Genomic DNA, 117,688 nt, shown 5'->3' with positions numbered 1-117,688 from the left:
GGGAGCAGGAGGAAGGAGCTGCACTAGAATCCTGGCCCCAGGTGAATGGCTGCTTGGGACTTTGTGGAGCAAGTATTTAGCCCAGGACCCGCTTACCTACTTCAAACCACCCCAACTCACTAGTCTGTTCAATCCCATCCCTTCACTATTAATCAAGATTCTCTTTGGTTGATGAAGGACACAGGATGGAAAGGAGGATTAGCTGTCCAAACTCTCCCTCCAGCCATGAGAAAAATATCCTCAGTTCTTACCTTTATTTCCTATTTTAATGTCAGCTGATGTCTGGAAAAGAAGTTACCCTGCCCTAGTATTCCTGTTGACCGGGCCCTATAAACAGAGATTGCCTTATCAAAATGAACTTTGAGAACCACTGCCCCTGCCTGGTCAGGAGGGTTAGCAGTCTTTTCAGCCTTATCATTTACCTTTACACCCTCTGGATGCTGACCTGGCCGAGGCGAGAGAAGGAATACCAATTTAAGCCTTTACACCCTATCGTCAGAAGACTGACCACACGGGCTATACTTCAGCCCCAGCCCTATGAAGTCCAGGCTGCCCAGAACAATAATGAAGACAGCCTCCACCCTAAGCTGCCCTTGAGTCACACCACACAGAGACTGTGCATGCTCTCAGAACTTTATTAGGTGGAGATCGGGCAGAAGAGAAAACCCCTGAAACAGTCGCCCACCTGGTTCAGGACAACTGGCATAGAGGAGCCTTTGCTTGGAGACATGTTCTCACTGAGGTGACAGCGTATCTTTGATTTTTTTGTTTTCTAAAGGGAGCAGACTGACAACATCTCTGAGTCCAACTTCAGACTGTTTTTAAAAAACGGTCAGCCAGAGGAAGGCAAGTCTCTTGGGGACAAGACCAGAAGCAGAAGCCTCTGCTCTATATGCAAACAGGTGCCACTTTCACTCTGGGCACGAAGGATATCTCTGCTATTCCCAGATCAAGATTTGGCAGGAGAGGAACAGGGCAAATGACAAAAGGACCAGTTTCTCAGAAAGCGAGGGCTAAAGTAATTACACAGGGAAGGAAACCTCAAATAATGGCTTACAAGGGAGCAAAATAAGTCGTGATTCTTCATTGGTACCTGACCCCAAAACCCAAACTGCCTTCAACCAGCCCTTCCAGACACTGCTCCCAGCTGCCCGCTGGCTGGGAGGCTATACAGAAGGCCTAAAGGCAGAAGTGGAAACGGGGTTATTTGCTACAGTGAAAAAGGGCTGTAGTTGGGAGAGCAGGCCTGGCTAAGAGTAGCAGCTGTACCCCCCCCCCCCCACTCTCCCAAGACTTCTATCACATTTACAAATACATACATAAATACATTACATACAAGAGCGAGTCTGGGAGGCAGGCTCCCCACAGAGGCTCGGCTGACACAGTTACACGTCTCAGGAATTCTAGGAAAGGGTGCTGGGCTCCCAGAGCAATGGGCTCCGCATGTTCTCTCCTGCCCAGGGTAAGCCCCGCCCTAGCCCACCCCTCTCTTCAGGGTTCAGTTTGTCCAGTATGGAGAGTTGCCGTAGGCAGGCTTGGAGGCTTGCGACTTGGGCTGCAGGGAGCTGGGCTGGCTGCGCTGACCCGAGCCACTCTGAGGAGGAGGAGGAGGAGAGAAGGCTGTAAGGGGCGGAACAGAACCCCCAGTCCAGGGCAGGGTGGCTGCCTCCATCACTGGGCTCACCTGGGCATCCTGTGGAAGGTGGTGGTGGAGCAGCTGTGAGTGAGGCTGCTGGTGGGCAGGCAGAATGTGTAAGAACGGTGGGGGCACATAACCAGGGGCTGCTCCAGCAGCCAGGGGCCCGGTGGAGCCCAAGGCCGAGGGCAGGCCGAACGGTGGAGGAGTCCCTGCATGAAATCCCTGTTTATCAAAAGTCTGCAGGGTAAAGAAACAACGGTAAGGGCCAGCTCGGGCTGTACCTCCCACCCACCTCCTCGTCCACCTGAATCCTTCCCCTCACCTGAGTCTTGCTGTAGACCGAGCCAGTCATATCAGGCAGGCCGGTGGTGCTTGAAGACACAGACACTCCTAGGAGGGAAAGCAGTTGTTTTCACACCAGTAGGGCCCAGGCTCTAGCCTCCCCCACACCTCCAAGGACTCTCTGGGACAGCCTTGCCTGAGAAAGAGTCAGTAGAAGACAACTACTCTGGGCCTCAATCCTGGAAAGGAGGGGTAGACGCTACCTTTGCCAGGCCCAGAACCTGCAGACTTGTTTTGTGCCTGCGATGATCCACCATAGCCACCCTTGGTGTAGTCTCCCGCTGCTGTCCCCTGGGTCAGGTCATCATAACCTAGCGTGGCAGGGTACAAGAGGTACGTGTGAGCTAGGCAAGCCTATCCCATCTGCAGCTCTCCGTGCTGGGAGCACCCCTCACCTGTGCTGTAGCTGTGCTGGCCATAACCACTGGCCTGCTGGAAAGGGGTGGTGGGGGTGCTGAGGTTCACACCATGCTGCTTGGCTGAGGCGGGAGGGACCTGGTGGGGAAGCAGGAGAGGTATCAGTGAAGGACCAGGGCAGGGGGAGCAGGTCAGGTACCCACCAGCTTATTAGCCCTAGGCAGCAGGTAGCACAACCACAAGGGACCTGTCTGTGGTCACTAGTACAACACATGCTAGCAGCTATAAAAATAGATGGGAAAGTAGCTCTGGCTTCAGCCTAAAACATTCCTGAAGGCCAGGTGAGACTGAGTAGGGTCATGTCCCTCTCTCCCTGCTTCTCCCCAGAGCTGGAATACCACCACCACCACCACCACCACCACCACCACCACCCACAAACACAAATACTCACAAACATGGTGGGCCCATACTGGAAGGCACTAGGCACGCCTGTGTAGTAGGGGAGGCCAGTGTAGCTGTAGCCGGGTGGCAGTGCAGGATTCAGAAAGGGCTGCTGGGCTGTGTGGTGGGCTTGGGATTGGCTCTGTTGAGGCTGAGCCAGCGTGGTGGGGGGTGCGGGGGATGCAGAGTCACCTCGGCCAAACTTGGTGACATCACCTAGGAGAAGAGGAATCATGAACTCCAATCACTGCCCCCACTCCCTCCTTATCCAACCAGGAAAAAAGCCAGACTGTCTCCTGCAAACAGGAACAGGTCTGGCTGCCACCTCAACAACAGAAAGCTCGCAGGCCTCTCTCAGCCCTTCTGCTTCTGCTTCCAGATTCCTAGGATTAGCTACAGTCCCATGCCCCACTCCCCACCCCCTGAACAGACTAACCTGAATACGGGTTATTAGCTAGGCTCCCATCTCGGCTGGCCAAAGCTGTGGGTGTAGCGAAGGGAATTCCATAGTAATCCTAGGAGAGACCAGGGAGGCTCGATCAGCGGAATGGCCTTGTCCCAGGCCCAGGAGAGCAGGGCAAGCAGGCAGCACAGGCCATCCAGGCGGACAGGCCAGACTGCAGCAACACATGCATACCTCCAGAGGGCAGCACTCAAAGAGAATTCAAAGTAAATGGTGTCCTTCGGAGCTGTGCAATGTGGCAGCCACAAGTGTGCAGACACACTGACAAGGCCGTCAGCCTTCACCAGGCAGAGCCACTGGAGGCCCAATCTCACGTGTAATTTACAGCACAGATGGAAGCTGGTAAATGCCACCGGCAAACTCAAGTGGCTTTTCCTACATGACAGATTCTATGAGCAGCTAGGAAAGCACCCTGAAAAGGAACCAGCAGGAGAGGAGCTATCTGACGGTTTAACAGGGGTCAGAACCGTAAAGCCAGGTAAGTACAGGTACAAAAGGATCCCAGATAAGGTCCTGAATTGGCCCCTCACCACCTACTCCATCCTGACAGCACTGAAAACAGAGGAGTTGGGGCAAGTGTAGATGCCAAGAGCACAAAACATTGGAGCTCTATGGAGAAGGGGAGGTCTGACCTGGCCCTTATTCGCCACCCAGGGCTTTGTCAGTCCTAGACATATTGTACCCTGGCCCCTAAACCTCAGAGAAAAGCCTTCCTGCTTTGTGGCCAACAGTGCCTGGTCACAACCAGATGTGAGCCATCCTGGCAAGGAATGACACTTACATCCTCCTTCGGCCTCCTCTCCACCTAACTTTCAGGAAACCCATAGCTTCCTTAGCCCTGAACCCCAGAAGGAGGCAGGACCGGGAAGTCACAGAGCTAGCAAGTCACAACTGAAGGCAGGCCTAGAGAAAGCCCAGGAGGGGGAGCTCTTTCACAGAAAAAAAGAAAAACCAAAGGCAGGAACTAGACACAAAAGTACCAGAGGCTAATAAATGAACAAAGGGAAAAGTGAACACAACGTATCTCAAAAGTAGGCTCAGAGGGGATTTCTTTTAAGGCACAAAATGATACAAAGACTACGAGGCAGGATCCCAGAGCTGGGATCCCAATGACACACTTCTAAGGACTCCACGACACCCTCTTATATTCCACCTCTGATGCCTGGGGATCCTGGGTCAGATGGCTGTAAGGGGGTCAGGGCCACTTCCAGTTCCTCTGCAAAGTCCTAAGCCTCAGGCAACCCCCAGACACCCTAAGTTCTGTTGACCACCTTAGAAATCTGCTATCACGTCTTCAACACCCTTTCTGGGTCCTTCGAGGACACAGGCAGCAGCTGGAGAGTCCAGCAGGCCCTTGGGCAGCAGTGTGATGGACTGCTGGTTTGCACCCAAGCAGAAGAGCTGCCCAGCTACCCCAACTCCACCTCTGGAAATACTTCAGAAGCCGGAGAAGCATTCTCCTGAAAGACAGGAGCTTCAGCCACCAGGCCTGGGAGGTGGAGGAGACACCTGCAGGACCCTGAGCTCTTTGTGGGCAGGTAAAGCAGGAGGCAGTCCAGTGGGGAAGAGGCTGAGGAAGGACACCTCACTGGGGAAAAACCTCCTCCTTAGGGAACAGGAAACACCACATTCAGCAGAGGCATCTGCATAACTTTCTACTTCCCAACAATGTAACAGGCGCCCTAGGCTGCTGAAAATTCTCAGGAGTCTGGGAAATGCCAGACCAAGGAGGGAGAGGCACCGCTGCAGCTTGCAGGCTGGTCAGTCAGGGAACACCTGCCCCACTGTGGTGATGTGCCTGAAGGCCAGGCACCTCATCCTGGGAGTGAGGGTCACATTCAAGAAACTGCCCTGGCCTCAGAGTGAGGCTGCAGCAACCAGGGACTTCCAGGGGCCAGTATTCTTACAAGCAAGCAGTGATGGCAGGTCAGACCCCACACAGGCCCTTAGAAAGTGTCAGCTCCAGTGGGTGATTCAGCTGGGAACAGACAAGCAAAGCTGCTATCACAAAGCATCACTGATGGCCACTTAAGAGGCACTTCTAAGAGGAGGAGTTGATAAAAACTCTAGAGGCAGTCAAGCAACCCCACCTTGTGTCATATGCTTTGTCTTTTTTTTTTTTTTTTCCAATGTTTATTATTTATTTTTGGGACAGAGAGAGACAGAGCATGAGCGGGGGAGGGGCAGAGAGAGAGGGAGACACAGAATCGGAAACAGGCTCCAGGCTCCGAGCCATCAGCCCAGAGCCCGATGCGGGGCTCGAACTCACGGACCGCAAGATCGTGACCTGGCTGAAGTCGGACGCTTAACCGACTGCGCCACCCAGGCGCCCCGCTTTGTCTTTTTAAAAAGAGTTACGGGGAGCTGGGGGGAGATGAAGGAAGAAAAGGACTCACATTCAGTAGGAGACACTGCCTACTGGGACCCCATGTAGTAAGCACAGGACACTCATGCCCAAGCGACAGTGGCACTAGGCACCACCCCCAGATGCAAGCAGCTTTCTCAGCAGGTGGCAGTGAAGGCCTAAGGAGGGAGGACCTGTGAAAGAGCCTAAAGCCCCCCATCCCCTGCTATATCCCACTCACCATTGGCAGCCGTGACTGTAGCATCTGGAGCTCATCATAGCCATAGATCTGTATGAGAACCAAAAAGGGTGTTAGGGTCCACATCCCATCCCCTGGGAAGCCCAGACCCATATGAGGGCCCAAAACAAGGTTGAGGAGCTAGGACATATTCTGGAAGGGGAACCAGATCATCTGCTGTGGGAAGACACCTTTCCTTGGAGACTAGATAAGAGAGAAATAGCAAGGAAGGAGCTGCAGCAACCCAAGGCCCACCTCACCAGGTCCTGACAGGTGTCAGCCGCTAAGGCCAAAGGAATCAGGCAGCCAGGAGCTATAACCATGCACTCACGGGATAGGCAGGAAGCAGTCCTCCGGGGCCCACGAGGTACTGGTTGTGCAGCAGGGGAGGTACTCCCTGGGGCAGGTTAGGGGGTGCTTTGCCTGTAAAAGCAAAAATCACAGGAGTGAAGACGCCACCACAAAGAATGAGATGCCTCAGCTACTGTGGGGGATGGGGGAGTTGAGCTCACTGTCATAGTGCTGCCCCCCATGGGGCCACTGCGAGAGGGGAGGGCAGCAGCTGAAAAATACAGAGGGCTGTGCCAGGAAGTGGGGGAGACTGAAAGCTCGTGATACCACATTCAGTCTCTTTCCACATCAGAGGGTATCCATGCCCAGACAGAAAACACCACCCCTCCACACTCCTCACCATCACTCTGCACCGAGCAAACCTGCACATAAGGATGATCTGCCTCCTCAGAACAGAAGGAAAGCTGAGCGGTCCCAGGAGAGGGGGACAGGCTGTGTCAAAGGTAGCTTTTAGCAGTTTCTACCAAACCACAGTTTGCTTGGCCCACACAGACCGCCTAGGTCTGGCTGATTAGGAATCAATCATACTAAGTGGCCACAAGGAGCCCAAGATAGCTGTTCCCTGGTCCCTCCATGTCACCAGGCCATCTCAGCTCCAGGAAAGAGTGAGGATAGAAAAGACAGGGGAGCTAGAAGCAAAAAGGCTACCAGGAATCCTGCCCAGGGGGGAGTCTACCCAGAAGACTGATTTTACCCATCCCACATCATCGCTGGAAGGACTGGGCCTCAAGAGGTCAGTGGAACAAAGAGGACAAGAGAGCAATGGCAGGGCTGGAGGGAGACCAGGATGTTCCTAGGCTTTTAGCTACCCAGAATGCCTTGCAGCCACCTCTAGGCATCCTCCCTGGGAAGCCTGGGATGTGGAAAGTGCATCTTCTAGGGGCAGGGGATAGGAAAAGTCTGTAGAGCACACACCTGAGGTCACCAAGGGCGTGGCCCTGGTACTGCTGCTGGGGGCACTCACAGTGGTCCCGCCCAGGCAGAGGCTGTTCACTGTGTTCATGCTGCTCGGCAGGCTGAGCCCTGAGGACGTGGCACCCGAGGCAGAGGTTGCTGCCGTTGAGAAGGTGGCTGAGGACTGGAGGGAAGGGGTGCTCTCCACGCTGGCATGCTGGCAAAACAAAAAAGCCAGGACACATGGATCTGGGGGTAAAACACAAGAGTGCAGGAGAACCTGGTCTGGCGCTGGGGCCTGCACTCTGAAGACCAGTGTGAGGGGCTCCGTGCTTGGTGCTCAATGTGGGCCCCCACACTGCAGCTAGAGGAGGCCATCAGGACACAACTCATAAGCTGAATATCAAGCTATTAAAATTGAGCTTTGTGAGTAACACCCTCTTAAAAATTGTTAAAGTATGGGGCGCCTGGGTGGCGCAGTCGGTTAAGCGTCCGACTTCAGCCAGGTCACGATCTCGCGGTCCGTGAGTTCGAGCCCCGCGTCAGGCTCTGGGCTGATGGCTCGGAGCCTGGAGCCTGTTTCCGATTCTGTGTCTCCCTCTCTCTCTGCCCCTCCCCCGTTCATGCTCTGTCTCTCTCTGTCCCAAAAATAAATTAAAAAAAAAAAAAAAAAAACGTTGAAAAAAAAAAAATTGTTAAAGTTGCTCAAGCTAAGGTATCTGAAATAAGGCACAGAAACTCCACCTAAACCACATATGAACTAAGACCATCTGACTGTGAGGTGAGAACCCACCTCACAGAAAAGTGGTCTCAGGAGAAACTAATATTTGATAACAACGGCACCACAGGCAGCCCAGCCCAAGTCAGAGCGGTCTGGGAATAGCTGCCTTCTACTGGGCTTCCTAAATACTCTGATAAGGAAGTCACGGGGAGCCCTTTGCTCCAGAACCTGGGAGCACTGTGCAGGCCACCGGGACCTACCTAGAAGAGCATGGCCTGTGCTTCTGCCTGTTTGACAGGATCCACCTAGGAAAGAAGGGTGAAACCCACAAAAGCTCTGCAGAATTCTAGGAAGCCTGCCCTGCTGCTCAGCTCCAGGAAGGAACAAGGTACCAGAAAGGGCTTTAAGGGCTGTGTGGGGAGTGGGTGGAAAAGATACATCTGGGTGGGCAAAACAAGGCCCAAAGAGGGAAGAATTGGCTCTGTAATACTGAGACCAGCCTCCAAACCAGAACGTGTGCAGAAAACAGTAGTCTGAAAACTCCTGGAGAAGCCTCAGGAATAAGAAATCCCAGAAGGGGGACAACCATGCACCGTGCTTTCCACCACACAGACACTTCTGTGTAGGTGCCAACCTCACAGGCTGCCCTACCCATCTGAGCACTGATCTTAGAGCCCTGACATCCAGAATCAGTTCAAGGTAAAGACAGCTAAAATCGTGGTCTCCTGGGACACCCCAGGACTCCGCCCCCTCAGCCTAGACTGACAGAAGCAGGGTAAGGACAGCCCCAGCACCTGCTCCACAGTCCTTTGCACACAGCCAAGCTGACCACCTGCTGCAGAATGAGGAACAGCTCTGACCACTGTGCCTAGGTATCACCGGTCATAGAACTGAAAGCTCTCTTAACCACAGGACAAAAAATTACTATTCCCTAGTGTGGGGAGAGAAAAGCAGCCTGCTAAAAAACTAGTTCTTAACTTGCTGAAAGGAACTCATCCAGCAAGCCTTTCCTACCTCCAACTGAACCTGACTGGGCTCCTGTCTCTGTTCCTCACCTCTCAAATCTGTGAGGGCCACAAAGGGCTGGCATAAATGGCTTCCCCTCCATTTAAACTGCTCGCAGAGTGTCTCCAATGGGGCGGTGCAGCCAGCTCCTCAGAAAGAGCCCAGAAACGCACAGCTGCACCAAACGTTCCATAAGGACACGAAGGGCAAGAGAAAACCATGAGATTTCCTTTATAACCTTCAAGTGGGAAAGACCTACTTATAACAAGTATGAAAAGACTGATGTATCTGACTATACAAAAGTCAAACATGAAATGACAAACCTGGGAAAAGTATGTGCACCTCCCATCACAAAGGGCTACTTACTAGTCTCCTGAACATGGGGTTCCTAGAAACAGACACCAAGGACCTGACAGAAAAATGAACAATATGAAGAGCTCACTGAAAAGGAAATTAAATGGCTTTCTAATATATGAAAGAAGATGTTCAAGCTCACTCAGTTAAAAACTGTACTGACAGGGGCACCTGGGTGGCTGAGTCAGTTAAGTGTCCTGATGCTTGATTTTTGCTCAGGTCATGATCTCACAGTTCATGGTTTGAGCCCTGCATTGGGCTCTAAGCCGGCAACTTGGAGTCTGCTTGGGATTCTGTGTTCCTGTCTCTCTGCTCCTCCCTCATTTGCTATCTCTTTCTCAAAATAAATAGAAATTAACTGGGGGAAAAAAAAAAACTGCACTGACAGGTCATTTTTTGAATTAACACACTGGAAACATAAAAATATTTGATAACATGATTTCAGGAGGCAGTGGGGAAATAGTACATTTCATTCATTACCAGTAGGAGGTAAATAGGTTAAAATCACTGTACAGAGCAATCTGGCAATTTGTATAAAATGTTAAATGCCTGGGGGGCGTCTGGGGAGTTCAGTGGGTTAAGCTTCCTGACTCTTGATTTCAGCTCAGGTCATGATCGCACGGTCCTGAGATTGAGCCCACGGAGGTCATGGGATTGAGCTGTGTGTAGGGCTCGGCACTGGGAATGGAACCTGCTTTAAGATTCCTTCCTTCTCTTTCTTTCTCTCTCTCTCTCTCTCTCTCTCTCTCTCTCTCTCTCTGCCCCTCCCCCACTCTCACTCTCTCTCAAAAAAAAAAAAAAAAAAAAAGGCAAATGCCTGGGAATTCGACTTCCAGGATATACCCTGCAAACATAGCTATACATGTGAAGCAGCATGTGTAGAAGGTTATTGAATGCAATACTGTTTTGTATTCAAGACAGAAAATGGCCCTGAAGCTCCATCACTAGAAGACTGAGGGAGTAATGTGGTGCAGTAGAGCTATGGAAAAAGAAAGAATCTAGGTTTCAACACAAACATCTCAAAGATGCACTGTTAATGGGGAAAACACTGAAGGATACTATGTAGGGAATACTCCCATTTATGTTATTAATGAAAAAGGGCAAGAGGTAGGGGGAAAAGGACTTTGCGTATGAATTTGCCATTTCATGGGTTAAAAAATTCCAACTCCAGTGGGTCAAGAAAAGAGTAGGAAAAGGGGCAGGACCTAGCAGAATAAATACAGAAAAACATTTCAGTATGTATCTCTTCATACTATTCATTACTATATTAGCAATGTGGCAATTGTGTCGCCTGACAGAGTATGGGACTCCCTGATGAGGCAATTCTGGTTGTGGCTATTTGGGCTACAGGATTTGGAGTTTCATGCTAAAACACAGAGTACAGCTAATCCATGGGAGCAAGAGCACTGGCTCCAACGCACCAGGGCCAGGGAAGCAGGGACCACTCACAGCTCCCAACGGCCAAACAGGGGTACAGGCACTTACTCCGTAGTTACACTCTGCTTTAAATATGGTGATCTATGTGTTTTAGGACAAAGAATTATGTGCAAGATTTCACTAGGAAAACAAGTTTGAAAAGCTCGAAGATAGTCACTTCCTAATGGAAGGATAGAGCCAACCCTTCACCATCATCCCATTCTGCAGCAAATGACCTCGTCAGAGGAAACAAATTTCCCTGATTTGTAACAACTCCTACTGATCTGTACCCTAAATGTCCTTCCCTGTTTGGAGACCTCTCTCTTCTTATCTCCCAGTGAGGGACTTCGTGGTCAATCTAGGTACCTCTTGTAGACCCCTAAGCTCCAGTGTCCCCTAGCCTTGAGTTAAACACCCCACCACCACCCTGCCTTCTCACCATTTCAGCAATGTTCGTTCTTCTGCTCACCACAAGCTACACACACCCACCATTGAAACTGTGCTGCCAAGAAACCACCTCAAGAAGCCACACTTCAATAACCGTCACCTAGGGTTGCCCCTTGACACATCAGGACCCTCGCCAGCTGGCACCCCACTTATACTTCCATTCCTGCCCTCCATACCCCAGACTTCCCTCTTCAAAGTCTGCCTCTGAGCTGGGGAAGGTGGCCTGCAATGGCATGAGGTAAGGGGAAAGAATACCTAAGCCACAAAAAGGAAAGTCCTCATGACCACCAACGAACTGAAATGTGGTTCCACTGACTGGGCTAAGAGCCGGGACTGTCAGACTGAGAGAGAGAGGGAGAGAGGGAGAGAGGGAGAGAGGGAGGGAGGGAGGGAGGGAGGGAGTGAGGGAGTGAGGGGGAGAGGGGGAGAGGGGGAGAGGGGGAGAGGGGGAGAGGGGGAGAGGGGGAGGGGGGGAGAGGGAGTGAGGGGGAGAGGGGGAGAGGGAGTGAGGGGGAGAGGGAGTGAGGGGGAGAGGGGGAGAGAGGGAGAGAGAGAGATGCACGTGCCAAAAGATGGCTAGTCCTCACATAAGCTCTTTTTCCTCTAAGCATTCTCTCTACAATGGCATTTACAAAGTAACAGAAGGTTATCTAGAACAATGCTCTTGATTCAACGTGACTTTTGGTGGAGTCCAAGCTGAAGTTAGCAATGAGCCTACTTTCCTTGCAATGAGCCTTTTTCCTCAAAAAAGTCTGCAAATACCTCAACATGACCAATCCCAGACTAGGTCCAAAAGTCTCCCCTAACAAACAGGAAGCTCAGTAAATGCTCAGGAACAAATCCACCCCAAGAGCCCTGCTCATCACAGATCAGCTCTGGAGAAGCAAATCCTTCATGGAAGTCCCAATTTAGGAATCGAGATGTTCTCTGTGGTGCTTAAGAAAACCAACAGCTCAAACCACATACCTAGATTGAGATAACACACCTGAGGAATTTGAGGTTATTTCAGACATTCAAAACACACATATTAAAACCCCACCTGCAAGTGACTAAACTCCAATCACCACGTGACTAAGCTCTGCGCTCGAGTTCGCTGAGCAGGGAAGGCAATGAGGGAGCCCAGAGGACACTTACTGTGTGTGACGTGCTGGAGGAGAGTGCTGCGTGTGCAGAGGAGAGGCTGCTCTGATGGCTGGAGAGGGAACTAGAAGACAAAACAGAGCACCACATGTCCACCACACTGAGTCAACCCACAGGAGAGGCCCACATGTCCAGCTGGGCCAGATATTAAGCTTGCCCCAGCCCTCCAAGGGTAGCCCCAGCTTCACATCCCTCATTCCTCATCACCTGGGGGACCAGAACAGGTTTTCTGATGTTTAGAAATGATCTAAAGGGTCATTCACCATGAGGATCTGGGACACCCTGGCCTGGGAAGCCTTCAGGGACAACTTCAGTCAACTAAAATCATTTGCGCTTTACACCGTAAAAAGTTAGAACAGGAGTCACTGCCAGTCATGGAGACACCCATTTAAACTGTGTGCAAGGAAAGAAAGTTCCTATGTTCAACCCCACGTGACAGAGCCAGAGCCTGACTTCCCATCAAATCCAGAATTCAAACCACCTGGCTAAAGAGGGAAAGAGGCATACTCCAAAGATATAGGATGAGGACCAAACAAAACCCATTCTCCTACACCCTATTCTAGTAATTGAATCTCTGAAGGCACAACAGGAGCAAATAAAAGACCTGCTCAGAAACCAAACATCATTCCCGGGGAACCTGGGTGGCTGAGTCGGTTGGGCATCTGACTTTAGCTCAGGTCATGATCTCACAGCTTGCAAGTTCGAGCGCCACGTTGGGCTCTGTGCTGATGGCTCAGAGTCTGGAGCCTGCTTTGGATTCTGTGTCTCGCCCTCTCTCTGCCCCCTCTCCTGCTTGCACGCATGTGCACGCATGCTCTCTCTCTCTCTGTCTCAAAAATAAACATTTAAAAAATTTAAAAAACAAAAACAAACAAACAAAAAACATCATTCTCACTTCACATCACTGTGACTCGAGCCCAGAGTGGGAAAGGCCAGGCCAGGTTCAGGGCACACTCCTGAGAGGTGGAGGAAAAGTAGCAGCAGCAACACCCTAGCTCCACCATTCCCAGGGACCCCAGTGCTCTGTGACAGCAGGGGCATTACATGTTGTGACACAGCTGCTGATACTTCTGAGATAGTGCCCAGCCAAAATGAATGAGCTAAAGCATTATTACAAAAGGCCAGGACATCATGCTAGAGGCAACGGGAGTTTTGTTCGTTGGAAGAGCTTTCTATAACGGTTCAGGACTTCGCACCATTGTGCCTCTCACTGTGAGCTCATATTTTCCCCATACCTGCTAAGTTGACAGAGGGGGCTGCTGGACAGGTCACCAGGCTGGGACATGGAGGGCAAAGTGGCAGTGTGCTGGGATGCAGAGGGTAGAAGCGTAGTGCAGGAAGTGGTGCTGGGCAGTGAGCCCACAGATGGGAGGGCAGAGGGAGGGTCCGTTGTCTTTGGAGCTGGAACGGATGAAGTAGCTGTAAGAAACATATCGGTTTAGCTCCAGAACCATTTGTAAGTATGTACAATATGTTCAATATCTTGTGACAGGTCAGGGTCGGTTTGAGACACATACAAAGTTACATTCCCCAGGGAAAATGCCCAAGCATTTTCTGTCAGATATAACTAATAAAAATGACATGTGAAGGTAAGACGAACAGGATTTGGCAGAGAATAGGAAATGACAGCTTTACAATCATCAACTAGCCTATGCCATGGATATACTTCTCCTAACTAAAGGAACCTGACCCAGAGTTGCACCCACAAAGAGCAACAGGCTAGAGGCAAATTTTTCTGAAAAGGCTCAACAAAGGATGATGGTACAAATCTGGTAGGCAAGACCATCAAAAGGTTAGGTTTTTGCTTGTATCAGGCTGACTTGTGAAAGCTCATAGCCAATTGAGGGCACATGGGGGTTGAGAGCCCAGGGTACATATACTGTGGAGAGTTACATATGCCTAAAATCCACCGTCCAACACCCACATTCACATGCATAGTGAGCATTTCTGTAAACAAACAAACAAACAAACCAAACCCTCAGAGCACATAAAGGAGCTTATTAGGCTTCCAGAAGATCATAAATGTGATCCATCCTAGCTGTAGAAAGACTCAGTTTTAGTTCTATCCACACATACAACTCAGATATGTGCTTGGAAATAACAAACAAAATCATTGTCTTTCCCAGTTAGGAAGGAAAAGCAATCGTGACCCATCTGCAGAACTCCCTGGGAGCCTGAGGGAAAACACGCTAGTCTCTCAAAAAGACAATTTGAAAACACAACAGTAGCAACAGGGTCAACACAGAACATGACCCATACTTAAGAGTGGTCCTTACAATCTTGAGACTTGCTTTTGACTGACGGTCTATTCCAAACAGGACACCTGTTACAGAAGCCAGATAAAAGCACCACAGATGTCCCTGACCCAAAACTCAGACCTTGTAAGTTACCTACGTAGATCGTAGGTCACATTATAACAAGTTCACAAGAAGCCTCTGAAAGAATGGCAGTGGAGAGACAGATGGAGATAAAAACCTATCTAAAATGCATGCTATGTTTTCCAGACATTTCATATCTCATTATTTTATTCATAATCTCTAAATAATAATTGGGGCGCCTGGCTGGCTCAGTTGGTAGAGTGTGCAACTCTTGATCTCAGGGTTGTGGGTACGAAGCCTCATCTCCAGATGATCTAGGACACCTTGATATGTTCTCAATCTCAAGCCTGCAGAGAGGAAACTTGCCACCAAGGTTTGTGAAATGAGAATGTCCTCTGACATCCCAAGTTCTCAGAGCTACCAATGTACCTCCAAACAGTTCCGGCAGCCCAGCAATATCAAAACCAACTCTGGGTAATCACATGTGTCATTTCAATTCCAACTGAGGCCCCCTCTTGGACTGAAAAAAATCCCATGTCCACATTCCAAAAATCCTAAATAAAAGGAAAGTCTTTCTGGCTTCTATAATGGATACCCATTTGTGTTACTGAAAAATGAATGAAAATCATCATAACCAATCACAGATAAGCCAAGAGCACCTAACAGGGATTTACCTGCAACCATCATCTCCAGCGAACACTGAGCTTACTAGAATTAATAGAATCTTATCCCCATTTTTTCCCAAGTGTTTACAGAGAGCATCATTTTATCTCTCTTCTGCACAACAGTTCATCAAATCCAGAAGGCAAAGAGCATGCCTTTCCTGAACTAGCACACCAATTTCTGCTTTAAAAGTCCTTTACAGTATTGGAATGAGAGCCCTCTGACTACACCAGAACCTGTGCCTCTAAGCAAAGCATCTTTTAAATCCATGCTACACTCTACACTTAGGGTGTGGTCTGACTAGAACAGAATTATATGAGACTATCAATTCCTTCTTGCTGTAGCTAACATTTCTCATAATACCATCAGCAACAATCTACTCACAGGAATCTCTAGCTGAACTTGTAAACCCTACCAAAGAAATGATGCCAACAGATAAGAAGTAGCTATCAGAAAAATGCAAAAGGATTAGTTTTGCAGAATTAGTCACTAGCCTATTGTTTTCCCTATCATATTATCAGCTATACTCTTTTTGTTTGATTTCCACCACACAAAATGAGAATAGTCAGCTTCTATACTTACTGTCTATAGTCTGCTGACTTCGACCACCACCATGTCCATTCTATAAGGAAGAGAAAAGAAAGTAAGCATACCACAAAATCAAATGATAACCTAGCTGACTTTCTATTGGGATTTAGTCAGAAATACATGAATTATAGATTGATCAAGAAATGATGTAGGGCACTGGGGTGGCTCAGTGGATTAAGCATCCAATTCTTAACTTCGGCTCAAGTCATGATCTCACAGTCCATGACAGTAAGCCTGCATCAGGCTCTACACTGCCTGCTTGGGATTCTCTCCCTCTCTCTCTGCTCCCCCCACCAAAATAAATAAAAACCATTACGGGGGCGGGGGGGGGGGGGAGAGAGATGGCTTGTTTTATTTTGTTTCTTAATAAAAGGAGAGGTAATTAACACATTCTTTAAAAATCCTAAGGAGCTGACATTTTTGAAAAACAGACTGGGTATTTAGGGAAGTAACAAGACAGACTCTAATCACAGGAAGCAAAGAAACTGTCCTAAAAATTATTAAGCAGTACAAAGAACTCGGGAACTTATACTGAAATCACCACATCTTTGTATCTCACATGGTCTCCTCAGTACCACTCAGGCAAGAAAAAAAGTTTCCAAATTAAATGGAAAATAGTTCTCAAATAAAATGAGATGTTACTGTGAAACATGGCTTTTCTTAACTGGGTAGGGCAACAGCAGGTTAGCAGAGTGTGGTAGTACCAAAAAGAGCGGAATCTGAAAACAATTAGTTTGCATTAACCATAAGGCATTTCATTGGAAACTAGACACACAAAAGGAGGTATCCTCACAAGGAAAATTTCCACAGATTGACCAAAGCATACGGTGAATGATAGTGGGGCCTACAAGGCCCAGACACTATCCCTGGATGGGAAAAGGAAGCTGACAGAGATTTCCTTCTTACAAATGTGAAAACTTAAACTAAAGAAAAAAGACAAGCCTTTAGATGTTGCTTCTGCATTTAACCCAAATCCTGTTGTGTTATTGATAATATGTTTTTTCCTTTTTTTAAAACATTTTTTAAAGTTTATTTATTTTGAGAGAGAGACAGAGAGAGAGAAAGAGGGAACATGTGCACATGCATGGGGAGGGGCAGAGAGAGAAAGAGAGAGCAAGAAAATATCAAGCAGACTCCACACTGCCAACAGGGAGCTCGATGCAGGGCTCAAACCCAAGAATGGTGAGATCATGACCTGAGCTGCAAACAAGAGTTGGATGTTCGACTGAGCCACCCAGATGTCCCTAACGTGTTTTTTTCCTCAAAAAAAAAATTTTGAGATTATTTACAAGAAATGCAGACAATAAAAGAGTAGAACTTCAAGGAGGGGAAAAAATGAGTTAAAATAGAAGACTGAAGTCAGGGAAAAGAAAATACAATACACCTTACCAGTATATATACAGATAGGTTAGAAAGCAATCAAAATTGTACTCTCTGCCTCTCTTAAACTAGAGTTCACTATGCACTAGGGGCACCTGGGTGGCTCAGTCAAGCATCCAACTCTTGATTTCAGCTCAGGTAAAGATCCCAGGGTCATGGGAACGAGGCCCACCCTGGGCTCCACGCTAAGCATGGAGCCTGCTTAAGATTCTCTTTCTCTTTCTGCCTCTCCCCCATTTATGCATGCTCTCTCTCTCTTAAAACAAAATAAAAATTTTAAAAACATATATGCACTAAATTCATACACACGATACCAAGCATGTACCGCAAAACAGCACAAATGGTGACAAAGAAATGTTCTCAAAACCACACCATACAGAAAGAATAAAAAGGGGGAATAGAAAAGAACAGCCATCAGACCTTAGGAGTATTTTATTCCACCTTGAAAATCACGCATAGACAATGGGGGCACCTGGGTGGCTCGGTGGGTTAAGCATCAGACTCTACTGATTTCAGCTCAGATGATGATCTCACAGTCATGAGATGGAGCCTTGTGTAAGGCTCCCACCAGGCGTGGAGACTAAGATATTCTCTCTCTCTCTCTCTCTCTCTCTCTCTCTCTCTCTCTCTCCCTGAGCCCTTCCCCAACTAGTACTCTCTCCCTCTCTCAAAAAAACAATGGGCAAACTGATTTAACACAGAAGCCACATTATTTGGGGTGGAGGTAATTCTAGGCAGAAGAATGGTGGGAATAAAAGTAAAGAAGTGCCAAATGGTCATGAGAGATCAAAAGTCTGCAGGGTCTTAGTTCAACTAGTCAAGCAAGGAATGAGGTGGGTAATGATCTGAGCAAGCAGCATAGCAGGTGAAATTAGAGCTGGAATTCAGAAGTCGAGCAGACAACAGGGATTTAAGCTTAGACAGCACAGAGTCTGATTTCCCTTTTGGAAATTATACCAATACTATACAAGGAAATGTTCAGCAATAAAGGGAATATTCTATATGCACATGTGCATGTTCCTATATTATAGCCACTATAGATACTGAACATTTAAAATTTGGTTAGGGGGCACCTGGGTGGCTTAGCTGGTTAAGCATCTGACTCTTGGTTTTGGTTCAGGTCATCATGATCTCACTGTTTTGTGAGTTTGAGCCCCATGTCTGGCTCCGTGCTGACAGTGGGGAGCCTGCTTGAGATTCTCTGCTCCCTCTCTCTCTCCCTCCCCACTTGCACCCTCTCTCTGTCTCTCTTAAGTTATAAGTTATAACTTAAGTTATAAATAAACTTAAATAAACTTAAATAAATTAAACTAAACTAAAATTTGGTTGGTATGTCTGAGGAGCTAAAATTCTGTTTACTTAAATGAACTACTGCATGTGGCACGCCTGGGTGGCCCAGTCAGTTGTGTGTCTGGCTCTTGGTTTCGGTTCACGTTTGTGGGTTAGAGCCCCAAGTCAGGCTCTGCACTGGGCAGGTGCAGACCCTGCTTAGGATTCTATCTCTGCCCCTCACCGACGCTCCCTTGTGCTCTCTCTCAAGATAAATACATAAATTTTAATAGATAAAATAAACTACTACATGTGGTTAGTTGTTACCATATTGGAAAATACAAGAATAAACCTCTTGTTAAAGATGATAGATCAGAGTATATGGCTTATAAAAAATATGTAAACCCAGTAAGACAAATACAGGTGAAAAAATGATAACAAAATTCTGTAGACTAGAAAGCATAGACAGAATGGGAACTGACTTAGTTCACATGGTAAAGCCAAATCCAAAGGTAGTGTTAGGCAAATCCAGAAAATAAGGCAACTAAATCAAAGAGCCATACCAAGCAACTCAGTATTTATCTGCACCAGATAACTTTGAAAATGGGAGTGGAGGTACAGCTAGATGTAGAAGGATTTGTTTAAAGACTGCACAGACCAGATCCCTTCCCCTCTCTCTCCATTTGCACAGCAAGGTAACTGCCCCCTCCCACCTTCTCTCTTAGGCCCTAAACATCATCAAAAGGGTTAACACATGGTCAGATGTAGTGTTAACGAAAATGATTAAGTTAACACAGACAAAACAAGTATTCTGACATAGACTTCTCTTTCCGCTAGGCTCTTAAAGACACTGACAGATAGACATAGGCCCTATAGGGAAGTGACAAGAAGCGTATCTGGAGAATCTAAACAAGCTCAACAGAACAGGCCAAAGGAGCTGACAAAGGAGGTGTCCACACGGGGGGTGTGTCCACCCGCCCCCACCTCCCCCCAAAGAAATGGCCTGCCCATGCTGTTCCACATCAAAGCCCACATTCCACTATCTACCCCACAAGCCAAAGCCCATAGTTAACCTTTTAGTGTCAAGTAGGCAGCCTGCAATCACCAGACATTTAAGGAAAACATCTAACATAAAAAGAAGGAAAACAAAGAAAGGGAGGGAAAAAAATTCCTATGTTGAGATGTACAATATATCCTGAGAGTCTTAGAAGGAAACTTAGAAAATGAACCCAAATTTCTGCTACGCCAATTCAACTATTTCCCTTATTTTCATGTTCTTGTCCACTCTTTGAAGTAGCTCTAGTATGTTTGAACACTTTTGCCTTACAGGAAACTAAAATGTTACAAGTAAGACTAGAGCACCCCCACCCCCACCCCATCCAAAATACTATGAACTTGGAATATATCCTTATGCTTTCTGTATACTAAGTTTCTGAGGTCCATTCACACATTCCTGTGCATGGGTACCTGAAAAGCAGATTTCACACCAGATGCCCACTATTAGAAAACTCAACACACTACAAGAATTGTATTCAAAAGGTTAACTAATTTCTTAAAGAAAATGTCATCTAAAACCCTCATTTCCCAAACTAAACATGGACCTCTAAATAGGGTTTTGTACAAGAAGAAACTTGAAAGACCAATTACCGTGACGGTTCCTGGAGCTGACTCCGATGGACTCACAGAGCTTTGGTATGCAATTCTGTTATGCACAGAACTCTGGTCATAGGAGGAAGACGTTGTTACTGGACTAGTGGAGCTCAGCGATGAGCTGGTCAGACTGGAGGAGGTAATGACTGAAGTTGTATAGGTGGAGTTCTGTACTGCACTGGTCATTGGTAGAGAGGTATTCAAAGAATCACTAGAGAATAAAAAGATTTTGACATAAATTTATGTCGTGTTACATGGTTTCATTGAGTAGAACTATTTCATCACTTTACTGTCATACTATAAACAAACATGTCTGTACCTACACATTTACACTACCACATTCTTTAACTGTATTAAAGATGCAAGTTTAAAACACCCTTCCTTTCCAAATCAGACCCACCATTTTTTAAATGTTTATTTTGAGAGAGGGGGCAGGGGGACAGAGAGAGGGGGAAAAAGAGAATCCCAAGCAAGCTTGGCACTGTCAGAGCAGAGCCTGATGAGGGACTAAATCTCAAGAAATGTGAGATCATGACCTGAGCCGAAATCAAGAGCCAGATGCTCAACTAACTGAGCCACCCAGGCGCCGCAGACCCACCTAATTTAAATGACAGGCAGAAGGACATTTTAAAGAATCCTTAAGAATCTTTAAGGAATCCAGATGTCTGGGACCATTTGTAGAAAGAGAACCCAAACAAACATCAGGTTTTAGCACTAGAGAGCAGAAAAATTAATAAAATCTAAAATCAGGGATTCTCTACTTATAAAACGAATATTCAATTGAAGAAAAATAAGAGTTGGCAAAGATATACAAGAATTGCATCCCTCAAGGAGCCTGGGTGGCTCAGTTGGTTAAGCATCCGAATATAGCTCAGGTCATGATCTCGCGATTGGCTGGTTCAAGCCACATGTCAGGTACTGTGCTGACGACTCAGATTCTGTCTCCCTCTCTCTCTCTCTCTGTCCGTCCCCCATTCACTCTGTCTCTCAAAAATAAATAAACATTGGGAAAAAAAATTTTTTTTAATATTGCATCCCTCATAGATTATTGGTAGGAACGTAAAATGCTGCAGCCACATGAAAGAAGTTTGCTGGTTCTTCAAATAGGTAATACATGGGTTACCATATGACCTAGCAATTATTAGGTCTAAATCCAAAAGAACTAAAGGAGACAAATCTGTAAATGAATGTCCATTGCAGCATGATTCCTAATAGCCGAAAAGTGGAAACAATCCAAATGTCCGTCAACTAATGAATGGATAGACAAAATGTGATCTGCACAATGAAATACTATTCAGAAATAAAATGCACACATGCGACAACATAAATGATCCTTGTTATATGAAGTATCTGGAATAGGCATATCCGGAGACAGATGATTAGTTGCCAAAGGGAAAGGGGAGGGAGAAACTGGGAGTGACTGCTAACAGGCACAAGGTTCTTTGTAGGGTTATGGAAGAAAAGTTCTGCAATTAGGTACTAACAATGGCTGTACAAACCCAGCGCCACATGGTGTATTGCCTCCAACAGGTGATCTCTTAGACTCCATTACTTTGCCAACAAAGGACTTAATCCGGAGAAGAAGTTGTGTACCTTAATGACTTTGAATACAAGCTGATGGGAATCTGGTTACTATTTTCACTGCTTGCAGCTGATCCAAATTCAGAGAGAGAAGGTTCTGATCCAAATTCCAAGGCGCCAAACTGAACGTTTAATCCTGTGACATCTGCTGAACCAGGCATTTCCACTGCAGAAGCTGGGATCTGAAAAAGCAGAGCCATCACGTCAGGAACAGAGATTCCAAGTCCCAGAGGCCTGTAATACAGCCAGTGAGTACTGGCTTCCCAAAGCACTACAGGCACACTTGAGGAACATGGGGTGAGAAGCCCAGTAGTAGGAAAAAGGAACAGAATGTTGCAAAAGACAAAGACAAGAGAAAAAAGAGAAAAGAAAAATTAAAAGTTAACAGCAGAATGATCAATGCCACCAACTGCTTCTTACAGCAAAGGGCGAAGAAAGGGGGAGTTGGTGGTGGGTGAGCGGAGGAAGAGAGCGGGCCTCCTCTGAAAGCATTATCTGGTCAAAGAACCACTTATTCTCTATCTATGGGACACAGCTAAATACACAAGACCAGCAAATTCTCTGAGCCAGGTCCAGTACTTTGAATTAACAGTCTCTATCTCTAACAAAAAGCCATTCCCTCTAATATTAGCCCAGGCACTCAGAAATAGCCAATTCTCATAAAGCAGGAAGCTATGTGCATGACAAAAAATATGATGTCTGAGGCTTACTAACCCAGCCCTTGAGCTAAATGTTAAGTTATATCCACTGTTGGGATTGTGACTTCTGGATGGAGAACACACCTTAGAAGCTGGGGGTATCCGCCGCTTCGGTAGTTTGACGTGTTTAGGCTGTGGCTGGTGGGCAGTCACAGCAATGTTTTCTACAGTCATGCTGGGAAGCTGCAGAAGTTTGTTCACAGTGGAGGTACTGTCCCTGGGTGTTGACTCTCGCAGTTTTACCTGGGAAGGAAAGGACTCCAACCCAGGAGGAGGAACAGCAACGGGCTGAGTGTGGTGCTGCTGTCGCTGGCTCAGTTGACTGAGAACCGGGGATGGTTCAGGTTGAGATTTGAAGTCTATTAAATATGTGAAGGGGGAGGGAAGGAAAGTAAGCAACAATCAATTATTTAGGCACACGAGCTTAGAGCTCCCTCTTCCACCATGACTGAGAAAGAAAGGTTGTAGTTATCACTGGTTTCTCCCAACAACCATCTAGCTGAATCCCCTAAGTGGGGGGTGTGTGATATATTATAGCTAGCGTATGATAAAAGAAAAGGATGACTGTATGGGCTTATAGATAAATTCTTATGCAGACAGGAGATGTAGTTTATGTTAAGTTATACTGGTTGAAAAGTGGGTAAGAAAAGCAAGGAGTTGCTACACACATCTGGCCTTTAGCTAATAGCAAATTATATTTTGTTGCTTTATGAATTTTGTAACTAAATTGTTAAAAATTATTTTCCAGTAACTAATATGTGATATCACAAAATCCAGAAAGCAAAAAAAAAGCGTATATGTTAACATAAATCACCCTTCCAACACTATCTGCAGATTCAGTCTACAAAGGCAGACACTGCACCCAGGTATATGAGTATCTTCAGAGACACTGTTTCAAAATACAAACGTATACAGACACACACACACACATACATTATATACAGTTTCCTCACAAACCATTTAGTTTTCAGAAACTGTTCCACATTAATGTGTGAAGAGCTACTTCATTTTTGTGGCCACATAGTAATCCAGTGTACATAGGCATCAAGTTTTAAAACCAGTACTATATTAAAGGGCTTTTAGATTTCCCAACTCTTGCTATGAAAAACAATGCTGTAATGCACGGTTTTTTATGTAAGACAGTTTGCTCAAGTGCAAGTATACCTGTAGAAAAGAGTTATTGGTTCAAAGAACAACTCTTCATTTTGACAAATACTTCAAGATTCTTTTCCTAATTTGAATAATGGAAAATAGCATAAAAGATGCAAATAAAAATAAGTTGGATGAAGCATCATTTCATACACTCCAATATACCTTGCCTATGAACTCTGACCATACCTTGTTGACGATTTTTTTACTTTGTTGTTCATCTCCTTGATTTTTAGTTACTCTTTTTTTTTTAATGTTTAGAGACAGAGAGAGACAGAGCATGAGTGGGGAAGGGGCAGAGAGAGGGAGACACAGAATCTAAAGCAGGCTCCAGGCTCTGAGCTGTCAGCACAGAGCCCGACGCGGGGCTTGAACTCACAAACTGCGAGATCATGACCTGAGCTGAAGACAGACGCTCAACTGACGGAGTCACCCAGGCACCCCTTTAGTTACTCTTTTCTATAAGGAAGTTACCCTTTATCTACATGATTTTCAAGTCATATACGATAGAAGTTGGTAATTTTTTTCAGCAAAGAACCAGATAGTAAATATTTTAGGCTGTGAAGGCCATCTGTTAGCAACTACTCAACTCTCCCTCTATAGACTGCAAGTAGTGCTAAGACAACACATAATGGGCGCCTGGGTGGCTCAGCTGGTTAAGCATCAGAATCTTGATTTCAGCTCAGGTCATGATATTGTGGTTCATGATTTCAAGCCCCACATCAGGCTTTGCACTGACAGCGTGAAGCCTGCTTTGAATTCTCTGTCTCCCTCTCTCTCTGTGCTCCCCTGCTCGTGTGTGCGTGCACGCCTTCTCTCAAAAATAAACATTAAAAAAAAAAAAAAAAAACATGATGAGTGGTAATGGCTGTGTTCCAATAAAACCGTATTTGCAAAAAGAGGTGACAAATCTAGTTGAAGGTTTGCCAACCCATGACTTAATGTATTTCCATCTTAGATAAATCTATTTTTGGACTTTATATTAGAGGCATGTAGGAAGAAGACAGGATTTATAAGGAACATGGGAATACCATGTGCAAATCTAAAAACCCTTATCACCCACTGCAGTGGGTCTGCAGAAAAAGATTAACACAGCACTATAGCTGCCATCAAAAATGCCAACTTGTTTAACTGGCTCTTGGCTAGTGTCTGGGAACATAGACTTTTGATATGTTCCAGGCAAAGGCTGCCAGCATTCTTAACAGTTAAAAGTGACTCTGTGCCTTTAATGTTTGTACAATGTGGTTTATAGCATACAGTTACTTTCCTTCTGGGAATGTGGACTTTTAGTATGTATTCAGCAGACGGTAAAAAACTTTGGGCAATGAGGCTCTAATGAATAGATACGCCTCATTTTGAAGCCTGGTGGACATCACTTCAAACATGGGAGTGGTCTCAAGCACTTCCATTACAAAGAACTATTTCTTTGAGTAGAGAAATGTACTTCTATCTCTTTGAATAAGTCCTAAACATAAACCTGCCCAGGAAACCAACCCTATGGTTAATACAATCCTCTGCTGTTCCTTAATGCAGTGTGGCATGCATATGTTAACAGGAAATGGGTGTTTTAACATCACAAAGTCTACAGTAGTATAGATTAGAAATTATCAAACTTACACATGGTGCGTTTATGTTACAAACCACTGACAGTAAGCCTGGCACAAATCATGATAGATACATACGAATGTTAGAATGAGAAAGCAATCCATAGGGTGTGATTTAAAATGTTGTCCAGGGGTGCCTGGGTAGCGGTGTCTGTTAAGTGTCTGACTCTTGATCTCGGCTCAGGTCCATGATCTCAGAGTTCGTGAGTTTGAGCCCCGCACTGACTCTGCACTTATGGCACAGAGCCTGCTCAGGATTCTGTCTCTCCTTCTCTCTGCCCCTCCCCTACTTGTTGTTCGCTTGTGCTGTCTCTCTCAAAATAAACATTAAAAAAAAATTTTCTTTTAACGTTGTCCACATCCCTGACTCGGTCCCCACCCTACTGTAATACAGCTTAGAAAATTCTGTTTCGGCCTTTACTTACAAAGTGTTGTTTCCATATATTTGCATGGCTTTCCCATGCTTTTGCACATCTCTTCAAAGTATGTTCTAATATTACTTCTACCACTACTACTACTAACTAAATACAAAGCTAACGGAATTAATTCAGAAATGCTATAGATATTCTACTAAATAGTACCTCTGGATAAATTCCACATTAGCGTTACAAGTCAACACACTCTGCTAATGTTCAGCATGTCCTCACTAGGGGCAAACCACCACAGAACATGTATACTTACCAAAATGACTAAGGACTGAGGACTGGGAAGTTGAGGACTTGAGGTCCCAAGAAGTAGTAGTTGTGGGGGGACTTGTACTATTCTGTTGTGAACTTGGGGTAGTGGTAAACTGGCCCAAATTTGGAGCTTTCAATTGGTCCAAAATCTGGGAGCTGGTGATGTTTGCCATTTTGGAAGGTGCAAGCTCTCCAAATCCTGAACCAAGGACGGATGACTTTAAAGAGAAAGAAAAAGAAAAACCTTCAGCAATACAAATCTATCCCAGAGTTAAAACATACCAAGTATTTTCACAAGGATTTTAAAATCTATAACCCAGAACATGGAATCAACAAGACTCACCTGAGCAAATACTACAGGAAAATATTACCAAAAAAGATCTGATTAAATCCAAGAATCAGTCCTGATTCTGATGAGAGGTTAAAGGAAGAGGACTATTTTCCCTGGATTTTAGGATAAAAGTGATGTCACAAGTTCACAAACAAAATAGTTTTCTAAAGAGAAATATCATGAATTAAATGACAAAGACAAGCTAGAGAAATAAAAATATAGTACTTTCTCAAAATATGGAACAACAATAATCATCTTTAAGTTTGGTCACAGAAAGGCTCAGCCATGTAATCCTACAATATTAAATGCAGTTTGCAGTACCTGTCTAAAAAGTTAATATTCTAAAATCAGACAATGATTTACACATGAAGTATCTGTGTACTGGACAGATACCCTGGACACCGCTGTGCTTATTTCGAGCTATTTTGATGACTAAGAACACCAAAAATGCTCCACAAGTATACAAAAGAAAATGTTACACCTCCCCCATCTATCCTGTCAGGTCACATACCAAGATCCAAAGAGAATGATATATGTAAAAGACCACTTTATAACCACTTTCTAACACCGTACACAAAAATAAACTCAAAGTGGGTTAAAGACCTAAATATGAGACCTGAAACCATAAAAATCCGAGAAGAGAACACAAACAATAATTTCTTTGACATCAGCCATAGCAACATTTTTTAGATACATCTCCTAAGGCAAGGGAAACCAAAGCAAAAATAAACTATTGGGAAAATATCCAAGGAGAATGAGACCCTAGGACTAGTGAACACAACAGCAGATCAACTTCATTTTTACCTATCAAGATCATTCAGTTTCTGAAAAAGATAAGTTGTCAAAAAATAGCTTTTCAAGGGGTGTCTGTGTGGCTCAGTCCAACTCTTGATTTTGTCATGATCTCATGGTTTGAGCAAGACCCTCATTGGGCTCTGCACTGACACATGGAGCCTGTTTGGGATTCTCTCTCCCCTCTCTGTGCCATCTATGCTCTGAGCGCTCGCTCTCAAGCCCCCCTCCCCAAGAAAAACCTTTCAAAACCATTTAAAAGGTCACAAATAGAAATGACTTGCATTCTCTTAAGAGATCAGATGTAGAAAGCTGAAATAATTGTTTCTGTTAACAATATCCAAAGGCATGGAGTATCCCAGTTGTTCTAAGGAAGACCAAATTCTCCAATTTGAGTAAAACATTTAAGTTGTAGGGAGTTACTGCACATCACACAATCTACTAACATTATTTATCACTACTTTAGAATCCTTGCTATTTCATGCTGCCAAAACACCTGTCTTATGTGGCTACAAATCCAAAAACCCAGTTCAAGCCCACTTGTTCAGTAAAGGCTTCCAGAATGATGCTTTTGTTCTTCCTCTTTTCCTACCTAATTTCTATCCTGCGTTAGCCAATACTATCAAATGCAGTTTCTGTGTGTTTTACAACATAATGAAATCACTGAGTCAAGGACTAGCACCTTGCTTCAGGTTAACATTTAGCACAGGACTTCTCAATTTCACCTACACTTCAATAGATGGGGGCTTTAAAAATGTGTATTGATACACAAGTATGCCTGCACTCATATACACAAATACACACAAATGCCCAACTCGCAATCCCAAGATTCTGACTTATTTGGTTTGTGCAGACTCTGGCATTATTTTATTATCCTTACTACTGTTGTTATTTACTGAAGTTCCCCAGTGATTATGAAAGTACAGTAGGTTGAGCACCACTCCTCTAATATGCTAAACATTACTTGTTCCAGTTTCTCAAGGTATTATTCATTACAAAAGGCAACACACCTGAAGGCACTGTTAAAAAAGAAACACAACAAAACAAAAAACACATGTCCTAAAAAGAAAAAAAACAAAATAATAAAACAAACAAAACTCATGTCCTACCTATGCTGAGTGGCCTGGCTAAGATTCCAACAGTTCGCATAGACATTACATCAGCAGACCAGTAGCAGATAGAAAGACATCGGAGGAAGAAAGGACAGGGATGGTTCACCTCAAACCATGAGGGTACTGGGGCACCTGGCTTGCTCAGTTGGTGAAGCATACAGCTCTTGATCTTGGGGTTATAAATTCGAGCCCATATTGGGGATAGAGATTACTTAAAATAAAATCTTTATAAAAAAAAAGAAAAACTTGAGACCCCCTCAAAATAGAGATAGCATCATGCCTTGGGCTGTCCCACTTCAAGCACTCACATTCTCTCGTACACAATCATCAGTGGTACTAAAAATGCCAAATTCTCAAGCCAGTTATACATGACATAACGTGGCTGTGCAGAGTAGAACACCACAATGAAAAGTTTACATATTAAATTCTCCATTTTATGAAGTGGTTCAGCAAATGATTTTTGAGTCAAGTAGGAGAGAAAGATTATTATCATATTTATAAATTCTGTTTCTCAACCATGGATTTCAGGTAAAACACAACAAAGAATGAACAAAAATAATTACCACTAGTGAAAGCTGTGGATCTGTATTTGGAGGTGTTCCAACTGAGAACACCTCACTGCCAACTGAGCAGTACCTCCAGTTAGGGCCTTCAGTTCACCATTATTCTGCAACTACATTCTTTGGTTATCTTCATATCCTTCACTAACAGTTCCTGAAGTCCTTTCTGATAGGAGCTAAATTCTCATAGGAAGTTAAAGTCAGATATGCAAGCGGCAGATGACCCTTATTTTAAGGAAAACACATCCACATTAAAAGGGCTTCTGCTACAAAGTGAAGTTTTATGAAAAGATACACTAATTTTATGAATAACAATTAAAAATGCAAAAAATAAAAGCCTTCCTAGACTTAGAAAGAACTGTTTTAGCATGATTTTAGCAAGCCAATACTGACAAACATTTGCATTTTATTACACTGGAAAACAAATGAAAATTTTAATGTCTTAAGTACAGACTTTCAAAGAAAATACAAGAAAAAAATTATTAATAAGAAGGATGCCTCAGTGATTAAGACTTAAAAGATTTCAACTAATCATAAAGAAGCATTTTTTAAAAATCATTGTCCAGGAAACTCAGAGTAGTTGAATTCCACATGGAATCATCAGATATGTGCTTGGAAAGTATCACATCATTGTTTTCTGGACTGAGATCGTCTAAATATTTTTGTATTTAGAAAATAATTATCAGGCATGTGTCATTCTAGAATACATTTGTTCGTGGGTACAGTCCTTCAAATCCCATACTAAAATAAAAGTGAGTTACCAGACTCTGAGGAGAATAGGAGTTGACAGCAGTGGAGCTGCCAGTCCCTGGTGCCATCTGATTGTTGTGCTGAGAATTTGTGAAGACAAGGGCTTGGCCAAAGCCCTGTTGTTGGGAAGTTTCAAAGGAGTTGACTTCTGAGGCTTGACTGGGAGGAACAGGCTTCTGGAGCAAGGCTACCAGATCAATGCTAAGCAGACAAAAAGCAAATGAGGAATGAGTCAAAAGCACATCTTACCAACAATGAATTTGAGAAGTGTATCAATATAAAGTAAATTCATGTTAAAAATAATCTAAGTGAGGTGATCTCAGGGTCATAAGTCAAGCCCCACGCTGAATGCAGAGATTATTTAAATAAATAAAGTTTTAAAAAAGTTATAATTTAAGTGAGGAAAACTTTTGGAAACTGTAGTTTAAAGGAGCCAAAAGAACAGCATCAATGACCAAAAAAAAAAAAAAAAAAAGCATATGAAGCCACAGAGACTAAAGCAGGGCTTTGCAGAGAAGAGAAATGAAAAGGTGCATTGAGATAGTTCCACAGAAATAGCACAATAACAACTCATTTGAAAACCTGGAGCAATTGAGTAAACAGTATTCTGAAGTTTGGCTCATTTTCTTTAGAATACTTTGCCCCATTCATTACTTGGAACCAGTGTCTCTTCAACTTGCCTCAAAGAGGGTGAATCTCTATTTTGAGGGATTGAGAACCACAGCCATAGTAGACAATCCAAACAGTCATAAATATTTCTACATTCTACGGTATAAGATATTTAAGCTTATATAAATCTCCAATAATTTTCTCTCTTAAACATTCAGGGGGGAAAACACAGTAACAAATCCTCTCTAGAACACTTGTAATGTCCCCAGAAAAACAGATATTCCAACTTAAAACTTACGGCCTGAAAACCTAAAAGCCTGAGGAAGAAATGATCTTCAAGATATATACAACCTGACATGTGAGTGAACTAGCTACTAACTCCTCCACAGAAACTGCAAGGTGCTCAGAATTTACTAACAAGGTAATTTGCTCCCTTAAACCATTTCAAAGGCCAGTTCCCACTCAGTTCTCCTGTCTGAAACGCTCACCATGCCAGTGAGGCAGATTCTGGAAGGTCAAATAATTCAAGGCCCACTACTATCTAATAAAGATCAAAGTTCCTAGGCCTGTATTCCTCTCCTTATGCACTACCCACACTTACTCTCCTGTAACCAGGCTAAAGTACCAGACTAGTATTTTGGATCCCCAGGTGATGTTATACTTATGATATCCTAACTCCAAGGATATAAATACAGGGTAGTTATATTACATATAACCCATCTCAAAAGATGCATTATCTCTCACACACACACACACACACACACACACACACACACACACACAATACAGCAAGTTCTATTCCAAAAAGTTGGTAAGATGTATTAATATAGTATAGCAGTGTCTATTAACTAACCATTAAATAAGTATATTTTTCTTTTCTTCTTTAAATTCCCTCCCATGCCCAACTGTGACCTCTGAACCCATCCTTTCCTCTGCTTCAGTGAATAGAGAAGGGGCTTCATATATTTTTTAATGTTTATTTATTTTTAGGAGTGGGAGGGAGGGAGGGAGGGAGGGAGGGAGGGAGGGAGGGAGGGAGAGAGAGGGAGAGGGGGAGAGAGAGAGAGAGAGAGAGAGAGAGAGAGAGAGAGAGAGAATCCCAAGCAGGGTCTGTACTGTCAGTGCAGATCCTGGACACAGAGATCAGTCTAACCAACCATGAGGTCATGACCCAAGCCGTTATCAAGTATCGGAGGTTTTTGTTGTTGTTGTTTTTCTTAAATAAAAATGATCCTGGGGCACCTGAGTGGCTGAGTCGGTTGAGCGTCCAACTCTTGTTTTCAGCTCAAGTCATGATCCCAAGGTCATAAGATTGAGCCCCATGTCAGGCTGCATGCTGACAGTGCAGAGAGCCTGCTTAGGAGTCTCTCTCTCCATCTCTCTTCTCTCTGCCCCTTCCCGGCTTGCTCTCTCTCCTTCTAAAAATGAATAAACATTTGAAGAACAAGAGGAGAGGGGAGGGGGAGGAGGGAGGGGAAGAGGGGAAGGGGAGAAGGGAGAAGGGGAAAGGGGAGGAGAGGAGAGGAAAGAAATAGAAGAGCCCACATAAAATGAGAAATTTGTATTAGTATGAGAATGCCTAAATAAATGGTATTACACACAGAAAACCAAAGGTATTTTGTATTAAGTTTATCTGTCAAACAATATACTGCATTTACCAAAGTAAAAAAGAACCACCATAAATAGGCTTAATATAATCTCTACAACAAATGATAACAAATCACACACATAATTGCTATTTTAATTCATTAGTGGATACAACTAAGTAGATAATGATGTAGGCTATGTCAGTTCACAAGGAAGGTTAAGGATAAAACAAATTCTCAGAAGAAAATAGTAAAAACAGGAAGAGATTCAAGAAAAGGAAAAAACAGAAAGAGACCTGAGAACCAAAACAAATTTCTGGAGTAAGAAATTTAAATTATGCTTTGAATAACAAAAGGGGACAAAAAGTGTTTACCTTTGCCCAGGTGTGACATGATTCTCTGCTGGAACAGCTGAGGCAGTGAAGACTTTTGTTTCAGAAAGCTGTATGGAAACGAATAAAAAAATACTTTGCTCTTATTTTACGTAACATAAAACCCAAAATGTATCCAATTTCTGACAATTTTGGGGCGCCTGGGTGGCTTGTCGGTTGAGCGTCTGACTTTGGCTCAGGTCATGATCTCACAGTTCTTGAGTTCAAGCTCCACGTCAGGCTCTGTGCTGACAGCTCAGAGCTGGTAGCCTGCTTTAGATTGTGTTTCCCTCTCTCTCTGCCCCACCCCCTCTCATAATGTCTCTGTTTCTCAAAAAAGTAAATAAAAATGATAAAAAAAATTTTTAATAAAATTTCTGACAATTTTTAGTCACCAGTACTCTCATTACACTTCACCCAAAAAGTGGTCTAAAACAGAAGAAATACACAAGTGATCATAACAATTTTGTTAGGGGGAAGGTAATTTTTAAATTCACAAACCCGAAAAAAGGACTTCACATCAGAGAAACAATGAAGTCAGACCAGGGTTCGAGTCCTAGTCACGCTGTTCTATTTGACATTATACAAAATGAAAACACCAGTAAAACCACCACAAATGCCAAAAGTTTGAAAGAGCAAAAACCTGATGTTTCTTCTTCCCCCAAACAGATGGTTTTAGTATTTCATTTATTAGTAATCTGTATTTCTTTTTTATTAAGTCATAGGTTTTTTTGTTTTTATAAAAACAACTTTATTGGGGGTATATCACATCCAATAAGCTGCAAATATCCAAAGCAAATAACTGGGTTTTGTCATATTTATATGCCCATGAAATCATCACAAAATCATGACAATGAACATATTTATTACCCTAAAAGTTTGCTCCTGTCCCTGTGTAATCAATCCCTCCCACCACTCACCTTAGTCCCCAGGAAACCACCAATGTGTTTTCTGTGACTACAGATTAGGGTTCTATTTTCTAGAATTTTAAAATATGCAATCTTGGGGCACCTGGATGGATCAGCCTATTGACCATCTGACTCTTTTTTTTTTTTTTTTTTTTTTTTAATTTTTTTTTTTCAACGTTTTTTATTTATTTTTGGGACAGAGAGAGACAGAGCATGAACGGGGGAGGGGCAGAGAGAGAGGGAGACACAGAATCGGAAACAGGCTCCAGGCTCCGAGCCATCGGCCCAGAGCCTGACGCGGGGCTCGAACTCACGGACCACGAGATCGTGACCTGGCTGAAGTCGGACGCTTAACCGACTGCGCCACCCAGGCGCCCCTTGACCATCTGACTCTTGATCCCAGATCAGGTCAAGATCTCACGGTTCGTGAGACCAAACCCCACATCAGGCTCTGTGTTGAAAGCATGGAGCCTGCTTGGGATTGTCTACCTCTCTCTGCCCTTCTCCCACTCTTGCTCTTACTCTCTCAAAATAAAAAGACTAGAAAGAAATATGTAAAAATTATTTAAAGTGGATGCGGCTTTGAGCCCCATGCTGGGCAAAGCTTACTTAAAAGAAAATTTTAAAAAGGAAAAGGAAGGGAAAGGTTAATAATTCAAGTAATTTTAGATTGGCACCTTAGATTACTCATGTTTCAATAACCATTATTTTTTTTTTAATATTGAGAGAGAGAGAGAGAGCGAGAGAGAGAGAGCGCACAAACGAGCATGAGCAGGGGAGGGGCAAAGAGAGGGAGACACATAATCTGAAGCAGGCTCCAGGCTTCTGTCAGCACACAACCTGACAAGGGCAAGCCCACGAACCATGAGATCATGAGCTGAACCAACTCAATGAGCCACACAGGCACCCCTGTTTTTTTAATTTTTTAGATCGGTATCAAGCCCCGTGTGGAGCTCTGTGCTGATAGCACAGACCAGGCTTGGGATTCTCTTTCTCTGACCGCCTCCCCGCCGCCCTGCCAAAATAATATAAGTAAACTCTTAAATAAATAAATAAATAAATAAATATCAATAAATAAAATTTTAAAGATATACTTGTGAGTACAGAATGTTAAGACAGGGAAAAATAATCTCAACAATTTCAAAGACTGGGTCACTTTATATTAAAGATCAATACTTAAAGGGCCTTTACTCTCCATCATGATGTCTGCTCTACCAGTCTATCACATACATACATGTTCTGGACCTTGAGGGTCAAACAGAAAAATGACATAAAATATGGTATAGGGCTATTAGTTCAGTTACATTTTTTTTTTTAATTTTTTTTTTTTTCAACATTTTTTATTTATTTTTGGGACAGAGAGAGACAGAGCATGAACGGGGGAGGGGCAGAGAGAGAGGGAGACACAGAATCAGAAACAGGCTCCAGGCTCCGAGCCATCAGCCCAGAGCCTGACGCGGGGCTCGAACTCACGGACCGCGAGATCGTGACCTGGCTGAAGTCGGACGCTTAACCGACTGCGCCACCCAGGCGCCCCACAGTTACATTTTTTTTTTTTTTTTTTTTTTTTTTATTTTTTTTTTTTTCAACGTTTTTAATTTATTTTTGGGACAGAGAGAGACAGAGCATGAACGGGGGAGGGGCAGAGAGAGAGGGAGACACAGCATTGGAAACAGGCTCCAGGCTCCGAGCCATCAGCCCAGAGCCCGACGCGGGGCTCGAACTCACGGACTGCGAGATCGTGACCTGGCTGAAGTCGGACGCTTAACCGACTGCGCCATCCAGGCGCCCCGACATTTTTTAAAATTAAATCTTTTTTTTGTCAAACAGCATGTTATGCTGAGCCCAGAGTTATAGATCAACACTGAGAAGCTAGTGTAGTACACTCGAAAATGGTTATCAAATAAATGAATATAAAAAGCTAGTCTAGTTTTAAGAAGAAGGGGTTGGGCCTAGAACCAGAATCAGTTAATTTCAACTGTGACCAAAACACTATCTCCTTTAATTAAAATGTTATAAAAAATAAACATCCACAGGCCAGGGCAATAGTTATCAGAACAAAACAGGGGCTCCTGGGTGGTTAAGCATCTGACTTTGGCTCAGGTCATGATCTCACAGCTCCTGAGTTCAAGCTCTGCATTGGGTTCTGTGCTGACAGCTCAGACCTGGAGCCTGCTTTGGATTCTGTGTCTCCCTCTCTCTCTGCTCCTCCTTTGTTCATGCTCGGTCTCTGTTTCTCTCTCAAAAATAAATGAACATTAAAAAAATTTAAAAACAGGGGTGCCTGGGTGGCTCACTTGGTTAAGCATCCAACTTCGGCTCAGGTCATGATCTCACCGTCCATGAGTTCGAGCCCCGCGTCGGGCTCTGTGATGACAGCTCAGAGCCTGGAGCCTACTTCAGATTCTGTGTCTCCCTCTCTCTGACCCTCCCCCTGTTCATGCTCTGTCGCTCTTTGTCTCAAAAATAAACACTGGGGCGCCTGGGTGGCTCAGTCGGTTGGGCGTTCGACTTCAGCTCAGGTCACGATCTCGCAGTCCGTGAGTTCGAGCCCCACGTCGGGCTCTGGGCTGATGGCTCAGAGCCTGGAGCCTGCTTTAGATTCTGTGTCTCCCTCTCTCTCTGCCCCTCCCCCATTCATGCCGTGTCTCTCTCTGTCTCAAAAATAAATGAACATTTAAAAAAAAAATTTTTTTTTAATTTTTTTTAACATTTAAAAACAAAAGATAAGCTAAAAAATGATTTTTAGGCCTACTTAACACCTGATCCTTTTTTTTAAGTTTATGTTTTAGTAATCTCTACACCCAATATGGGGACCGAACTCATGACCCCCAGTTCAAGAGTCCCATGTTCTTCAGACTGAGCCAGTCAGGCATCCCTAACACCTTGTCAATTTTTTGTTAGTCAGTCAGTCAGTCTGTCTGTCTGTCTATCTATCTATCTATCTATCTATCTATCTATCTATCTATCTATCCATCTGCAGGGCAGGCAGGTGAACATGAGCAGGGGAGGGGCAGAGTGAGAGAGGCAGAGAGAGAATTCCCAGCAGGCTCCTCAATGTCAGCACAGAGCCCTACAGCAGGACTGGATCTCACAAACCATGAGATCATGACCTAAATCAAAACCAAGTTTCTTAAAAATCTTAAAAACACGATAATCACATGTCTGAAAAAGAGCCATGGGCAACTACAAGATGTTTCCAGCTTTTTCAAAGAATGCATGCCCTTACCAGAAAACAAGAGGAAGACAGATCTAATCTGATGCTAAATACTTACATCTTCAGTCCAGTCGTCTGTTGTCCACTCTTCCACCGAATTCTTCCAGGCCCCTGCTGACAATAATCATAGTTTACATCACAAAGTCAAATATCATCTCACTCCAACTAATTCTCTATCGTATACTGTATAAAATGTGTCATAAATCTTATTAGTAATTTAGTTTACAATCTAATATGAAGCTCCTGATCTATTCTCAATAAAATGCCATGTAGTCAAATTCAACTTAGCTAGATACTATCCACATAAACTGAAAGCAAAGTCTCACACTAATTTTGCTTCAGTGTAGATCATATCCAAGCAATTCTGCCATGATTAATAAAATATGAGCATAGCACAAATACACATATTTAACCATGAGAGCCTTATGATATGTAACATTTAAAACAGAGCAAAATTCATTATGAAGCTGGCTTGGCTGGATCTTAATTTCAGGTAGATTACTGAACTACTGAATTTATAGATGCATCCTCTTTGTAAGATATTAAAGGGGTGCCTGGGATGGCTCAGTAGAAAGTGTTCAACTCGGATTCAGCTCAGGCCATGATCTCACGGTCCTGGGTTGGAGACCCATGTCAGGCTCAACGCTAAGAGTGCAGAGCCTACTTGGAATTCTTTCTTTCTTTCTCTCTCTCTCTCTCTGCCCCTCCCCTGCTCATGCTTTCTCTATCAAAATAAATAAACTTAAAAAAGATATTAGGTCCATTCTATGGTTCCCTAATTAGATCTCCAGCAAAGCTGAGCATTAGTCCTGCTCACATAAATTCTGGTGCTATATACTAATTGCTGATGAGCAGATGCAGAAGATCTGCTCAAACAATTCTTACAGAATAAATATTTAAAGAGAAGCATTTGTATTCAGAAATGCTGACTTACATGCAAATACGTGCAAAAATCAGAGAAAATGATTTCGTAAGAAAATACACAAAGATATCAACTATAACTACCCCCAGGAAGTAAGACTGTGCATGTTTTCACTCCTTCAACAGGGAAGAAATGAGCTGAGCATCGACCTACAATGAGGTTTGTGTATGCAAAGGACAAAAGGAAGAGAAGAAGTGGAAAACAATTGAGAAAAGGGCAGGTAACCAGATCTAACTTCCTTAGAACTAGGTCTATAACCTAATAACCAACTGTTTCATGAATAAACAGAAGGTGTTACCTATGAAAAGAGTCCTTCCTAATGGAATTCTTTCAGGTGGATGTCCCTAGTTTAGGACTGGTTATGGCAAACATAGAATTGATGAATGTATGCAGTATGGCGCTCTGTAAAATGTCCCCTAAGATATGCTACTATATACGAGATATTTCAAACCTAAAAAACATTCCCTCCAGTGTGAGAACCCTACACACATCACTGAGAGATGTCATCTATCATCATGGATCATGGGACATATACATTAAAGGAAGGAAGAACATGGATACAGGCACTGTTTGTTCTTCTGTGCCTCTCAACTGCATGTATCCTTGAAATAATCATAAACATTAATGCAGAATGTTCTGAACTGACAGTGTGATCCTTTCTACTGGTTCACTCATCATACCTTTTAATGGTTTCCACAACTTTTCCAGAAATATCATAAAACAATTAGGAATTTAAGTGGACCCAAATATCTCTTTGAATTAAAACTTTTTTTAAGGTTTTTCTTTTTGATAGAGACAAAGAGAGTGTGAGTGGGGGAGGGTCACAGAGAGAGGGAGACGCAGAATCCAAAGCAGACTCTAGGCTCCAAGCTCCAAGCTGTCAGCACAGAGTCTGATGTGAGGCTCGAACCCACAAACCACGAGCTTATGATCTGAGCCGAAGTCGAAAGCGCAACTGATTGAGCCACCCATGCACTCCCAATTCAAACAGCCTCTTAAAACTAGGAAGAGGTCCTAGTTTAAGTGAAAAAATACGAGTTGCAATTAGTCCCAGTCAGAAATCAGTAGTGAAAAGTTGTTCTCTAGACCTCTGCCTAGGCTTCTTAGAGATCACCCTGTACACAAAGCTAAATATATCTAAGGCAAACCATCTACCTACTCTCCACTCTTATATTCCTTCTGCAATGTGATTTTCTTCAAGGCACTGATACATAATCCCCAATGTTTTAATAGATCTCCGTCAAGACTTTTCTCTAAGTAGATATATAGTTTTAAAAACTCACAACTAGGGGCGCCTGGGTGGCTTGGTCGGTTAAGCGTCCAACTTTGGCTCAGGTCATGATCTCCAGGCCTATGAGTTCAAGCCCCGAGTCGTACTCTGTGCTGATAGTTCAGAGCCTGGAGCCCGTTTGGATTCTGTGTCTCCCCCTCTCTCTGCACCTCCCCCGTTCCCACTCTTTCTCTCTCAAAAATAAACAAACATTAAAATAATTTTTTTTTAACTCACAACGAGACTAACTTAAAGGGCAGCCAGTATACAGTGTTCCTGGTGCTACCTTGATCCAACCTACCCTATGGTTCATGCTGTCAATTTATCATAGGAGACAGTACTCTAAAGATTAAGGAATCCTAGAAAAAGCAGGAGTTCAACGTAAGCAGTTTTAGGAGCATTCTAATCAAGAAAAAGAAAACAACTGCAGAGGCTCGAAAATCACTCCTAAAACATTCATCTTCAAGGCCTTTAAGACTCTTAGTAGGAGGGGCACCTGGGTGGCTCAGTTGGTTAAGCGTCCGACTTCGGCTCAGGTCATGATCTCACGGTCTGTGAGTTCAAGCCCCGCGTCAGGCTCTGTGCTGACTGCTCAGAGCCTGGAGCCTGTTTCAGATTCTGTGTCTTCCTCTCTCTCTGACCCTCCCCCATTCATGCTCTGTCTCTTTCTGTCTCAAAAATAAATAAACGTTAAAAAAAAATCTTTAAAAAAAAAAAAAAAGACTCTTAGTAGGAAACAATTTATGGTGGAATTTTTCTCGGAAACCCTTCATCATCAATCATCAACCAACCAATACTGGGTTAAAAGCCTACATGTTTGGGGCGCCTGGGTGGCTCAGCCGTCCACCTCTTGATTTTGGCTCAGGTCATGATCTCAGGATTCATGATTTCAAGTCCTTCATCAGGCTCCATGCTGGCAGTGTGGGGCCTGCTTCACATTAACACTTTCTCCTCTCTTTGCCCCTCCCCTGCTCAAGCTTTCACTCTCTCAAAATAAATAAATAAAAACTGGGGGAAAAAAAAAAAAAGACTACATGTTTAGCATGATGTTAAATACCAAAGCCCTATTTCACTGGAAAGACAAAAATGTTGTGGGTGATCATGGTGTATATTTTTAAACAATAAATCACACACAGCTGATTAATAATTAGAAATGTGGAGGACAAAAAAAAGTTAATGAAAGCTAGAAAGGGAAGAGAAAGTTTATGGGGAAAATAAAGTATAGCAAAACTCTTAAAAGTTGGGGGGGTGCCTGGCTGGGACAGTTGGAAGAACATGCAACTCTTGATCTTGGAGTTAAGTTCAAGCTCCACGTTTGATATAGAAATTACTTTAAAATAAAATGTTAAAAAAAAATCAGGGCAGCTGGCAAGGGTCAGTTGGTTGAGCATCCAACTCCTGATTTCAGCTAAGGTCATGATCTCACAGTCTAAGAGATCAAGCACGTGTTGGGCTCCATGATGACATTTCTGAGCCTGCTTGCAATTTTCTCTCTCTCTCTCACTCTGTCCCTCCCCCACTCTCCCTCTCACTCAAAATAAATAAAAACTTAACAAATCCTGAAAGCTGGAAAACAGCTGGGAAGATCCATCAATTGGTCGATCAATCTAGATTGAGAAGGGATACTCCAAAGGAGAAAAACAATGATGAGGTATTACAAAACCCTCTATATAAAACATCGAAAGTATCCTGAAATTTACAAAATACTGGGGCACCGGGTGGCTCAGCTGGTTAAGCATCCAACTGTGGGTTTCGGCTCAGGTCATGATCTCACGGTTTCATGGGTTCTAGTGCCACATCAGGCTCTACGCTCATGGTGCAGTCTACTTGGGATTCTCTCTCGCCCTCTCTCTCTCTGCCCCTCCCCAACTCACACTGCCTCTCTCTCAAAAAGAAACTTAAAAGTTTACAAAATATTTTTCCAAAAATTGTTGTGATAAAATACTCATAAAATTTACTATTGTGATCATTTTTAAATGTCCAATTCAGTGGTATTCAGTTAAAGCACACTTTCATATATGTATACGTAAAGAGACTGGCCTAACACTTAGAAGGGTCTTATTAAAATAATCACAAATTTAGAGGGGCGCCTGGGTGGCGCAGTCGGTTGGGCGTCCGACTTCAGCCAGGTCACGATCTCGCGGTCCGTGAGTTCGAGCCCCGCGTCAGGCTCTGGGCTGATGGCTCGGAGCCTGGAGCCCGTTTCTGATTCTGTGTCTCCCTCTCTCTCTGCCCCTCCCCTGTTCATGCTCTGTCTCTCTCTGTCCCAAAAATAAAAAAAAATAAAAAAAATAAAAAAAAAACGTTGAAAAAGAAAATAATCACAAATTTAGACATGGAGATTATAGTTAGAATTTGAGTACATTTAATAAGAAGACAAAATACGTAGTCCCAACCAAGTGCAACAAGTGGTTATGTCAGACCACAGAGAAGGCAACCCCTTATCAGAAACCAGGGCCAGGGTGCCTGGGTGGCTCAGTCAGTTAAGTTTCTGACTTCGGCTCAGGTCTTGATCTCACAGTTTGAGAGATTGAGCCCTGGGTCAGGCTCTGTGCTGACAGTGCAGAGCCTGCTTGGGATCCTCTCTTCCTCTCTCTCTCTGCCCCTCCCTTGCTTGTGCTCACTCGCTCTCTCTCTCAAAAATAAATAAGCTAAAAACCCACCCTAAATATACAGACTATAAAAATTACAAGACATTACATGTAAAACAATACAGGCTCTGATCCTAATACTATTGTGAAATATTACGCTTTTACAGTAAGACTTTCTTCCCCATTACTCACCTATAAACCTACACCTCAAACGTGGGAAAACATCAATGATATTGATTTATTTTCAGCTTAAAACAATAAATTTGAGGTGCATGCTTTATGTTGCATTTAACTTGATGTTAGCATTCTATCAAAAGCACATTAAGGTAGCCATGTAGGAAAAAAGAGATAAAAATCTGTGCTGCCTTGAAGGCCAATCTGTAAAACAATTCCATAATCAAAAGTTGGTATTTAAGGGGCACACGGGTGGCTGAGTTGGTTCATCACCCGACTTCAGCTCAGGTCATTATATAGTGCTTGGGTTCCAGCTCCATATCCAGCTTTGCACTGACAGCATGGAGCCTGCTTCAGATTCTCTGTCTCCCTCTCTCTGCCCCTCCCCCACTCACATTTTTTCTCTCAAAAATAAACATTAAAAAACATTTAAGTTGATATTTAATCAAGCAGGTGCAAAAATATAGTTTTTACAAATATTCACTTGATGAATTCTACTTAACTAGCCTTGATTAAAAAGGCAGACACTGTAAGCATTTTGAAAGATTCTTTTTATTTCAACTAAGTTCTATGTCCAACAGGCAGCTTGAACTTACAGCCCCAAGATCGAAAGTTGCATGTTGTACTAACTGAGCCAGACAGCCACCCCGAAGATTTTTAACTAAAGAATTAAGAAAACCATACCTTTGAGTCCATAGGAATTTTTGTGTGGCAGATCCTGAGCTACATTATGAGCATTTGATGCCAGTTCTGCAGATCAATGTAAAATGGAAGGTTTTCACATATCAAAATAATGAAGGTATTCATCAGAAGATAAACTGTTTAGCAACTTAACAAAATTAAAGCATCAAAGCTGATCTAGGCTGTGCATCCGAGGAAAGGGAAACGTACTGCAATCAATACTGTGACAGCCCGGGGCACCTGAGTGACTCAGTTGGATGAGCGTCCAACTTCGGCTCAGGTCATGATCTCACAGTTTGTGGGTTCAAGCCCCACATCAGGCTCTGTGCTGACAGCTCGGAGCCTGAAGTCTGCTTCGGATTCTGTACCTCCCTCTCTCTGCCCCTCCCCCACTCCCACTGTCTCTTTCAAAAATGAATAAACGTTAAAAAAATAAAAATAAAGAAAATACTGTGACAGCCCACTGTACCTCAACTATAAATCCTATTAGCCAGACGGCCTTTGAACATTCAATTGCATCAACTACACTTGTTCTCATCCCCATGTTCACCAAACTCCCTTCCCACTTGTTAAAACCATTACATGTTTTACAAATATGTTTAGTATGTTTCGACTTATAAATCATTATTGTAACTATCCTTCAGTCATTCCATTTTCCATAATGGAGGGTCTGCCTCTAAAGAATGGATTTGATTACAATCCTGTCAAGTCATGTTCCTGAGCCTATAATTATGGTTGAGGTCCACACGCAGAACTGTATGTTTCCAACAAGAAAATGCCATTCTGTGAGGCCCCTAGAGAAACAGCCCCAGCACTCTTATCAACTGACATCCTTTAACTGTATTCTGCATTAAACACATTTCCTTGTTTTTCAGCAAGGAATCTACTACTCTAAATGTGAATCGGGGGAAGAAGGGGAAAGAGAGGAGTCCAGAGAAGACAGGTGAAGGGAAAAGAAGAGGATGTGGAGAGAAAAAAGAAAAGTAACAGTTAAACAACTAATTCAACATTGTTTCAAAACCTGATTTAAAAATCAGTAAGAGTTATGAATAAAACCACTTAAAAATACCATGCACAGTTTTCTGTATGGATGTGTTTTCTTTCCTTTTCCATAAAAAATAAGGGCTGGAATTTTAAGATGGGTATTATCTAAACTTTGTTGATCTTTTTCAAAATTCGTATGGGTTATACGCCAGTATCTGTACTTTTCTATAAAAACTTTAAAATCAGGGAGACTGGCTGGCTTGGCTCAGCCGGAAGCACAGGTAACTTTGATCTCAGGGTTTTAAGTTCAAGCTCTAGACTGGGTATAGAGACTTCTTCCAAACAAATTTTTTTACGGTTTTTTTTAAAAAAATTTTTTTAACATTTAATTTTTTTGAGACAGAGAGAGGCAGAGCATGAACGGGGGAGGGTCAGAGAGAGGGAGACACAGAATCCGAAACCGGCTCCAGGCTCCAAGCTATCGGCACAGAGCCTGACGCAGGGCTCGAACTCACAGACCGTGAGATCATGACCCAGGCTGAAGTCGGATGCTCATCCGAATGAGCCACCCAGGAGCCCCTAATGTATTTTATTTTGGAGAGAGAGAGAGGGAGACAGAATCCGAAGCAGGCTCCACGCTCTGAGCTGTCAGCACAGAGCCCAACACGGGGCTCAAATCCATGAACTACAAGATCATTACCTGAGCCCAAGTCGGATGCCTAACCAACTGAGCCATCCAGGCACCCACCCCTAGGTGTACAGATTTCTTAAAAACTTAAAACAAAATACAAATTTCTTTAAATAAAAATTTAAAAAAATTTTTTAAATATTTATTTGAGGGAAACAGAGCATGAGTCAGGGAGGAGCAGAGAGAGAGGGAGACACAGAATCTGAAACAAGCGAACTCACAAACCGCCAAGATCATGAACTGAGCCAAAGTCGGACATTTAACCAACTGAGCCACCCAGGCACCCTAAAATGAAAATTTTTAAATCAAATTTTCAATTTACACCAAAAAAATATCTGCTAGGATTCTGATTAAACATACACTTCACGTAAACATCAATTTGAGGAAAAATATAACTTTTTAATAACATACTGAATCTTCAGTTCATAAGTACTGAGTATCTCTCTCTCCATTTTGGGGTCTTGGTATTTCTCATCAGGTTGCATAATTTGCAGCATACAAATATTAGACATACTTTATCAGATTTAATATAAATATAGCATGTTTTTGTATGAACTATAAATGGTACCTTTTTTTCCTTTTTAATTATTTGCAATTGTTGATGGCTCATACAGAAAGTCTTGATTTTAGGGTTGGTCACACAACTACATGCATTTGTTAGAATTCACCTACTTATAGCCCTTCAAAAGGGTAAATATTACTGCATATAAAACATATCTCAATAAACCTGACATTTAAAAAATCAGCAAGGAAAATTTTCATGAGGTAGACTACCATTAATAAGTCCAAAGAGAGTCAGTAAAAACTAAGTTTCACAACAACCAGACATGAAATATATAAACACGGTATATTCTTTCCATTCATTTCTTCTTAAAACATATATATACAAATATGTATATGTGTGTATACACACACACATATATATACATATTCACACATATATATAATTTTTTTTTTTTTTAATTTTACAAGAGGGAGAGAGAAAGAAAGAATGAGAATCTTAAGCAGGCTGCAGGCTCCAGGTTCAGCGTGCAGCCAAGGCACAACTGTGGGATCAAAAACTTGAACCCAAATCAGAAGACCAACTTTCAACTGATTGAGCTTCAATTTTATATTTTAAAATAAAATTTTATATTTTACGTTTTCACAGGTAGAAGGCTGATGATCTGGCATATCGTTACACTGCCAGGCATTTGAAATTTGAGGCTACAGATTTTTTTTTTCCATTTTCTCTCTGTTGATGGTCTATAGAAATACATCTATTGAACTTCTATCTAGCACCTTTTAAAACTCCCATATTAATTTTAATATTTTATCTATAGATTTTTTTATCATTTCAAGAAATGACAGGTTTTTACTCTTTCCAACCCTTCGACTTTTTTGAGTCCTTATTGCAATGATTAGGACCTCTAGTACATTGGTATATAGAAAGAGTAAGAGGAAGCCCCTTTACCTCCTTCCAGAGAAAAAAACATTCAACACATCACCATTTACTGTAATGCTTGCTGTATGTTTTGTAGATATCCCCTGTCTAAGATTTCTTTCTATTCCAGATTTGCCGGTTTTTTAAAAAATCAGAAATGGAGGTTAGGTTTTGTCAAATGCATTTCTTTAATAAGGAATTTTAAGCTTTAATCGGTTAAAAGTATAAATAATTATTTTTGTTATTGAAATATAACTCACACAAGCGTACAATCCATCCTCTTAAAGTACACATTTGAATGTCTAGTATATTCACAAGTTATGAAACAATCATGACTATTCCAGAATTTTTAAAAAAAATTGTTTTTAACATTTATTCATTCTTGAGAGATGGAGACAGAGCACAGACAGGGGTGGGGCAGAGAGGCGGAGACACAGAATCCGAAGCAGGATCCAGCCCAACACAAACCACTCACAAACTGTGAGATCATGACCTGAGCCGAAGTCTGACGCTCAACCAACTGAGTCATCCAGGCATCCCCTATTCCAAAATATTTTCATCACTCCAAGAAGAAATCTTTTTAAGATTTTATTTTTAAGTAATCTCTATACTCAACATGTGGCTCAAACTTACAACTCTAGAGATCGAGTCACATGCTCTACTGAAAGAGCCAGCCAAGCGCCCCATTCCAGGCAGAAATCTTGAAACCATTAGTAGTCATTCCCCATTTTTCCCCAAATGTTTCCAACCCTCAGCAACCAACAATCTGCTTTCCCCCCCCCCCCCCCCCGATCTGGACATTTCCTACAAGTGAAATCATATACTATAAAATATGTGATCCTTTATAACTGACTTCCTTCATTAAGCATGATTTTTTTTTCAAGTTAGTTAATTAATAACATACAGTGCAGTCCTAGCTTCAAGAGTAGAACGGAGTGATTCATCTCATATATGACACTCACTGCTCATCCCAAAAGTGCCCTCCTTAATACCCATCACACATTTAACTCACCACCATCACCACCCACCCCCACAAACCCTCAGTTTGTTCTCTGTATGGTTTGGGGTGCCTGGGTGGTTCAGCCAGTAAGGCATCCGACTTCAGCTCAGGTCCTAACCTCACGGTTTGTGGGTTTGAGCCCCACATCGGGTTCTGTGCTGACAGCTCAGAGCCCGGAGCCTGCTTCAGATTCTGTGTCTCCCTCTCTCTCTGCCCCTCCCCTGCTCACACCCTGTCTCTGTCTCTCAAAAATGAATAAACGTTAAAAAATATTTAATTACAAAAAGAGTCTCTTATGCTTTGCCTCCGTTTTTATCTTATTTTTCCGTCCCTTCCCCTATGTTCATCTGTTAACTTTCTCAAATTCCACGAGTGAAATCCTATCTGTCTCATTTCGCTTAGCATAACAGCCTCCAGTTACGTCCATGTTGTTGCAAATGGCAAGATTTTACTTTTTCATCATGAAGTAGTATTCCATTGTACTACACTCCATGTAGTATTCAATTCCATACATTCCACTGTGTGTGTATACATATATACACACACATACACACACACACGTGTGTATATATATATATATATCATATACATATATGTGATATATATGATACATATATGATATATCGTATATATGATAATATACCATATATACGATATATCATACATATATATACATATCATACATATATATGACCATATATCATACATACATACATATATATACGTGTGTGTATATATGTATACACACACACACACACACACACACACACACACACACACATATATATACACACCACATCTTAATCCATTTATCAGTTGATGGACATTTGGGCTCTCAGCATGTTTTTAAGATTCATTCATGTTGCAGCATACATCAGCACTTCATTCCTTTGTACGGTAGAATGAATATTCCATTGTATGGATAATACACAACAATTTACTCCTCCATTCATCCACTGAAAGGCATTTGGTTTGTTTCTACATTTCGGCCATTATGAATTATGCCTCTACGAACATCTGTATACAAGGTTTTATGTAAAGCCGTGTCTTCCATTCTCTTGAGTATAGGTATCTGGGAGATGGCTGATTTTTTAATGTGAAAGAACCATGATTACCAAGTATAAATTTAACATGGTCATGATGGATTATTCTTTTCTATCTTACTGAATGGTTTTCCAATATTTTGGCTTAAGATTTCTACATTTTTGCTGAAGAGTGAGATTAGTCTGTAATTTCAAATGTTAGCACAAAATTTACTGACATGAAGTATACTTTAATGCCTGATATTAATTACAATTGTGATTATATTAAACCATCAATTATACATAATATATACTTTAATTATAACTATAATTAATATCAATATCCCTTTTCTCATTCCTATAACCAATTATGTATGCTGTTTCTCCTTCCCTTGATCAGTCTCACAGTAAGCTTATCAATTTTACTAGTGTTTTCAAATAACCATTTTTATACCTTTTGTTGATCCTTTCTATAGTATCCTTGATTTCTAGTTCATTGATGGTGTTTCTGTGGTGATGGCACAGTCCTGTTTTTTGACCAGAATCGGTGTTATATGGGTGGTTTGCTTTTAGATTATTTATTGAACTACACTTTTATATTTTCAGTTATAATTCATGAATTGCCAAATTATGTTTTTATAAATATAACTGCAGTAGTTAATGATGTATTATCATGAACAAATCCTAAAAGCTCCAATTAACACGTATTTGTCCATGAATTTCCAAAAAGAAATAATCCAAAAACATCAGGATACAGAAAAAAATCTACAAAAGCAATTGATGCCCAAACCTACTAGTCACCTACCATTCTATCTGGCCAAATTTGTGTCCATCATCAGGAATGATACTTTTCTGTAACAAACCTTCCCGTAAGAAATTACATATATCCCTGACACACTTAGATTTGAGTGTGAATTTGTATTGACTTAAACAGATTGATAAAAGCCTCTTCCTCAGAGTGCACAAGGGAAAAATCAAATACCTTATGGTCAATGAGATTTTTAAATGAGACCTTGGAGGTAAGAACCAGCTAATAGTCTCAGAGGTAGGACAGCAGCCTGCTTTTCATTCTTCTCCATCAGTACATCTTTGTATGTTAAGAACTCAAACATTTAAAACACGTCTTTGACAATAGACACTTACCAGTCCCCTCATCTGCACCATTCTGAGCAGCTTCCCAAACTATTGGCTTTGTCCCACACCCATCTATAGATGGAGAATCTGAATAGTCCGCAGGATTAAATGTCCTTGTGTTTGGAAAAAAAAAAAAAAAAAGAATTAAAGCAAGTGCAACAATTACCAAAATCACAACATTGACCATATATCATCTTCTTCCTCCCCAAATACCCTGTCCTTTTAAAAGCCAATATAATAAAATTCACACTGGGGCAACTGGAACCCCTTAGATGGTCAGTTGACTCAGGTCAGATCTGGATGATCTTACAGCTTTGGGCTATGCATTGTCAGCAGAGAGCCTGCCTGGGATTCTCCTCCCTCTGTCTCTGCCCTCTCCCCTCCCTCTCTCAAAAATAGGTAAATAGGGGCAGCGTCTGGGTGGCTCAGTGGTTTAAGCATCTGACTCCTGATTTTGGCTCAGGTGGTGACCTCACTGTTTCTGAGTTTGAACCCTGAGTTGGAGTCTTCACTGGCAGTGCCCCTCCCTCACTCTCTTTCAAAATAAGCTTTAAAAACAGGTAAACAAACATTAAAAATTTTTTTTTCCTAACTTCACCATCTTTCCCCTATTTAATTATAGCTAACTCTTCTTGACTATCAGGATGTAGATTTTCTAAAAAGCAGAGGTTGCCTAGGGAACCTTCCATATGTTCTTGTATGATGTCCTTATTTCCCTAAGTTGCTGCACTCCATATCCTAAAGCAGATGTGCACAACTATAACTGTATTAGGAAGAATAAAGGTTCTCATGGAAAACTTCCCTTAAAACTAAGACTAGACTTAAACACACACTAAGTGTTTATTTCCCAGAGTAAGAATCCAGATCCTTTTTGTATAAAAACAGTGAATATAAAGAAAATGTTTCATTAAGGTTTTTTTTCCATTAAAATTCTAAACATCCATATTCAGAAGTCTAACTAGGGCCAAATTAATACTATCTCTAAAATTTTCAGAATAAAATTTAAAAATTTTTTCCAGCTTTACTGAGGTATCTGACAAATAAAAAAATCACAAGAGTATTTTTTAATGTAAACTGAAAAAATCACAAAAGAGTTTAAAAAGCTGGTCTGGGCACACACAGTATGTATTCCAGGCAATATGCTCCCTTGTGTATCCATCTTTCCTTTATCCACAATGAGCTCAAGCAGGAAACAGAAATGGCAAGAGGTATCACCTGAAGGCAATGACCCTCCCCTGCTACAGTGCTACCCTGGAGCTAAGGAGAGACAAAAGGGTTTTCCTGGAACCAATTCCCTTCCTTTCTCAACTGTCATCTATATACAGATGGCTTCTATAAGCTTAAAAACTTTTCCTAAAAACCTAAGGGGAGCTAAGGCTTTAAAAGAAAAGAAATTTTTTTTAATCTTATTTTTTTTTAATTTTTTTTTTTAACGTTTATTTATTTTTGAGACAGAGAGAGACAGAGTATGAATGGGGGAGTGTCAGAGAGAGAGGGAGACACAGAATCTGAAACAGGCTCCAGGCTCTGAGCAGTCAGCACAGAGCCTGACGCGGGGCTTGAACTCACGGACCGTGAGATCATGACCTGAGTCGAAGTCGGACACTCAACCGACTGAGCCACCCAGGCGCCCCTTAATCTTATTTTTAAGAGAGAGATACAGAGTGCGAGTGGGGGCGGAACAAAGAGAGAGAGAGACACAGGATCCAAAGCAGGCTCCAGACTCTGAGCTATCAGCACAGAACCCAATGCAGGGCTTGAACTCATGAGGTGAGTTCATGACCTGAAATAAAGTTGGACACTTAATCAACTGAGCCACCCAGGCACCCCAAAGGGGAGCTAACGTTTTAGAAGAAGGAAAAAGTAAAAGAACAACCGGAAATTATGAACAATTGATTATATCACCTGTTTAGTAATAGTATGTTCACTGTTTAGAAAAAAATAAAATAAAAATACTAACATTTTTATATAAACATTGCATTAACTCACCATTCAAGACAATTGCTGGATTTATCAACCTAACTCTTATGCAGTGGTTTTCAATGAGGGGTGATTATGCCCCTCCCCCCCACCAGGTAATATCTGGCAATATCTGAAGATTTTTTTTGATTGTCACAACTTGAGAAAGGATGCTACTGGCATGTAATGGGGAGAGGCCACGGATGTAAAGGATACCCCACTACTTCAACAAACTATTATTCAATCCAAAATGTCAAAAAAAAAAAAAAACAACCAAGGACAGAAAGCCTATTACAATACAATTTTATTTGCATTTCACTTTTTCACAATTTTTTTTTTTGTGGCACTTAAGAAAATTTTTCTTAGTTTTTATTTGAGAGAGACAGAGAGACAGAGAGAGAGAGAGATGGTGAGATGGTGAGATAGTGAGAGGGGCGGGGAGGGAATAAGAATATCTTAATCAGGCTCCACACTCAGCTCAGCTCTCAGCCCCACAGTGTCTCCATCTCACAACCACAAGATCCAGACCTGAGCCAAAATCAAGAGTAAGACACTTAACTGACAGAGCCACCCAGGCGTCCTTTCTCTTTTTAATAATTAACATCTGATTCACCAGTATAAATAAATTGGGAACAGGACAGAGGCAGAAAAACCCTTGAGTAATACCTAAAGAGAGTAATAACTATAAAAATAGGATGGCTCAGACTTACCCCATGCCGTGTGTTGTGAATCTTCCTGCCCCTCTCCCTCTTCCACGTCCAAATCCTGAAAACGAAAATAGTACTGTTAAATAGTATTTATACCCTACAAAATTATAATTCTACCAATGTCATTCTCTATACACCCCAAACAACACTATCACTGTTCCTAACAGCACCAACATTCCCATCTGGTGCACCCAACCTGCTGGTCACTACTGAAACAACTATCTACACAGTTATTGATTTTAAAGGATAGAAGGGATTTCATTCTGCTTATATAGTACTTGTGATATGTTGTAACTTAACACAGGCAGCTTATATTAAAAACTATTCTGGGGTTGCCTGGCTGGCACAGTTGGTAGAGCACCAACTCTTGAGCTCAGGGTCATGAGTTCTAGCTCTGCGCTAGGCAGGGAGCCTACTTTAAAAAAAAAAAAAAACCTATTCTAGATGTTTTAAAATCAGTTACTGCAAATACCGTAACATTTTAAACTTCTACTATAAAATCAAATGAGAACCAGAAAGAGGAAAACTGCTATGTAAGCTGAAGGTACTATTACACACTGTTTTTTATACTAGAACTTTGGTCAATAACCAAAATGGCAGCAGCAAGCGAGCAAGCAAGAAAAGATCATTTTATTCAGTGACTCTAGTTTTTCATAACATCCTCCACTATGGACTAAAGACCTAAATTCAGGAGCTAAAACTATACAACTCACAGAAGAAAATATAGAGCAAAAGCTTCACAACACTGAATTTGGTAATGATTTCTTAAATATGACACCAAAGGCACAGACAAAACAAACAACCAGTTGTTAGATTTGTGCATCAAAAGACAACTATATGGGGCACCTGACAGGCTGAGTCGGTAGAGCATGCAACTCTTGATCTTGGGGTTGTAAGTTCAACCACCATGGTGGGTGTAGAGATTACTTAAAAACAAAACAAAAAAAGACACCTATATCAGCAGAATAAAAAGGCAAAAAGGCAACCCACAGGATATGTGCCCATGATACATTTGATAAAGGAATAATATCAAGAACGTGTGAAGAACTTCTACAGTTCAACAACAGAACCTAATTCAAAAATGGCAAAGGATCTGAATAGACATTTCTCCAAAGAAGATATGCAAATGGTCAATAAGCACATGAAAAGATTCTCAATGTCACTAATCATTAGGGAAGCCAGTTACCATTATGATGCTTACTATCAAAGAGAGAGAGAGAGAGAGAGAGAGAGAGAGAGAGAGAGAGAGAGAAAGAGAACAGAAAATAACAAGTTTTGGCCAAGAATGCAGGGAAACTAAAACCCTTGTACACTTTGCTGGGAATCTAAAATGGTACAGCCACCATGGTGAATAGTACAGCAGTGCCCCCAAAGAGTAAAACAGAATTGTCATATGATCCTGGAATTGCACCTCTGGATATATACCAAAGAGAATTTGAAAAGAGTCTTAAAGAGATATATTTAATATTACTCAGCCTTAAAAAAGGATAATTCTTTTATTTAATGTTTATTTATCTTTATTTGAGAGAGAGAATGTATGCGCACATGGGGCAGGGGAAGAATCTTAAGGAGGCTCTATGCTCAGCACAGAGCCCGACATGGGGCTTGATCCCACAACCATGAGATCATGACCTGGGCAGAAATCAAGAGGTGGACGCTTAATCAACTAAGCCACCCAGGTGTCCCAAGGGGAAGGAAATTCAGACATATGCTACAACATGAATGAACCTTGAGAACACTGCACTGAATGAAATAGGTCAGTCACAGAAGGACAAATATTTTATGATTCCACATATATGAGGTACATAAGAGTAGAATTCAGAGAAGGATGGTTGCCAAGGGCTTTATTAGCCATACTAATATAGCTAAAATGTGTATTAATTATGTATGGTTAACTTACCCCACAGTTCAAGTTAAATTATTAAAAACGTGGTCTTAACCAAAATCTACTATATTCCCAGAGATAGGAGAATAGAGAGAAATGTCCTAAAAAACCAAAGAATCCTAATAATGCATATCAGTAGCTACTGCCTCTTGTAACACTGTCAAAAGGCAAAGGTAAGACTCACACACAACCACTTCCACAGCCTACAGGAAAGTCAAAACTCAGGCAGAAAGAAAACTAGCTCTAAGAAGAAAGCTTTCAAGCTACAGGTTTTTGGCCAAGAATATAATCCAAAATTTAGGAAAAGGATAACTTTTAAAAAAGAAAGTCTCATAGAAGAAAAGCAATTCTCAGGAAATAGAACACTTTATTGTAAAAAACAAAACAAAAACACAAAAAACTGACAAGGGTTGCCTGGGTGGCTCAATTGGTTGAGCATCTGACTCTTGATTTCAGCTCAGGTCATGATCCCAGGGCTGTGATCGAGCCCCACTTTGGGCTCTGTGCTGAGCATGGATCCTGCTTAAGATTCTCTTTCTCTTTCTCTCTCTCTTTGCCCCTTGCCCCCGCTAAAACTCTCTCTCTCCCCAAAAAACAAAGCAAAACAAAACAACAACAGCAAACAAAACCAAACAAAACTAACTAAAAACTTGTGGTATATCCATCCATACAATGGCATATTATTTGGCTATAAAAAGAAATGAAGTACTGGGGTGCCTGGGTAGCTCAGTCAGTTAAGCATCTGACTTTGGCTCAGGTCATGATCTCCTAGTTTGTGGGCATGACCCCTGCATCCGGCTTTCTGCTGTCAACACAGAGCCCACTTTGGATCTTCTGTCCCTACCCCTCTTTACTCTCTTTCTCTCAAAAATAAACATTAGGGGGGAAAAAAAAAGGAATGGCATACTGCTGCGTGCTACAATATTGTACTGAATCCTGATACAACACTGATGAAACCTTGAAACATTAAGCTATGTGAAAAAAGCCAGGCACAAAAGACCACATATTATAAAATTTCCTTTTAAATGGGAGTGTCCAGAATAGGTCTATTTACAGACTAGTAGTTGTTTACTGCTGGGAAGAGGGTGAAAAAGATGGAGGAATTGGAAATTGATAGTTAAAGGGGACAGGGTTTCTTTCTGAGATAAAAACAATGTTCTGAAATTGATCATGTTGACAGCTGGATACAGTATATTCTATGAATATACTAAAAACCATTGAATTTTACAATTTAAATGAGTGAACTATATGGTACATGAATTATATCTCAAGAACTTACTTTTGCTATAATGAATAGTTACCAATAGAGAAAGCAAAAGAAAAAACCACAACTGCTCTTGACAGGTGAGTTCATGTGTACCCTTTGTAACAAAAGAAATTTCATTTCATTGGTATACATGTGAAAAAAGGAACTTAACAGTAAATATTAAGACAGTGGCACGATTTTAAAAGGGGATCCTGCTCAGAAATTTTTTTTAATTTATTTGAGAGAGAGAGAGCACGTACAAGGGGTCAGGTGGGGGGAGGAGGAAGTGCCGGCAGCCAGGGAGAGAGAGCATCCCAAGCAGGCTCCATACTATCCGCACAGAGCTGCATGGGAGGGACTCAAACTCACCTCAGGAATCATGACCTGAGGTAAAACCAACAGTTGAAAACTTAACCCATTGAGCCACCTGGGCACCCCTCTGCTCAGAAATTATTAAACAATAGGGGCGCCTGGGTGGCGCAGTCGGTTAAGCGTCCGACTTCAACCAGGTCACGATCTCGCGGTCCGTGAGTTCGAGCCCCGCGTCAGGCTCTGGGCTGATGGCTCGGAGCCTGGAGCCTGTTTCTGATTCTGTGTCTCCCTCTCTCTCTGCCCCTCCCCCGTTCATGCTCTGTCTCTCTCTGTCCCAAAAATAAATAAAAAACGTTGAAAAAAAAAAAAAATTTAAAAAAAAAAAAAAAATAAAAAAAAAGAAATTATTAAACAATAATTGGAATACTTGAGCCAGAAAGCAAGATGTTAATGAAAAAGAGACAAAGGAATTTATAAAAGAAATACACAGCCTTAGGCAAAAATTCAAGAAATCTTCCCAAGTACCCTGGAAAAAGTATCAACTACATATATCTCCCATCTCTAGAGATCAGAAGCTGTGCCCAACTATTAACCACAAACACAACAAATATCGGAACCAGATTAAAAAAAAAATCAAACCCATTATTCCCATACATTTTTGCAAAATAACAAAACTGATCTTTCCTATTCACCTGGCTAGTAACACTACCAGTAACATTGTTTTCTCCCTACATTGTTATCTGGTACACATAGATATTTTTATCCAGCAGCTCATAATAAAGACGGTGTCTTTTAATAGAGAAAACACAAGATTAAATAAGATTATCATAAAGAATAAGCCCATATGATAATAAATGCTATTTTTTTACCCTAGAGGCCTCTCTGATGGTATCTATGTTGAATGACTGCTCAAGTTTTCAGCTGTTTAATATTTATGTTTTTTCTGCACTGAGAGCCAGAATAGAAAAGCCACTCACTTCCCTTGAAAAAGCCCAAACGTAGAAAACAGTCAATCACCTCTAGTGGAAGTGGATCCTAACTATAGACATTCCCTGCCCCTCCCAGTGCCAAGCATGTGTACCCTAAACAGAAACAAGGAGAATGATCCTAAGAAGACAGAAAGTAATCCCTTTCCCTCAACCCCAGGAGACTATATGGAGGGCTTTGATAACAGCAAAATGTACCAGAAACTCTGTGATCTCAAATATCTCACTGCACACTCTAGGTCATGACATGAAAGATCTTTAAAGTCCTGACTAGTTCTAAGGTTCTTTGTACTGACAAAAATTCACAAAATTTCAGGGCTGGTTCAGTGATAAAAGTAGTTGCAGTGTTGACTATGAGCTGCCTCCATCCCCAGAGACTTATCCAGTCCTCACACACAACAGGGCATCTCTGGAGCCTGCATGGATCAGAGTCTTGGGAATCCAGCAAGCTGTCTCTGTTCATGGGTTAAGGTATACTCTCAGACACAAATATGACTTCCCAAACCTAAAGCAGTATGAACAAGTCAAATGACAACAGCAAACTCCCTCTGGGATTCAGGGAGGAATAAAGCTTAGAATCTACCCTCATATCCCATATATTAGTTTATCCTTAGTAAAGAAGTCTGATTATAAACGTGTTGTGGCAATTGTTTCAGGAATTAATGGATTCTCAAACTAGCAAGTATAAGTCTGATGATAAAAAAAAAAAAAAAAAAAAAAAGATATTTAGGGAATTCTCTGAGCTAGTTGCCCAACCCCTGGGGTGCTCTACCCCACTACACCACCGGCTGAAGTTGTCAGTACACTGGAGAGCCATACCCTATATGCCATGCATTCTGCCTGGCAGGGGCTGACCAGGTTCCAGGTCCTTCCACCCCAGAACTATTAGAAGACTGACTCCCTTCTGGACTAGTAAACCTCCCCACTTATGGTGACAATTTGAGGAATTCACAAGTGGAAAATAATTTCTCCTAAGCCCCATTTCAAGTAGGGTTCTTCAGGATGCTTGAAGGAAAAACCCAATTCGAATTAGTTAATTCAAAACAGACAATTTTAATTGTATGCAACTGGGATAGTTTGGGTTTAGGCATAACTGGACGAGGACAAATACACACATACAAAAAAGGGTATTTATATACTCTCAGAGTACTTCCCTCAGAAAGCATGTATTAATTATAAAGTGTAGAGTAGTACCTTCACATAGAAACTTGTCAGAAACCACCATTCCTAAATTTAATCAAAACTAACAATACTAGTAAGGGATACACTGGTATCATGTGCCCTCTAATATGATGCACTGAGAAGGTCAGTGATCATCACTTTGTGGTATTCCTATCAAAAACAAATAACAAGTTAACTTTACTGGAATTAAAACACCAGATAATAAGAATCTATTCATGAGTAAGCTTCTCAGACTGATATAAAAGGATATTCTACAAAAGAGTCCATATGCTTCTAAAGCATTAAGGCCATGGGGCGCCTGGGTGGCGCAGTCGGTTAAGCGTCCGACTTCAGCCAGGTCACGATCTCGCGGTCCGTAGTTCGAGCCCCGCGTCAGGCTCTGGGCTGATGGCTCAGAGCCTGGAGCCTGTTTCCGATTCTGTGTCTCCCTCTCTCTCTGACCCTCCCCCGTTCATGCTCTGTCTCTCTCTGTCCCAAAAATAAAAATAAAAAAAACGTTGAAAAAAAAAAATTAAAAAAAAAAAAAAAAAATAAAGCATTAAGGCCATGAAAGACAAAATTTATTCCAGATTGATGAACTGTTTTAGAATGAAGGACACTAAACAAAGTAACTACATACAATGTGTGATCCTGGATTGGATCCTAAACTAGAATAATTTTTTTTTTTTTTGCTCTGAAGAACATTACAGGATAACTAGAATTTTTTAGATAAGGCCTATAGATTGCATCAATAGTAATTTCCTGATTTTATTATTCTAAGCTCCCTAAGAGAATCTTTTTTCTTAGAGGAGATATACACTAAAATGTTAAGGGGCAAAATGGCCATTATATTGGAATTTATATTCAAAGGTTTCAGAAAACACAATAGGATGTAACATAAGCAGAAAATGATAAAACAAATGTAAAATACTTTCAGGAAATCTGAGTAAACATTATGCAAAATTCCATTGTACTTTTTAATTTCAAGGTAAAATGTTCAAACCAAACCCTGAGCACTTTTTATGTATATTTTATTTTCCAGCAGGTAACTTTTAATTCTGTAAAAAAAAAAAATCCAAGTTCTTTTCCACATTTACATTATCAACTGCTTTTATATAGAATGTTCCTACCCAAATTTTCCCATGGCTTTCTTCCTCCTCAGCTTAAATCCCACCTCCGCTGAGAACTTCCCAGGCCACTCAATTTATAGACCCTACCGGTGTATCTGGCTGGCTCTACTGGTAGACCATGTGACTCTTGGTCTAGGGTTTGTGAGTTCAAGCCCCACACTGGACATCTAGCTTTATTACTTGGAAAAAAAAGGAAAAAAAAGGAAGGGAGAGAAGGAGGAAGAAGCCCCTTACTGACAGTTGACCACATCAACAATCAATTTCTTAAGTCAAAAAGTGATTTTACTTGACAGTCTCTTCTCCTTTCCCACCTAGAGTATGAGCAATCATGTCTTATTCACAGCTTTATCTGCAGCAATACAACAGGTATTTAAATATTAGTTGTTGCATTTAAGACTGATATGTAAGTCCAATTACATACACATGGAACTTTCTCATAAACTAAACTACCGGGGTGCCTGGCTGGCTCAGTCAGTGGAACATACGACTCTTCATCTTGGGGTTATGAATTTGAGTCCCACATTGAGTGTAGAGATTACTTAAAAATATTAAAATATTCCCCCCAAAAACCCTAAACTCTTATTTTAAAAGATAATATAACATCACTATTCATTTATAGGAAACAACCCAGCGATTCATTAATACATTTAAGAACACCACATTTTGTCAAATACTTTTTGTACCAGAACCCAAGAAGCCATATAAAACAATGCAAAAAATTTTTAAATACTATGTTAGCACACAATAGGTAGTCAATAATTACTTTCCAAGTATATTATATAGAGCATATTCATGTATTAATTTGTTTTAAAATACAGGAACTAAGGGGTGCCTGGGTGGCTCAGTTGAATATCTAACTCTTGATTTCAGCTCAAGTCATGATCCTAACTTACGGGACCAAGAGGCATACTCTGCAGGGAGCCTGCATAACATTGGCTCACTCTCTCCCTCTGCCCCTCTCTGGCTCTCTCTCACTCTCTAAAATTAAATAAGTAAATAATGAAAACTTATTCCTAAAGATATACAATACTAATAAGCAGCATTGGCTCCTGGAACACAGAATTAGTTTCTACTAATTACTATATGTCACATGACAAAGACCTTTACCCAGAATACTCCAAATCTCAGATATTTAACATGATCTTCAATCTGAACTCAGGATTAAGTCAGTATCATTGAGGGAAAACTTCCAGTCATGCAGTAGATATTTAATATATATCAGCTAAATTCCACATTTTGTACACAAAACACAATTATTATTTGATGGCCAAGTTACCTTTGAATGGTCAACATTTATATAGTTCCAAACATTTTGACACCAAAAACCAAAGACCAGGATACTTAGGACAGTGCCAGGCACAACTGCTATTTCCCTCCTCTAAAGAAGCTGTTGTTTCCTCACAAAAACACACAACTCACAAGATACTTCTCTACAAACTTTTAAACAAATTATAGTAAAATACATCTTACAAGTGTCACAATCATTCTTGCTACTCTGAGCAAACATTCAGCAAATGGTACAGAAACACTAGGCATATAAAGGGAATTTATTTTTACTTCATTTGCTAGAGAGCTCATACTTTTCATGCTATAAAATATACTCCCATATTATACGTATGATTTTTCATTTAACACAGATACCAGATACGTTTTTGATTTTATTTTTTTAATTTACATCCAAATTAGCATATAGTGCAACAATGATTTCAGTAGTAGATTCCTTAATGCCCCTTACCCATTTAGTCCATCCCCACCTCCCACAACCCCTCCAGATTTAAGAGTCTCTTATGTTTTGACCCCTCCCTGTTTTATATTATGTTTGCTTCCCTTCGTGTTCATCTGTTCTGTGTCTTAAACTCCTCGTATAAGTGAAGTCATACGATATTTGTCTTTCTCTAATTTCACTTGGCATAATACCCTACAATTCCATCCACATAGTTGCAAATGGCAAGATTTCATTCTTTTTGATTGCTGAGTAATACTCCATTGTATATATATATCACATATTCTTTATCCATTCATCCATTGATAGACATTTGGGTCAAATTCTTAACATCAGAAATTATAGGTTACCGTATTGAACCCATGCTGTTTCATAATATTTTTTAAGCCAATACTATACAGATAAAGCAATAAATAAGACAAGTTTTATTAGCACTTTGAAATTTTAGCAAATTTAGTCATACATGTAGATTAGTATGCTGAGCAGGAGTCAATGTGAAGTCAGCAAGAGGAGCTCACAAGTACTGTCGAAATCAAAAAACAAATGCAGGGGCGCTGGGTGGCTCAGTCAGTTGAGCATCCAACATCGGCTCAGGTCATGATCTTGTGGTTTATGAATTCAAGCCTACACATCGGGTCTCTGCCGCCATCGTAGAGCCTGCTTCAGATCTTCTGGTCCCCCTCTCTCTCTGCCCCTCCCCTGCTTGCACACACACTCTCTCAAAAATAAACATAAAAAAAAAAAAAAAGAAGACGGGGTGCCTGGGTGACTCAGCCAGTTAAGTTTCTGACTTCGGCTCAGGTCATGATCTTGCAGTTCGTGAGTTCAAGCCCCACATTGGGCTCTGTGCTGACAGCTCAGAGCCTGGAACCTCCTTTGGATTATGTGTCTCCCTCTCTCTCTGCCCCTCCCCTGCTTGTGCTCTCTCTCTCAAAAATAAACATTAAAAAAAAAAAAAAAAGAAAAAAAGGCAATGGAGACTGTAAAGAACTGTTTTTAAGTACACGCTATACAGCTTATACTTGTTTTTAAGTATACACTGTATTTTGTAAAGTTTATTTATTTATTTTGAGAAAGATAGTGAGTATGAGCAGGGGAAGGGGCAGAGAAAGAAGAGAGACAGAATCCCAAGCAGGGTAGAGCCCAATGTGGGGCTAAAGCCACGAGATCATGACCTGAGCAGAAATCACAAGCTGGACACAACAGATTTAGCCACGAAAGTGCCCCTAAGTACACACTCTAAAATCTGCATACTACACAACAAACCAAAAATAACTGCAAAACGACAGAAGAATGAATGGTTTTAAAAGACTAATTAAACAGACCATAAGAAAGTAAATTAAGATATTAAATGACTTACAAGTGAATTTCTGGGTTACATAAAACAAAAGACATTTATCCCTTAATTATTGAAGTGACAATTGCACCACAATTAACTATCAAACTGTACTAATATTTACTAAGCAAAATAATTGTGTTTTTGTGTATATAGGGTACTATGTGTTTTCCCCCTCTTGCCCTGTGCTGGATGTGGGAGTCAAAGCAATTGAAAGAAATCTCCAGACACAGACCACTACCATTCCAAGAACTTGCTTAAATATGTTTAAATATAGGTGTTAGGATATACAAATTTTAACTCACGTTTACACGTGGGGTATATGGTAGGCTGATTTCTTTTAAGTCTAATCTGATTTATAGGGGCACGTGGGTGGCTCAGTCAGTTAAGCATCCGACTTCAGCACAGGTCATGATTTCACAGCTCCTAGGTTTCTACTGACAGCTCAGGGCCTGTGGAGACTGCTTTGGATTATGTGTCTCCCTCTCTCTCTGCCACTCTCCTGCCTATGCTCTCTCTCCCTCTCAAAAGTAAATAATAAGAAAAAATTAAGTCCAATTTGATTTACAGAAGGTCAATCTGAATCCCTCACCCCCACTTTACATCCTTTTTTTTTTTTAAAGATTTTTTTTTTAACATTTATTCATTTTTGAAAGTGAGAGAGACAGAGCATGAGCAGGGGCGGGGCAGAGAGAGAGGGAGACACAGAATCTGAAGCAGGCTCCAGGCTCCGAGCTGTCAGCACAGGGCCTGACGCGGGGCTTGAATTCACAGACTGTGAGATCATGACCGGAGCTGAAGTCGGACGCTCAACCAACTGAGCCACCCAGGTGCCCCTTTACATCCTTTCTTAAAAAGGATTAGGTACTGGGGCGCCTAGCTGGCTCAGTCCATAGAGCGTGTGGTTCTTGATCTCTGGGCTGTGAATTCAAACTCCATTTTGAATTCCCAAATGCATAGAGAGATTACTTACAAAATAAAATCTTTCAGAGAGCTTAGGTAGCTCACTCTTGATTTTGGCTCAGGTCATGATCCCAGGATCATAGGACCAAGCACCAAGTCAGGCTCCGCAATGAACATGGAGACTGCTTAAGATTCTCTCTTTCCCTCTGCCCCTCTACCCAGTTCGCACGTGAGCGCTCTCTCGCGCTCTCTCTCTCTCTAATAAAAATAATTAAATAGGGTTGCCTGGGTAGCTCAGTCGATTGGGCAACCGACTCTTGATTTCAGCTCAGGTCATGATCTCACAGTTCATGGAATCAAGCCCTGCATGGGGCTCTTGAGCTGTCAGCACAGAGCTAGCTTGGAATATTCCCTCTCTTACTCTCTCTGACTCTCCCCCAGTGATTTTCTTGTGCATTTATGTTCATGCCCTCTCTCAAAAATAAATTTTAATGTTTATTAATGCTCCTTTTAATAGGAGCACCTGGGTGGCTCAGTCGGTTAAGAGTCCAACTCTCAGTTTCACCTCAGGTCATGACCTCGTGATTTGTGAAATCAAGCCCTACATTGGGCTCTGCGCTGACAGCCCAGTGCTTGCTTAGCATTCTTTCTGCATGATGTGAAACATGACATCCTAAAAGGACAAATGACACAGTTCTGAGCAAATAAATGGTAAAGAGAAAAAAGAGGTGGTACAGAGATGTTAGGAAGAAAAATATTCTAGATTAGAAAGAACATGCAATGTATAAACCTTGTTTCAATCCTGCCTCAAAGAAATCAACTGTGAAAAGACATTTTAAAAAAATTGTTTTAATGTTTATTTATTTTTGAGAGAGACAGAGACAGAGTGTGAGCAGGGCAGGGGCAGAGAGAAAGGCAGACAGAATCCGGAGCAGGCTCCAGGCTCTGAGCAAGCTGTCAGCACAGAGTCCAACGTGGGGCTCGAACTCACAAACTGTGAGATCATGACCTCAGCCAAAGTTGGATGCTTAACCACCTGAGCCACCCAGGTGCCCCAAAATTTTTTAAATAATCATAAAATTTTTTAAAAAATCAGATTATTAGATGATACCAAAAGTTTACCATGACTTAAAAATTTCTGCAGACAAGGTAGGAAAGAGACATATAAAGCCAATATGGACAAAAATCTTTAGTTATTGTTGACTAAGAGGGAGTATACATATGGTTCATTTAACTACTCTCTCCACTTTTGTCTAAGTTTGAAATTGATCATAATTTTGTTTTATTTTATTCAGATTTTATTTTTAAGTAATCTCTATACCCAACATGGGGCTCAAACTGACAATCTTGGGATCAAGAGTCACGCACTCCACCAACTGAGCCAGCCAGGCACTTCCGAGATTGATCCTAATTTTAAAAGGCTAGAAAAGGGAATTATAATTACAATCTGTTAGATAATTCCAATCTTATTTTGACTGTGCCTGGCAAATCAGTACACAATTTTGCCCTTCTCTGATCTCTGGATATCATTTACCTTTGGCCTATATAGTATTTTAGTGAGTGACAGTTTAATGAACAGCCAAGGTAGTTGGTGGTAGGATATATAGTGTCTACATTATTTTTGTGCTTAATAACACTAATGATCAAAAATTCTGTCAATACGCAGTGTTTATATGGAGAACAGTCACAACTGCATGTAACAATGTACCAAACAGTGGCATCTGGCCAGGTGGCAGACCTGTAACTCTTGACTAGGAGTTGAGAGTTTGAGATCCATGTTGGGTGTAGAGATTATGTAAAAATAAAAGCTTAAAGAAAAACAAGGGGTACCTGGGTGGCTTAGTTGGTTAAGCATTTGACTTTGGCTCAAGCCATGATCTCATGGTTCATGGGTTCGAGCCCCACATGGGGCTCTGTGATGACAGCTCAGAACCCAGATCTTGCTTAAGATTCTGTCTCCCTCTCTCTCTGCCCCTCCCCCACACTCACTCTCGCGCGCGCGCGCGCTCTCTCTCTCTCTCTCTCTCTCTCTCTCTCAAAAACAAACATAAAAAAAAGAAAAGAAAAAGAATAGGGGCACCTGGGTGGCTCAGTCGATTTCAGCTCAGGTCTCACAGTCCTTGAGTTAGAGCCTCGTGTCAGGCTCTGCAATGACAGTTCAGAGCCTTGGAGCCTGCTTTGGATTCTGTGTTTCCCTCTCTGCTCCTCCCCCACTCATGCTTTCTCTCTCAAAAATAAGCATTAAAAAAAAAACCACAATTAAAAAACTGGATCAAGCAAAATGTCAATTCTGGGAGGTCATCCACTGAACCAAAGTAACATCGGCATATTACACTGTGTATCTTGATTTTAGAACCCTGGGAAAATTCAGTCACATCTCTAAAGAATATGAAATTACGTTATTAAAGTGGCTTAATGACATGCCAGATTAATGAATGTTGAGAAATGATCACTAACATAGGGTGCCTGAGTGACTCAGTTGGTTAAGAACCTGACTCTTGATTTCAGCTCAGGTTATGATCTCACAGTTCATGAGACTGGGCCCCACGTCAAGACAGAGCCTGTCAGGCTCTCCACTGGCAGCAGGGAGCCTGCTTGGGATCCTTTCTCTGCCCCTCCCCTTCTCTCTCTCCTGAGCTCACTCACTCTCTCAATATAAATAAACTGAAAAAAAAAATTAAATAAAACCACTATCATATGAGTAAAACACATCTGTTAAAGTCCAACATAGAAGAATTTAGTAACTTTTTGATCAGAGCTTCAAGTTTTATATTATTCATTTAAAGGGCTTTCTTGGCTTATTTGAAAACAACCACAAAATTTCCTCAAAATTACATGAATTCAAACAATTCATTCATAGCTATCAGTAAACAAATCAAAAACTACACAAGATCAACCATTCTTTCAGAGTACACTGCCATGCCTTAGTGGAGAAGTATACCAATAGCTTGATCCTTCTTCCGAACACAACCATCTCCTTCCCTGTTATTCTGTCTTACCTCTGCCACGGGTTCGCTTGCCACGGTCTGAATGCTTGTCCCCTTGACTGCAATCAATTCCATTCTCTTCGCCTCTAACTATGGAAGAAAAGAGCACCTCTTGTATATAATCGTACGTAAGAATTATCAAAGGCAAGGACAAAAGAGTTTCACCAAATGGATCAGAAAACAGGAAAAAACAAAACCAAATAAAAGTGGATCAAAAACTGAAGACAGGGGCGCCTGGGTGGCGCAGTCGGTTAAGCGTCTGACTTCAGCCAGGTCACGATCTCGCGGTCTGTGAGTTCGAGCCCCGCGTCAGGCTCTGGGCTGATGGCTCGGAGCCTGGAGCCTGTTTCCGATTCTGTGTCTCCCTCTCTCTCTGCCCCTCCCCCGTTCATGCTCTGTCTCTCTCTGTCCCAAAAATAAATAAAAAATGTTGAGAAAAAAATTAAAAAAAAAAAACACACAAAAAACCTGAAGACAGTGGGGCACCTGGGTGGCTCAGTTAAGCGCCTGATTCTTGCTTTCGGCTCAGGTCATGATCTCAAGGTTCATAAGATCCTCACGTCAGACTCTGTGTGCTTGGGATTCTCGCTCTCCCTCTCTCTCTACCCCTTCCCCAATTCGTGCTCTCTCTCAAATTAAACATTTAAAAAAAATTTTTAAAGACTGATGACAACAGATCTTGTTAAATTCATAACTGAAAATTCTGTTGGGAAATTTAAAATGATGTACCACTTTTTCTTTGTTCTAGTTGAACTTGGCCCTCCCCTAAAGCAAGTTTGCTTCAAAAAACTGCTTATACAGCTACATAACACACCAACATTGGCCCACTGTTTATGTTCAAAGCCTAGAAAGTCACAGAATAGTGAAACAGCAATACCAAAGAAATACTGAGTTGCTAGAAAAATTACGTTGGAGACCGGTTTTCTTAGGATGCTATCCAGAATATGTCAACACGGTCTTATCTTCTCCTCATCCCTTTATTGGCATTAATGACTGTATAGAATACAGAAATTTCATGAGCAGTACTGGCACAGCTTTCTCTCATCTCTTTTCCCATGAGTCATTGGTGTTGTCCCGAGTGCCTTTTTTGGCTACTCCATTTAAATTTGCCAAACGACTCCCTGAGGCACCTAGGTGGTCTGGCTCAGGTCATGATCTCACAGTTCATGGGTTCGAGAGTCTCACATTTGTGCTTCACCACAGATCCCACTTGGAATTCTCTCTGTCCCTCCCCTGCTCATTTTCTCTTTCTCTCTAAATAGATAAACTTAAAAAAAATAAAATAAATAAATTTGCCAAATACCTCCCTCAAATCCCGATCTTGATGCCTTTGTTCTTCCCCATAATTTCCACATATAACATCATTAAAATGCAATATTCCTGCAAAACATGTTACTTCTCACTCCACCTACATTACAAATTTTAGGAGAGCAAAAATTTGTTTTATTCATTGCCCTATGCCTATTAGAGTACCTGCCACATTGTAGGTAAACATCTGTGGAGTAAATAAACTACCAAACATCTCTAAGATGATAATATTAAATATTTACCTTTTATTCACTCAAAATTCAGCTATTTTGGTATGGCTGCACAGCAGGTAGTGTTGTTATGGGTAAATAATTACAAACTCTGGATCAAATGAAAGAACAGTGAAAATCTTTCCTATTTGACAAACTTTTTATCAAACCCTTGCTTATATGAGTATGTGTTAAGTGGGAAGAATAAACAGCATCTTCTATCAGGGAATGAAAAACCTAGTTTAAAATTAGAAGGTACACCTGGGGCGCCTGGGTGGTTCAGTCGGTTAAGTGCCCGACTCTTGATTTCAGCTCAGGTCATGATCTCACATTTTCTGAGTTTGAGCCCCAAGTCAGGCTCTGCACTGACAGCCCGGAGCCAGCTTGGGATTTTCTCTCTCTCTCTTAAAATAAATAAACATTAAAAAAAAAAAAAAAATTAAAGGGTTCAATTGATACATAACAGAAAGCAGTCTTAAGAGACAACACAATTACCTACAGCTCAGGTTAAGGGCTAACATGGAACTGCATCAGTTAAAATTCTAATGAACTACTTAGTTGTAGCTCATTAAGTGTTAACTATAATAATAAGCACTGCATTGAGGAACTAGATTTATGGGCATTCACTGGATCACTTTCAGCTTTACGGTGTGCATAAAAATTTTCATAATGAAAAACTGAGAAGAAATGTACTTACACTCTCTCCCACGATTGCCACCTCTTCCTTTCCGGTTGTTATTTCCACGTCCACGATTTATTTCTCTCTCATTTCTCTTCTCTCTATTCTCTTTGTTCTCTGAACTTTCTTTTCCAAAATTCTTCTTCTTCCCCCCTACAGTCTCCCATGAAGTCTACCAAAGATAAGAATGGTCAGAGTTGTCGTTCGAAGTGTATACACTCATTAAGGGTATGCACATGTATTTTTCACACCTAATTACCCATGCCTTCCAACTCACTTGCCTAACATTTTAATTCTTATCCTCTGATGATGGAGACAACAAACCTCTTGCTAGGCTCCTATTGCTATATATAGCATATATATATATATATATATACACACACACACATATATATTTATATATATACACATACATATACATATACATATTTATGCTATATATGACAGCAACTAGCTGAATTAACATACTGTGTGTTGTCCCCCCACAGAGCCTTTTCCTGTGCTTTAAGGCTTTTACCTGTGATTTAAGACTAAAGTAACTGATGTTTCCCCAATTTCCCACACAATGCCATCCTCACCTTTATCAGTAAGCCTTAAACCTATTAATAAATGGATTTGCTCAAAGAACACAAATTACTTTTAAATACTCGATAAAATCTCAGAAAAACAACTTGCTCTTTTCAGTTAACCAAAATGACCATCTAAAAAAATTTAATGGTAGGCAAAAAAAATAATAATTTTTTTTTTTTTTTTAAACAAAGTACCCAAACATAGTGTGGAGCCCGAGCCTGCTTCAGAGCCAGTCTGTCTCTCTGCCCCCCCCCCCCAACTTGCAACTGTGTGCGCATGTGCACTCTCTCAGAAATAATTAAACATTAAAAAAAAGTAAACTACCCAATTCAACTTCAAAGACCTGTTCTAATGAGAAGTCAAATTATTTATATAACCTCCCTTCTCTGCCTCTCCTCTAATAGTACAGAAATCAGGGGTGCCTGGGTGGCTTAGTCGGTTGAGCGTCCGACTTCAGCTCGGGTCATGATCTCACAGTCTGTGAGTTCGAGCCCTGCGTGGGGCTCTGTGCTGACAGCTCAGAGCCCGGAGCCTGTTTCCGATTCTGTGTCTCCCTCTCTCTCTGACCCTCCCCCGTTCATGCTCTCTCTCTGCCTCAAAAATAAATAAACGTTAGGGGCGCCTGGGTGGCTCAGTCGGTTAAGCGGCCGACTTCGGCTCAGGTTATGATCTCACGGTCCGTGGGTTCGAGCCCCGCATCGGGCTCTGTGCTGACAGCTCAGAGCCTGGAGCCTGTTTCAGATTCTGTGTCTCCCTCTCTCTGACCCTCCCCCGTTCATGCTCTGTCTCTGTCTCAAAAATAAATAAATGTTAAAAAAAAAAAAAAATTTTAAAAAAATAAACGTTAAAAAAATTTTTTTAATAATAAAAAAAATAATAGTACAGAAATCAAATCAATCATATATATGTAAATTACTGAGAAGAGAACGCTATGTTCTTGTGAAAGTGAGTATTAGGATATCAATAAAGGTATTTTACTGAGAATTCCCAAAACTGGCCCATTTGTTTCTATTTACTTTGTCATTATTTAACTCATTCTCAAGAGATATGAAGTTATTCAATCCCAAAATAAGAGCATAACTTTATTAAGCTTTAAAAAAAACTTAGCAATAAAAGGAAATTACTAACAATGTATATCAAATAAACAAAAGCACCAGAAATTAATCAACTAAAATTAAAGAAACATAGAGGTGAATTATTTCCAAAATGGTGGAGGCCAGAATTAAAACCTTTTTTTTAGAAGGAATTTTTCTAACATCTAGAAACCTCTGCTGAACCTATGTATACTTAAATATAAAATCACTGGATATGGAAAAAATACATATTAAAACAAGTAATTTTCTACATTTAAGCTTTGATAAATATTTTTAAAAATCAACAACAATTTCAGCATAATAATCAGGTATATTCGCTTCTGATGAGTATGCAGCTATTTTAATCTTCCTGCAAGTCTATCTGGGAATAATACTCAAACTTTAATTAGTTCACAGCTTTTGACCCAGCAAATTTAGTTCCAGGCCTTTATTCACGGGAAATTATTTTGTAATTGTACAAACATTTATATGCAACAGTACAAAATGGCAGGGGGGGGGGGCACAAATATCTAGCTTAAGAGACTATCTACCCTAGAACATCTATAAAGGGAAGCCACTTAAAGAGTAGCCACTTAATGTAGCCACTTAAAGAGTTATCCAGGTGTACACAGAAAGAGATCCATGACAGAAGTGTAGCCAGCTATCCAACAAACTGTATAAAATAGGATTACATTTTTTGTTCAAATGGAAGGCCATGCATATACTGAAGAAAGTTAGGAACAGTTATTTAAATGAGGGCATTAATCTGATTTAATTTCTTATTCTGCATTGCTTTTTTAAATAAACAATAAAGCTTATTTATTCCAGAAAATAATTCTGCATTGTACAAACTCAATTTATTATGTTTGCTAATATGAATAAACAAGATACATATATATATATATATATATATATATATATATATATATATATAGTAGAATCCTGTCCTCTTAGGTTAACAAGAGAAAAAGTAAATTACAGAGGTCCTAGAAAATTATACACAGTAGAGTCAGCACAAGTTGCATATGTATACAATTTATAATGTCTTTACATGGCCAGACCTAAAGGTATTCAATCATTATAAAGGGGCATACTTTGTATATAAAACATTTGAGAAAAACATCTGAGCCCATTTCATTCAGCAAAGGATACCCATAAGCAAGTCTTGGCTTGTGAACTCTACAGAGACTGACAAGAACTTATTTGTGAGGCAAAGTAAGGAAAGCAAACTTAAGGGGCAACTGACCTAATACCACCGTAAATGCTAAAAAGAATATCTCTCATTTGACACAACAGTCCATAAGCATGCACACAAGCTTTCAACACGAACCAAATGATTATAAAAGATTTCAACAGAACTTCTGACAACCTTTGTTATCTGTATTTTGCCACTACTTGTAGAATAGGTCTGAAGAAACTCTAAGAGGGATGGCCCTCCCAGACACATTTACAAATCAGAAAAGCAACTTCCCAGGCCAGCTAATTAAAATTCACTCTCCCACCTCCTATTTGCCAGGAACTACACAACAAACAAATTACGTGGAAAAGAAAAATACATTAATGCAAAAGACTGATTATTTCAAAAATATTCTGTCACTCAAAATAGCATTATAATGAAACGAAAGGTTTAGTACTTATGATCATGTTTAATGTTTTCTTTTGCAACAGCTACTCTTCCGTGAGAAAGACACTCTTCCTTAAGAAAAGCATGGACATTTCCACTTAACATTTTTTTCAGAGAAAAAATTTGGATTCAGAAGATCCTGGCCCAAAATAAGGTTAGCCAATAGGACAAATAGATTTGTTTGCATTCATGATTTAAAAAAATTTTTAATGTTTATTCATTTTTGAGAGAAAGAGAGAGAGCACAAGCAGGAGAGAGGCAGAGAGAGAGGGAGACACAGAATCTGAAGCAGGCTCCAGGCTCCAGCTGTCAGCACAGAGCCTGAGGCAGGGGGTTCATGAACCACGAGATCATGACCTGAGCTAAAGTCAGAAACTTAACCGACTGAGCCACCCAGGCGGCCTTCAGTGGTTTATTTTAAATGTTCTTGCTCCTATCAACCCTACAGTGTTTACACTGTCTAGCACCCCAGTCCAATAAATTCTACCCCAGTCAGGGGAAGATATTCCTTACAGCTGGTTAGCCATGGCTGCTGCAGACAGCAACCAGGTAGGTAGGTTCTACTATCAAAGAAAAGATGTACCACAGCATGATCCTAAACAAACCAGGGTTTCAAAAGGACTTTCCCTCTGCCTCTTCTCTCAACAGCCTTCTCATCTCTCAACAAGCATAGACCTTTTGTGTCTGTATTCAGGCCCTAATTTTGCTATTTTCTGATATGTGAAGAAATCAAACCAGATCTGACCCCACTTCATGATTTTCAGGTTCAAGATAACCAAAGATATATTCTTTATCATTCACCCCAGAACTAACTCCTTTGGGTTCAGTGCCAAATGAGCAGAGGAAGTAAAACTAACTAAAACAGAGAACTGGACATTTCATTTAAGATTTAAAAATTCACCCAACTACCACAGAAAAGGAATAAAGTCTGCTGGAGCTAACGGAAAGGCAACACAAAGTAGTCTCCTGGCCTACCTGTACCATAAAAAAGAAAACAGGCCCTCCAATTAACATTTTGGAAATATTACCTTTATTCAGAGTAATTTTTTAAATATGTAAATAGGAGGACAGATTAGCCCTTCAGCTCATTTTGAAAATAATAGAGATGGGGCACCAGCATGGCTCAGATGGTTGAGCATCTCAATCTACATTTCAGCCCAGGTCTTTATCTCACAGTTCATAGGACCGAGTCCCCCGTTGGGCTCTGTGCTGACAGATGGGAGCCTAGTTGGGATTCTCATGCTCATTCTCTCTCTCTCTCTCTCTCTCTCTCTCTCTCTCTCTCTCTCTCTCTCTCTCCCCCTTGCCCACTCACGTGGTCTCTCAAAATAAACATTAAAAAAAAAAAAGAGAAAAGGAAATTAACAGAGAGCCATTCTACACTGCAACCATTAGCAATGTGGTAAACACACTCCCTAGAAAACATAGGCCTAAGTGTCAGCAAACAAAAACTATTCAAAATTTTATTTCATCACTTAACATGATGTATTTTCCCAACAAACTGACATATTTGGTAGCTCATCATGTTGACTAGTGTTATCTTGAATGGAATTTTACTCACAGATATTGCTATACTCAAATAGTGAAATATTTTCCCAATTATCTGATTTTTATAATTATAAAAAACTCATTCTGCTTATTTTATATTAAAGATAACATGTTTTACTTTCAAACAGTTCATTTTTATATAGCCTATCCTTAAAAATGAGAACCTGACTAAACTTGAACAGACAAGGAAGGCATTTCTGGTTGCATTCATTTTTATACCCCTTTTAAGGTGCATCATTATTTGTTTTAATCTGCTCTGAAATGGTTTCAATTCCAAATACAAATGAAATATTGTGCAATCTCCATGTAGAAATCAAAAGATTAGGGCTAACAACTGCCTACTGTGGCTTTAGTTATATCCTTCCTAAAATAAAAGGGATGAGCGTTAGTGTGCTTACACATCCTCAAACTTTACTAAACAACAACAACAAAAAAAAACACAACAAAAAAAAACACAACAAAAAAAAACACACTTTGTTTTTTCCTTATTTTATCTATCTGTCAAAATTTGTCTGTAGAATATTCACACATAAGCAAATAGATATACCAGCAAATCCTGGTTTTCTGTTAGTCTAGAGATATAAGAAGTAGTAAGAGGTGACGACTGAGATGAAGAAACATGAGCAGTGAAGCCAAGAGAAGTTTTTCAGGTGGTGAAAATGTCCACAGGCCCAGAGAATTTGGAAACTGTGTAAGGCTGGAGTAGATGACCAAGTTCTCTTTCGAGTCTTCAGATTCTACAACTTCATGAAGAAACCATATATAACAAAAACAGTCATTTCAGGTTAGTGTTCTTTCTGGTCTTAAAACAAATATGGAATGGAACCCATAACCCTCTCCACCCCCACCCCCAAAAAGGTGAAGTTCAAAATGCAATATGGAATTAGAGACAAATCTTGGCACTGCAAAACAATTAATAATAATTAGTAATACTTACCGTGTCTGAATTCCCTTCCAGCAATATATTGATAGCTTTGTTCACATCTCCATTACAGTCATGTAGAGCCACTATGCACTCATCCTGATTTTTCCCCGTCACTTCCATAAGCTATCAAAATTATGAGGAAATAGTTAAAGGGACCCCAAAATGGCACTTAATATTAATTTTAAGATTCTTCTAGGGGCACTTGGGTGGCTTAGTCAGTTAAGTGTCTTGGTTTCAGGTCAGTTCGTAATCTCATGGTTCATGGGTTCAAGACCCTTGTCAGGCTCTGTGCTGACAGGGTGGACCCTGCTTGGTAATCTCTCACCCTCTCTTTCGGCCCCTTCACTGTGTGCGCGTGAGCTCTCTCTATTATAAACAAATAAACATTAAAAAAAAAGATTCTGGGGAGCTTGGGTGGCTCAGTCAGTTAAGCATCCTACTTCAGTTCACGTCATGATCTGACAATTGAGTTCGAGCCCCAAGTCAGGCTCTGTGCTGAAAGCTCAGAGCCTAGAGCCTACTTCAGATTCTGTTTCTCCCTCTCTCTGCCCCTCCCCTGCTCACACTCTGTCTCTCCTCTCTCAAAAATAAACATTAAAAAAAAGTTTTAAATAAAATAAATTTAAAAAAGATTCTTCTATATAAAAATAAAAACTACACAGTCCATCCACATGAAGATGCCCTCCTTCGAAACTCTGAGCTTATAATCCAAGGATAGGTTTACCTGCTTTTTGTAGCCATTCATTGTCTTTTTATAAATACAGAAAAGCCAAACTACTAATTAACCCTCCTTCAAACTGACCAAGTATCAGATTATTAATCAGCAACGCACACATACATATATACCAACATTCTCAGCATATTCAGAGTCAGCTGACTACTCTCTTAGTTCAATGGCCTGGGATTTGCAAAATTCTGAACCAAACAGTAAGTGGACTATACATTTCCCAAAGACCAGCTGTATGTGGCTACATTAACAGAACACCCAGTCCAACTATTTTATACACAGAAAACATTCCCTATGTGGTCTATCACCCCTTGGATTAGAACACTAGAACACTCCACATACATACTAAGTTGCAACACCTAAAGTTCTCACAAATGAAATTCTATAGCTATGACCAACTCACTTCTAGACACAGTACTTTCACAAGCAGCTTCAACAGGGCACTATGTTTGAAGTAATCAAAGAAATCCCCTGATACATTCTCTGTAACAAGGCAGATTAAGCTAGTTAACATTTTCATCACAAGTATAATCACAGATTAGGCACAAGACAGGTTTCTTAATTACAACTGAAATGTATGATTTACATATCTGTTGTGTTTTACATACATATAACTGTTTTAGTGTGTACTACCTGTTCAAAATGGTATGACCCCAACATCTGAAGTGCTTTCTCTAGGGTCAAAAAACTAATTGATAGCAAAGCCTACCTGGAATCTAGGTATCTTGATCTCATAAATACAGCTCTTTGCACTATACCCTCTCTCTCTGATTTCCTCTCTGCTTTACACAGCTAAAGTTCTGCACACTTTACAGCTTTCCAGTGCTTTGGTCTTTGGATATCTACTAGTGTCAGTTTTAATCAATGATCTGTTTTGTTGTTTTTAATGTTAACTTATTTCTGAGAAATAGAGAAAGAAAGCATGCACATGGGAAGGGAAGAGCAGAGAGAGAGATGGGGACACAGGATCTGAAGTGGGCTCTGTGCTGACAGCAGAGATCCAGATGCGGGACTCGAACCCATGAACTGTGAGATCATGACCTGAGCCATAGTTGGATACGTAACCAACTAAGACACCGAGGCGCCCCATCAGTGATCTGTATTAACACGATACCTGCAATATGCCTGTGTTAAGATGAATATTAAGTATCAAAATTACCCCCAGTGATTGAATTAGTAACAGACTGAAATTTAAACTTCTAACTCTGAACTCCTGGACCAGTGCTCTTTTTTTATGTATCTACTATGCTATTCATATAAAATGCAATATAATATGGAGCAGTACGTCTCAAACTGTACATAAATCTCCTTCCAGAAAAAGAGTTCTATAATTTTTAATAAATTTTTTATGGCCTTCTAAAAATATTACCAATAGTCTAACAACAGCAACTATAAGTAAAAGCAAAGAGTTTACATAGTAAAGGGCAAAATAGTTTGTTAGGCAGGAAGGTAGGCATGAGTGACCTTAGATGTCCAGATGGAGAACTCTAACTGAGAAGAGTCAGGGGACCACCCGATTCCACCTATCTAGCAGTGGGTTTGTGGTTAAACATCCCAGCAGAGGAAGATTCAAGTCTGTTGTGCTTGTTGCACTTGTGCAGAAAGCAGATGTTTGTCCTTATTTGACCTATGTCTCTAGAATACAAATAATGTCATGGTTTCCTACAGGTGCAGACTTCAAATACATCTTGGGAAAGGACCTGCATAGTTGGATAATTATTATATAATCCAGGTCTGTCACTCAAATGTTGCAACCTTAGGATTTGCCAAAAAGAAAAAAATTGATGTTAAGTCCACACCCCGAGTTTCCAAGGCCAACGTCTCTCTTGACTGGTCTGTTCCTCCATTGGAGTATATTTTACTAAAATTTTGTTTTAGTTTTTTTGTTTTGTTTGCTCTTCTGTAATTCTTTACCATGGCTGCAAAAAGAACTGAGACTTCTTTCTTTTTCCATCTAACTTTCAGTAACAAGTTCACTATGGGACATTCACTCCAAGAAAACAATTACTGGTAGACCTCTACCAAGGGATGGAACAAGAGAAGTGATACAGCTTGATTCTAGAATCTTGAAAGAAAAAGAAGTCTTAACAGGAAAGAAGATTTTGAGATTAAGATTTTATTACCAAAATGGCCTCTCAAAGTTCTAAGTGAAAACATCACCCTAAAATTTAATGTTATATTTTCCAGCCTATGTTTGGAAGCACAACCATGTTGAAAGAGGCAATTCAGTTCTTCTGAACATTAAACAAAATTTTCTGAAAACCTGCCAAATACTAAATGTACCTTCTATTCACAGGTATAGACAATGTCAATGTGCCTTTTCACAAATGTCTACCTCATCGTTGACAACACTAGTAACTATGAAAACTCTACTGCCAAAATAACAGTATAATTTGCCAAAACATACCTGTTTAACTTTCGCTTCAAACTCTGAATCATTTTTATCGAAGATCACTTGAGCGAGACGCATCTGTTCAGCTGTTGCCTGAAAAGCACACACACACCTTTTAAAGAGTTGAGCACACAAAATAGAAGTTAGATGCCAAAATATGCTGCAAAAAGAAAAAAGCTCTCAAGCAGTACAGCACTATGTAACAGAAATACTGATTAACTAAAAAAAAAAAACAAAAAAACAAAAGGACTCTGAATTTAGAGCTCTAAAATGTATACAATCTGTTTCCATAAGCCAAATTAGCATCAAATTAAATGGCATAAAGGTCCCATTCCTTTGGCCAAATGACAAAGTTATTATTCATCTCAACTGGCCATGTGACTCATTTAAATTTTCTTTCCCTTGAGGAAAGGGAGTGACAAGTACTAGAGAAAACTGGAAGAACAAGAAGCCATGGCAACTGCTAGACACAGGCTTAGAACCAGCCTGGCTGTCAAAAAAGAAAAAGAAACTCTGCCGTCAATTCTTAAAAGGTATCTTGGTCAGTACTGAAGAGAAGGGCTATATTTATCTAAATAAAAATTATGTGCAAGGGGGACGGGGGAAATGCCTGTGTGGCTCAGTCAGTTAAGTATCTGACTCTTCTTGATTATATCTCAGATCTTGATCTCAGGGTCATGAGTTCAAGACCCACGTTGGGCTCCATGCTGGGTGGGAAGCCTACGTGTCGGGGGGCGGGGGAAGAATGGCGCCTGAGTGGCTCAGTTGGTTGAGCATCTGACTCTTGATTTCAGCTCAGGTCATGATCTCCCAGTTCATGGGATCAAGCCTTGTGTCAGGCTCTGTACTGGGAGTTTGAAGCCTGCTTGGGATTCTCTTTCCCTCCCTCTCTGCTCCTACCCCACTCTCACTCTCTCTAAATAATAAATACAGAGAAGAGAAAAGAGAAAAAGAAAAATAGAATAAGGAGCAAAACCGATGAAAACACACACACAAAAAAACCTAGAGAACAAAGCACAATTGCTATCTTCTGTTTCAAAACTAAAAGGCACAGAGCACAAAGAAAATGATAACAATACATAAAACAACATCTAAGTTTTTCTAACTCAGAAATAAAAATGAAGACTATACACAAAGAAGAAACATAATAATAAACGTTTAACAGTTAATGTTTCAAGAGAACTAGAAGGTGAAAGGGGAAAATATTTTAAGTAAAAATTTAGGGGTGCCTGGGTGGCTCAGTCAGTTAAGCATATAACTCTTGATTTCTGTTCAGGTCATGATCTCACAGTTTGAGTTCAAGTCCCACATGGGGCTTGGCACTGGCAGTGAGGAGCCTGCTTGGGATTCTCCCTCTTTCCATGCCCTCCCCTGGCTCACTCACCCTCTCAAAATAAATAAACTTAAAAAAAAAAAAACAAACAAAAACCAACTCATTTTATACTCAAGTGTGAAGGGCATAAATTGTTACCAGCACCTAATCACAAGGGAATATTATTCCCATGAGCCTTTCCTCAGGAATCAACAACAGTATTGTCCTTAGACAACCAAAATGACTATAGACATTGACATAAGTATTTTTTTAATTGTTCTTAATGTTTATTCATTTTTGAGAGATGGGGGGGTGGGGGGGGTGAGGTGGGGCAGAGAGAGGGAGTCACAGAATCTGAACCAGGCTCCAGGCTCTGAGATATAAGCACAGAGCCTGTTGTGGGATTCAAACTCATGAACTGCAAAATCATGACCTGAGCTGAAGTCAGATGCTTAACCAACTGAGCCACCCAGGTGCTCCTGACTAAGTATTAATGGTGACTGCCGAGCATATACTCACTGTAAAAAAAAAAAAAAAAAAAAAAAAAAAGGCGGGGGGGGGGGGGAGGGCAAATGATATCTCAAAGGGAGAAAATATGCTATACAACAGGTAATGAACAGAGTATATAGATACAGTATAACTAAAAAGAAGAAGACTGGGGAATCTCTGCAACTTCCAGTTGTGGCTTGTCAGCTGATTTAGGTCCCAAGGGTCCCAAAGGCTGTACCCTGAAGCAATGGATGCACCAACCTATCCTTCAGGCTGGCACTGGCTGCCACATTATCATATTTACACTTGAGGGCCACCTCTATCAAGTAAAATATGATTGTAGGGATATTGGGGTGGCCTTGTATTAGGCCTGTCGTATGGAAAAAACATGTAGTAACTGTCACATAGAACCAAGAGGCTAAGTCCTGTCACCTTTATGATAGGGACTGCCTGTATTAACCTGTAACTAAATGTTGTTGTTGGGAGACAGAACTTGGCTTTGTTTTGGGAGCCTCCCATCTCCTTCAGATACCCTGCCAACATCCTATATTTTCAACCCAACATGGGGCTTGATCCCACAACTCTAGGATCATGACATGAGCCAAAAATCAAGTGTCAGATGCTCTACAAACTGAGCCACTCAGGCACCCCAATTTCTTGATTCTTATTAAGCAGTCCTGTGATTATTTTTTGTTTTGTTTTAAGGTTTTTAAAAAAAATACACTGGGTTGAGGAGTCAACTTCGGCTCAAGTCATGATCTCAAGATTTGAGTTCAAGCTCCACATTGGGCTCGCTGCTGTCCATGCAGAGCCCGCTTCTGTCTTCTATCTTCTGTCCGTCTCTCTCTCTGCCCCTCCCCATCTCATGGGCTCTCTCTCAAAAATAAATATACATTAAAAAAGAAAATACACAATAAAAGTATTCAGATACCACAATCTTCAACTTACTCTGAAAAGGTTCAGGGGAAACGCTATGTGTAGTTTCTCCTTTGTAAGAAGGAGAAAAAGATAAAGTAAACATGGTAAAAATGTTAGCATCTAGGAGATGTGGATGCAGGATATTCAGGAATTAGGTGTACTACTCTTGCAACTTTTCTCTAACTCTCAAAGCATGTTTTTTGTTTTGTTCGTTTGTTTTTTAAAGTGAGATTCAAAGAGACTGAAGTAATTCATCTAACTGGTAAAGTGGCAGGCCCACTCATGGTCTTCTCTCTTATCTCCCTCTAGTTTGATAGGTTATCTCAGAACACCTCTACCTTTGGACATTTAGAATTGAGTAATAATGGGGCCCCTGGGTGGCGCAGTCGGTTAAGCGTCCGACTTCAGCCAGGTCACGATCTCGCGGTCCGTGAGTTCGAGCCCCGCGTCGGGCTCTGGGCTGATGGCTCGGAGCCTGGAGCCTGTTTCCGATTCTGTGTCTCCCTCTCTCTCTGCCCCTCCCCCGTTCATGCTCTGTCTCTCTCTGTCCCAAAAATAAATAAAAAAACGTTGGAAAAAAAAAAAAAAAGAATTGAGTAATAAACATCTTACAGAATAAAGTTTTCCCCCCACCCTAGGTTGCTTCCCTAGGAAATACTTCCTAGAATGGGAGAATGGGATTAATGAATAAATGAACATGAACACTATTTTATTCACACTGCTTTGCGAAATTCTCGACACACATTTTTATTTTTTATTTTTCTCACCCATCCCAACCCTCATCACAAGTTTTTATAAAAGAAAACTAGGAATTTTTTTTTTTAATTTTTTTTTTAACGTTTATTTATTTTTGAGACAGAGAGAGACAGAGCATGAACAGGGGAGGGGCAGAGAGAGAGGGAGACACAGAATCAGAAGCAGGCTCCAGGCTCTGAGCCATCAGCCCAGAGCCCGACGCGGGGCTTGAACTCACGGACCGTGAGATAGTGACCTGAGCTGAAGTCGGACGCTTAACCGACTGAGCCACCCAGGCGCCCCAGAAAATTAGGAATTTAAGGGCCTAAGAATCTTTCCTACAGCTCAGTATGCAGTTTTTTCATCGCATTGCATAAAATGAGCCATCCCCAAAAGGCCCATGGAGAAACTAATGACAACTCTTGAGAGGAAGAGAGTCCCCTCCCCTAGTCTGGAGACTGATTCACTGGATATCAGCCCAAGAAGGTTACTTGGGTCTAAGATGAAAACAATTTATAATCCTGACATTTCATGTGGCCCTCCTTTAAAAGATTACACTTTTATCAAGTTTTTCTTCTTTTTAATTTAAGACAGAGAAAGAGAGAGAAAGAGCACAAGTGAAGAAAAGGGCAGAGGGAAACAGAATCTCAAGCAGGCTCCATGCTCAGCAAGAAGCCTGAGGCAGGGCTCAATACCACGTTCCTAAAATCACGACCTGAGCAAAAGTCAAGAGTCAGACACTCAACCAACTGAGCCATCCAGGCATCCCTTAAGATTTTATTTTTGGAGCACCTGAATGGCTCTGTCAGTTAAGCACCCAACTCTTGATTTCAGCTCAGGTTATGATCTCACAGTTCATAGATTCAAGCCCTGCATCGGGCCCTGCATTGACAGTGTGGAACCTGCTTGGGATATTCTCTCTCTCTCTCTCTCTCTCTCTCTCTCTGCCCCTCCCCTGCTGGCATGCTCACACTCTTGCTCTCTCTCCCTTAAAAATACACATAAAAAATTTAATTGTTTATTTTTGAGAGAGAGAGAGAGACAGAGAGAGAGAAAGAGAGAGAGAGAGAAACACAAGATCTGAAGTAGGCTCTTTACTGACAGACAGCAGAAACCCTGACGCGTGGCTCAAACTCACAAACCACAAGATCATGACCTGAGTCAAAGTCGGATGCTTAAATGACTGAGCCACCCAGGTGTCCCAAAAGATTTTATTTTTAAATAATCTCTATACCCAATGTGGGGCTCAAACTTACATCCCCAAGATCAAGAGTCACATGCTCCATCAACTAAGCCAGCCAGGCATCCCTAAAAGATAACACTTTTAATCTTGACTGATTCAATAAACAAAAACAAAAAAATATTGTTTTCATCTATTTTTTTTATTATTAGCAGGGTTGCACCTATGCTTACTTATAACTTGTATTCCTTCTTTGATAAGAGGCTGTGGATAAAATATTTTCTTAAGCATTCACCTATAAAGGGAGGGCCTATTCCAAAAAGTCCAAATTTTTCCAAAAATAGGTAGTCTTTCTTGATTATTTGTGAGTAAGTATCAGGGTAAATATATTTAGGAGTAAGCACTGTATAGATGTAGGTCTGTTGACAGAAGCAAAATACAAGGCTAAAGTTATACTGAAAAATGTAAAACAACAAGTAGAGTCTACACTCCGTGTCTCTCTTTTTTATATTTTTTAATGTTTATTAATTTTTTCAGCTTTGCAAGACATAGGGTTTTTTTTTTTAATATGAAATTTATTGTCAAATTGATTTCCATACAACACCCAGGGCTCAATGTTTATTTATTTTTGAGAGAGAGGCAATGAGAGTATGAGCTGGAGGGGGGGTTGGGGTTGGGGTGGGCAGGGAGAGAGGGAGACACAGAAACTGAAGCAGGCTCCAGGCTCTGAGCTGTCAACACAGAGCCCGACACGGGGTTCAAACTCACGAACCGTAAGAGAAATCATAACCTGAGCCAAAGTCAGACACTTAACTGACTGAACCACCCAGGCGCCCCTACTTTCTGTGTCTCTTAATATCAATAGGGCACTTGGGTATGAATGACTATTAAAAAAGTACCTGTAATTAGCTATCAAAGTATAGTCAGGTATCAATCTGAAATTTATGATGGGTCTCTAGAAAAAGGTTTGCAAAACTAGTCAATAACATGTATAAAATGCTCTATTTTGTACCAGGTACTGTAGTTAGCATTTTAATTGTCTCACTTCATTTAAAATAATAATATAGGGCACAGGCTCTGTGCTGACAACTCAGAGCCTGAAGCCTGCCTCAGATCCTTTGTCTCCCTCTCTCTGCTCCTCCCTTGCTTGCTCTCTCTCAAAAATAAACATTAAAAAAAAATTTTTTTTAAAGGTTGGGGGCACCTGGGTGGCTCAGTGGGTTGAGTGCTGACTTCAGCTCAGATCATGAGTTCATGATTTATGGGTTCGGGTCCCATGTCTGGCTCTGTGCTGACAGCCTGGAGCCTGCTTCAGATCCTGTGTCTCCCTCTCTCTCTGCTCCTCCCCTGCTTGCGTGCTCTCTCCCACTCTCAAAAATAAACACTTAAAAAAATTTTTTTTTAAATAATAATATAGGGGCGTCTGGATGGCTCGGTCAGGGTAAGTGTCTGACTTTGGCTCAGGTCATGATCTCATGGTTCGTGAGTTTGAGCCCCGCGTCAGGCTCTCTGCTGACAGCTCAGAGCCTGAGCGTGCTTTGGATTCTGTGTCTCCCTCTCTCTCTGCCCCTCTCCCACTCGCAGTCTGTGTCTCTCTCTCTCTCAAAAATAAAATAAACATTCAAAAAATTTTAATTAATATAAATAAATCTAAGGTAAAACTATTTATTTCTATTAAATAGAAATTAAATATTTTATATATATGGGCCTTATTAACTAAAAGCCATATAATATTAAAGAACTCTTTCCAGCCAACAATGCTTGAAAGTAAAGGCAGCTTTTTATAAGTGTCTTATAATTCATTTATTTCTCTACTTCAGAGTATTACTTCTCCATATATTCTGGATTCTCCAAATATATTCCAAGCACATACCTAGATTAATAATAAAGAAAAGGAGGAGCACCTGGCTAATTCAATCAGTAGAGTATGCGACTCCTGATCTTAGGGTTTTAAGTTCGAGCCCCATGTTGGGTGTAGAGATTACTTAAAAATAAAATCTTACCAAGAAAAAAAAGAAAAGAAAAAGAAGAAAAAGGAGATAGCTAGATGCTAACAGTAGCAGAAAAATGTTCAGAATCAAGTAGTTGACAGTGTCTATGAATCACTGCTTCTCTTTCCCATTATGTAAAATCTACTTTATAAAAACAAGATTCAAAATCCTAAGGTTTCCTACAAAAGACATATGTGCTTCCTACTTAACATAACTCTAAACAAAGCAAACAAGAGTTTCACAAAAACTTACCTGTACTACTTGTTTCTGTAGTTGTGATGCCTGTGTTCCTGAAATCTGTGTTTTTTCCCGAGAACCTCGGGAACGGTCACTGCTCACCGAAGTCATCATATACAGTATATACAAAATAACGTATGTACAAAATAGAAAATCTGCAAGAAAGCAGGCATGGTAAGCAGGCATTCCAAATTACAGTATGAGGCAAGAAAAAAATCCAGGGATAAGGAGGAAACATGAGACAAAACATAAAAGTTCTCTAAAACACAAATTCTCAAGAAATAATCCATTAAGGTTTTACATTTTCCTAGCAACAAGTGGACCAATTTTACTAACTAATGCAATCTCAAAGTTTAGGGAAAAATAAATTTAAAAAATGGGGCGCCTGGGTGGCTTAGTTGGTTAAGTGTCCGAGTTCAGCTCAGGTCATGATCTCACGGTTCTTGAGTTCAAGCCCCATGTAGAGCTCTGTGCTGATAGCTGGGAGCCTGGAGCCTACTTCGGATTCTGTTTCCTTCTCTCTGTCCCTCCCCTGCTCATGCTCTGTCTCTGTCTCTCAAAAATGAATAAACATTAAAAAAAAATTTTTTTAACGAAAATCTATAGTTTAAAATTATAGCAATTCTAAACAAAAATCTCAGGAGCTCCTGGGATGCTTAGTCAGTAGAGCTGACTATTTAGTTCACTTGGACAAGAGGGATCCCTCTCTGAAGGCCAGCAGAATGAAGGAGAGGTACTACAACAGCTAAATTTTTATGATTAGGACACAGTCAACAGTTTGTTGTATCAGTCTTTACTTTTTTTAGTAAAATAGGCAAAAACATCTGCAGAGAATGGGATGGGTGAGAAATGTTAAGAAAATGGATTCTCTCAGAATAAACTTAAAAAGGGGGGAGAAGGGCTGGGGGCCTACATGGCTCTTGATTTTGGCTCAGGTCATGATCTCATGGTTCATGAGATCGAGCCCACTGGGCTCAGTGCTGACAGTGAGAAGCTTCCTTGGGATTCTCTTTCTTCCTCTCTGTCTGCCCCTCCCTGACTTGTGCTCACTCTCTCAAAAATAAATAAATAAAACACTTTAAAAAAAAAAAGGGGGGGGGGTCAGGGAGCACCTGGGTGGCTTAGTCGGTTAAGCGTCCGACTTCGGCTCAGGTCATGAGCTCACGGTCAGTGGATTAGAGCCCTGTGTTGGGCTCTGTGCTGACACTTCAGAGCCTGTAGCCTGCTTCAGATTCTGTCTCCCCTGCCCCTTCCCCACTTGCATGCTGTCTCTCTTTCAAATATAAATAAAACATTAAAAAAAACTTGTTTTTTAAAGGGGGGGGGGGGCGGGGGGGTCTCCTGGGTGGCTCAGTCAGTTAGGCGTCCAGCTCTGGATTTCAGCTCAGGTCATGATCTCATGGTTTGTGGGATCAAGCCTTGTGTCCAGCTCTGCACTGACAGCGAGAAGCCTGCTTGGGATTCTCTCTCTCCCTTTCTGTCCTTCCCTCACTCAAGCTCTCTCTCAAAATACATTAACTGATGAAAGAAAGAAAGAAAGAAAGAAAGAAAGAGAGAGAGAGAGAGAGAGAGAGAGAGAGAGAGAGAGAGAAAGAAAGAAAGAAAGAAAGAAAGAAAGAAAGAAAGAAAGAAAGAAAGAAAGAAAGAAAGAAAAAAAAAATGGCAAAAGCTTGTAATAGCTACTAAGGGAAATACAAGGGGAAGTTGATAGAAAACAAGTAAAAAGAATTGAAGAGCGACACTGAAGATCCCAAATGAAAGCAGAAATCCTAAATATATAGGTGGCACTAATCCACATATTACCATGAAAGCAAAGCTAATGTCAGAAATTGAGAATTGCAACTGAATAATCAAGGGAGATGTGGGTTAAGATGAATAAAACCCCTTGTTGAATTATCTCACAAAATAAAAGAATTTTAAACCAGAAAGAGTCCATTTATTCAAGGCACAGATGACATCACCAGGTGAAGAGCTGCTCTTATCTACCTCTAACACTGGGGCCTTTCCCATAATACGTATTTGAAAACATCCCTTCCTAAAGAATACTCTCCAGCTTACTACGATCCTGGCTGCGAGATTCACAACCTCACTAAAGGCAAAGAATAACACTTTTAAATAATGTTTTCCAGGGGTGCCTGGGGCTCAGTCAGTTAAGCATCCGACTTCGGCTCAGGTCATGACCTCATGGCCCAGGGGTTCAAGTCCCGCGTAGGACTCTGTGCTGGCAGCTCAGAGCCTGGAGCCTGCTTCAGATTCTGTCTCCCTCTCTCTCTGCCCCTCCCCAGTTCACATTCAGTCTCTCTCGCTCTCAAAAAGAAATAAACATAAAAAAAATTCTGTTTTCCATTAAAACTGTATTTTATTCTAGTATGATTGACTTACAGCCTTCTGGGTCATTAAGTACTCAGACAATTTGATGAAAAGTATGGACTCTCCCCTCAGAAAAATGCATAGCCACATACAATGCTGCCTGAAATTTCAGGTTTACATCTCCCATACCCTTCCCCAAAGCAATGGGCAACCCCACCCTACCCCCTCAATGCCCACAAACAGCCAGGCAAAAAGCCATGCTCCAAGAATTTACAACAGCTCTCAGGGCACCTGGCTGGCTCAGTCTGAAGAACATGTGAGTGTTGATCTCTGAGTCATGAGTTCAAGCCCTACACTGGATATTTTTTAATAAATAAACATTTTTAAAAATTTTTGGAAACGTTCAAAAATATAAACTATTAGGGCCCTTATTCTTAAGGGTATCCTTGATCAGGCCAATATTAAATATAACTGCTGGGGCACATGACTGGCTCAGTCAGTAGAGCATGGAGACTCTTAATCTCAGGGTTGTTAAGTTTGAGGCCCAAGTTGGGTGTATAGATTACTTAAAATATAACTGCTCATTTGGTCATGAATCAAAATCTCATAATTATCACACTTTTTAAAGGGGTTCTCGGGGCGCCTGGGTGGCTCAGTCGGTTGAGCATTCAACTTTGGCTCAGGTCACGATCTCGCAGTCCGTGAGTTCGAGCCCCGCGTCGGGCTCTGGACTGATGGCTCAGAGCCTGGAGCCTGCTTCTGATTCTGTGTCTCCCTCTCTCTCTGCCCCTCCCCCGTTCATGCTCTGTCTCTCTCTGTCTCAAAAATAAATAAAAGCGTTAAAAAAATTTAAATAAAAAAAATAAATAAAGGGGTTCTCTTCTCTGCTTCCCTAAAAACCAAAAGCACCTGCTTTGCTCCAAAAGAAACAAGGGAAAACTCATATCCTCTTACATTCAATAAACATATACTTAAGTCTTAATACTTAATCATCATACTACTACCTATGTCCTCTCTAGAGAAACTGGCTGTTATCAAGATCTGCTGAAATGTTACAAATACACTCGGTTAATGGTAATGGTAAAAGTCATGATTTATCTAAATATCTTAGACAAATATAATTAGTGGGAAAACCTACATATCCTTCCCTCCAAATCACATTTAAGAGCATCAACTGGAACTAGACTAACCCTCTATGACTTACAAATATCTGCTTGAATCAATATGCTAAATAGGAAACTTGAAACAATGTACTTCATATCAAATTTTTTTTCAATGTTGGGCCTACGTGACTAAAAATTAAAACTGGAACTTAACAGTTTACACCACTTGGGGCACCTGGGTGGCTCAGTCAGCTAAGCGTCCAACTTCAGCTCAGGTCATGATCTCACAGTTTGTGAGTTCAAGCCCCGCATCGGGGCTGACCATTCAGAGCCTGGAGCCTGCTTTGGATTCTGTGTCTCCCTCTCTCTCTGCCCCCTCTCTCTCATGTACGCACTCTCTCAAAAATAAATAAGCATTAAAAAAAATTAAAAACACTGTGTACCACTTATAAGATGATTTCATGGGTGAGATGTCCAGGAAAGAGGCATTTTACACTGCCCTAATTGGTCCAACCTATCTCAGATAAGCTGTAACCTATCCATCCCCTTAAGGAAGCCTAGATGAAGTTCATTATCTGCCATCTCAAGGTCCTCTTTTTTTTTTTTTTTAAATGTTTATTTGGTGGGGGGGGCAGGAGCAGAGAGGGAGACAGAGGATCTGACGCAGGCTCCTTGTTGACAGCAGAGAGCCTGACACAGGGCTTAAACTCAGGAACCCTGAGATCATGACCTGAGCCGAAATCAAGAGTTGGACACTTAACTGACTGAGCTACCCAAACGCGCCTAAGAATCCATTTTCGTAACATCCTATTTTTAGTTTACAAAGTATCCTATTTTTTATCTTATTGTACACCACAACAGTCTTAAGGAATAGATAGATATTATCGCTATCCCCATTCGTACCTGCTGAATCAGCATGGACAAAATATTCTTTGGAAAAAAAAAATGTATGAGTTGTCTCAGCCCTCAAAATTCTATGCTATAGCTTGTAGCAAAACTTCTAAATACAAATGTGTGTGTGCAAAACAATGTACAAAAATTAAGTATATGTACCTATATGCCAGCTAAAGGGAAAAAAATAAGTCAATTTCTTAAGAAATTGTCTATGACTCCTTCTGCACTACAATGGCAGTACTGAATAGTTGTAACAGAAGCAAGGCAGAAAATATTTACTACCTGGCCCTTTACAGAAAGTGTTCTCACCCTTTTTTAGAGTTAGAGTGGTAATTCTCCCTCAACTACAGATTCAATTAAATTCTCATCAAATTTCTAACAAGGATTTTTTTTGAAGTTTTTGTTTTTTTTTTTTTTTTTTTTTTTTTTAAATAATCTCTACACCCAACATGGGGCTTGAATTCATGACTGGGAGATCAAGAGTCATACGCTCCTCCAACTGAGCCAGCCAGGCGCCCCTCTAACAAGGTTTTATTGCCTAAAACCTTACTAGTCGGATTCTAAATTTACATGGGAAGCAAATAGTCAAGAACAGCCAAGATACTTCTTCAAAACGAAACAAAACCAAAAAGCAAAGGAACAATACTTACCTTACGGGTACCAAGGATTATAATGCTTCAGTAATTACAACAGTACAGGGATAGAAAAGCTGGCCAATGGATCAGAACAAGAAGCCCAGAAAGAGACCCAAGTATATATAACTATGGTTTCTAACAGAGATGGCACTGCATGCGATGAGAAAAGATAAATTCTTAAAGAAGTGAGGTTGAAAGAAGTGGTTGATTATACTTAAAAAAATGTTTTTTATTAGACCATACATTAAAAAGTCAAATTAGGGGTGCCTGGCTGGCTCAATCAGAAGAGCATGCAACTCTTTATCTCGGGGTCATGAGTTCGAGCCCCACTTGGTATAACAATCTGGCCTTATCTAATAAAGGTGAACATGTATATACCCTATGACTTACATGCTATAGAAGCTGGTAACTTTTAGAGATTAAGAATGACCTAAGACCAAATCATAGCAGAGCCAATGATTCCAAAAAGAACAATACATGGAATTCTATTTTCTAGAACAAGAAGTTACAGAGACCTCAAAGCAAGCATTCACATGATGTGGAATAATGTTCCCCTATTTATAAGTCTTCTACATCTCAAGTTAATGAAATGACACTATGTATACTAGCATTTCTAAGTATCTTTTGGACCTGTGTATCCAAAAGATACTCAGAGGAGACTAACCAAAATTCAACATACCAGTTCAGGCATCACAAGGAAAACTATATCCCTGAAAGTCTGACCAGCTTTTTCTGAGTTACCTATCCTAATATCATTTACTTATGTTCCCAGTAGGTCCTCTGTTAACTGGAATGCTAGATAAAGGCCACAGACATATTACTGCACTGACTTTTACATCAACTATAATAGCAAATAACCAATTAACCAGAGTATTTCACATGCCAAATATGCTGGTTTAAAACTCACTATATTTCAGGGGCAACTGGAAGGCTCAGACAATTGAGCATTTGACTCTTAACCTCAGCGCAGGTCATGATCTCAGTCTGTGGGTTCGAGCCCTGTGTCGGGCTTCACACTGAAAGCATGGAGGCTGCTTGGGATTCTCTCTCTGCCCCTCCCAGCTTGCATGCACTCACACACACACTTTCTCCCTCAAAATAAACAAACTTAAAAAAAAACTTACTATATTTGAATCTGCCTCTCAGTAACAGTACACACTTTGAATTTTTTTTTTTTTTGAGTTTAACCATTTTGATATTTTGTTGGTTTGGGTTTATTGTTTTAGTTATATTACATGGAACACAGTTAATTGTTCTGCCATAATGATCTTTACAGCTTTCTCCGAGTTTAGTGTTCTCCAAAATGAATAAATACACATGAACAAATACACTTTTTTAAACTATAAAAGCACCACACAAATGTTAAAACACATTAGTATTTCCCAGGGCACCTACATGGCTCAGTCAGTTAAGCATCCAACTCTTGATTTCAGCTCAGGTCACGATCTCAAAGTTTGAGAGATCAGGCCCACATCAGGCTCTGTGCTGACAGAGCTTGCTTGGGATTCTCTCTCTCCTCTCTTTGCCCTTCCCCTGCTCAGGCGCATGCTCTCCCAAAATAAATAAAAACTTGGGGCGCCTGGGTGGCTCAGTTGGATAAACGTCCGACTTCAGCTCAGGTCATGATCTGGCAGTCTGTGAGTTCGAGCCCCGCATTGGGCTCTGTGCTGACAGCTCAGAGCCTGGAGCCTGTTTCAGATTCTGTGTCTCCCTCTCTCTCTGACCCTCCCCCGTTCATGCTCTGTCTCTGTCTCAAAAATAAATAAACGTTAAAAAAAAATTTTTTTAAATAAAAACTTTTAAAAAGTTATTTCTGAAGTAAAGGGATTTACTTGATTATTTCTAAAATCACCTCTAAGCATGATTATTCTGTAATTTTACCTTATGTATCTAAAGTTAAACATCCAATCAAAATCTTAGTGGTATTCCTAAAGTTAAAAAAAAGATTTTTAGTTTACTTACAGATTTCCAAACAGTTGCTTTTGTACTGAATTATGTGACCCTTTATTCACTCATCTTTTCAACTGTTTATCACTCTATGCTCTCATTTATGAAAATAATCTAGATACATTAAATATAACAAAGAATTTCTTCTTACAGGAGTGCCATCTGCTGATAAAAATCTGCATGTACAGAAATAAACATAAGCTAAGTTGAATGGATGCTAAGACTGACCTTTCTGATTTACCAAAAGAGACTTTTAACAGTCTTGTTATTACAGCCAAACATTTTGATATAATGTACTTGAATCCCTACTTGTCAATCAGGAAAGCAACACAAGTTTTTTGTTTCAAACTATTACAGTTTTACTAATTCACTGTATCAGTATAAATATTAAGACTTCTATCTCCACTGCAATCATCAATCCTCAATCCACATTCCAAGTAGGTGTTTAGACTATAAATAATGTCCCCAGTTCCATGGCTGAATCAGAATTATATTGCCTTGTGAAACATGAGAAGTACACTGCTTACTTTATGTTACATACTTTTGTTTGGAAGTAACCATTTTTATCCTTTAATTAAAGTTTACTCCTCTGGGTTATATATACATAAACTGTTACCACCAAACACAAATACAATCCTTGCAAAAAAAAAAAAAAATTCAAAGAAGAAAAACGATGGCCCCAGCATTTGCTTCTGAGGATGCTTAAACCAATTCAGATTAGCTTATTTTCTGTCAACATAGCTACCCACACTAACTGAAATATTAGAATAGCTGTATTTCCACTTAATAAAAAAAAAAAAGTCTTGAGGTGCCTGACTAGCTCAGTCCGTAGAGCATGTGACCGTTGATCTCAGGGTCTCACTTTGAGCCCACAATGGATGTAGACTTTACTTTAAAAAATTCAAAAACTGGGGCACCTGGGTGGCTCAGTCGGTTGAGCAGCCGGCTTCGGCTCAGGTCATGATCTCGCAGTCTGTGAGTTCGAGCCCCGCGTAGGGCTCTGTGCTGACAGCTCAGAGCCTGGAGCCTGCTTCGGATTCTGTGTCCCCCTCTCTCTCTGCCCCTCCCCCACTCATGCTCTGTCTCTGTCTCAGAAATAAACATTAAAAAAAATTTTTTTTTAATTCAAAAACTGAAGTCTTTTTTTTAATGTTTATATTTGAGAGACACAGAGACAGAGCATGAGCAGGAAGGGGCAGAGAGAGAGAGGGAGGGAGGGAGACAAAGAATCCGAAGCAGGCTCCCAGGTGCCCCTCAAAAAATAAAAAGTCTTAATGCTTAAGATGTCCAGCGAAAAACTTCCAAAGATAAAACTGGGAATTTACAGAGCAAGCACAGAGGAAAAAATTAAAAATTGTTACTGAAATTTTCTGGAAAAACAAACTTTCTTATATTAATTTTATATATAACTTCTGGGGGTGCCTGAGTAGCTCAGTTGGTTAAGTGTCCAACTTCAGCTCAGGTCATGATCTCAAGGTTTTTGAGTTTGAGCCCCGCGTTGGGCTGTGCTGACAACTCAGAGCCTAGAGCCTGCTTCGGATTCTGTGTCTCTTGCTCTCCCTTGCTCTCGCTGTCTCTGCCCTCCCCCTCTCATGCTCTCTCTCTCAAAAATAAATAAGCATTTAAAAAAATTCTGGAGACAGTGAATTCATGAAACAAAGTAAAAGGATAAGTTATTAAAAACCTTATCAACCACCAATCAATTGTGAAAATGAATAAGGCAAGGAAACTAGACTATAAAAAGCAACAACTTTGACTAACATACTGTCACATGGGGAAATGGGGAAATTCTATGTTGTCTCTTCTGGAAACAGAGCTATGTGTAGTAAATCGGAATGCTTCTGCAATAAGCACCCAGTTGCCAGACCAAAGGAATTCGGTTTACACTTGTGTTCCATTCCCTCTATCACTCTCCACCCACAAGAACTACTACTCTCCAACAGGTTCCAAGAGAATTCTTAGAATAGAAACAGACAAGAGCAAGAGATTCTAAAAATAATCCAGCAGAAACTCAAACATACATATCTCAGGTTCTTGAACTGAAGGAAAGACGAGGTTATTTCAATCTATCCAACCAAATTTTAAAACCCTTATTTACCTCACTTCATCCAAAGTAAATTAAAGATGGGATAGATTACTATCAGGTTAGAACTGCTACATTTTTAACTTCTTTAAAAACAGTATCAGCAAAATACCATATAAAACGTCCTACCTAGATTATCTCAAGTGCAGGAATAGTCTAAATTACTTGTTATATAAGGAAAGTAAGCCAGGAGAATAAACTAACTTGATTGAACTACACATTTTGTCTGTAGAAGGGATATTTTTAGAAAATGTTTTATTAACTGCTATTTTTTTCAAGGACTTTTTTAAAGATAAGATACCTCAGTGAAACAGTGGCATTTTCGAGTGAGTCTAGAGTTTAGAATTAACTGAAAACGGCTACAAGCCACTTGTACTTCTATTAAAGCTTAAGTAAATACCACAAATTCATCTTAAGAGGACGCTAACTTTAGGCCAAACAAACAAAAAAAAAAGTGGCTGGAACTTATCTAAAAACCACATAATATCATACCCTAACAGAAAAAATAAGGGCACACTTGATCTTTCTAAAAATTTACAGAACACTTTTTGATAACATGCTGAAAACTATGAAGATGTTACTGAAAGCACCAACCAACAAAGTACTTTATTTAAGATGGTATCACAAAGTGTCAGCATTGGAAGGTAATTCTAAAACCAGGAGGCTCACACAACTGTAGAGTAGCTCATCTACTACATCAAAAAAATCTATATTCCAGACACAGCAAAAATACATGTTTCTTTTTCAAAGAGAACGTAATTATTCAAACAACATGAATTAGTCAGCTAAGGGCTCAACTACTATAAACAGAATATACAGTTTATGTCCGAGAAGCAAGTTTCTATCAAGAATGCTTAGAGATGCTATTCACTCAGTCCTGAGACTAATGGTGCCAGGACTATCTTAGACTGGCAAGGAAAGGGGATCCTTCATCTATATGAAGGATTTAATTTATTCACTCATTCCCAAAAGCCTAAAACCCATAAGTAGAATAATACCAGCAGCAAATACATACTGTTTAATATGTGCCAGACACTATCATACACACAGTATTAAGTCATTAAACTTCCCAACAACACTGAGGTATATGCTAATTATTACTCCCATTTTTTACAGACAGGAAACTGAGACAGATTCACAGCTAGTCAGTGGTAAAACCAAGATTCAAACCCAGGTAATCTAGGCCCACAGTCTGTGTCCTTAATCACTATGCTATGCTATAAGGCTAAGTGCTCAATCGTAGATACACAACAAGACTCCAAGTCAGCTTCCTCTTTAAGGCAGCATAACTACAGTTGGTATCACCTGATGTGACAGATTTGGTTCTAGGTCAGAATCTCAGCTATCTTCCTAACCTTTCAGATATTCACTGGTGCTCCCCTGGCTCTATATCGTTACAGTTTTGTTACCAGTTCTGTTTCACTATGTGTATTTAACTTCCAATTTGCGTTCTTGCTTTTCCTATTAAGAAAATACCCACTGGGGCACCTGCGTGGCTCAGTCAGTTGGGTATCCAACTCTTGATTTTGGCTCAGGTCATTATCTCATGGTTCGTGGGATGAAGGCCCATGTAGGGTTCTGCACTGGCAATGAAAAGCCTACTTGGGTTTCTCTCTCTCCCTCTCTCTCTACCCCTCTCCCATTCATACTCTCCCTCTCAAACATTTTTTTTAAATACCCATTAAGAAAAAGAGAGAGAAAATACCCATTATTCTCAACTGTTTTCCAGAGAAGAAATTCATTTGTTCATTTCTGCAAAGAATAGGATTGGCTTAGATTAAGAACTTCAAGGGGGTGCCTGGCTGGCTCAGTTGGGAGAGCATGACTCTTGATCTCAGGGTCATGAGTTCAAGTCCCACACTGGGTGTAGAGATTAGAAAAAGATACAATAAAATTTAAAAAAATATTTTGGGGCACCTGGCTGCCTCAGCTAGTGGAGTTTGTGACTCAATCTCAGGGCTGTGAGTTTGAGCCCTACATAAGGTACAAAGATTACTTAAAATCATGGGGCACCTGTGTGGCACAGCTGGTTAAGCATCTGACTCTTGATCTCAGCTCAGGTCATGATCTCACAGTTTGTGAGTTCAAGCCCCACACTGGGTTCTGCACTGATGGTGTAGAGCCTACTTGGGACTGTCTCTCCTTCTGACTCTCCCCCACTTGTACGCGCGCTCTCTCTCTCAAAATAAATAAAAATTTTTTTTAATAAATAAAATCTTAGAAACAAACAAACAAACAAAAACTTCAACTGATCTGGGAGACCCAGAGTAGCTAGCAAGAGGAACTCTATATCACCCACCCAGGAGACAATAAGGCAGGCTAGGGTGCCAAAAAACTCTAGTATGAGATGCAATTCCATGCAACTAAACTGCTTGTGCCCTACATGCCAGAAGCTGACCAAGCTGATACTTTTATTCTCCACAGCTGCTGAGGGCAGGGTCAAGCCTCCAGCAGCTGGTGAACAAGGTTAACTCCCCTACACCCAAGCTTGGCTGACAGAAGAGCCACAACATTATTTACTATTCTGTGCATATAATATGCCCATGGAAAAGATAAGTGCTGGTAAAGTCTGAACATTACAAAAATTATTTAAGTCCTATTTCCTCTTTCAGGTTACCTAAGGTCAAGGAGGAAAAAGTATTTAATTTTATCTATGGCTGCTTGCATACATCTGTCCCACTCCTACGTTGCTAATTTCTTGGCTATAAACCATCTTTTACCCAGAACTCCAGCTCAGCAGCTACCTTATTCTTATCCCCTGAAAAGTCTCTCATTATTCATGACTAGTCTTAACCCCCTTTTTTTTAATAGCCCTTTTCTCTCTCCCCACCCCCTCAAAAAAAGGCCTTTACTATACAGGATTTCACAAGACCTATAAACTTATAATACTATACTCTTAAAAAAAAAGAATACTGGGGCACCTGGATGGCTCAGTCAGTTAAGCATCCGACTCTTGATTTCAGCTCAGATCAAGATCTGCAGTTTGTGAGTTTGAGCCCCACACTGCACTCTGCACTAACAGGGCAGAGCATGTTTGGGATTCTTTCTCTCTCTACCCCTCCCCTGCTCATCTCTCTCTCTCTCTCTCTCTAAATAAATAAATAAATAAACATTAAAAAATGTTTTAAATACTATACTCTTAATTTAGATTACATTCAAATAAGCACCCCCCAAATACCAAAAGGATACCTTTATTAGAGGTTTACTACTCCACAGCCAAGGACTTTTAAAGGGTCTATTTTACAAAGTAAAAAAAAAAAAAAGCTTAATTATAAAAGACCAAATTAAAATAGAATTTCTATAAACCATTCCTTTACCAGAACATATTAATACCTTCCTCATAAATCCAGTAAAAATTCTTACACAGATACATACTCTTCCCCCCCACCCTTGCTCTACTTATATCATATTCTGTTCACCTTCCTATGTATTTTTCTCTGGTCTTGCCTGCCCCCCCCCCCCCGCCCTGTTGCCCGAATTTGTATGTATCCACATATACAGCAGCACATCTACAGTCTGCTTTCAATTTCCATTTCTGAAAGCTTCCAAGTTCTTCACAGGCGCTAGCAACAAGGAATTACTGGATGCTAGGATCTCCTACCATGTTCTGACCCTGTAGTTACACTGGGCCTGGGTAACCAGTAGAATGAGAAAACAAGAAGGAGCCCAGGAGTGCCTGGGTGGTTCAATGGGTTAAGCGTCCGACTTCGACTCAGGTCATGATCTCACAGTTCATGAGTTCGAGCCCCATGTTGGGCTCTCTGCTGTCAGCACAGAGCCCACCTTGGATCCTCTGTCCCCACACCCCCACTGACCTCCCCTGCAGACACACACTCTCTCTCAAAAATAAACATTTAAAAACAAAAAAGAGGGTGCCTGGGTGGCTCATACATTAAGCATATGACTTCAGCTCTGGTCATGATCGAGCACGAGTCCCTTTTCTTTCTCTCTCTCTGCCCCCTCCCTCACTTGTGCCCTCTTTCTCTCAAAAACAAAACATATCTTTCAAAAAAAATTTTTTTCCAGGGGCACCTGGCTGGCTCAGTCAGTGGAGCATGCGACTCTTGGTCTTAAGTCTGTGAATTCAAACTGCATGTTGGGTGTAGAGATTACTTAAAACTAGAATCTTTAAAAAAGAAAAAAAAAAAATTTCCCCAGGTTTCCAATGTGTAACTGGGATGTCAAACTACTACTCTGTAAACTAGTGGTTCTCAAAGTATGATGTCCAGACAGGCAGCAGCATCACCTGAGAACCTCTCACAAATGAAAATTCTCAAGGTCATCCCAGACCTACAGAACCAGTAATTATGTTTAGAAAGTCAGTTTGTTTTTTAGGTCATCTCTACTCTCAATGTGGAGCTTGAACACACATCCCTGAGATTAAGAGTCACATGCTACACTGACTGAGCCAGTCAGGTGCCCCAGAAATTATGTTTAAACAAGACTTAATGGCACACTAAAGTTTGAGAATTACTGCTCTTAAAGAAACTTAGATAAGAATTTTGATCCCAAGTAGGGGTGCCTGGGTGGCTCAGTCAGTTAAGCCTCTGACTTCAGCTCAGGTCATGGTCTCGTGGTTGGTGAGTTAGAGCCCCGCATCGGGCTCAGTGCTGACAGCTCAGAGCCTGGAGCCTGCTTCCAATTCTGTCTCCCTCTCTCTCTCTCTGCCCTTCCCCTACTCACACTCCGTGTCTCTCTCTCTCTCTCTCAAAAATAAATAAACGTTAAAAAAAAAAATTCAAAAAAAGCCAGGGTGGGGGCACCTGGGTGGCTCATTCGATTAAGTGTCCGACTTCAGCTCAGGTCATGATGATCTTGCAGTCCGTGAGTTTGAGCCCCGTGTCAGCGTCGGGTTCTGTGCTGACAGCTCAGAGCCTGGACCCTGTTTCAGTTTCTGTGTCTCCCTCTCTCTGACCCTCCCCCGTTCATGCTTTGTCTCAAAAATAAACAAACGTTAAAAAAAAAAAAAAAAAGGTTCCTATATGATTTAAACTGAAAGATGAGAAAACTAAAAAAAAAACCACGATTTCACTTTTCTTATTTCACCTATATAAGAATCACACAGTCTTACAAAATTCCAAAAAATACTGACCAATAGAAGAAAATAAAACCACCACCCAAAAATACAAAAATAAATCGTTAATTTATTAAGTATCCTTCCAGTGTTTTCTATTTGAGTGCATCACTGTCATCCACTAGAAATGGCTATATCATACTTTTACCACAGCACATTGGCAATATAAACTACTATGTAAAAGCAAGGCAGCATTGTAGTTACAGCACCTCAATTATCCTATTCAGCTGAGGAATCCAGCATTATGGAGCTATGAAAGAAAACTCTTCAAGGGCTAAAATGGTTTTGGTTCCAATCCTTTTTGATAGAAATGCCTCCTAAAATGCAATATATACTTCCCTTCCTTGAGAAATACAGTACACAACAAACATGATTTAACTTTTTTTGATTCTACATCGTTATTATACCCATGTGATGAGTAACGTGGGGAATTGGTCTGAATTTTTTTTTTTTAAACTCTTCGCCCAACATTGAGTTCAAACTCATGACCCAAGATCAAGAGCAGTGTGCTCTACCAACTGAGCCAACCAGGCGCCCCAGTCTGAAAATATTCTAACTCCAGGGCACTTGGGTGGTTCAACTCTGATTTGGGATCAAGTCATAATCCCCGCATCGTGGGATTGAGCCCCACATTATGCTCTGTGCTGAGCATGGAGTCTGCTTGGGATTCATTCCCTTCCTCCCTCTCCCTCTCTTTCCCTCCCCTTCCCCGCCCCCTCCCCTGCTCACACTCTATAATTAAAAAAATAATAAAATATTCTAACTCCAAGACATAGCTAGGAACTTGCTTTCCTAAATAAATTCATTTTATCATTGTCTTACTTATCCTTGGCCTCTTTCTCAAAAGTGGCACATTTACGTATCTGCAGAACTTCTGGGCCCCATAGTATGGCTACTTTTCAAAAATAGTTTCTGAACTCAAGGACAATGCAGTTTCAAATGGTCATTCATTTATTTTAAAATCATCTGCACTGGGCACCTGGGTGGCTCAATCAGTTGAGCATCTGACTCTTGATTCCCAGGATCATGATCCCATGATCCTCCTGAGTGTGGAGACTGCTTAAGATTCTCTCTCTCCCTGCTCCTCTCCCCAGCTCACACTCTCCTAAAATAAACAAAAAACAAACAAAAAAAAAATCTGCATTATTTTTACACTGATTCGTTGTCTTTTGGGGGATAGAGAATGACTTTCCACCAAGCCTTACACAGAGTAAGCCCTCAAACCTTGATTTTCAGCAGATTGCAGAAGGACTTCTAGGACTTCTAGCTTGAGTGATTAAGAGACAACCGTACCACCTGCCAGCATGCACTTAGGTCAGCATGCATTTTACCAAGGAGGAAAGGAGAGATGGAGGAAGGAAAGAAAGAAGAGGGCAAATTTATTTCCTGGGTATTAACAAAAATTGGTAATAAATTCCAAGTGAATGTTCCCATCTCAAATCCTCCTGTCCCTAACCCTACTCTAATGTTGCTCTTCCCCAACCATGTTCAGCTGCATTAGTCCCACCTATCCTCTCTGGACAGTCTCAGAGTCATTAGAACAGGACAGACTTAATGCCAACAAGTCTTAGTCTGTAATACAGACATGTTTTTTGTTGTTGTTTTTTTTTCTTCTTTAGTAGGCTCCACACCCAATGTGGGGTGTAAACTCACAACCCTGAGATCAAGAGTCACATGCTCTACCAACTGAGCCAGCCAGGCACCCTGAGACAGACATGTTTTTATAAATTTTTTGTCTTCACATCCTCACTTCCATTCCATCCCCACCCTCCACCTCTGCATCCATCAGATCAAGATTAACTTCTCATTAGTAACTCTGTCCCAAGGCCTTCTGAGGGAAAGAATATGCAGGGGAGTTGCCTTCTCCTTTTGGCCTATTTCCTCTTCATAAGACCCCCTGAGAAAGGGGAAGGAAGAAGGTGTCAAATTGTAGGCTAATCTACCTCATCATCCTTGGGGAGACAAGTTTAATAAGCCAAATGTTTCTTTTAGTCAAGTCCTACTAACCAGTTACATCAGTTACAAAAACCAAGAATCTTTATTCTTGATACTCTAAGCCAAAACAGTATTTAATCAAAATTATCAATTTAACTCCTATCTTATTTTCAAGCACAGGAAAGCCTTAACAATAGTTAATGCAGGAAAACCTCCAAACTCCAAAGTGTGAAAAGGACTTCAAGAAATCTCCCATATACAACAACACTCAAAAATGTTACCTAGTTCAACTCATAATCACTTAATAGCCACTTCAAAGTTTTAGTCTTCATCTCACATTATTTTATTGTTTTGATTTTTGGGTAAAGTGGCATCTCTGCTAACCATTCTCATATAGTAAACTGGATATTAATGCTAAAAATGATTACATCCCAACCATACTTTCACAAGAGACAGAACTTTACAAATCTCCAATTCTTACTGAAGAGAGATGAGTAAAAATACTTCAAGTTATTCTTTTTCACAGCTCTGCATGAGCCATTTAAACACCTGGCACTCAATTGTTATAAATACACAAATATTTCACAACTGATTTATACAAGTTCAGTAGATCCATTATGAAGCTAGTCCACAACAGTAATACCATCTCTAGCTGTTACTGTAAGCCAGAAATATAAACACTGATTTAAGTACTTCAGACCCACAGTTTTTCATTACCCTTCTCCAATCTCCCTAATGAATCCAAGACATACTCGAGTTGTTTAAAAAAAAAAAAAAAAAAAGTGTATTTGTTTCATTGTAATGGTGACTTTATTACCATTTCACTCATGCCAAAAGCAACTTTTTTTTTTTTTAATTTTTTTTTTTTTAACGTTTATTTATTTTTGGGACAGAGAGAAACACAGCATGAACGGGGGAGGGGCAGACAGAGAGGGAGACACAGAATCGGAAGCAGGCTCCAGGCTCTGAGCCATCAGCCCAGAGCCCGACGCGGGGCTCGAACTCACGGACCGCGAGATCGTGACCTGAGCTGAAGTCGGACGCTCAACCGACTGAGCCACCCAGGCGCCCCCAAAAGCAACTTTTTAAAAAATGTCAGTTACATGAACAATGTATCTATCAAAACACAGATGTTTTGATTCAAATGTTAACACATCTGACACACACTAGGCTTGGTTTTCATTCATATACCAAAAATAAAATTCCTTAATAAGGAAATCTCCTACCACTACTATTGAGAAAGTATTCCCTACCTTTTTCCTTCTGACAAGTATGTGTTTAAAAACCGGCTCAACTATTCTCCACATCCACATTAATCTCAAGAACAAAGGGTTACAAAAATTACCCTCCAACACTCTGGGAAACTGCATGTTCTACCAGGTAAGCAATGACTACTTAAACTGTGTATCTCAAAAAGGATACACACTAACTGACTCCAGTTCCTCACCAAACATCTCCTTAACTTGTAGTCTGGTTTCTATCACTATTACTCCAACATTAAGAAAAATACTATTTCCCAGGTCACCACTGAATTAACTGTCAAATCTTTTTTCTATTCTCATTCTTTCACCGGTCTCTGGCATTCAACACATTTCATAATTTTATTCCTGTGGCTTTTCAGACACCACATCCTGGTTCTTTTTTCCCCCCTCAAATCCTTAGCAGCATCACATCCTTCCCCAAGCCCTGACATGTAAAAAATTTCAATTCTTGAGCACACTCTCCCTTCCCCCAGAAATTTTATGCTCTACTGGCATCAATAATTACCTCCAACTTCAAAGCAAAAGACCTCATGTCTCTCCAAAGATTCAGCCCACATCTAACTGCCTACTAGGTATCTAACCTATAAAGAAATTCATCCAAATGCATCTCATTCGAAGACTTGCACAATTTTCCAAGTGACCAATATTTTTCAGTGTTCCAGAGCTCAAAACTTTAATTTTTTTCAATGTTTATTCATTTTTGAGAGAGAGAGAGAGAGAGAGAGAGAACGAACAGAGGAGGAGCAGAGAGAGAGGGAGACAGAATCAGAAGCAGGCTCCAGGCTCTGAGCTGTCAGCACAGAGCCCGACGCGGGGCTCCAACTCACAAGCCACGAGATCATGACCCGAGCCGAAGTCGGACACCCAACGGACTGCAGAGCTCAAAACTTTTAAACCATTCTTTTAACGCCACCATTTCTTTAAGGCCTATATCTATACCTTCCTTTACAATTCTGCCATCAACTTAGTATAGGTACCCGAATTAAGGGTCATTGTTTGTATTTAAAGCCTCCTCCTGTCTTCTAAGAATAAATTAGGTAGCCCAGTCTAGTACTAGTTTTGATGTCAGTGTTACATACATAACCCAGCAGTTACAAGATACCTTTATCAACTATAATATCAATAATTGCCTCCTGGTTCACTGAAACTTCATACCCTTATTTACCTGTCTGAACTAGCTTAACGGTAAAACTGATTACACAGTGATCTGTTTCATATTTCAGAATACCACTAAAATCCATCATCTTCTGTTCACAAATCAACTCCTTGATAAAATACAAGCTCTTTATTCCTTTCTGATCCATACACTTTGGTCAAAATGGCCTTGCAATTCTCCCAAATTGCACCTACTTTTTTGCCTCCACCTTCCATTGTCATGGTTTCTCAACATCATACCGTTTCTTATTTTCTGTCCCTCAGCATAAACAGCAATTACTCTCTACTTGATGTCCACAACTCCACAGCATTTTAGGGCCACTTAACAATATATTAAACAGCCCTACTTGACAGTAGTTTGAGTTCTTAAGTGTAATTTTCATGCAACCGCATGGCTTTCTTCCAACTGTTTTCACAGTGTGCTATCAATTGCCACTTCTCAGTGTTATGTGCCTGACCTCCTCCTAAAATGCACCTAAAATTGGCAGAGGGCTTAGAGATCAGCTCACCTTGCTGACTAGAACAGCTAGTAAAATCAGAATGAAAAATGAAAGCAAAGGCAGTTTTAAACTACAGAAATCAAATCTAAATATCTCACTAAACGCCAACATATAAAAGCAGAAGTGGGGCACATGGCTAGCTCAGTTGGTAGAGTATATGATGCTTGATCTTGGGGATGTGAGTTCAAGCCCCATGCTACGCATAAAGTTTACATAATTAATTAGATAAGTAAATAAATAAGATAGATAAAAGTGAAATGGAGCCTAGCGGAACCAGACTCAGGAGTTCAAGGACCACACCTACATCTTCATCCTCTTATTCCCCATCCAGTGCAAAATCCCAGGTTTATGCACCACAAATGTGGACACTGACTTATCATCTAGCACTTGGCTACAATCCCTGAGAGCATTATTTCAGACAGGTACAGTAGTACAGTATTTGTGATTAAGATTTGGAAGTCACACAGACCTGCACTCTACAAATTACATGATTAAGTAACCTTGACCCACTACTTTACTCTTTCTCAAACCTGGAAGGAGCACCAAACAAAATAATGTACCTCAAATGCTTAGTCTAGATCCTAATAGCTACCACAAATAATAACTATATTATTAACGAACATTGGCCACTTCTGTTTCTGATTTAATTTCAAAATACTTCCTATTTATTCAAAACTATTCAAATAATTTTGCTGAGTTACAGAAAATATCATAAAGTTCACCCTTTTTAAGTGTAAAATTCAATGACTTTTAGTATTTACCAACTGCACAACTATCACTGCAGGCCAACTATCACTCCAATAAAACCCTTTGCGACACTGGTCATTTCTTTCTCCCACAGATCGCTAGATTGTCAGAATATATGAACTGGTTCATGGTATGCTATATATCCCATTACAGCTGGGATCTTTTGGTAAAGCAAGATAAACATTAGAACAATTAAACAGCTCAAAATGCCTTAAAAAAAAAAAAAAAGACTCGGGGTGCCTGGGTGGCTCAGTCAGTTAAGCGTCCGACTTTGGCTCAGGTCATGATCTCACAGTTTGTGAGTTGGAGCCCTGCTTCCAATTCTGTCTCTCGCTCTCTCTCTGCCCCTCCCCTGCTTGCAGTCTACATCTCTAAAAAATAAACACTAAAAAAAAATTAAAAATAAATTTACAAACTCTTCTATGGTAAATAATTGTAAATGGCCTATATTAACAAGGTTTTTATTGCTGTAACCACCATCTGGATTGTTCTGTAATATACAAGGGTATTCTCCCACCATTACCTTAGTACTCCCAATCACAAGGAATTAAAAAGATAGTAAATAAACTGAAGTACCAGAGCTAAGAATTCTGAAGAGGTCATATGGTCTCCAGCCATTCAAAGAAGGGTTTCATCAACTCATTGATATACCAAGAAACTTTTAATCACAATAAAATGAAATCTTGAGGGAAAAACTTAAACATTCAGTATGTTACTATGAAAAGCAAACCCAAAGAAAATGTTTAATGTGACTAACTTATATCAAAAATAACTTAGTTTCTCTTGCGGCACCTGGCTGGCTAAGTCCATAGAGCGTGAGACTTTTGATCTTGTGGTTGTGAGTTCGAGCCCCATATACTGGGTGTAGAGATTACTTAAAAATAAAAAAAATTAATAAATTTAACAAACAGAATAACTTAAATTTCCTTTACTAGCTGCTGCAAATAAACTACCAATCAAGGCCAAACAAAAGATACAATAACATAGTAATCAAAATAGCAAATTATAATAAAACTGAATTATAAACATTAAATTCTCTTGGGGTGCCTGGGTGGCTCGGTTGGTTAAGCGTCCGACTTCGGCTCAGGTCATGATCTCACGGTCCGTGGGTTCGAGCCCAGCATCGGGCTCTGTGCTGACAGCTCAGAGCCTGGAGCCTGTTTCAGATTCTGTGTCTCCCTCTCTCTGTGACCCTCGCCCGTTCATGCTCTGTCTCTCTCTGTCTCAAAAATAAATAAACGTTAAAAAAAAAATTTTTAATTCTCAGTTTGTTTTGTTTTTTACATTTCAAAGATTTTTTTTTATGTAATCTCTACACTCAGCGTGGGGCTTGAATTCACAACCCTGAGATCAAGAGTGGCAAGCTCCATCAACTGAGCCAGGCAGATGCCCCTAAAATTCTAAGTGTCTTAACAAAAGAGACAATTGTAACTATAGGAATTTGTCTACTATTGATCCTATAGGAAGAATACAGGAAAAATAAGTCTCAGTTTCCCACTGGTTCAAGGAAGCCTCTCTAATATCCAGACTCAAATGACAATGCTTTGCTGTCACTCCCAAAAGGATTCTGGCTCCTAACTGCATTGTTCTATTTCAGTCTTCCCATCAGAATGCAAGCACCTAGAAAACAGGAACAGTGCATTATTCTTCTGTATCCCCAACACTTAACAGTTGCTGACAAGTAGCAACATTCAATCTAAGTGAAAACCTGTATAGTAGCACATATCATTAACAACAGCAACAAGAACTATTACTCAGGCCTAATCTGGGTTAACCTACATTCTGAGCATTTCACAGAAGTAAAATGCCGTAAGAATTTACTATCTGAAGTTTTTATTTATGTAAGCGTTTACCCTTATTCCCACGCATCAAAAAGACTTTTCATCACTGTTTCAAAAAATCTGAAGTCTGCACAGATTAGCAAGATACATAGAACATTTTTAGTCTTTCTATCAGCCCAATAAAGTTACACTTATCCTACAATAAATTGCAATTTACTTAACACTAGCAAGAATTATCTAAACTAGGGGCGCCTGGGTGACTCAGTCCATTGAATGCCCAACTCTTGATTTTGCCTCAGGTTATGATCCCTGGGTCATGGTATCAAGCCCTGAGGCAGGCGGGGGCTGGGCACCAAGCCTGCTTAAGATTCTTTCTCTCCCAAGGGGCGCCTGAGTGGCTCAGTTGGTTGAGCATCTGACTTCGGCTCAGGTCACAATCTCAGGGTTCATGAGTTCAGCCCCACATTCGGCTCTCAGTGAAGAGCCCTCTTCTGAATCCTTTATCCTCTTCTCTCTCTGCCCCTCCCCCACTCGTGCTCATGCACTCTCAAAAATAAATATTAAAAAAAAGATTCTCTTCCTGTGCCCCTCTCCCACCCGCACTCATGCTCTAAAAATAAACCTTTCCTTAAAAAAATAAAAAATAGGGGCGCCTGGGTGGCGCAGTCGGTTAAGCGTCCGACATCAGCCAGGTCACGATCTCGCGGTCCGTGAGTTCGAGCCCCGCGTCAGGCTCTGGGCTGATGGCTCGGAGCCTGGGGCCTGTTTCCGATTCTGTGTCTCCCTCTCTCTCTGCCCCTCCCCCGTTCATGCTCTGTCTCTCTCTGTCCCAAAAATAAATAAAAAACGTTGAAAAAAAAAAATTTAAAAAAAAAAAAAAAAAAAAAAAAAAAATAAAAACAAAAGAATTATCTAACCTAAGTAACAGTAGTTATCTTGCTTATCAGATGTGACTGGCCATTATGCCTGATAATGAACAAAATAATTGCTTAAGTGGATTGTCATTATTCTACTTCAATACATATATAAAGCAAAAACTGAGTTAGAAAAGATTTTGTGAACTGGGAAATCTAAATATGAATTTTTATCAGATATTATTAGGATTACTCTTTATATATATTATTAAATATTCATTTCCTAGGTATGATTATATTACTATGATTATTTGTAAGAGAATCTCTTTATTGTAAAGAGATATTTGCTTAGGAGGGGCACCTGGGTGGCTCAGTTAAGCATTAAACTCTGGTCATGATCTCAGTTTGTGAGTTGGAGCCCCACATTTGGCTCTGTACTGGTTACAGCAGAGCCCGCTTTGGATCCTGTCTCCCTGTCTCTCTGCCCCTGCCCCGCGCATGCACTTTCTTTCTCAAAAATAAATAAATACTTGGGGCATCTGGGTGGCTCAGTCGGTTAAGCGTTCGATTCTTCATCTTGGCTCAAGTCATGATCTCATGGTTCATGAGATCAAGCCCTACGCTGAGCTCCCCACGGTGCCAACACAGCACCTGCTTGGGATTTCTCTGCCCCTCCCCCCCCCCAAAATAAATAAACTTAAAGAAGTAAACATTTAAAAAAAGAAAGAGACATTTGCTTAGGAAATACTCAAGCATAAACGTCACGATGTTTCACCTTACTTTCAAATCAGCCTCAAAAGATGTACAAGGTAGAGAAAAAAGTCAATGTAGCAAAATATTAAGTACTGACTCCAAGTCAAAGGTATACTATGCTCTGGGGCGCCTAGGTGGCTCAGTTGGTTGGGTGTCCAACTTCAGCTCAGGTAGTGATCTCTCAGTTTGTGAGTTCAAGCCACACGTAGGGCTCTGTGCTGACAGCTCAGAGCCTGGAGCCTGCTTCAGATTCTGTGCCTCTCTCTCTCTCTCTCTGCCCCTCCCCAACTCGTGCTCTCTCACCTCAGGTCATAATCTCAGGGTTTTGTGGGCTCAAGTCCCATGTCAGGCCCCACTGCTTGGGATTCTCAGCCTCCCCCTCTCTCTCTCTGGCCCTCCCCCACTCATGCTGTCTCTCTCAAAATAAATAAATAAACTTAAAAAAAAAAAAAAAAGCTGAAGGAAACCAAACAGAAGAATGAAAACTACAAAAAGGTCAGAAAAACAGTAACGACCAGGCATGTAGAAGACTTTGATGGCAGAAATATATACAAAATATCCTCAATTATAATTAGCATTGACAGTTCCCACGCTCCAGTTAAAAGAGAAATCTGCAGGATATATTAGCAAAGCAAAATCCAGCTGTGTGATGTTCATAAAAGATGTATCTAAAACATACCACTAGAATTGCCTAATGCATTTAAAAATTAAAGCAGTATCAAATGTAAGTAACGATGTGGAATTCTTATCAATTCAGTCTTGGGAATTAAATTCTGATATCTAAGATATCCATTATATGTATGCATTAAGCATCTTCCTGAGGCTTCTTGGCATCAGACGTTTAACATCCTCAAGAGAACTGAAAAAATAATCACACAATTTTCTGTGTTCTGTAGTTGAGGTGAAGAGCCTAATAAAAAAATGACCATACAACACAGTTTGAGATCACCTAGTAAAGTTACACATACTCCACACAACCCAAAACTCCACTCCCAATTACACAGTCTTGAGAAATCTGTTTATTTTAGGGGGAGGGCTGGGTTGTACAAATGTTCACAGAGAGAAGTAAAATTTCTAATCATAAAAAAATGGAAATGACACAAACATTCATCACAATAGAGTAAGATGTGGCATATCTTTTTTTTTTTCATGTTTACTTATTTATTTTGAGAGACAAGAGCCAGCAAGGGAGGGGCAGAGAGGGAGAGAGAGAATCCTAAGCAGACTGGCCACAATCAGGGCAGAGCCCAAGGCTGGGCTTCAGGCTTGATCTCAGGAAATGTGGTATCATGGCCTGAACCCGAAATCAAGAGTCTGACACAACTCACTCAGTCACCCAGGACCCCCAGATGTGGCACATCCTTACAGTGGAGTACCATACTACTGAAAATTATCAAATTGGTAAAAACCAATATGAATGAATCTAAAACATGTAAGAGAAAAAGTATCAGAATCTCATAAATTCCACTTAACTCAAGATTGATGGGACACCTGACTGGCTCAGTTGGTAGAGCATGGGACACTCGATCTCAGGGTCCTGAGTTCAAGCCCCATGTCAGGGGGTATAGTTTACTATGAATTAATGAATAAATGAATGAATGGAGCAAGCTTGAAAATGGGCAACAATAGACCATGTATTAGTTATGGATTATATGGAATAAAAATTATTCTAAAAAATAAACAACAACAACAAAGTAGAATAATGGATACCTCTGGGAAAGAGGGAAAGGAATGCCTTGGGAGATGACAGGCTTTCAGGTAACAATGCCCTATTTCGTGGGTAGTCATTTTATTTTTGTTTTTGAAAACTCTACATGTGTTTTTATATCTCATATACCTTGTCCAATATGTATCTTTTATTTCTCAATAAAAATCATTAAGTATAAAAGTATTATTCCAGGGGCACCTGGGTGACTCAGTCAGTTAAGCTTCCAACTCTTGATTTAGGCTCAGGTCATAATCTCATGGTTCAGGCTCTATCCTGACAGTGGGGAGCCTGCTTGGGATTCTGTCTCCCTCTCTCTCTGCCACTTCACTGCTCACAATTTTTCTCTCAAATATAAATAAAAATATTTTTTAGAGGCGCCTAGATGGCTCAGTTGGTTGAGTGTCCAACTTTGGCTCAGGTCATAATCTCATGATTTGTGAGTCAGACTCTGTCAGACTCTGTGCTGACAGGTCAGAGCGTGGAGCCTGCTTCTGATTCTATATCTCCCTCTCTGCCCCTCACTCCCCTCAGAAATAAAATTTTTAAAAATTAAAAATAAAAATATTTATTTATTTATTTATTTATTTATTTTATTTTTTTTTTTTTTAATTTTTGGGACAGAGAGAGACAGAGCATGAACGGGGGAGGGGCAGAGAGAGAGGGAGACACAGAATCGGAAACAGGCTCCAGGCTCCGAGCCATCAGCCCAGAGCCTGACGCGGGGCTCGAACTCACGGACCGCGAGACCGTGACCTGGCTGAAGTCGGACGCTTAACCGACTGCGCCACCCAGGCGCCCCAAAAATAAAAATATTTAAAAAGCATTATTCCACTTTAAGTATGTATTACTTAACATAAAGAAAAAAAGGATTTATAATGAAATGTTAAACCATGATTAAGTCCTTTTTATCTTTTTTTTTTTTTAAGTAATCTGAACCCAACGTGAGGCTCGAACTCACAACTCTGAGATCAAGAATTGCATGCTCTTCCAACTGAGTCAGCCAGGCGCCCCATAATTTTTATCTTTTAATTTTCTCAAATTTTCTAAAATGTATTTTCTTAGTCTGATCCTGAAACATTCTGTAAGATGAAATTTTGAGAAAAGAGGAGGAAAAAAATTAATTTGGGTCTAAAAATTATGTATTAGGCTTATCAAATCAATCCTAAAGGTAGTCTTTTTTTTTTCCCCTAAACCCTGTTTCAGCTAAACCTGTATTTTTTTAAGCCCACTTTACTCTCTTGTTTAATGATTTGGCAATGCTAAACACCGTTATCAAATGAAAAATCCCACGCTTCAAAGAGCACACATTCCAGCCAGGTAGACACACAATACAGGTAGCACTATACACCTTGCCCAAGCCCATGAGGTTGTTAAGATATTTTAGGTTTTCATCTGCCTAACCTGGAAAGCAGCATGTTATGGTGCCAAGAACAGTCAGTCAGAAGGCCTACAACCTCCTCAGTTGAGACTGAGTGTTCAGAGTGTTTTTGTATGGGGATGAAAGGGCACAAGGAGGCAGAAAAAGTAAAATGGAGAGAAAACACAGGGAAGAGAAATAAAAGAGGGAGTGGAGAGAATTAAAAGACACAGGGAGAAAAACACCATCAACAAGAAGCAACTCCGAGCTTCCACAAGTCTTCACACAATATCTAGGACTGATCTGATCAGAAATTAAGACTACATGTAAAAAAAATGAGTAAAGAGTAACATTGTTAAGTATTATTGGACTGTGTGCATACACTATAACTTTAAATGAGATAGTTCCTATGTGATATTTTACTTAACAAGTTAATAATAACACTACACCAATAGCAAGAAACAAAGTTACAGCAACAGTAAGCTTGGAACTAAATCCAAATGAAATTCCCTCCTCTTTAAATCCTTAAAAATCTTTAAAATGAATTTTAAGTTTGAGACCCAATCAAATACATGTTCCATTACTTTTCATATTCCGAATGAAGAAAAACAGAGCTACATATTCCTAACAACTTTTCAAAGAACCCCATGTCGTTTTATTTATTTATTTATTTATTTTTAATTTTTTTTTCAACGTTTTTTATTTATTTTTGGGCCAGAGAGAGACAGAGCATGAACGGGGGAGGGGCAGAGAGAGAGGGAGACACAGAATCGGAAACAGGCTCCAGGCTCTGAGCCATCAGCCCAGAGCCTGACGCGGGGCTCGAACTCACGGACCGCGAGATCGTGACGTGGCTGAAGTCGGAAGCTTAACCGACGGCGCCACCCAGGCGCCCCCCCATGTCGTTTTAAATGAAACACCTACTCCTTTATCCAAGTCCGGTTTCATAAATTAACTCCATGGGGCTTAAACTCCCAATCCCGAGATCAAGAGTGGCATACTCCACCAACTGAGCCAGCCAGGCATCCCTAATTTACTTTCTTTAAAAAGAATCCAGGACATGGGCTCCAGGGTGGCTCAACTGGCTAAGTGTCCTACTCTTTTTTTTTTTTTTAATGTTTTTTATTTATTTTTGAGAGAGAGCATGAACAGGGGAGGGACAGAGACTGGGGGGAGGGGGTAAGGATCCAAAGTGGGCTCTGTGCTGACAGCAGCAAGCCCGATGCAGGGTTCAACCTCATGAACCACGACCTGAGCCAAAGTCAGAGGCTCGAGCATGGAGCCTGCTTGGGATTCTCTCAGTCCCTCTCTCTCTGACCTCCCTCTTCTCTCGTACGTGCACTGCTCTCTCAAAATAAATTAATAAAAATCTCTCTCTACCCCTCCCCAACTCTCTCAAATTAAAAAACACAATATATAAGGGGCGCCTGAGTGTCTCAATCAGTTAAGCTTCCAACTCGTGGTATTGGTCAGGTAGTATCTCAGGATTTGTGAGATCAAGCCCTGCATGGGGTTCTGTGCTGACAGCGCAGAGCTTGCTTGGGATTCTCTCTCTCCTCTCTCTCTCTCTCTCTCTCTCTCTCTCTGCCCCTCCTTCGTGTGCATGCTCTCTCTCAAAATAAACATTAAAACAATGTTTTAAATATACATATATAAGAAAAAATACAGGACATGCAGCATCTTTGAGAGAAACACTGTAAAGAAATCTAAAAAAAAAAAAAAAAACAAGGTAGAAAATATCAATATATGCAGTCTGTGTATCTGTAAAAACAAACCTGTTAAATTTGATTCTTGGACTTTAGAATGAAAAAAGGATTTCATTCCTAAATATTCGACAGTTGGGTCAAAATTATTCAAAACCAGCTACAGGCTTATATGGTTGATATTTTCTGTAAGTCTTCCCTCTCTTTGCCTTCCTTCACGTTACATCTCCAATCTCCTTTGGGGCAGAGGTAGGGGGAGACAACTGCTTCCAAGACCTATCAGTGATCCACACCATCTTACCAGTCAACACCACCAGTACAATACGCCCCACTTTTAAAGGGCATTCCATTTACTCAAATTAATTAAGGGCTAACGGGTATTTGCTGACCTCGTAAAGATTAATAAACAAAATAAGACAGATTTAACAACAGGAACTTCACAGTCTGTGAATTCATGCAGGCTCCTTTTGAGCAGGCATTTGCTTACACCAAAAAAAAAGTGCCTAATAACAACAAAAACTTAATCATTTTTAAAAAGGACTGGAGGATCAATACTTGAAGACTAATACTTTCAAAGAAAACGCTCCACTTCAGACCAGTTCAAAACTTCAAGATTGGTTTATACCCCTCTACATACAGTATATGATTAAAGGAGTAGAGAAAGCAACCAGTTCCCACTATAATTAACCCACAGGGCATAAGGCATATTGAAATTAACCCATTCTTCTCCATGTTCTCCTACCATTTCTCCCTCAACAATAAGTCACTAACACTGACACCGCTGTTGAGCACTGCATAGGCTGCATCAGTTACCAGGAAAGGGAAGCAGAGTTGTTATTGTTGTTCTAGCCTTGTTCTAAGGCAGCTCCATGTGACTGCTGCCAGTCCAGCCCACATTTAAAGACAGAGGCCAGAGGAAACCAGAACGGCAGGAAATAGGCAGGAGAGGCAATTACCACAACCTTTTCCCATGGCCTCATTGCTATGCCACCACTTCCAGCCATATTTCAATTGTAACAGAAACCCCCCCTCTCTGAATTAATTTGTGAGGGTCAGAAGCAACAAGGAAGCAAACAATGAAAATCACAGCTGTGGAAAACAAGCAGGACAGTGGCGGGGGAAATTTTCATCACACATGTGAACTAGGCATAGAAAACAAAAATCAGATGGAACATATGGGAAGTAAGCAGAAGAGTAGAGTGGGAAACTAATCACTTCTGCCTAATAAGAGAAGTGTTCACAGCAATGGGAGGATGATAGCTTGAGCCCTGCAGGCAGGTAAGAGATATTGGTGAACAGGACAACTCTATCCTCTCCATAGAGGGGAATTTATTCCCTTTCCTGAAACAGATAGGTATCATCCCAATCTAGGCACCTAACACCTAGGATACAGGAGAGCTTCCTTCCATCTCCATTAGACAAACTGACACTAAAAATTAGTATATACAATTCGTGACAAAAAGTGAGGAACACACTAACTACTGACATAACTCTTGGTTTAAAGAGGTATACCACAATTGAAGAGAAAATAATAAAGGCCTGGGTTCACCCAAAAAGTTAATTGTATATGCCCTTCAAATAAAAGATGATGTTTGGATACCTTATAAAGACCTTCAAAAGCTCTCAACTGTTAGGACACACAGGGGCTAAAGACAATAAGCCTAAATACAGACAGACCATATATATCAAATAGGAGTATAAACCAATATCCAACAGAGGAAGTAGTAAACTACAAGATTATTTCAAACAGAAAATAACAGGAATGATGACAGGATTAACTCCTACAGAGAACAGAATATGAGACCAGAGTGGTAGGTCTTGAGATGCCTGGGCAAATAATCAGATTGAAAACCGAGGGGAAAAGGTGGAAAAGCCAAGTGGGAAACGTGATTCAGAGGCAAAGAAGACATATAATACACTAAAGAAAGAATAACATTTTAAATACGTACTACAATAAAGCTTCAGTTTACAATGCGTTCTCATAACTACATTTAAAAAAAAAAAAAAAAAACTCTGATACAACCAGGCTCGAGGAACCGAGACTGAGGAGGAAAACTGAGTCCCCAGAGTCTAACACCAAAACCTTCCAGAATGCAAAAGGGTAGAACCTAACTATCCCTCCGAGTATGCCAGGAAAGGCTACAGAGCGCAGAAGTTGGGGTTTAAGATGTCTAGTCCCAAGACAAGTGACAGGCGTGAAAACGGAAAGGTGGTCTGTGGTCAGGATGGGGACCATCAGCGTTGAGCGGGAGCTCCAGCGGACAGGCAGGGAGGGAGAGGTGGGAGAAAAACCACACCCTCCAGGGCAGAAACCCGAAGTGGGGGGAGGGGAAGGCGCCCCCTGGGGTTGGGTGGGGCCAGGCCGACTAGGACAGGGGTAGGCAAGAAGCAGCACAGGACGACCACGGGCGAGAAGGAAGGAAGGCGTCCGGGCCTGGGCATACTGAGGACGCAAGAAGCTGGCGAGGGAAGCTTGGCCCGGTCTTCATGAGTGGGCGCTGGGGCAGTACGAAGAGGGTTAGGAGAAAGAAGAGCTGAACCAGGACGAGAGAGCGCACGCTGCCACGCTCAGGGCTCTGGAACAGGGAAGGAAAAAGAGGGTGCCAATTACCGCTGCTGTTCTCGCTGGACTCGGGACCAGCTGCCGCCGCCACCGCCGCTCGTTACCTGCCAATGTGCCTCTTACAAAGCGGCGGCGGCGGCAGAGGCGGCCCGGCCCGTCACGTGACCTCCGCGTCACGAGGGAAGGAGGAGCCACCACACGTAGCTAGCGCGCCGCTCATCAGCCCGCCCACAGAGCGCGTTGCTTCGCCTAGCCTCCCCCAAGCCTAGTAGGAGAGGCCAACAGCGCCGCGGCGGAGGCAGGCACGGGAAGGAATAAGGGAAATTTTATAGGATTTATCGTACTCGGAGTTGTCAAGAGGGTACTACATACCGCACCCAAGATGCCAATAACTGCAGCGTGTAGTCGCGGTGTGATGATCTCACAAGACACCAGGAGTCGCTCCCCTGCGACCGCCTTCCTCCCATCACGTGATGTGGGCCAACCACTCAAAGCAGGCCTAGCTTCCCAAACCCTGGGAATACTCTTCCTAGACCTCCGCACAGCAGAGGTATTCGCCACCGCCCCGTTTCCCTCGCGAGTTCATAGACCATGCGTTTATGACTTAGTGCTGAGGGAAGGTGGAGGCGGGAAACGGTCAGCGCTGGCTTCCGAGACTAACACCAGTCGGCACCGCTTGCCAGGTAGCTGAGCGTGGTTCCTGCTGGGAGATGTAGTCCCGGCCGGGGGGGTGGGGTTCCACTACCACGTTCCCGGGCTTGCGCTCCGCCCCGCCCCCTGCGCGGGAAAACGCCAACGGCTAGCTAAGGTACACCAGTGGTGGAGGAAGCTTCAAAAGGAACTTTAACAGAGCGGGAGGGCTTCGTGGATAATATGTTGTTAAATGCGAGGGTGGAATTCTGCAGTACGAAGCTTCTTCTATGTAAATTAAGTAATGTTTATTGATCGATTACTTCATGTCAGTGGTCTATACAACCATTTTTACTAAATCTTATGATCAACACTTCGAAGTAGGGATTGCAGCTGGTAAAGAAAGGCTTAGAGGACTCCCTGGCTGGCTCACTTGGTAGAGCATGCGACTCTTGATCTTGGTGTTGTGAATTGGAGTCCCAGGTTGATTGTAGAAATTATTTTAAGATTAAAATACTTTAAAAAAAAGGGGCGCCTGGGTGGCGCAGTCGGTTAAGCGTCCGACTTCAGCCAGGTCACGATCTCGCGCTCCGTGAGTTCGAGCCCCGCGTCAGGCTCTGGGCTGATGGCTCGGAGCCTGGAGCCTGTTTCCGATTCTGTGTCTCCCTCCCTCTCTGCTCCTCCCCCGTTCATGTTCTGTCTCTCTCTGTCCCAAAAATAAATAAAAAACGTTGAAAAAAAAATTTTTTTTTAATACTTTAAAAAAAAAAAAGGAAGAAAGAAAAGAAAGGCTTAGAGGTTCAGAAAGAAAGAAAAAGAAAGCAAGAAAGAGAAAAAGGAAGGAAGGAGAAAGAAAAAGGCTTAGAGGTTCAGGTGTTTCTGGCTGAAGAGACAAACCACATTTTCTGTCTCCAAGCAATGAATAACCCCTTCCTCTCAAAAAGATCTAACTCCAAGAATTAAGAACAAGGGGGATAATGCTTTATACTTGTAGCATAGTGTTTCAGAGTTTAAAGTATTTGCTCGTTGACTGACCTATTTGATCCTCAAAGGCAGTATCCCAGGCAAGTTAGGTACATGGACTTTGGAATACAGCAGGTCTTACATTAATTTGAGCTTTCCTTTGTGATAACACCACTTCACCACGTGGTGAAAATTAAATGAGATCATGTAAAGTACCTGTTTGGCATGTAAACCCTCAATAATCAGTAGTAATTATTTTCACACCTGGTATGTACCCTTTGGGCACAACAGATATAAAAGTAAGGTGGGAAGGAAATTAGCATATACTGATCTTTGTGCAGGGCACTGTACTATTTACTAACATGCTAGTTACTAATAGACTGTTGTAGGTTAAATTGATGAATAACAATTGAAACCTTAATAGTCCTGCTCAATTCAAGAGAAGCCTTTGTTATTTATCTGAATTGATCAAAGAATGCTCAGGCTAAAACAAATAAAACTTATTATCATGACCATTCATGTGTAGATGTACCTTATCTCTCCCTTTCTGACAGTGAGCTGGAATTGTGCCAGGTCAGTTCAGTCTTCCTCCTCTTTGTATTCCTGTTTTATAGAAATGTGTGGGAGAGTCCAAGATAAAACCCTTGAGAGGCAAAGACTTAATTGAAAGAGTACAAGAAGACAATTCTGAAAGGACATATACAAACCAGATAACAGGAGCTGTCTCTGAGGAGTGGGAAGGAGGGTTTGTGATTGAGTTTGCTAGTCAAAATGGACTGTAATCTAATCTATAACGTTTTAATTTTTTTAATTAGGCTCAATGCCCAATGTGAGGCTTGAACTCACAACCCTGAGATCAAGAGTCACATGGTCCACCAACTGAGCCAGCCAGGTGCCCTTAATGTTTTAATTTTTTACATGAAGAAGGTACTGGTGTTTTAATTAAAGATAAACTTTAAGAAAAGAGAGACCAGGGCTCCTGGCTGGCTCAGTTGGAAGAGCATGTGACTCTTGATCTCAGCGTCTTGAGTTGCAGCCCCATGGTGGGTGTAGAGATTATAATCAATCAATCAATAAACACATACATTCATTAACTAACTTCCAAAAAAAAAAGAAAGAAAAAAGAGACCATGTATTAGCACTGTGACTTGTACAAACTATGTTACTTTTTCAGTCCCTCAATTTCCTCTTCTGTAGTTATATTCAAAAACATGTCTTTTCTGTACCAGGCATACTGTGCTGGATGCTATCAATAAATTATCACTTATCAAAGGAGAAGTCCTACCTAGGACCTAGGATCAGAGAGAAAAATAAAGGCATCAAAGTCCTAAAACCTCACTGATAATAGTTATTACCACCTGGATGTAATAGAACTAGCCTCTCACAATAGGTTCCCCTAAGGGATAATACTACCAACCATTTCCACGCAGCCTGACTCTGACACATTGACTCTGAAACTAATTTCAGATCCTGTAACTGCCAAAAATATCACCATCCAATTCACCAGTTTTTCATTGCTTGAGTACACTTGGCTGGACTAAAGTGAGAGCATAATATGATGGAAATACACTGGAGAAATTCTCAGAAGCCTGGGTTGTTAAGTCTGTACACATGGCAGGCAATAAAGTAGGTGGTTGAAATCAGATGAGGCCCATCTCAGAAAGAACCAGTGAATGGATAACTAAGATATAGGAAGATCAAATCAAGGTTGTATTAACTCCAAAGCAGAATCTTCACAATCTAGATAAAACTAATCACAGTTCAAGTCTAATCTACTCAATTACAGTAAATGATATCATCAAATGCATTATACCTTGCCTGAAGAATGTGATAACTGAGTGGGAATGGTCTGTATAGAATCTTTTAAAAAAAGAAAGAAAGAAAGGACCTTAAGAAGCAAAAAAAAAAAAAGGGGCGCCTGGGTGGCGCAGTCGGTTAAGCGTCCAACTTCAGCCAGGTCACGATCTCGCGGTCCGTGAGTTCGAGCCCCGCGTCAGGCTCTGGGCTGATGGCTCAGAGCCTGGAGCCTGTTTCCGATTCTGTGTCTCCCTCTCTCTCTGCCCCTCCCCCGTTCATGCTCTGTCTCTCTCTGGCCCAAAAATAAATAAAAATTAAAAAAAAAAGAAGCAAAAAAAAAATGTACACCATGCAGGGAAAAGGGTAGCATTGAACATTTTGGTCCCTTTGGCAGGTCTCTCCCTTCAGCAGATAGAGATGGGTGTTCCATGCCTATTAACCATAGGATCACCCACATTCCCCTACCTGTGTTCTATATCACCAACAACCTTCTAATGAGAATTTGGCTTCTTGGGGTCACCTGGCTTGCTCCCATGGTGGAACATGAGACTCTTGATCTTAGGGTCATTGTGAGGAATAAGGAAGATGATTCATTTTCAGAAATACCAAATAAAAGCTCTGCTGTCTAGTTAACAATAGGTTTACAACTTATTGGGAATATGTATGAACCTCCCCATGCACACAATGGAGTCCCAAACTGGTGGACACTTCACTTCCTGGTTCTTCCCCTCTCCATTTCACAGACTTATTTTCACAGGCTTTGCAATGGGCATGCACCAAAGAACTGAAGACTGCATCACCTCAAGCGATGTACATTTTATTCCAATCAGACTACTTCTTGGCTTACACGGGCATAGGTGACTTCCAGGTAAGGCTATAACCTCTGTAGTACTTAGCCAATGAGGAATCAGGAGAGGAACTTACACACTAGGAGATAAATTGCCTGCTGTAACTGACTCAACTGTGCCTGTCCATCAAACACCCACTCTTGCAAGAATGTTGATTTAAAGCCTCGCTTCACTGTGCTCTGAGTCTCTGAATCCCTCCTTTGACTGGATCAGTGGGCTTATTTCTCACAGTCATGAGTTCAAGCCCCACGTTGAATGTATTAAAAAATAATAAATAATATGGGGTGCCTGGGTGGCGCAGTCGGTTAAGCGTCCGACTTCAGCCAGGTCACGATCTCACAGTCTGTGAGTTCGAGCCCCGCGTCGGGCTCTGGGCTGACGGCTGGGAGCCTGGAGCCTGTTTCCGATTCTGCGTCTCCCTCTCTCTCTGCCCCTCCCCCGTTCATGCTCTGTCTCTCTCTGTCCCAAAAATAAATTAAAAAAAAAAAAAAAACGTTGAAAAATAATAAATAATAAAAATAAGTTTTAAAATAATTTGGCTTTGGCTCAATTGGTTAGGGGTGCAACTCTTGATTTTGGCTCAGGTCATGATCTCACAGTTTCATGAGTTCAACCCCCACTCTGGGCTCTGCACTGCTGCTGCAGAGCCTACTTGGGATTCTCTCTCTGTCTCTCTCTCTCTCTCTCTCTGCCCCTCCCCTGCTTGAGCTCTGTCTCTCTCAAGATAAATAAACTTAAAAAAAATTGTTTGGCTTCTTGTGAAGATTTTCCTCCAAAGGTGTTAATGCACTGTCCATGTTATTTTGCTTGCTGAAAATTAGTGTAATGACTATATAACAATTTGGCATACGCCGTCAGTTTTTGAGTTACGTTTATTCCTAAAAGCATATGAGCTGTGGTCAAGCTGACCTTTGAAAGCAATAAACAAATAGTTAATGATACTACCATTGTGTGGGACCTATGAGGAATAGCCAAAAAGA

At 41.0% G+C, this 117,688-nt stretch overlaps 1 protein-coding gene and 2 non-coding genes across 10 annotated transcripts; all 3 read right to left on the bottom strand.

The window, feature by feature from the left end:
• Positions 1–619: 619 nt before the first annotated feature.
• Positions 620–112,649, bottom strand: UBAP2 (ubiquitin associated protein 2). 8 transcript variants are annotated; one of them, XM_058695095.1, is made up of 29 exons: positions 112,519–112,649; positions 82,122–82,261; positions 75,260–75,337; positions 72,138–72,248; positions 66,404–66,557; positions 64,202–64,279; positions 50,524–50,578; positions 47,864–47,967; positions 41,607–41,672; positions 36,024–36,079; positions 31,844–31,911; positions 29,286–29,475; positions 25,734–25,947; positions 22,384–22,658; positions 21,614–21,783; positions 20,018–20,231; positions 15,716–15,755; positions 13,388–13,571; positions 12,147–12,216; positions 7,091–7,286; positions 6,156–6,247; positions 5,828–5,875; positions 3,216–3,294; positions 2,790–2,995; positions 2,377–2,476; positions 2,185–2,292; positions 1,962–2,029; positions 1,685–1,876; positions 620–1,594 (listed from the first exon to the last, which is right to left on the bottom strand). In XM_058695095.1, exons 2-29 carry the CDS (start codon positions 82,218–82,220, stop codon positions 1,499–1,501), a joined length of 3,411 nt encoding a protein of 1,136 aa, XP_058551078.1. In that variant the 5' UTR covers positions 82,221–82,261; positions 112,519–112,649; the 3' UTR covers positions 620–1,498. The 8 variants fall into 8 exon arrangements, with proteins under 8 accessions (XP_058551078.1, XP_058551079.1, XP_058551082.1 ...); XM_058695096.1 differs by having other exon boundaries at positions 36,024–36,076; XM_058695099.1 differs by lacking the exon at positions 2,185–2,292.
• LOC131492287 (small nucleolar RNA SNORD121A) lies at positions 14,191–14,278 on the bottom strand. Its single transcript, XR_009251991.1, has one exon. It is a non-coding gene; the product is annotated as a small nucleolar RNA SNORD121A (small nucleolar RNA).
• On the bottom strand, positions 29,085–29,167 carry LOC131492286 (small nucleolar RNA SNORD121A). The gene has a single exon (XR_009251990.1). It is a non-coding gene; the product is annotated as a small nucleolar RNA SNORD121A (small nucleolar RNA).
• Positions 112,650–117,688: the final 5,039 nt, after the last annotated feature.

The sequence above is a fragment of the Neofelis nebulosa genome, chromosome 12 (assembly GCF_028018385.1).
Source record: "Neofelis nebulosa isolate mNeoNeb1 chromosome 12, mNeoNeb1.pri, whole genome shotgun sequence".
Taxonomy (NCBI): Eukaryota; Metazoa; Chordata; class Mammalia; order Carnivora; family Felidae; genus Neofelis; species Neofelis nebulosa.
This window is presented reverse-complemented; position numbering and strand designations above follow the sequence as displayed.

Excerpts from the sequence above, each read along its gene's own strand:
- UBAP2 (XM_058695095.1), bottom strand. The coding sequence starts at position 82,220 with ATGATGACTTCGGTGAGCAGTGACCGTTCCCGAGGTTCTCGGGAAAAA. Across the intron at positions 7,287-12,146 it reads CCTCCAGCACGTCACACACA|CATGCCAGCGTGGAGAGCAC; the intron begins GTAAGTGTCCTC and ends TTGTTTTGCCAG. Across the intron at positions 2,996-3,215 it reads AGCTAATAACCCGTATTCAG|GTGATGTCACCAAGTTTGGC; the intron begins GTTAGTCTGTTC and ends CTCTTCTCCTAG.